Source organism: Salvelinus sp. IW2-2015, linkage group LG15, assembly GCF_002910315.2.
Source record: "Salvelinus sp. IW2-2015 linkage group LG15, ASM291031v2, whole genome shotgun sequence".
Classification (NCBI taxonomy): domain Eukaryota; kingdom Metazoa; phylum Chordata; class Actinopteri; order Salmoniformes; family Salmonidae; genus Salvelinus; species Salvelinus sp. IW2-2015.
The window spans coordinates 24,296,909-24,423,982 of NC_036855.1; the positions used below are offsets into that span (position 1 = coordinate 24,296,909).

The window sequence follows — 127,074 nt, forward strand, 5'->3', positions numbered from 1 at the left end:
CTTCGCTGTCCTCTGGGGTGGAACCAACACTCCCCCTAATAAGTACGCTTTAGTTATATGTGCAAATTGCTCAACTCATCTCATAGCAGCCGCTAGGTGCCACTGACTACACTCATTTTACCAAACAAAAGTGGGTCAGACTGTTGAAATGACATATTGTGCCGTTGAAATGACAGATTGTACCTTTAAACAGTAGCTAATTGGTGGGTAAACAAGTGAGAATAATAAAGTATACAGGTGCTATGCCCCATGGCCACATTGGGGATAGAACTGAGCCAGACTCATCCACAACAATAAATGGGGGAAGGTCATGAATTTTACAGAGGTTTTACACTGTCATTCAGGAAGTCATACAGTAGGCCTTATGTGGTGGACAGGAACCCTGGGATGTTGCCTTGGTAACTTAATGTTGCTGGTAATCACAGCTTCAGAACAAGGTTATATGTGGGTTATAGCTCATTAAAAGTGATAATTTCATTAGTGTTGATGCTGACGTTAGGATTCTGTTTTTAAAGGTTTAAAGGTTCCTAGGCCGTCATTGAAAATAAGAATTTGTTCTTAACTGACATGCCTAGTTAAATAAGGGTAAAATAAAAATAAAAACCTGGAGTCTACTTAGTGTCATTTCAGCTCAAAGATTCATAGCTATTTGTCATAGGATATACACAGTGCTTATGCATACAGACAGTGGGTAAACCTATTCATGAATATGAATAATTAATCAGTTTCAATTATGAATGCCTGTCTCCTTGTTGCATTGCAAATTATCTCTGTATTGTCAGTAGAAAAGCAGAGCTTGTATTCTGTGACCATTATGGCCTAGGCCTACTCCACTATAATTTTACGTTATTGTCATTTTAATAGATGGTGAACATATGTTTAATGATAATACATTTTGCAATATTATAATGCTGTCGCTTTAAATGAGACATTCTATTCCCTCATTATCAAGAGCTTGATGGTGTAGCTCCGGCCCGAGGTAATTCTTTATTGTGTAGTTCGTGGGAACTGAAGTGTAGCCTACTGCCTCTCCTAACTGAGAAACACAAGAAGTCCACACTCGGCCCATGTTTACATAATAGGCCACATGAGACATAACAAAACCTGCTCTAGTATCAATATGACATTTAAATATGGATACGTCGCGCATGGAGTCTTTGAATGGATGCACGTGTAGGATAGTGGGCGGCCTGTAGCCTAGGTATACAGCACTGAGAGGGGTATAGACTAGCCCTTGCACACGGATAAGACTGAATGTAATACATTGTAAATAAAAGGTATCAAGGCACATTTATTATATTGTTAATAAAAATAAAATAAAAATATTGTAAAGATGTGCAAAGACGCACGTTCCACCTCGCCAAATTGCACGACATTGAGCAACCTTCACGGTTCCATTTCTGTAAAGAGCCAGTTCACAAATCTAACCGCTGTGCGGCGGTAAAGCTCCACAATCGCTACTGTAGGCTGTCTGAGTAGCTACTCATCATCAACAGAGCAACGCGTAGTCGTAGTGGACGTTCGCGTACGGAACCGTCCGAAAGGGTGTTCACATTCACAATTTAAAGGGCAAAGGCTACCAAACAGTCCAAGAAATAACGGTTTAATCGACGCAGTACTTGCATTCGGCGTGTAACGGTTGTTTTATCATTCAGTCTATAAACTGATAAGCGCAACGGGTGAATATGAACGTACGCCTGCTTTGTTTATGAAATGTAGCCTATCTTTTTCTCGTGAGCGTGGATTTGGAACCTTGCAAAAGTTCACTTGGTAGCTCACCTGCTCTCTATCGCCAGTGTGGAACGCGCTGTGATGCCGATGGTTTCATTTGAAGAACGTCAGGCAGGTCTGATATTATAACAGTATTGTAACCTGGAAGGCTATTTAAACCTCATCCTCTGACAAGGCGTAAATACAGTAATAGCTCAGACCTATTCATCCTCAGGAGAGGAACAAGCATCAGGCTATACTCTACATTAACTAACCAATCCTTCATTCGGAGGGTTTATCTCGTCGCCTGTCATCCGTTCATCTGTGATATTGACTGAACAGGTAATTTAGTTCTGTAACTGTGTTATAGTAAAGACACGTCATTGCATGCTGCCGCCAATCCTAGACATTTACATTTTAGTCATTTAGCAGACGCTGTTATCCAGAGTGACTTACAGTAGTGAGTGCATATGTTTTCATATTTGTTCGTATTATATTATTTCAGGTGTTTAAATGTATTTAATCTGGTGTCCTCTGACTCACTGTAACATCCAGAGTTATTACCTAACATAACCATGACCACTACAAGCTGTACAGTAAAAAACAAATCTAGCCCACTTGATGGTAGGGTACTAGGGGGTAACTAGCCCCCTGGGGTAACTGCCCCCCCCACAAAATATTTTGCTATTGAATGTCATTTTAAAGACTGCTGGGATTCAATCTTGATTTATTCAAATAATATTTAGTGTAATTGTACATAATGGATTGTATAGAAAATAAACAAATAAAATAAATGTGCAGGTGAGTTAAAAAGAGGATCTTTACATCAAATCTCCTCATAGTGCGGATATTAATGGTGACATATGCAACCCCATTTCCCCCCATATTATATTTAAATTATTATTACTATATAAGTATTACTATTAGTATTACTAGTTATTAGTATTACTAGCACTACTAGTATTATTATAAGTATTACTTACTAAAGAATTTCTAAATAAAACGGATTAAATTATATTAACACACTTGTGTGAAACCCTTAATCTTCTACCCATGGGGGGTGTCACAACCTGGCTTTTAGATGGTGACAAGCAAGGGAGTCTACACGTTGGCAGTTAAGGAGTAACAAAAATATTTATTTAAATAACTAACAAAGTGTAAAACTACAAAGGAAAACTAACCTGTGAAGTGTGAAAGTAGGCATGTGAGGGGTGTAATGGAGATGCATGGATGAAGGTAAAATGTGTGTAAGTGTTGAAGGGTGCACCTAATCCAAAAACATAATCAACCAGATCACAAAACAAAATGGTGCTTGTGGAGAGAGAGAGAGCCAGGACTGGGCACCAGGAACTTTTATCTCCTAGATCCAAAACCCAGGTGCAACTTGTCACCTTAACAACCCAATCAGCTCCACCTGTCCCCAATCTACAAATAAAAGCACAAAAACACAGTGAAGGAGGCAGGGAGAGCGTAACAGGGGGTACTTACAAGTACAGTTACCCTGGTACTTTAAAAAAAACTCCCCTTTTCTAAAAACAACATTTCATGAAATAACAAAAAAAGTGTAAAATGTAGCCATTTATTTTCCTTTATAGTTTATTTGTCTAAGCATGACCTTAAATCACATACCAATTTTTTTCTCCAAACGTTGCTTTTTTGTGTTGGCAATTAGACGTTTTTGTTTTTTGTTTTTTTGTGGGGGCTAGTTACCCCCTAGTACCCTAACATGCAAGGAATAATGTAAATAAACATTGACAGTGTTCTTCTTTACATTATCAGATTCAGTTGTCTTACTCAGAAGAGTGGTACAAATCATATTATGCTAATATGAATTTTATGTCCAATTAATTTCTCCTATGTATAATCAGTTTGCAATAGGCACTCTACTATGTGCTATCATTATGCCACTGTCGGAAATCATGGTATCTATCCCTACTCTGCTTCTCTTTCATGTTACTTTTTGCATCTGATTGAGTTACACAGCTTCAGGAAGTGGAGCAAGAGGTTGGGGTTACGATACAGGAATCGGACCACCGAGCCCATTATGGATAAACATTCAGCAAGTAGTCTGGATAGAGATTGTATAATAAAAACCTCATTGTTATGTCTAGTGGTGGAAAAATCCTTTGTGCAACTAGACTGATGTTCCCTCATGCATCCGTGTTTGTACACATTTGCACTAATTAACATGGTCTAACTCTTGATTGAAATAGCCACAACACCCATATACTGGTCATGATTTATAATCACGTTGTTAAAACACACAGATGCACTCTCTCTGTTGTTATCTACCTGACACATAGACAAACATGCTCTGAGATAAGATCTGAGACTGAAACACCAAATTAAACCAACCTTCAATTTTTCTCTCACAATGCCCTTGAAATAGGAGCAGAAATAGGCCACACAAGCGACTGGCCTCATTCAGTCATTGGATGATTGGATTCCTGAAGAAATCCATTTATACATCTCTTCAGTCAGTCACTTAATTTAGAACATGTGGACCAATGGTTGTTGCACACAATTCAACTTGCCAAGAGATCTGTGTTAGGCTAAAGTACATGAGACTGAAGTCAAGATATCACCTCAGAATGGCTTATTTCATGCAGTTAGCTTTCTTTTTCTACTTTTCCTCGGGGTCATTTCAACCATATAACTTGCTGTAGCTTTTTTTCTTCTTTTTTTTCTCTCTGACTGGCAGAAAGCATTACAACCCTGGTTACTGTTATTTTATTAGCGTGGCCTATGCCCTCTGGCCTGATGAACTGGTGAACTCACAGTGCTGACCTTTTTCCCTTTTTCACATTTTATGGATTTTTTCAAAGGATTTACAGATTGATATTGTTTCCTGCCGACATTCAATTATTTTTAATGCCAAAAGTACATACAAAATACATTCACTATAGTTTGAAGAAGTAATTAACCCATTTACATGTACATGACATATTGCTACACGTGTTATAAGAACAGGATGTTTTTTATATCATAACTTCCAAACACAACTTCCAAAGGCATCTGCAATTCAAATAATGTATAGATAGTTTTGTGTTTCCAGTTTATCAATATGCTTATTGTACTGTAACTAATGGCTCCCAGATATTCACACCCCTAGTGTCTCATCATCAGCCTGTTAGACTCCTGGACTGGGTCACTGCAGCTCCTGCCAATAGCTCTGTCCTACAGGCCTCTCATGGTCTCATTCTGCTGCTCACAGACTGAACAACTCTTAGCAGATAGGGATTCACCTTTTTGTTGTTAATGTGCAGCTATACGCCTCTGTTTGCCTAAAGAGAGAGAGATAAAGTATTTCAGTATGTGTCCTATTTTCTGTTCAAGACAAGACCCAAAATATTTTGTGCCTATCCAATCCTGCTCCTGTAACCACAGGCCCACCAGTTAAATTGTAGTGTCCAGATTATGAAGTCACCCCCCTTCACTCTCATCCACTATCACAAACCCAAAACCCCAAATCATGTTGTGTTGTTACATCCTCTGGCAAGGCCTTTTGAAGGGAATTCATATTTCTAATTTTAAAAGATAGCAGCGGGGCAAGAAGGAACACTTGGGTATTTAATTGACTTCCCTTTAAGATTGCAAAAGCCTTTGATTCCACGCACATGCAGGCATTAGTCGTCCAGATCCATGGAGCCTGTCTAATGTTCCAGTCATCCAAGCACAACTTCCTTGTGTTCTGCCTCTACTGATTCTCCTTAATGACTGGAGCCCTTTATTTTATATTTTGACACTATCCGGTACAATTTGTTGGATTCCATCAGGTGACTGGCATCGGACATGGTGCCTCTGCATAAAGACCAAATCCTATTACCCAGACATGACTTGTCCTTCACAGTTAACATCATGAGCAGTCTTTTACTACTCTTTCCAGCCAAAGTATACCAGCTTCTCAAAGCCTACTGAGGATCGTTTCTTCCATTTCTCGGTTATAGAATACCTACTCACTTTCATTTTCAGACAGTCATGTTGAGAGTTCTCAGGACTGCATGCAGTGGTTCTAGTTAGACCAGTTAAGTGAGACAACAGGTACGGCCTGGGGTCTTGCAACGAAGGAGGATACATTTACAACATTATAGAATATCTCTGGTTCAGCCTCCCGAGTGGYGCAGTGGTCTAAGGCACTGCATCGCAGTGCTAGCTGTGCCACTAGAGATCCTGGTCAGAGTCCAGGCTCTGTCGCGGCCAGCCGTGACCAGGAGACCCATGGGGCGGCACACAATTGGCCCAGCGTCGTCTGGGTTAGGGGAGGGTTTGGCCGGCAGGGATGTTCTTGTCTCATCGCGCTCTAGCGACTCCTGTGGCGGGTCGGGCGCATGCATGCTGTCACGGTCACCAGGTGTACGGTGTTTCCTCCGACACATTGGTGCGGCTGGCTTCCGGGTTAAGCGGACATTGTGTCAAGAAGCAGTGCAGCTTGGCTGGGTCGTGTTTCGGAGGACGCACGGCTCTCGACCTTTGCCTCTCCTGAGTCCGTACGGGAGTTGCAGCGATGGGACAAGACTGTAACTACCAATTGGATACCACGAAATGGGGAGGAAAAGGGGTAAAAATAATAAATAMAATAAAAAGAGTCTCTGGTTCCATGACGAGGTTCCCCCTTGTATTGAGTTTTCTGAAAACCAGGGTCTGGGATGTGGGGGTGGTGGGTGGGTGGGGGCAGTTTCTTCTGAGTCCCAGTAGCACTTTCCAACAAAGGCAGATTCACATGCAGTGGTTCTAGATAGACTAGTTAGATAGACAGTTAGGGCCTGGGGGGTCTTGCAAGGGAGGATACGTTTCCATGACAGGGTGGCCCTTCACCCCAATTATAATTGAGGTTTCTGGAGACAGATGTCCTGGATGTGGGGTTTGTTTCCTCTGGGTCCCATTAGCACTAGGACCTTGAAGAGGTTGGTCTACAGTGGTGGCTGCAGCTGGAGGTGCCACTTCTTTGTTCCAGGACATCATTTGTATCTCTGTYAGGAGGGACATATGGCCCTGGAGGGCGGCAGAGCAGAGCAGCACGCTCTTCAGCTGTAATTTTAACCATGAGCACTGAAGATGTAGGCTGAATGTGATCAGTCTTAACAATTCTGCCAGAGTGATTTACTTTAATGAAAACCTGTGGAGAGACCACCACTGTTCAGGATAGGGGTTTATTGCTTTGGTTTAGGTAATGATATGCTACATAAGGACATATTTAGGACTTTATTCAGAATAACCTTGAATAGAATGAGATACGGTATTGAGTTATTTAAATCCTATATCTGGGATGGGCATTTCAAATCATCAATATAAGACACCTCGCATGGAAAGCTTTGKTTATGACTGGTAATGTAGGGCCATTTGTTTTTGTTATTTGTTCTACAGTCTTTACTTAAGCTATACGGCCTGAGGAGGTGTGGTATATGGCCAATATACCACGACTAAGGGCTGTTCTTATGCACGGCGCAACACGGAGTGCCTGAGTAAAGCCGTTAGCAATAGTACAGTGCATTCGGAAAGTATTCAGACCCCTTGAATTTTTCGACGTTTTGTTACGTTACAGCCTAATTCTAAAATTGATTTATTTATTTTTTACCCCCCCATCAATCTACACACAATACCCCATTATGACAAAGGAAAAACTGTTTTTTAGACATTTTTGCAAATGTATAAAATAAAAAAAACTGAAATATCACATTTACATAAGTATTCAGACCCTTTACTTTCAGGTCTCTCCAGAGATGTTCGATYGGGTTCAAGTCTGGGCTCTGACTGGGCCACTCAAGGACATTCAGAGACTTGTCCCAAAGCCACTCCTGCGTTGTCTTGGCTGTGTGCTTAGGGTCGTTGTCCTGTTGGAAGGTGAACTTTTGGCCCTGTCTGAGGTGTGAGGTGCTCTGGAGCATCAATGATCTCTCTGTACTTTGCTCAGTTCATCTTTCCCTCGATCCTGACTAGTCTCCCAGTCCCTGCCGCTGATAAACATCCCCACAGAATGAYGCTGCCACCACCATGCTACACCGTAAGGATGGTGCCAGGTTTCCTCCAGACGTGACGCTTGGCATTCAGGTCAAAGAGTTCAATCTTGGTTTCATCAGACCAGAAAATCTTGTTTCTCATGATCTGAGAGTCCTTTAGGTGCCTTTTGGCAAACTCCAAGCGGGCTGTCATTTGCCTTTTACTGAGTGGCTTCCGTCTGGCCACTCTACCATAAAGGCCTGATTGGTGGAGTGCTGCAGAGATGGTTGTCCTTCTGGAAGGTTCTCCCATCTCCACAGAGGAACTCTGGAGCTCTATCAGAGTGACCATCGAGTTCTTGGTCACCTCTCTGACCAAGGCCCTTCTCCACCAATTGCTCAGTTTGGCCAGGTGGCCAGCTCTAGGAAGAGTCTTGGTGGTTCCAAACTTCCTCCATTTATGAATGATGAAGGCCACATTTTTTGGTACCTTTCCCCAGATCTGTGCCTCGCCACAATCCTGTCTCTGAGCTCTATGGACAATTCCTTTGACTTCATGGCTTAGTTTTTGCTCAGACATGCACTGTCAACTGTGGGACCTTATATAGACAGGTGTGTGCCTTTCCAAATGATGTCCAATCAATTGACTTTACCACAGGTGGACTCCAATCAAGTTGAAGAAACATYTCAAGGATGATCAATGGAAACAGGATGCACCTGAGCTCAATTTCGAGTGTCATCGCAAAGGGTCTGAATACTTATTTAAATAATGTATTATGTTTTTTGTTTTTTGGGGGGGGCAAAAATGTCTAAAAACCTGTTTTCACTGGGGTGTTGTGTGGGGTATTGTGTGTATGGGGTATTAGGGGTATTGTGGCGCAGTGGGGTATTGTGTGTAGATTGATGAGGGAAAATAATAATTTAATCCCTTTTAGAATAAGGCTGTAAGGTAATAAGGTAATAAAAAGGAAAGGGGTCTTAATAATTTACGAATGCACTGTATACCACAAATCCCTGAGGTGCCTTATTGCTATTATAAACTGGTTCCAAATTTTTATTAGAACAGTAAAAAGTMTTTATTTTGTTAAATACATGGTATACTGTCTGATATACCACAGCTTTCAGCCAATCAGCATTCAGGGCTTAAATCAACCAGTTTATAATTAAGCTATAAAGCCGAAGGAGGTGTGGTATATGGCCAATATATGGCCAATATACTACGGCTAAGGGCTGTATCCAGACACTCTGCGTTGTGTCGTGCATAAGAACAGCCCTTAGCCGTGGTATATTGGTCATTTATACAATGGGTGGGTCTAATCCTGAATGCTGATTGGTTAAAAACGCATTCCTGGGCCTCCCGTGTGGCGCAGCGGTCTAAGGCACTGCATCGCAGTGCTTGAGGCGTCACTACAGTTCCAGGTTCAATCCCAGGCTGTGTCGCAGCCGGCTGTGACCGGGAGACCCATGAGGCGGGGAAAAAATGGCCCAACAACACCCGTGCCAATATATCCTCCAAACACCGGCTTCTCGGGCATTATCACTTAAATACCACAAACCCCCAAGGTGTCTTATTGCTTATTATAAACTGGTTACAGTACAAATAAATACCAGTAGAAATAAACACCCATGTCAGCCAATCAGCATTCAGAGCTGAAACCATCCAAGTTTAAAATTCTGTTTATACTTATTTGTGCTGTATTCTTGTGTGTTGTTTGCTGTACACACTCCCTCTCTTTTGCTCTCGCTGTCACTCTTGCTCCTGCTCATTCAATGGAGGTGCATGTAAACATAACAGATTTGCTATTATTAAATCATTCCGCTCTCTCTCCCTGTAGAACGTGTGTGGAATGAGAAGTAGCTGCTGTCAGTCAGAGCCTGTCTATTCAGGCCCATGTGTAGTCCTCAGGAGGAAAGACATTAGTAAATATTTTCTTAACTCTATTTTCTTTAAACTGCTTTGTTGGTTAAGGGCTTGTAAGTAAGCATTTCACAGTTGTATTCGGCGTTTCCTAGGACATTTACGCCTTTCCTAAGCACGCCTTTCCTATGCACTTCTAAGATGGCGCCGACAGAGATGGTCGCCTCGCTTCAGGTCCTTAGGAAACTATGCAGTAATTTGTTTTTTCATGTATTATTTCTGACATTGTTAGCACAGGAAATCTTAAGTGTTATTACATACAGCCAGGAAGAACTATTGGATATAAGAGCGACGTCAACTTACCAACATTACGACCAGGAATACAACTTTCCCGAAGCGGGTCCTTTGTTTGGACCTCCACCCTGGACATGAGATTTAATCCCAGAGGCCGACCCAAAACAACTTTGTCGCTGCAGGAGAGGCAGACGGAGCGGCCTCCTGGTCTGTCACGCCCTGACCTTATCTATGTTTTCTTTATTATTATCTTTATTATTATCTTTATTATGACGAGGGTGGGTATGCTTGTTTTGTATTGTCTAGGGGGTTTTGTATGTCTAGGGGTTTTGGTAAGTCTAGGTATATGTATGTCTATGGTGGCCTGAATTGGTTCCYAATCAGAGTCAGCTGTTTATCGTTGTCTCTGATTGGGGATCATATTTAGGTTGCCATTTTCCCTTTTGGTTTTGTGAGTTCKYATTCTGTGTTTAGTTGCCTGTCTGCACTAGCCATATTAGCGTCACGGTTCGTTTTGTTATTTTGTTCGTTTTGTTCAGTGTTCATTCTTTAAATAAAGAAGAATGTACGCTTATCACGCTGYGCCTTGGTCTCCTCCCTACGACGGCCGTGACATGGTCAGACTTAGAAGGCGAGCACACCATCCACCGCTTCCAAGCATATTACTCGCCAATGTCCAATCTCTAGACAACAAGGTGGACAAAATTATGGCACGAGTTGCCTTCCAGAGAGACATCAGAGATTGTAACATTCTCTGTTTCACGGAAACATGGCTCACTCGGGACATGTTGTCAGAGTCTGTACAGCCACCTGGGTTCTTCACGCATCGCGCCGACAGAAACAAACATCTCTCTGGTAAGAAGAAGTGCGGGGGTGTATGCCTTATGATTAACGACTCATGGTGCAATCATAACAACATACAGGAACTCAAGGCCTTTTGTTCACCTGACCTAGAATTCCTTAAATCAAATGCCGACCGCATTATCTTCCAAGAGAATTCTCATCGATTATAGTCACTGCCGTGCATATCCACCCCCAAGCAGATACCTCGACGGCCCTGAAAGAACTTCACTGGACTCTATGTAAACTGGAAACCATATATCCTGAGGCTGCATTTATTGTAGCTGSCGATTTTAACAAAGCTAATATGAGAACAATGTTACCTAAATTTTACCAGCATATCGAATGCGTGACAAGATCTGATAGCATTCTTGACCATTGCTACTCTAACTTCCGCGATGGATACAAGGCCCTCCCTTCGGAAAATCTGACCATGACTCCATTTTGTTGCTCCCCGCCTATAGGCAGAAACTAAAACAGGAAACGCCCGTGCTCAGGTTTATCCAACGCTGGTTTGACCAATCGGATTCCACACTTCAAGATTGCTTCGATCACGTGGACTGGGATATGTTGCGCATAGCCTTAGACAAYAACATTGGYGCATACGCTGACTCAGTGAGTGAGTTTATTAGCAAGTGCWTCGGAGATGTTGTACCCACTGTGACTATTAAAACATTCCCTAACCAGAAACCGTGGATTGATGGCAGCATTCGAGCAAAAYTGAAAGCGCGAACCACCGCTTTTAATCATGGCAAGGCGACTGGAAACATGACCGAATACAAACAGTGTAGTTATTCCCTCCGCAAGGCAACCACACAAGCAAAGCGTCCGTATAGAGACAAAGTAGAGTTGCAATTCAACGGCTCAAACACGAGACGTATGTGGCAGGGTCTACAGACAATCACGGATTACAAAAAGAAAACCAGCCCCGTTGCGAACATTGACGCCTTGCTCCCAGACAAATTCAACAACTTCTTTGCTCGCTTTGAGRACAATACAGTGCCACTGACACGGCCSGCTACCAAAGCCTTTGGGCTCTCCTTCTCCGAGGCCAACGTGAGTAAAACATTTAAACGTGTTAACCCTCGCAAGGCTGCCGGCCCAGACGGCATCCCTAGCCGCGTCCTCAGAGCATGTGCAGACCAGCTGGCTGGTGTGTTTACGGACATATTCAATCGATCCCCATCCCAGTCTGTTGTCCCCACATGGTTCAAGATGGCCACCATTATTCCTATTCCCAAGAAAGCTAAAGTAACTGAACTAAATGACTATCGCCCCGTAGCACTCACTTCTGTCATCATGAAGTGCTTTGAGAGACTAGTTAAGGATCATATCACCCCCACCCTACCTGATACCYTAGAGCCACTCCAATTTGCTTACCGCCCCAATAGGTCACACTGCACACTGCCCTATCCCATCTGGACAAGAGGAATACTTATGTAAGAATGCTATTCACTGACTACAGCTCAGCATTCAACACCATAGAACCCTCCAAATTCATCATTAAGCTTGAGACCCTGGGTCTCGACCCCGCCCTGTGCAACTGGGTCCTGAACTTTCTGATGGGCCGCCCCCAGKTGGTGAAGGTAGGAAACAACATCTCCACTCYACTGATCCTCAACACTGGGGCCCCACAAGGGTGTGTTCCAAGCCCTCTCCTGTTCTCCCTGTTCACCCATGACTGCGTGGCCATGCACGCCTCCAACTCAATAATCAAGTTTGCAGATAACACTACAGTGGTAGGCTTGATTACCAACAACGTCGAGACGACCTACAGGGAGGAGGTGAGGGCCCTCGGAGTGTGGTGCCAGTAAAATAACCTCTCACTCAAYGTCAACAAAACAAAGGAGATGAGCAGAGGGCGCACCCCCTCATCCACATCGACAGGACAGTAGTGGAGAAGGTGGACAGTTTTAAGTTCCTCTGCGTACACATCACGGACAAACTGAAATGGTCCACCCACACAGACGGCGTGGTGAAGAAGGCGCAACAGYGCCTCTTCAACCTCAGGAGGCTGAAGAAATTTGGCTTGTCACCTGAAACACTCACAAACTTTTACAGATGCACAATCGAGAGCATCCTGTCAGGTTGTATCACCACCTGGTACGGCAACTGCATCRCCCTAAACCGCAAGGCTCTCCAGAGGGTAGGGCGGTCTGCACAACGTATCACCGGAGGCAAACTACCTGCCCTTCCATTACACCTACWGCACCCGATGTCACAGGAAGGCCAAAAAGATCATCAAGGACAACAACYACCCGAGCCACTGCCTGTTCAACCCGCTATCATCCAGAAGGAGAGGTCAGTACAGGTGCATCAAAGCTGGGACYGAGAGACTTAAAAACAGCTTCTATCTCAAGGCCATCAGACTGTTAAACAGCCATCACTAACATAGAGAGGCTGCTGCCAACATACAGACTCAAATCTCTGGCCACTTTAATAAATGGATTAATGAAGGTATCACTAGTCACTTTAAATAATGCCACTTTAATAGTGTTTACATATYCTACATTACTCATCTCTTATGCATGTACTGTATTCTATACCATGGACTGCATATTGCCTATGCCGCACAGTCATCACTCATCCATATATTTATATGTGCATATTCTTATTCATCCCTTTACATTTGTGTGTATAAGGTAGTCGTTGTGATTTTGTTAGATTACTTGTTAGATATTACTGCACTGTCGGAACTAGAAGTACAAGCATTTCGCGACACTCAGATTAACATCTGCTAACCATGTGTATGTGACCAATAAAATTTGATTTGATATTTGGTATTCAGATTTACCTTATTCAGTCGTGTAACACGCTCTGCAGGTGTGGCTACCTTGCACGCTCTGAATAAATGTATTTCAACTGTTGAAGACCTTCCCAACTGATGACCAACAGATTTTTTTCATTGAGTTTTCGTTCAATAGGGYTTTCAGTACATTTATCTTTAAATTAAATAAGGTGTATTTTTTGTTGTTGTACATTTTGTCGATAGACTCAAATAAAATCTAATTTTATTTGTCACATGCACTGAATACATGCTCACTTACAAGCTCTTAACCAACAATGCAGTTTTAAGAAAATAGAGTTAATTACGAAATAAACTAAAGTTTAAAAAAAGTTACACAATAAAATAACAATAATGAGGMTAAATACAGGGGTACCGGTACCGAGTCAATGTGTCGGGTTACAGGTTCGTAGAATAGTAGAATATAATATTTAGTAGATTATTTCGAGAGGTGTTCAGAATATTCTAGATCAATGAAAGAAAGCTAGCTAAATATATGCATATTCCTCTCCGTTTCAGCACCAATTGGTAGATTTAAAAATACTCTGATCTTGTAGATTATTTAGGGTTAGGAAAATATTTCTGAATCATAAAAAACAGGTTTGTAGAGCCTTTATACACTAAATATATTAATTAATCAAAAATACAGTGGTTTGATTAATCCTGAAAGTTGCCACATTCAGTTCTTCAACCCATGATATTGTTGGAAGATTATTGTACAAACGTGTAGAATTATAATAGGAAGAAAAGTGTACAATAGTAGGCTATACCCTCTTCTGTTGCCTGCTCTAACTATGGAACTGTGTGATGACACCGCCAAGTATTGCGCCATGTGTTGGGTTCAAACTGTTACGAYTTGGTCAGCGCTCTGCTCCATAACGATTTAATTAGCCTACATTTCAACTGTTRCTAATGATACAACCACACCGCCGTGACCGCGTTTRCAGAGGAAGCAAATGAAGGTAAACGAAACAATGTCATTAAATGGAATGATAATGTAGGCTATACCAAATGAAGGGAACTAACAGTAAATTAGCAGTTGAATATGTATGTTTATTAGGCCTACTGACTGTCRATTTCTGTTATTGGCTAATATTGAACATGATAGAAATAGGAAACCGAGAAAGTCGGGCTAGCCTATAATTAAGACATTCGAGAGTGCCCATCCCTGCGAGGTTAAAGGCCGTACAATTTAAATTCTGCCAAGTGGCACAGCATTTCATAAACTTTACTGTGGGAAAGTTGATATGTTGATATGCTTMAGTTTTCACATTTCACATTTACTGCCATTTCACGATTATAAGGTCAAATAGATCTAAAACAAGTGTAATTTATATTTACAATTCCCTTATCCAAACGGATGACTCATTTACCTGGCTCTTATCAATAGCTATTATCAAGTTGTAAATTATAGTGCATAGATAATGGTGTTATTTCCTGCGAAAAAATTAGATGCTTTTTCCACTTGGAACCGGTAGGTTCGCAAGACCTTATTCATCGTTTCCTTGCGCGTAAAGGTGGTGGAATTTTTAGGGAATTACGTCAAGGTCAGAATATGGGGTATCTATAGACACAACTCAGCCACACCTTCAATGATTCGATCACYCCAAACGAATAGCTGGTGAATAGCATGCTATTCTCATGCTTAAATTCAAGGTCAGAATACACGTAGAGATCAATGTGAATAAATGAAACGGCAAAACAGATATGTATGAGAATACCATCAAATAACTGGCAACCTTCTGTACTGTCGCCTCATATGAAACATTAGCTCTTTAATCCAAAATGCTGGAATATAGAACCAACGTTTTAGCTTCACTGTCCAAATAAATACGCAGGGAAGTGTAGGTATAAAATACCATTCCTTTACTTGTTAGTTACTGTGATTGCATTTTTCCCAAATAATGTTCACAATTTCATATTTTCTTACTTTCCGTATTGTTCACTAGCAGTCATACTACCACTACCTCCCATATACTCCCTTTTCAGTCATCCAGCATTTCTTTCCAGACCTCACCCCCTCCCGTTCCTCCATTGGCTGCTGATAGTTATCTCTAGCTGTATGTGAAAGCGGCCATCGGGACTGTGACAGCCAGCCGAGTGCACAGCACATGTGTCATCTTGGCGTGGAGAGACGGAGAGGCAGAGCGTAGGGTAATTTTAGGTATAGAATTAGATAGACAGAGAAAATRACAGGGAAGAGGCAAAATATAGGATAATAAATAAGAGATACAGTGTGTGTGAGATGGAGACGAACAATGACGGCAGAGGAGACGTTGGAAGTACAATGGAAGATAAGGGGTCGGAAGAGCGGGGATTAAGGCATGCTAAATGAGATAGGACCAGCGGATATGTGTACAAATGGGAAAGGAACAAACATGAGATAGGCTACTGTATATGCACGGTTGACAGACATTGAATGTTGTCATCGTAGGTACTGTCCAGCCTGCCTGACTCATCCCCAGTCAGCGCTGCTCGTTTTGTACCCACCCTCTCCCACGTGTGCCGAATCACCAGACACCCCCCTCCGCATTCCTCCACAAAAACACCATACATGGACTATAGGCATGTGCCCAGGGACCAAGCTATTGGCCCACATACAAAACAAAATGTTACCATGCATGTACAGCTCAGGGGGACTTGTCACGTGWGTTGAACTGACCTCCAGGAGCTTCAGCTCTGCATCAAGGTCACAACCCTGCCTCCAGAAGGTCTTGTAACATATTTTAAAAGCAGATGACAAAAAGTATTCACACCACTTGAATTTTTCCACATTTAGTTGTGTTATGAAGTGGGATTAAAATGGATTTAATTGTAATTTTTTTGTCAACGATCTACACAAAATACTCTGCAATGTCAAAGTGGAAGAATTACATATACACTACTGGTCAAAAGTTTTAGAACGCCTTCTCATACAAGGATTTTTCTTTATTTTGACTATTTTCTACATTGTAGAATAATAGTGAAGATATCAAAATTATGAAATTACACAAATGGAATCATGTAGTAACCAAAAAAGTGTTAAACAAATCAAAATATATTTGAGATTTGAGGTTCTTCAAATAGACACCTTTTGCCTTGATGACAGCTTTGCACACTCTTGGCATTCTCTCAACCAGCTTCACCTGGAATGCTTTTCCAACAGTCTTGAAGGAATTCCCATGCTTTTACTTCACTCTGCGATCTGACTCATCCCAAACCATCTCAATTTGGTTGAGGTCGGGGGATTGTGGATGCCAGGTCATCTGATGCAGCACTCCATCACTCTCCTTCTTGGTAAAATAGCCCTTACACAGCCTGGAGGTCTGTTGGGTCATTGTCCTGTTGAAAAACAAATGAAAGTCCCACTAAGCCCAAACCAGATGGAATGGTGTATCACTGCAGAATGCTGTGGTAGCCATGCTGGTTAAGTGTGCCTTGAAGTCTAAATAAATCACTGACAGTGTCACCAGCAAAGCATCCCTACGCCATAACACCTCCTCCTCCATGCTTTATGGTGGGAAATACACATGCAGAGATCATCTGTTCACCCACACCACGTCTCACACAGACACGGCTGTTGGAACCAAAAATCTCAAATTTGGACTCCAGATCAAAGGGCAGATTACCACCGGTCTAATGTCCGTTGCTCGTGTTTCTTGGTGTCCTTTAGTAGTTGTTTCTTTGCAGCAAATCGACCACAAAGGCCTGATTCACGTAGTCTCCTCTGAACAGTTGATGTTGAGATGTGTCTGTTACTTGAACTCTGTGAAGCATTTATTTTGGGCTGCAATTTCTGAGTCTGGTAACTCTAATGAATTTATCCTCTGCAGCAGAGGTAACTCTGGATCTGCCGTTCCTGTGGCGGTCCTCATGAGAGCCAGTTTCATCATAGCGCTTGATGGTTTTTGCGACTGCACTTGAAGAAACAAAGTTCTTGAAATTTTCCCTATTGACTGATCTTCATGTCTTAAAGTAATGATGGACTGTCATTTCTCTTTGCTTATTTGAGCTGTTCTTGCCATAATACGGACATGGTCTTTTACCAAACAAGGCTATCTTCTGTATACCACCCCTACCTTGTCACAACACAACTGATTGGCTCAAATGCATTAAGAAGCTAAGAAATTCCACAAATTAACTTTTAACAAGGCACACATGTTAATTCAAATGCATTCCATGTGACTACCTTATGAAGCTGGTCGAGAGAATTCCAAGAGTGCAAAGCTGTCATCAAGGCAAAGGGTGGCTATTTGAAGAATCTCAAATATAAAAATATTTTGATTTGTTTAACACTTTTTCTGTTTACTACATGWTTTCATAGTTTTGATGTCTTCACTATAKTCTACATTGTAGAAAATAGTTAAAATAAAGAAAAACCCTTGAATGAGTAGGTGTTCTAAAACTTTTGACCGGTAGTGTATATATTTTTTAATGAATGGAAAATAAAACACTAATATATCTTAATTAGATATGTATTCAACCCCATGAGTCAATGAATTAGTAAAAAATTCTAAAAACCTATTTCCAAATTATGGGGTATTGTGTGTAAATTCGTGACACAAAATCTAAATGAATCTAAATKAACATAATAACCCTTTTTGGTTSCAGGTAGAACCCCTTTTCTGTTCTATGCAGAACCCTTTCCACAGAGGGTTATACATGGAACCCAAAAGGGTTTTACCTGGAACTAAAAAGGATTGTACCTGGAACCAAAAAGGGTTCTTCGCTTCTGAGATTGTTCTGTTACACTGCACTGGCATTTGCTTTGTAATATAGGTACAATATAGTGTCAGTACTTTCAGATATASCTTATAGAGGGTGAGGTGATGTTGTGTTGGATGGATGCCCAGCAGTCTTGGCATTCAAGAGGTGCCCTCCTTATATCTCCTGGTCCAGTCTGAGAGATGGCATCTCTCCTCACGTCTCTGTCTCCCAACCACAGTGGATGAGTTATGTGCATGGCCAGTGTCCCAGACTYGTCATGAGTCACCTCTCTCAGGCCCAGGGGCACTCACAGGCCAGAGGCTGGCTCATACTCCACGTGCACCCCCCTCTCTCTCAGTTGTTATTACCATGCTATCAGGTTGTGTTGCTGCAGACCCTACAGCGGTTTCTGTGACTTGTGTCTATCAGGTGTTCTGAGCTGATATGAACTGTCTCTGCGTCTCCGTGGTTACCGGGGAATGACAGACGAGGTGGCTCAGGTACAAAGAGAGCTGCTRAGATAAGCCACACCCTGGCTTGTTCTCCTCATTCTATTTCTGAGTTGGTCCAAGACCTGTGTGAGGTGTGAAGTGTAGGAGGTTATAAATAAGAGTGTGAAGTGGATGACCCGTCCTTTGCGCTCTTTCTCTCTTTTCTCTCCTGTTTTTACCTCCTCTGCTCATCACCTGCTGCGTCTCTCCCTCTCCTCTCCTCCCCACCCACTTCCTCTTATTCCCCTCGATGCTCTGCTCTCATAAAACACCTTCACCCTTCTCTCTCTCACTGTCTCTCTTCCCTCTCTCTCTCTTAATTACMTGTTTCAGACGCTCTCAGTCGCCCACGAGAGGGCAGACAGCCAAACACTCAGGGCTGGCATTATGCTGCCAGAGCAGCCTAGGAATGGGGAGAATGTGAACTGCTCAATCACATGAACAGCTGAGTCAGTGAGAGCACATGATAACCCTCCCCACCCTCACCAGACATTTGGAATTTTTGTCTCCGATTGCTTCTTTAACATCTAGTCTGTCTATACTGCGTGGCACACTGATGGAATATGGTGAACATGGCTTTCCCCTGCTATTGTTTTTCAGTGAGCTTCTGGGAGATGGATCCAGACAACCAGAACCAATGCCAGCCCCACCCTGAGAACCCATCTGGACTATCAGAGGTTTTAACCCCCACTCCAGCAGCACCTCCAGGCACAGAAACGCCAACCTCTGAACCCTGCGCCAATGCTCCTGCTCCTCAACCGTCAGTCCCASCCCGGCCTCGACGGCCTCAGAGGACCCCCAGAGTAGAGGGCTCTGTAGACATCTGTGAGCCCAAACCTGACCCCACAGAGGCTAACCAGGACAGATCCACGCCTGATGCTCCAGCTGGGGCCAGCCGTCATAAGCCCCTGCGCCCTGGAGCAGCCAAGCCCCCTGGGGGGCCTGGAGAGCCAGTGGGGTACACTGAAACCACTCTGAAGGCTGGCCCTAAAGTCCCAGGCCACCCCCCAGGGGCCCGGAACCCCATCTCAATGAGGGCAGCCTCAGTGCCCCAGCCACCGTCCTCCAGGCCTATACCTCCCCACCTCAACCCTCATGCCCAGAGGGCCTTCTCCGTGTCGGGCACCGCGGACACACAGGCCCAGGTGGTAGAAGACTTCAGGTGAGCTCCAGGCTCTGTGTGTTATCTGTCCAATCCAGCTTTCACTACCGCATAATAGTTTTTTTTAAACATGAACAGAAAACGCTTTTTAAGAGCAGGCTTCAGACCTTCAGTGTTGTGGGGGCCYAGTCATTTGTCAATACATAGCTCTAAGCACCATAGTAAAGGCTGCAGTGGCACTAAACTTTTACTGGGGTGTAGTTTCCATTAACAAAGTGAAAGGGGCAGGGAACTGATTGACTACTGTACATACCACCAGAGTACAGSCAGAGGAGAATAAGTTCCTGGTTTAGTGACTACTTCTTCTCAAGGTCTCTTCCTCCTCTCTTAACTCAAGCTCAACTCAAGTCAGTGGGTGTTTCTCAATATGCATTCTACCGTGCTCCACACTCTCATGCTCCAAGTGCATTCTCCAAGGACGTTCTCTTGAGTACATTCTTGTGAGGATGAGAGTGTGGAGAACGCATTAAACATTACATTTGAGAAGCACTCGCACTTCCCCTACTGTATTAGCTGATGCTGCATCTCCCCATTCATTGAACATTTTTCCAGTCAATGGAAACAATAGAGACGTAACAAGATATACACAAAGCAAACGTTTTACTTCATAATTATTAGCTAGATATATGTGAATCGTTGTAATCTAGCTAGCCAGCTTATACTAATGTTATGCAAGGTACAGTAGATGTCAATTCTTCGTGGGTAGCTAGCAAACAATTATTCGTGGCTAGCTAGCTATGGATTTACCCATTCACTGAACCTTCCTTCTAGCCAGGACAATGGAAATAGAGAAGAAAAAAGATATACACAAAGCAAACATTTTACTTCATAACTATCAGCTAGCTATATGTGAATCATAATAATGAAGCTAACCAGATAGTATAACAGGCAAAAATTACCTAAAAACAATGTTATCCAAGGGAGATGTTAATTCTTTGTGGGTAGCTAGCTAACAATTATTTGTGGCTATCTGGCTAGCTAACAGTAGTAACTATTGACTTACTATGAGTTTGCGACCTACGCACACTACAATGGGTATTGTAGGCATGTAACCATGACAAAATTAACACAGCATGTAATTATTAATGTATCAAGATAAAATAGTGTAGTCAGGTAACATACAGTGCATCCGGAAAGTATTCAGACCCCTTCCCCTTTTCCACATTTTGTTACATTACRGCCTTATTCTAAAATGGATTAAACTAATTTATTTCCTCATCAATCTCCACACAATACAACATCAGGACAAAGCGAGAACAGGTATTTAGAAATGTTTCGTAATTWAAAAAAAACAAACAACAGAAATACATTGTTTACATAAGTATTCAGACCCTTTGCTATGATACTTGAAATTGAGCTCAGGTGCATTATGTTTCCATTGATCATCCTTGAGATGTTTCTACAACTTGTTTGGAGTCCACCTGTGGTAAATTCAATTGATTGGACATGATTTGGAAAGGCACACTACTGTCTATATAAGGTCCCACAGTTGACAGTGCATGTCAGAGGTCGAAGGAATTGTCGAAGGCACTCCGAGACAGAGGTCGAAGGTCAGAGGTCGAAGGCACTCCGAGACAGGATTGTGTCGAGGAACAGATCTGGGGAAGGGTACCAAAAAATGTCCGCAGCATTGAAGATCCCCAAGAACACAGTGGCCTTCATCATTCTTAAAGTTTGGAACCACCAAGACTCTTCTTAGAGCTGGTCGCCCGGCCAAACTGAGAAATCGGGGGAGAAGGGCCTTAGTCGGGGAGGTGACCAAGAACACGATGGTCACTCTGACAGAGCTCCAGATTTCTACTGTGGAGATGGGAGAATCTTCCAGAAGGACAACCATCTCTGCAGCACTCCACCAATCAGGCCTTTATGGTAGAGTGGTCAGACAGAAGCCACTCCTCAGTACAAGGCACATGAAAGCCCGCTTGGAGTTTGCCAAAAGGCACCTAAATGACTCTCAGACTGATAAAACCAAAATTGTCTTTGTTCTGAATGCCAAGTCTTTGACCTGAATGCCAAGCGTCACGTCTGGAGGAAACCTGGCACCATTCCTACTGTGAAGCATGATGGTGGCAGCAGCCTCCTGCTGTGGGGACGTTTTTCAGCTGCAGAGACTGGGAGACTAGTCAGGATCGAGGGAAAGATGAACGGAGCAAAGTACAGAGAGATCATTGATGAAAACCTGCTCCAGAGCGCTCAGAACCTCCGACTGGGGTAAAGGTTCACCTTCCAACAGGACAACGACCCTAAGCACACAGCCAAGACAACGCAGAAGTGGCTTTGGGACAAGTCTCTGAATGTTCGTGAGTGGCCCAGCCAGTGCCTGGACTTGAACCCGATCAAACATCTCTKGAGAGACCTGAAAATATTTGTGCAGCAATGCTCCCCATCCAACCTGACAAAGCTTGAGAGGATCTGCAGAGAAGAATGGGAGAAACTCCTCAAATACAGCTATGCCAAGCTTGTAGCGTTATACCCAAGAAGACTTGAGGCTGTAATCGCTGCCAAAGGTGCTTCAACAAAGTACTGAGTAAAGGGTCTGAATGCTTATGTAAATGTCATATTTAATTTGAGTTTTTTTGTCAACAATTATAAAAAAACGTTTTTTGCTTCATCATTATGGGGTATTGTGTGTAGATTGATGAGGGGGGAAAACTATTTAATTAATTTTAGAATAAGGCTGTGATGTAACAAAATGTGGAAAARGTCAAGGGGTTGAATAATTTCCGAATGCACTGTGTGAGATGTGGATAGGCAGTCGGAGTATATTTTCTCTCGCTTTAGCTAAAATAATGATCTGTTGTTTCAAGAAAATGTGCGTTCTTTTAACGTGGTTGCGTCATATTTTTTTGCTTACTTTCCTTTGAAGCTTGCACCGATGCATGCTTCAAAATATGTACAAACGGTATACTCATTCGAGAAGTGCCCTCCGTGGTCCGTTTCGCATACTTTGATTTGGACTCATTCTCCGGTCCTACCCTGCTCCAATTTGTGTGCTGGGAGCACAGTAGTATGCATGTTGAGAAGCACCCGTCTTTGCCACTGAAACTATGAAATCGAGCAGTCCCACTCTGTGTTGTTTTTGTGTTATTTTCTACTCACAGCACAGACCCAGTGTCCCGAGGCTTTGTCAGAGCTCTCTGCTAACCTCTCTCATTTATGATGCTAATTAAGCTAATGGAGAGAGTGGATAATCAGAAAATCAATAGAATTATATCAGAGAAAGACTTTGTATGTGTACTGTATGTTAAATGCTTAAGGATGTGCCCACCCAAGTCCTGAAATATGAATTAAATGTTCTGCAGTTCATTAAGTTGCCTAATTATTTGGTTACGGGTTGAACCAAGCTTCTATTGATTGTGAGTTTCTGTGTTCCTGCTCTATGATAGAGTGCACATAATCACATGGAATGTGGGCGGTGCCATGCCGCCGGATGACATCACTGCTCTGCTGGGATTGCACGTTGGGGATGGAAACACAGACATGTATATCATTGGGTGAGCTTTTCCCAGGTGGCAGTCAGCCAACCATCTCCCCATTGCCAACTATTCCAGAAGACCTCTCTTGTCCCTTATATCCATCCCACTTCGATATACAGTCCCCTAGGTTATGAGTGGTTGGGTTTACTGTCAAACAACATTGATCCATCTATCTAGCTCCCTTTAGTTGTGTTTCTGTTTCCCCCTACATATTTATTCTTGTTGCAGTCCTTTCCCTCTCTCTCTCTCCTCACCTATCTTTATCGCTCTCCCTATGGCCTCCGTATAATGACTGTGTGTGTAACTGCTGCTCTCTCAGGCTACAGGAAGTCAACTCCATGATCAACAAAAGGCTGAAAGACGTTCTCTTCACAGACCAATGGAGTGATGCCTGCATGGAGAGACTCAGCCTCTTCGGATACATACTGGTCAGTAAAGGGTTGACACAGAGACACGCACACTTATGCACAAGCACACTAACACATACACCACATGTTTGTGGTAAACACACAAAAAGATAATTAACTACAGAGCAAACAAATGGAGCTCACGTAATATACATTTGTGGAAACTGTTTTGAAATGTAAGTGCAGTGTGAGCCAGTTTCGGCACTCTCTGTGCTCATATCTCTCCCAATGCATGCGAGATAATATGCTAGGGCATAGTGGAGCGTGGAGGCTGACTACAATCAAGCGTGCAGTGTTGGTTTATCTGTTATCTTCCTCTGTCTGCCAGGCTCTCATACAACACACACACTCTCTCTCTCTCTCTCTCTCTCTCTCTCTCTCTCTCTCTCTCTCTCTCTCTCTCTCTCTCTCTCTCTCTCTCTCTCTCTCTCTCTCTCTCTCTCGCTCACAGCTCTGTGGCTTATCTTGAGCCCCTCACCCAATGGCATGTTGCAGCACTCTTGGTTAGGGAAAATTTCTCATCCGTTTCAAATGTGCTTATTTATGCTCCATCCATTCAAATGTGCTTGTGTGTGTGTGTGTGTTTATTTGAGAGACAGAGAGAGAGACAAAGTAATGGAGAGGAGGGGTCCTGGCCACAGCTGGTGCAGTGTGGTTGGTTGGTGTTTGTTGACCTGTCAGTGTCTAACACATTGTTTAGGCCTGTTGGAGCTGTAGGGAGAGCGGATGAACCTGCTGCAGAGAAACAGCAGAGAGCTAGACAAGAGAACGTCTCCCAGGGTGCTGGTTTATTTCGGGACTTTAATGCTCCCTCCATGTTGATGGCTCTGTGACAGTGAGACTGATACTGTCCCCTGGCCATCTCATACCCTGCTTGACTCCAAAATGCTCATGAGAACATTTTATGTGCATTTGTGTTCACATGCATGCATGGGTAGGCTTATTTGTTAGAATTGAATGTCTGAGTGGTTGTTAGTGTCTGTAGTCTACCTCAGAACTTGAACCATGACAGTACTACGTTAATAGTCTGTCTAGTCATGGCATGTTGCACAGACATGAGGTTTCCAAAAATGGCCTGTAGTAACCCAACACCCCCTCTTTCCTCACAGTCAGTAATATCCCACCTCCCTCTCCTCTTTCCTCTCTCCTCTGCTCTCACAGCCCACTGTCAGAGCTGGCAGTCAATTAGACCAATCAGAAGAGAGCTTGCCAAACCATCCACCCTAGAGACAAATCAGTCAATCAAGTATTTTTCTCTGTCCAGCACCGTCAACACTAGGAATCACTTACAGGGCAACATATCAAATCAAATCAAATTGTATTTGTCACATGCGCCAAATACAAAAGGTGTAGTACCGTGAAATGCTTACTTACAAGCCCTTAATTAACCTTTTTAAGAAAAATAAGAGTTAAGAAAAATATTTACTAAATAAACTAAAGTCCAAAATATTAAGAGCAACAATAAAATAACAATAACGAGGCTATGTACAGGGGGTACCAGTATCGAGTCAATGTGCGGGGGCACAGGTTAGTCGAGGTAATTGAGGTAATATGTACATGTAGGTAGGGGGAAAGTGACTATGCATAGATAATAAACAGCGAGTAGCAGCAGCGTACAAAAAAAGGGGGGAGGGTCAATGCAAATAGTCTGGGTAGCCATTTCATTAGCTGTTCTGCAGTCTTATGGCTTGGTGGAAGAAGCTGTTAAGAAGCCTTTTGTACCTAGACTTGGCGCTCCGGTACCACTTGCCATGCGGTAGCAGAGAGAACAGTCTATGACTAGGGTGGCTGGAGTCTTTGGCAATTTTTACGGCCTTCGCTGACAGCGCCTGGTATAGAGGTCCTGGATGGCTGGAAGCTTGGCCCCAGTGATGTACTGGGCTGTATGCACTACCCTCTGTAGCGCCTTGTGGTCAGAGGCCGAACAGTTGCCATACCAGGCGGTGATGCAACCAATCAGGATGCTCTAGATGGTGCAGCTGTTGAACTTTTGGATAATCTGAAGACCCATGCCAAATCYTTTCAGTTTCCTGAGGGGGAATAAGCGTTGTCGTACCCTCATCACGATGGTCTGGGTGTGTTTGGACCATGATAGTTTGTTGGTGATGTGGACACCAAGAAACTTGAAGCTCTCAACCTGCTCCACTGCAGCCCCGTCGATGAGAATGGGGGTGTGCTCGGCCCTCCTTTTCCTGTAGTCCACGATCATCTCCTTTGTCTTGATCACGTTGAGGGAGAGGTTGTTGTCCTGGCACCACACTTCCATATCTCTGACCTCCTCCCTATAGGCTGTCTCATTGTTGTTGGTGATCAGGCTTACCACCGCTGTGTCGTCGGAAAACTTAATGATGGTGTTGGAGTCGTGGCCACGCAGTCATGGGTGAACAGGGAGTACAGGTGGGGACTAAGCACGCACCCTTGAGGGGTCCCCGTGTTGAGGATCAGCATGCCAGAGGTGTTGTTGCCTACCCTTACCACCTGGGGGCGGCCCTTCAGGAAGTCCAGGATCCAGTTGCAGAGGGAGGTGTTTAGTCCCAGGGTTCTTAGCTTAGTGATGAGCTTTGAGGGGACTATGGTGTTTGAGGGCACTATGGTGTTTTTGTCCTCTATTGTAGCTTGGTCCCATATCTATTTGTGTTCTTGCCAACTCCATTGCTATCATTTTGTTTGGCATGACAATTCCATAATGAGTTGGCAAGAGAACAGAAACAGACTATTACCTAGGCTACCTCTATTGATATTTTGTTGGACGTATCAAACATTTTGTTTTTCCGAGACAAATCACAGGCAAAAATGTAATATAGAAGGAAATAAAGACAAAGCTTATAAAAGATGAAGAGTACATGAAAATTCCTATGGTCGTCAGAGCTACGCCCCAGCGGTAAACTGGATTTGCACTTGACTTCCACTGCAAAACTCCAGGACTGCCCTGTTGATACTGGCTAATAGCTCATCTCAGGTCTAAGTTTGGCACACACTCATACACTCAAACACACACTCACACAAACACATGCCTAGGGGTCCGTAATGTATTTTCTATTATCAACCCAAAATGTGGTTTGGCAGCCCAGGCAGCGCTCCCAAATGTGTTTACTGAGGAAGGGAGGATGAAGCGTTACTGTAATCTCTGTTCTGGAGTGAAAAATGCCATTTTGTACCTTTGGCTTGTTTCCATTAGGAAACTTGTACTTCATTTCCCCCTTCTATACCTTTATTAAAAATCAAATCAAGGTTTATTGGTCGCAAACACAGATTTGCAGATGTTAACGCAGGTACAGTGAAATACTTGTGTTTCTAGATCCAACAGTTCAGTAGTAGCTAGCAATATAAAACAATACATATATAATCCAAAAAGTAAAAAGAAAGATATTAAGAAATGTCAGAATGAATCCAATTAACAGCCCAAATAGGACTGTAACAGTAATCCAAACGCAATCTACACATATCTACACTGGATTAATGTACACAAGATATATTGGGAATGATATGTACAGCAGTAGACATACCGTATTAGTGAGCTATGTCAAGAATTCAGTATATAAATAAATAAGTAGTGTATTTAAACAGTGTGCAATGTGCAGTAGTATAAATATTAGAATGAGCTATGTTGACAATAAATAAACACTACACAAAACCCCATAGCAAAATGGATAAGAATTGCAGGAAATTATAAATAATATATTAAAGGTGTGTATAGCAATAGTTCCAGTGCATTAGGAAAGTATTCACACCCCTTGACCTTTTCTGCATTTTGTTACGTTACAGCCTTACTCTAAAATTGATTAAATATTTTTTTTCTTCTCATCAGTCTACACACAATACCCCATAATGACGAAGTGAAAATAGGTGCTTCGAAATTTCTGCAAACAAATGAAAATGGGAAAAAAACGGAAATACCTTATTTACATAAGTATTCAGACCCTTTGCTATGAGACTCGAAAATGAGCTCAGGTGCATCCGGTTTCCATTGATCATCCTAGATGTTTCTACAACTTGATTGGAGTCCAGCTGTGGTATATTCAATTGATTGGACATGATTTGAAAAGGCACACACCTGTCTATATAAGGTCCCACAGTTGACAGTGCATGTCAGAGCAAAAACCAAGCCATGAGGTCGAAGGAATTGTCTGTAGACCTCCGAGACCGGATTGTGTCAAGGCACAGATCTGGGGAAGGGTACCAAAAAATGTCTGCAGCATTGAAGGTCCCCAAGATAACAGTGGCCTTCGTCATTCTTAAATGGAAGAAGTTTGGAACCACCAATACTCTTCCTAGAGCTGGCCACCCAGCATAACTGAGCAATCGGGGGAGAAGGGTCTTGGTCAGGGAGGTGACCAAGAACCTGATGGGAGTTCCTCTGGGTAGATGGGAGAACCTTCCAGAAGGACAACCATCTCTGCAGCACTCCACCAATCAGGTCTTTATGGTAGAGTGGCCAAACGGAAGCCACTCCTCAGTAAAAGGCACATAAAATTATTTATACGTTTAAAGATAATGATTAAATAATTCTACCCTGAAACGTAACCATTAGGGAGTATAGTTTATGTAGCATGTATAAGGAATAATTAAAGTATTAAACATAAGTCCAATTAGGTTGGACTGGGAGAGAGAGAAATGTGTGTGATGGCCTAGAAAATACAACAGAAGAACAATTAAACTGTGTTTGAACCGACCTGGCTAGAACTCTGAGAAACGTATGAGGACAGGGAGTACTTCTCAAGGTTTCCCTAATCTCGGGAATGGAACTGTTGGCTGGGTAGGATACACAGTGGTGAGAACTATGGGAAGGATAAAACTCACCTACTGTTTGTGTGTATGTATGTGCGTATGATATCTACTGTTTGTGTGGAAGTATATGCGTAATTAAGGAGCATGGTATAAAATGGATGTCTTTGTATTCTTGACTTTAGAACGTTCTCTGAATAAACTGTACTACCTTGTGCATAAGCTGAGTCTTTGCCTAATTATTATTATACCCATGGTCTTACAACCCTCGGGGATTGGTCAAAGCTATTGATTGATAGTTATTATCTTGGGATTGAAAATTCTCATGACACAGCCCGCTTGGAATTTGCCAAAAGGCACCTAAAGACTCTCAGACCATGAGAAACAAGATTCTCTAAGACTTGGCATTCAAGTCTTTGGCCTGAATGCCAAGCTTCATGTCTGGAGGGAACCTGGCACCATCCTTACGGTGAAGTATGGTGGTGGCAGCATCATGCTGTGGAGATGTTTTTCAGCGGCAGGGACTGGGAGACTAGTCAGGATCAAGGGAAAGATGAATGGAGCAAAGTATAGAGCGATCCTTGATGAAAACCTGCTCCAGTCAGGACATCAGACAGCCCCCACACCACTAGAGGGATATCTTCAACCACCAACTTACCATCCTGAGACAAGGCCGAGTATAGCCCACAAAATCTCCGCCACAGCACAACCCAAGGGGGGGGGGGGGGGGGGGCAACCCAGACAGGAAGATCACGTCAGTTACTCAACCCACTCAAGTGACGCACCCTCCTGTAATAGGTTTAGAGGCAGAGAATCCCAGTGGAGAGAGGGGAACCGGCCAGGCAGAGACAGCAAGGGCGGTTCGTTGCTCCATAGCCTTTCCATTCACCTTCACACTCCTGGGCCAGACTACACTCAATCATATGACCCACTGAAGAGATGAGTCTTCAGTAAAGACTTAAAGGTTGAGACAGAGTCTGCGTCTCTCACATGGGTAGGCAGACCATTCCATAAAAATGGAGCTCTATAGGAGAAAGCCCTGCCTCCAGCTGTTTGCTTAGAAATTCTAGGGACAATTAGGAGACCTGCGTCTTGTGACCGTAGCGTACGTGTARGTATGTACGGCAGGACCAAATCGGAAAGATAGGTAGGAGCAAGCCCATGTAATGCTTTGTAGGTTAGCAGTAAAACCTTGAAATCAGCCCTTGCCTTAACAGGAAGCCAGTGTAGGGAGGCTAGAACTGGAGTAATATGATCACATTTTTTACTTCTAGTCAGGATTCTAGCTGCCGTATTTAGCACTAACTGAAGTTTACTTTGTGCTTTATCCGGGTAGCCGGAAAGTAGAGCATTGCAGTAGTCTAACCTAGAAGTAACAAAAGCATGGATTCATTTTTCTGCGTCATTTTTGGACAGAAATTTCTGATTTTTGCAATGTTACGTAGATGGAAAAAAAGCTGTCCTTGAAACAGTCATGATATGTTCGTCAAAAGAGAGATCAGGGTCCAGAGTAACGCCGAGGTCCTTCACAGTTTTATTTGAGACGACTGTACAACCATCAAGATTAATTGTCAGATTCAACAGAATATCTCTTTGTTTCTTGGGACCTAGAACAAGCATCTCTGTTTTGTCCGAGTTTAAAAGTAGAAAGTTTGCAGCCATCCACTTCCTTATGTCTGAAACACAGGCTTCTAGCGAGGGCAATTTTGAAATGTACAGCTGTGTGTCATCCGCATAGCAGTGAAAGTTAACATTATGTTTTTGAATGACATCCCCAAGAGGTAAAATATATAGTGAAAACAATAGTGGTCCTAAAACGGAACCTTGAGGAACACCGAAATTTACAGTTGATTTGTCAGAGGACAAACCATTCACAGATACAAACTGATATCTTTCCGACAGATAAGATCTAAACCAGGCCAGAACTTGTCCGTGTAGACCAATTTGGGTTTCCAATCTCTCCAAAAGAATGTGGTGATCGATGGTATCAAAAGCAGCACTAAGGTCTAGGAGCACATGTGTTGGGCTGACCCCAACCCCCTCTGGAGAGCCTGCAGTTGTGGATGGTGCAATTGCCGTGCTAGGTGGTGATACAGCCCAACAGGATGTTCTCAATGCTGCATCTGTAGAAGTTTGTGAGGTTCTTAGGGACAAATTTCTTCAGCCTCCTGAGGTTGAAGAGGGGCTGTTGCGCCTTCTTCACCACACTGTCTGTGTGAACGGACCATTGAGTGATGTGCACGCCGAGGAACTTTAAGCTTTTGACCCTCTCCACTGCGACCCCTTCGATGTGGATGGGGGTGTGCTCTCTCTGCTGTCTCCTGTAGTACACGATCAGCTCCTTTGTTTTATTGATGTTGAGGGAGAGATTTTTTTCCACCAAGGCACTCAGCTCCTCCTTGTAGACTGTATCGTCAATGTTGGTAATCAGGCCCACCACTGTTGTGTCGTCAGCTGACTTGATGATTGAGTTGGAGACACACATATCCACGTAGTCATGGGTGAACAGGGAGTACAGGAGGCGGCTGAGCACGCACCCCTGTGGGGCCCCCTTGTTGAGGATCAGTGTGGCGGAGGTGTTGTTGCCTACCTTCACCACTTGGGGTCGGGCCCATCAGGAAGTCCAGGACCCAGCTGCACAAGGAGGGGTTCAGACCCAGGGCCCTGAGCTTTTTAGTGATGAGCTTGGAGGGCACTATGTTGTTGAAGGCTGAGCTGTAGTTGATGAAAGGCATTTTTACATAGGTATTCCTCTTGTCCAGGTGGGATAGGAAGGTGTGCACTGAGATGGAGATTGCATCGTCCATGGATCTGTTAATAGATAGTGAATAAATCACTTTATTACCTAGAGTCTAGACCAATGAAATACAAGTGCAGGCTGGGAGGCTCAATGTGATCATTGTGAGTACATACCTACTGTGTACTGCTGTAACATGTATTCCACAGTGCAGTATTGTAAAATCAGGCACCATGTTTTTCCCTCACATGGGTTTACTGTTTAGACAGAGACGYTAGACTGCTGGCTATGGCCTCCTTTATGTTCACTGCTTCATGCAAAACAGAGGAAGAGCTGGGCCACTGGATCCTGCAGGGCACAATACAAATGTGAGGAGAGAGAGAGGAGGAAAGAGAGACATCACTGGTACACAGAGACGGAAAGGCATACAGTTAGCAGGCTTCAGACAGACAGCATAGAGAGGTTGCGTATATAAACTCAGTGGCCAATTTATTAGGTACACCTATCTAGTTCCCGGGTCGGACCCTTTGGCTCTAGAACAGCCTGAATTTTTCGGGCATGGATTCTACAAGGTGTGGCGTTCAAACGTTGCTCAATTGGTATCAAGGGACCTAACATGTACTAGGAAAACATTCCCCACGCCATTACACCACCGCCACCAGCCTGTACCGTTGACACCAGGCAGGATGGTGTCATGGACTGATGCTGCGTACGTCAAATTCTGACTCTGACATCAGCAACAGGAACTGTGATTCGTCGGACAAGGCAATGTTTTTCCACTCCTCAATTGTCCAGTGTTGGTGATCACGTGCCCACTGGAGCCGCTTCTTCTTGTTTTTAGCTGATAGGAGTGAAACGCAGCTGCAATAGCCCATCCATGACAAGGAACGACGAGTTCCTTGTCATGCGACGTTGAGCATGCGACCATGCTCAACATCGCTTAGGTCACTCGTTTTGCCCATTTTAACGTTCAATCGAACAGTAACTGCCTGGATGCCTGTCTGCCTGCTTTATATAGCAAGCCACGGCCACGTGTCTATAGGAGCGAACCATTTTCGTGAACGTGGTGGTGTACTTAATAAACTGGCAACTGAGTGTAGATTACAGTAATAATTATCCATTGAATGGTAGCAGGACACAAATTACCACCACCATCACTAATATTTCCTCTCTCTCTCTGTCTCTCGGTCTCTCTGTCTCTCTCCCTCTCTGCCCCTCCTCTCTCCCTCTCTGTTGGTCCCTCTCTCAGGTGACGTCCCAGCGGATGCAAGGGGTGTTGCTGCTGGTGTTTGCTAAGTACTACCACCTCCCCTTCCTCCGAGGGGTGCAGACAGAGACCACCCGCACTGGCCTGGGGGGCTACTGGGTGAGACAACTGCCTGTTGAGACCTCATCCAACTGACCAACTGACCAACTGGCGGAGAACCACAACCAACTGACAGAACGGACCCATCCTACTGACCAAGTGACAGAGAAGCACACCTAAATGACTGAACTGACCCAACTGATAGAGAACCACAGTCAAACAGCCACACCAATGAAGACTCAACACTCTAGGCTAGATAGAGTAAAATGGCATGCCAGCATTACTGAAGTTCACATTCAGAACTGGCCCACCCTTAAAACCTCCACACAGCCAGTTAGTCTAAGGACAGCCAGACAGTGCTAATGATGAAGAATGACCTGCCTCCAGGTTTGCTTCTGTTGGCCTCTTTGTTTCCCTTACTGTTCATCAATTAGTAGGAAGGGTTTAGCAGGAAGGGTTTTGGGGGGCAGGCTGTACCCAAAGCTTGTATCTGTGCTCCCTCCATACCTCTGATGTCCACAAGGTGGTGCTTTAGTGTTTCGAAAGATAATGTTTTTATGGTTCAAAGCATTAAACACTCCCCAGATAATATATTTAGATATGTAAACATTAGAAAACACATTTTATTATATCTACTCTTTAAGAAGTTAAAATAATCAGTGTAGCCTTTAAGGCTAATGAAATCCCATGCAGTTGATCAAAGTGTGCAGGCAGGGGGATCTGTCTGCCTGTCTTACTGAGAGATACATAGAGTTCCATGTAGTAATGCACAGTGAAGTCTCTATTGTCTTCCCTGTATGAACTCAGATAAGCATCAGCACATTCTGCAGGTCTCCCTCTGCTGTGTCATCTCTTGTATTTTAGTAGGTCAGAGCTGTAGAGGGAGAGCAGCAGGAGGAACCACACGGCTCCATCCTGCCTCCATTCACACAGATCGCTGCACGTGAAATATTGATCATGTCATTCACTAGTCATAAATGTATCCGCACACTTCCTGCCCTCAGATGTGTTTACGCACCAGGGGTCGTATTTCATAGGCTAGGCTACTATTCATACTATTTATTCTCTCAGTTTGCAAATTGAATGTTTTATCCCATCATACTAATCCTGCCATTCTTCTGCGCCTGTCCCCAATCTTCAACCTTATTCTGTTTCTCTCTTTTTCTCTCACTCTACCCCTTCCTTTATTCTTTCTCCCCTTCTCCTTTCTCCATTCTTGTTCTAGGGTAATAAAGGGGGTGTGAGTGCGCGCATGTCTGTGTTTGGTCACACCATCTGTTTTCTGAACTGCCACCTGCCGGCCCACATGGAGAACTCTGAGCAGCGCATGGAGGACTTTGAGAGCATCCTGCAGCAGCAGCAGTTTGAAGGCCAGGCTGCCACAGGGGTGCTCGACCACGAGTTAGTCACTCTACACATGAGCGCGCACACCCACCCACTTAAGTTTCCATCCAGGCACTTGCACAAATAAACAAACACATAAGAAAGCATGCTCAGAACGGTCCACCTCCCTTTTATCCAGCAAAGATATAGAGGGTATAGTTACTGTTACACTAAAAGAAGTACCTCATTTTGCCATCGATATACCTAAACAATATATTTTGTGTGATCTAGAGGACATACCTTATCATTAAAAAGGCGTCTTTGCAGTTCCGCTCTGTCCTAAATCCACTCCATACTATTCTCCTCCTCCACAGTGTGGTGTTCTGGTTTGGAGATCTGAATTTCCGCATTGATGAACTGGAGATTCCGGCAGTGAAAACAGCCATTGATAACAACAAACTCACCATGCTGTGGGAGAAAGACCAGGTKAGATGCCTGTTCAAGATAAAGGCCCATTGCACGGTCTTTAACGGAGCTTGTAATGCATAGACGATGCCACTAGAGGGCATACAGAGACCAAAATAACAGAGACACTTCATTTAACATTATTAATTGTTATCCCCCATTCTACAGCTGAACATGGCCAAAGACAGCGAGACGGTGCTGGTGGGCTTTCTGGAGGGACCTCTCAAATTCCCTCCCACTTACAAGTTTGACGTGGGGACAGATACATATGATACAAGGTTTGTGGTGACATGGGGGGTCCACCTTGCAGCTCTTTGAATTAAAAATTTAATGAGATGAGTGTTCTGATCGTCACAGTTCTTACCCTCCCTGCTCTCTCTATCTTTCTCTCTCTCTCAGTGGGAAGAAGCGTAAGCCTGCGTGGACAGACAGGATCCTGTGGCGTCTGAGGGCCACAGCTCCCTTTGGGCAGGCCCCTAATGCTGGGAAGAGAGGCTCTGTGTCAGGACTGAGCAGCGGGACCAAGGTCACCCAGCACTTCTACCGCAGCCACATGGAGTACATGGTCAGCGACCACAAGCCTGTCTCTTCCATCTTCACCCTCCAGGTGAGACACAGCCTCTCTCCCTCTCTTTCCCCCACACGTCCTACTTGTCACCTGAGCTGTGACATGCACATAACTGTGCCCAAAACCTGTAATAAACTGGGATAACCATGGTAGTAACAGATACAGGTACAGACAGTATGTTGATGCTGTGTTATCGCAGAGAGATGTTGATGTTGTGTTCTAATGATTGTATACCATGATGATATTGATGTCCAGAATGCTGTGTGTAGTTCCCCTATAAGGTGGACATGCCACTGGTGACAATCATGGTGGAGGATGAGTGGAACAGCATTGCAGACGCCACGTGCACATTCAAAGCTGCACCTAATTTCGCACGCAGCTCCTGGGACTGGATTGGGCTGTACAAGGTACTCACTCTTCCTCTTAACCTTCTAGTGCTGATTTCAATGTTTAACGAAGTTTGAAGTATCCCAGATAATGTTTATTGATAAAGTAATAATTAGCTAAGACATTAAGTTTTTTAAATCAAGAATTGGTGTTGCCTTTGCCTCCCCAGGTGGGATTCAAACACCATAAGGACTATGTAGGCTATGTGTGGGCCAAGCAGGAGGAGGCAGATTACCATAGAGTAGAACACGAGGTAAGGGCGACTTTTAATATATAATATGTGTATAATATATATACAGTTGAAGTCTGAAGTTTACATACACTTAGGTTGGAGTCATTAAAACTTGTTTTTAAACCACTCCACAAATGTATTGTTAACAAACTATAGTTTTGGCAAGTCAGTTAGGACATCTACTTTGTGCATGACACAAGTCATTTTCCCAACAGTTTTTTACAGACAGATTATTTCACTTATAATTCACTGTATCAATTCCAGTGGGTCAGAAGTTTACATACACTAAGTTGACTGTGCCTTTAAACAGCTTGGAAAATTCCAGAAAATTATGTCATGGCTTTAGAAGCTTCTGATAGGCTAATTGACATAATTTGAGTCAATTGGAGGTGTACCTGTGGATGTATATCAAGGCCTACCTTCAAACCCAGTGCCTCTTTGCTTGACATCATGGGAAAATCAAAAGAAATCAGCCAAGACCTCAGAAAAAAAATTGTAGACCTCCACAAGTCTGGTTCATCCTTGGGAGCAATTTCCAAATGCTTGAAGCCTGAAGGTACCACCTTCATTTGTACAAACAATAGTACGCAAGTATAAACACCATGGGACCACGCAGCCATCATACCGCTCAGGAAGGAGACGYGTTCTGTTTCCTAGAGATGGACGTACTTTGGTGTGAAAAGTGAAATTCAATTCCAGAACAACAGCAAAGGACCTTGTGAAGATGCTGGAGGAAACGGGTACAAAAGTATCTATATCCACAGTAAAACAAGTCCTATATCGACATAACCTGAAAGGCCACTCAGCAAGGAAGAAGCCACTGCTCCAAAACCGCCATAAAAAAGCATGACTACGGTTTGCAACTGCACATGGGGACAAAGATTGTACTTTTTGGAGAAATGTCCTCTGGTCTGATGAAACAAAAATAGAACTGTTTGGCCATAATGACCATAGTTATGTTTGGAGGAAAAAGGGGGAGGCTTGCAACCTGAAGAACACCATTCCAACCGTGAAGCACGGGGGTGGCAGCATCATGTTGTGGGGGTGCTTTGCTGCAGGAGGGACTGGTGCACTTCACAAAATAGATGGCATCATGAGGGAGGAAAATTCTATGTATATATTGAATCAGTCAGGAAGTTAAAGCTTGGTCGCAAATGGGTCTTACAAATGGACAATGACCCCAAGCATACTTCCAAAGTTGTGGCAAAATGGCTTAAGGACAACAAAGTCAAGGTGATGGCCACTCCAATACAAAGTCCTGACCTCAATCCCATAGAAAATGTGTGGGCAGAACTGAAAAAGCTTGTGTGAGCAAGGAGGCTTACACCCTGACTTAGTTACACCAGCTCTGTCAGGAGGATGGGCCAAATTCGCCCTACTTATTGTGGGAAGCTTGTGGAAGGCTACCCAAAACGTTTGACCCAAGTTAAACAATTTAAAGGCAACGCTACCAAATACTAATTGAGTAAACTAATTGAGTAAACTTCTGACCCACTGGGAATGTGATGAAAGAAATAAAGCTGAAATAAATAATTCTCTACTATTATTCTGACATTTCACATTCTTAAAATAAAGTGGTGATCTAACTGACCTAAGACAGGGAATTTTTACAAGATTAAATGTCAGTAATTGTGAAACTGAGTTTAAATGTATTTGGCTAAGGTGTATGTTAACTTCCGTCTTCAACTGTATAATATGAACACATAAATGAACTGGAGAACCTTGTCATGGTATCTTTGTTTGTTTTGACTCTTCTCTCCTGTCTTCCTGTCTTTACCTCTGCAGGTGACCTTTACCGAGGAAGAATTGCCCAAGGGCTCAGGAGACTTCATTTTGTGTTACTATAGCACAACACGAGCACCCTCGTGGGTGTGACAGAGCCTTTTCAGGTACCTACAATGATGCTCTGGTGTTAGGGTAAATATATCAAATGTTGAGGTATAATGGGAGCACTGGACTATGATGGGATTGGTAATTTAACTCTCCTTTGGTTCTTCCACCCCCCCCCCCCCCCCCTCCTCTTCTTATTTTGATCTACACCCTTTTCCTATGCTACTCCCCTATGCTCTTATTTTCTTGATCGTCTCTTCTTTCTCTCTCTTCCTCCTCCACCTCCCTCTTCTCTCCTCTGCAGATCCAGCTGCCCACCTCCAGCCCCGCCGGTAGCCCCTCTGACGACAGTTCTGACTTCACCTCTGAGGACGACAGCACAGTGGTCGGTATGAAGACCAAATCCCGCAGTCCCAGCCCYCGGAAAAAGAAGCACAGAACACGACACAGCCAAAGCCGCAGTCCCAGCCACAGCCGCAGTGGCAGCCCTGCTCTGCCCGAAATGAAGGGCCTCAAGCTGCAGCCTGGCTTGGCCCACAACACCACTGATGGCTCTGCCTCTGGCAATGCCCCAGAGGGTACGGATCGGGAGAAGGTCTCAGCTGAGGCTGGAAATACAGGGTTGTGATGGAGCCCCTGTTATCCTGCTCTCACATTACCAACTATGTGTGGTTTCTTTATACATGATGCACTGTAGTGTATTGTATGTTTCCTTTATTGAAAATGTACATTTGCGGATGCCATTTGTTTCAGAACTGGGGTTAGGCTTCTGGTGCAGGAAGACTACTTTATCTTGTGTGATTTTTCTTAAGCAGTTTTCAAGTGTATATCTCCCTGTAGGTTCTCTCATTCCTCACTCTGTCACTCTTCCCTCTCAGGCATAGAACATACAGGGAGCTTTTGGCTGATTTCAATTGGTTCTTACTTGGCAAATCATTACCAAATCCCAGGCAGAGGGAAATTGCTACCAAATGCATTTCGGGTCCATATCGGCGGCAGTTTCACAGATATTTTGAAGCAGCATAATATTTCCCCCTCTATATCAGCCCTGGTGGCTTAGTCAGCAGATCAGCATGTGTGTGAGCATGAGGAAATGCTGTCTCCCGATGAGGTAAACGATTAGTTTGACTCCCAAAGGGAACATTCCTCGTAAATAGGAATAATCCCTATTTGCTTTAGCAGGTCCTGTCCTACATTTCAATACAGCATTGTCTACTGCTACATACATTCTCTAAGGGACCAGGTTCCACAGTATGTGCAACCCCTTGTGAGTTGTGAGCGCACCTCTGAGCGGCAGGTCTTTGTAAAACTATCCTGAGGCCTGACTGCATGGGTCACTTAAATGCCATGATGAAAAAATAAGGTAAAAAATGGCAATGTTCACCTTCAGGTTACTGATGTTCCCAGTTGTCCTCTTTCCTTCCCTCCCCATCTCTATCTGTCTATCTCTGTCTCTCTTATGTCCCCTCTCTCCCTTTTTCCCTTTGGGTGATGGTGATTAGTAGACACTGTTCTGTCACTAGTAGTGATGTGTTGAATTGTTAGCGTGTGACCTCCAATGAGCCATCCTAAACACTTTGTACCTATGGGCTGTTAGCTTAGGACAGTGTGTGCTGTTGTACTGTAACCTCATTGTGTGTGTGTTCATGTAAGTATGCCACTATGAGTGTGTTTTATGAAAGTTTGGGTTTGCAGAAGTGCGTGTGTATTTGTGTGATTGATAGTGATGTGTGTATGTGCTTGCATGGTTTTCTGGACTGTACATTCCGGTACTGTGATTTTGTGCTGTTAAAAGTGCTGTTTTAGATTCCTCTTTATAAGATACTTAGCTGTTGAGAAGTGTTAGGAAAAACATGTGATGATGACCGTGTAAACACAATATTATATGGTAGATATAGCTACATAAGGAAAATGAAAGAATGAATCAGTTTGCTAGCAGAACAACAATAAATACTTGTATTTATTTTATTCAATTTTTTCATCTTATTTAAAATATAGAAAATACAATGTAGATAGTTTGAAGCTCATCCAAGGTAAAGGATCAGTGCTGCATACAGTATGTGCAAGTGAACTTGACTTTTGTTGTTGTTATGTATTGATTATGTGTATCAATCAATATAACTGAATTGATCCAAAATACGGTTATAGAAAAGGTGATAAGGAAAGACTAGATCTGAAAATCAAGTTGAATTGTCCTTTGTTGTTTTAGTCTTTGGCAACGTCTCGCTCCCATACTGTACGTGCAATGAAAAATATGTGAGTAGTAACTAAGAAATGTTATTGAAAGCTTATATTATGTTTAAAAAAAAATGAGAGTAGGTTATGTATGTAAAGGACAAATATCAAATAGAGAACAGATGACAATCAGTGCCCAAAAAGATTATTATACTTAAACATTATGCATTTATTTTCTTATTTTGTGTCAAAAGAGAGCCTGAATTCTGCTGGCCAGTGTGGGTGAAAAAGGGTTTAAAGTTCAAGTTCTATTCAATTTAATAGGCTATATTGTGTATACATATTTGTTTTATATTTATTTTACTTTTATATTTATTCATGCACAACAGTTTTATGTGGAGGCAAAAATAAACAACCTATTTTCACTTGGTTTATCTGTGATTTCAGATCAAAAGTAGGTTATGTGCATTGTATTGGCTCTGCAAGCTTGTATGTCATTGGGATCTGAGGAGACTGTCTTAAAACATCTGGGCAACATTACAGCAACATTGTCAGAGGCAGGAATTGGTTAGTTGTTGAATGTTGATGTTGGAGGGTGGTGTGTGGACTCGTCCGCTGGGGTCAGGGCACAAAGGGGGAACTCCTCTGCTTTCCAGCTCAACACCTCTGTCACACACACACACTGTTCAGAGATAAAATAAAACTCCTCGTCAAGCTGTACAGCTGGTCTGCTCTCTGAGTCTCTCTTGTTTTCAGTCAGCCAGATCAAATGACATTGACCACTCTGATAAGGAATTAATTATATTGCACTACTTTGATGTTGTTTCAGTGTATTGTATGTGCTCTCTTATAAAACATAAAATGCTCTGACACCTCATTGTATTGGGGGTGTTTGCTTGCAGGGGAGAAGACCCCTAGAAATCTTACAAAGGAAGAATACGCTATGAGGCACGTTCAGTGTTGGTTGCTATTGAAAAATAACCAGGTCAGATCTACGATAGTCATTGTAAAAAGCATTAACATTCTTTAAAAAATTCTACCAACATAGTATCCTAAACCTAAAGACCCACAACTCTGCTAGTATTGTAGTCTGCATAAAGTATGTGTACAGTCAGGTCATTAATTATTGGCACCCTTAATACAGATGAGCATAAAATACTATTGCCACCCCTTTTTATTGCCACCCCTTTTTTCAATACTCTAGCACCCTCCCTCCTCTTGCAAGGATAATGACACTGAGCCTTTTTCTAGAATGTTTTATGAGATTGGAGAACACATTGGTAGGGGTCTTAGACCATTCCTCCATATATAATCTTCCAGGTCCTTGATATCCTTACTCTGCTCTTATGGATGGCCCTCTTCAATGGGTTTCAAATAAAATCCAAATAAAATCACATTTTATTTCTCACATGCCCCGAATACAACAGGTGTAGATTTTACTGTGGAATGCTTACTTATGAACCCTTTCACAACAATGCAAAGTTAAAAAGTAAGAAAAATTGGCCAAAAGGAATGGTAACACAATACAATAACGAGATTATATACAAGGAGTACCAGTACAGAGTCAATGTGCAGAGGTACGAGGTTGTTAAGCTATGTACATGTAGGTAAGGGTAAAAGTGACTAGGGAATCAGGATAGATAATAAACAATAGCAGCAGCGTATGTGAAGAGTCTGAAAGTGTGTGTTTGTGTGTGTGTGTGTCTGTGTGTGTGGCATAAAATGCATGTGTGTGTGTTTTATGTGTATGAGCGTATGTAGTCATATGTAGGCTATGTGTGTGTTGGAGTGTCAGTGTAGTATGTGTGAGTTTGTGGGGAGAGTCCAATGAGTCTGCATAGAGCCGGTGCAAGAGAGTCTGTGCAAATATTAAGGGGGTCACTGCAAATAGTCAGGGTAGTCATTTGATTAACTGTTTAGCAGTCTTACGGCTTAGGGGGTAGAAGTAGTTCAGGAGCCTTTTGGTCCCAGACTTGGCGCTCCAGTACCACTTGCCATAAGGTAGCAGAGAGAACGGTCTATGACTTGGATGGCTGAAGTCTTTGACAATTTCTAGGGCCTTCCTCTGACACTGCCTGGTAAAGAGGTCCTGGATGGCAGGGAGCTTTGCCCCAGTGATGTACTGGGCCGTATGCACTACCCTCTGTAGTGCCTTGCGGTCAGAGGCCGAGCAGTTGCCATACCAAACGGTGATGCAGCCAGTCAAGATGCTCTCAATGGTGCAGCTGTAGAACATTTGGATGATCTGAGGGCCCATGCCAAATCTTTTTAGCCTCCTGAGGGGGAAGAAGCGTAGTCATTCCCTCTTCACGACTCTGTTGGTGTGTTTGGACTTTTGATAGTTTGGACTTTGTCCACATGACTTTTGATGTGGCCACATCCTTAGTGACACCGCGAGGAACTTGAAGATCTCAACCCACTCCACTACAGCCCTGTCGATGTGAATGGGAGCGTGCTCGGCCCTCCGTTTCCTGTAGTCCACGATCAGCTCCTTTATCTTGCTGACGCTGAGGGAGAGGTTGTTGACCTGGCACCACACTGCCAAGTCTCTGACCTCCTACCTATAGGCTGTCTCATAATTGTCCTATCATCGTYGTGTCATCAGCAAACGTAATGGTGGTGTTGGAGTCGTGCGAGGCCATGCAGTCATGGGTGAACAGGAGGGGACTAAGCACACACCCCTGAGGGGCCCCTGTGTTGATGGTCAGTGTGGCGGATGTGTTGTTGCCTATACTCACCAACTGTGGGTGGCCCGCCAGGAAGTCCAGCATCCAGTTGCAGAGGGAGGTGTTCAGTCCCAGGGTCTTTAGCTTAGTGATGATCTTGGAGTGCACTATGGTGTTGAACGCTGAGCTGTAGTCAATGAACAGCATTCTCACGTAGGCGTTCCTTTTGTCCAGGTGGGAAAAGGCAGCGTGGAGGGCAATAGATATTGTCATCATCTGTGGATCTGTTGGAGCGGTATCCAAATTGGAGTGGGTCTGGGATAATGGTGTTGATGTGAACCATGACCAGCCWTTCAAAGCATTTCATGGCTACAGATGTTAGTGCTACGTGGCGATAGTCATGGTAAGAGATTATGTCATGTTTGTGTAAAGATCATAGCTTGTGGTTGGACTTTGAATGTGCCATTGAATGTGTTTTTGAGAAACCCCCACAAGTAATGCTGTTGCTGTAATACATACAGATGCCATATCTACATTTGAAAATAATCTTGCAGCAACAGGAAATGTGAATTGTTATGGGGATTATTTAATGGACATTTTTTGTAGAGGTTGATACATTTTTCATTAGGGCAAATCAAGTCAGAAATTTGAACGTGGAAATTACAAACGTTAGAAGTCTTTTTAAACCTTGAATACACTACTAGTTTGCATTTCTTGTGCAGGAACAATTCTGCAACAACAGGATGATCAAATGAAGATACGGCATCTGTAAGAGGCAAGTCCGGGCCACAAGTCAATAAGCACTCTGATAGCGCTGGTGATGAAACAGACGACATTGCACTTTGTATGGGTTTTAAGTAAATGGTTTATGCAACAGTCATAGTTATACGACCTAAGGGCAGATATACTCACTGCAAAAACGTGCATTATTATCACTTCACTTACACAAGCTCATGAAACTTCCTTTAAACGTTTGTGTAATAACCTGATATGGTTGGAATCTTGGCCCTCCCACCCCTAAGGGAGGGCAGCTCCCGCTCAGCCCAGTCAAAGCTCTTCTCTGTCCTAGTACCCCAATAGTGGAACCAGCTTCCCCTTGAAGCTATGACAGCAGAGTTCCTGCCCATCTTCCAAAAAACAACTGAAACGCTACCTCTTCAAAGACTATCTTGAATTTCAATCATGCGGTAAAGCTATACTTCCGCGATGTGGATGGAATAGAGCCCTAAATGGGACACTGGTTGAGTAACCGTTGTTGGCTTGATTGATAAGAATGACTTCAGTTACTTTGTTATTTTTCTCAGACCTGTGTGTAGGCGGATTGCCAGGATCATTCCTCCTCAAAAGCAACAAGAAAGAGGATTTCGACACCCACCATCTCAGATTGTTCTGAAATTGTTTCTGTAGTTAGTAAGAGATACAATTAACATTCCTGAAACATTATTTTGTTGAAATATAATTTGATTTCAGAGAAATTCAACTAATTGATTGTAACAAAATTGGCCACTTTAATTTATAGGATTCAGGTAATATTCAATAAATATAGTATCCAAAGTTCTTCCAACCAATGAATAAGACATGAGGAAACCAAACACATGGCTAAAACCCACCCACGGACACCCCCCACCCTATGCCAATCCCACCCCAACAACCAGTATACAGGAGCAGTTCTCTATGTTTGACAATTAGTATGAAGCTTTGGCTTGGAGTATTGCTTCTCCGTGCTATGAAATGTGTTCCTTGTGAATCTGGTGATTGTTTTCTTCCCCGTTCAGAGAAATGTGTAATTGAAGTCACTGCCATTATTTGGCGTGGCAGGTAGCATAGTGGTTAGAGTGGTGGGCCAGTAACCAAAAGGTTGCTGGATCAAATCCCAGAACTGACAAGGTAAAAACCTGTTGTTCTGCCCCTGAACAAGCCAGTTAACACACTGTGCTCTGGTAGGCTGTCATTGTAAATACGAATTTGTTCTTAACTGACTTGCCTAGTTAAACAAAAATAACAATGTTACCATCAAGTAGTGTGAAAGAACCATGTTTCTACCACTAGATGGTGCTGTTCCTGCTATACCGCCACACTATTTTATACATTTTCTGGTATCTTGTGTTTATTGAATAGATCACAACATTTCCTTTTGCAACTTTGCGTAGGCAGTCCTCCATGAAATAAATTCAGTTTCTCCTTTTCTTAGCAACCTAATGCTTCAATCCAACTCTCCTTGAATAGTCTAACAAGTGGCCGCTCTCTGCAAGGGCTATCCCTATTGTGCAATTCTCATATAAAGATGTTTTCTAGCCCAAAACTTTGATGGAGAAATGGGATAGCGACTAAAATGTTGTGACAACCCTAATAAAATAATACATTACATGGCAGTCTTGTGTTTTTCAATAAAATAGGAAACAGTTTTATATATATTACAATTATTGACATTTACCATTAAACCCTATACCATTACAAAACACTATGTAACGTGTGTTTGGGACTTTTGCCACTGAAGACCATTAGAGACCATGACATTGAAACCACTAGAACTGCTGTAGCCAAATGGTTTGCTTGTTCACCAGGAATAGTTTCATTCACTCACTCATCCCGTTGCGCTGGCTGGTGCATAGGGAAGCAACAAAAGCACTCAATTTCTATCTGAATGGTCTAAGAGAACTAATCCAGACCTTTTTTGAAGGGAATAAACCACACACAAAGGGGACATTTCCGGGACACAGATTAAGCGTAAAAGAAGGACATAGTATGGAGAAGCAATACTCCAAACCGCAGCTTCATATTTGTCAAACATAGAGAACTGATACTGTATACTGATTGTTGTGGTTGGATTGGCATGGGGTGTTGGGTGTCCGTTGGTAGCTTTAGAATTTTGGGGGGGATTCCTCATGTCTTACTCACTGGTAGGAATTGGATTGTTGGGCATTATATTTATTGAATATGATCTGAATCCTATTGTCACAACTTCCGCCGAAGTTGGCTCCTCTCCTTGTTCGGGCGGYGTTCGGCGATCGATGTCACTGGCTTTCTAGCCATCTCCGCTCCATTTTTCATATGTCCATTTGTTTTGTCTTGTCCCATACACACCTGGTTTTCATTCCCTAATCAATTTACATGTATTTGGCCCTCTGTTTCCCATCATGTCTTTGTGTGGAATTGTTTGTTTTGTGTTGTGGATTATTGTCGGACGATTTACTTTTGTCATGTTCCGTGTTTTTGGCACATTAATGTTTTTATGTGCTGTATTTTGTAGAACGGAATTCAAGTGTGCCTGTTCACTACACTCTGCTCTCCTGCACCTGACTTCGCCTCCCGTACACACCGTTGACACCTATACATTTAAATGGTCACATTTGGTGCAATCAATTAAATAACATTATTTTGTTTAAATTTTATTTTATAGGATGCCAATCGAACTTGTTTCTAACAACAGAAATGATTTTGGAACAATGTAAGAGGGTGGGTGTCATGACTTGTTGAAATTATATGGAACAACTCAGCTCTCTGTTCTCCCTGATGCAACATTGGGCTGGTTTTGAGACAGTGGGGAACGTGACAGTGCCATTGTGTGTCAGTCACATACCCAGGCACAATCCCTCCCAAAAAATGCTTTGTCATTCTAACTGGGGTGGCTGATGTGGAGCAGGATGTTTGGATTAACACATGGCTTGATAATAATAGAATCGACGGTTGACTCATACTGTATGGCCCTCCTCTGCTCTTGTCAAATGACAATGAGTGAATGAGAAAAGTATCCAACTAAAGATGATGTTGCAGATTCAGTTCAGATGCAACATGCTTTCTTTTGCAAATCAATTTTGTTGGAACAAATTCTGTAGGGTTTTCACTCGCACTGTACTTCACTCGCACTGTACTTTTTGCTCCTAAATTGGGATGAGTAACTCATTTCTGGCAAGGTAGACGTTTATCTCTGTCATGCATGGCATTGAATGAGGGAGGGGTACCACATGTAGTTACATGTACATGTAGACATGTAGACCCATGTAGACATGTAGACCCTGGTTTGTCTGCTGTTGAACATTTGAACATCTTGGCCATGTTCTGTTATAATCTCCACCTGGCACAGCCAGAAGAGGACTGGCCACCCCTCATAGCCTGGTTCCTCTCTAGGTTTCTTCCTTGATGTTGGCCTTTCTAGGGAGTTTTTCCTAGCCACCGTGCTTCTACACCTGCATTGCTTGCTGTTTGGGGTTTTAGGCTGGGTTTCTGTACAGCACTTTGATATATCAGCTGATGTAAGAAGGGCTATATAAATACATTTGATTTGACTGCTAATGACTAATATGTATCTCAGTGTTGTGCCAAGTGGTCTCATTTTTATTTTCTGTCATCCTCTCTTTGACTTTCTTTTGGCGTCCTCACAATGACACTCAACACCCCTGCTGCACAACCTCTGCCCTGTCAATTGTCCTGTGACTAGAGTTGCAAAATTCTGGGAACTTCCAATAAATTCCCTGGATTTGCTGCTTATTCCCTCCTGATTCCGGGAATCCTCCAACTGGGATTTCGGGAAAACCAGAAAATGTATTGAATTTTGCAACCCTAGCCATGACCCTTCATTATCAGTAACCACTAGGAAATATAATCCCAGTCTTAATCCCATATTTTGAGAAACAATGGAAAATGTTGCAGGCTGGATGAAGGCCTCTCTTGATGCAAGACTAGAGGCAAGCCCAGGACTATATTGGACCCTTCTATTATAGAAATAACTTTGTTGGTGTCCGTGTTGCTGTTGGTGTCATATTATGTAGGTCATACAGTGATGCCAAACACACGCCAATCAAACACTCACCCATACTTGACGTAGTTCCCCAAACCACGGTTTCCCAAACTCGGTCCTGCCCCCACCCCTAGCACTACACAGCTGATTCAAATAACCAACTCAACACCATTATTTGAATCAGCTGTGAAGTGCTAGGGCTAAAACCCGAAACATGCACCTGAGAGGGTATTGGCCTTTGCCAGATTGGCTTTTACTTAAGTATCGAGTGGTGCAGCGGTCTTAGGCACTGCATCTCAGTGCTAGAGGCGTCACTACAGACCCTGGTTTGATCCCGGGCTGTATCACAACCGGCCGTGATCGGGAGTCCCATAAGGCGGCGCACAATTGGCTCAGCATCGTCAGGGTTAGGGGAGGGTTTGGCCGGGGTAAGCCGTCATTGTAAATAAGAATTTGTTCTTAACTGACTTGCCTAGTTAAATAAAGGTTAAATAATTTTTTATATTGTGTATTGCTAAAGTGTTGTACTGGATGTTTGTCATTTGATGCTGCTGATCTACAGTGCCCCTTGCTGTGGCCAGACCATCTGTGGTCCGAATGCTCGCCTGGTAATGGAGCACTCTTTAACCCTTACATGCCTTCATGTCCCCAGGTATTTTAAGGAGTAGAAAGTACAGCTGGAAAGCTATACTGTACATGCAGACATATTTCACATGGCCCAGCAATCAATACTAGTGATAATGAATCCATCAGTGAATGAAAGCTGTAATGGGTGGGTTGATTGTAATGTCTAAAATTATGTACTTTCATCTCTCTCAGAGGTCTTATGTCACTGATATGCCATGAACATAAGTTGGGAGGTCCATTTAGAGAGCACTAAGTGCCTCCACTTTCTGACTAGGAYAAAGCTCATACAGTATCTACCACACAAAGTGGACTGAAATAGGTGCCTGTGCTGATTTTTGGGTGTCGATGCTCATTTTGTGATGCCGGTACTCTTATTTTAGAGCCAATATTCTATGAGGTTCTGGAACAGACAGGTACTCGAGCATGTGCAAATTTTAGGTGTGCACCAGTTCAAGCAATGCATATAGAAGACTTAAAACAACCATCCAAAATGTGATTTAAAGTTCTACCAACCGTTGCAGTGATTAGGGACATACATGCCCGGAAGCAATAACCTGATAAACCTGAAAATAAGTTTATGACAAAGGCAGTGTGTTCTCTTGCATAACTGAATTCCAGGTTTCACAAAAAGCTTCCATTTCACCAATCCCCTTTAGGCTAGATTGACCAGCTCAGCCTCTTCATTTTGTAACTTAATCAAAAGCTCTGGCTTTGAACATTGAGTACCTTTTTGAGGGCACAGATAACATTAATAATGTCTGTGCATGGAATGATTTGCAGTCACTTTAACTGTAGTGACACAGTTTGGTTTCATTGAAGAGCAAAGTATTGAGAGGAGCTGGATCTTGACCACCTGTTTATAAATTCTAAACATTTGATGCAAAATAGAATGTGATATATCTGCAGTTTACAGACCAAATAAATAAATCGTGAAATTATACCATCTGATGTTTCTTAATGCAAATAAATGTAGGGTGCACATCAGAATCATGCATTATTTTACTAAATTGAGTAAAGTTTCTTCCTTTTTGTACAGATTGTGTTTTATATACCTCCTGCCCCTGAACCTTTCTCTTGGTTACCGGTTACTCAGCTTGAAATGAGTAAAGCAGTATGTAAACATTGTTAAAGTGACTAGTGTTCCATTATTAAAGTGACCATGTTAGCTAACCCCTCCCCTAACCCTTTAACCTAATTCCTAATCTTAACCCTAACCCCTAACCTAGCTAACGTTAGCCAGCTAGCTAATGTTAGCCACCTAGCTAGAATTCGTAACATAGAATACGAATTACAATTCGTAACATATCATACGAAATGGGYAATGGACAACCACATTAATACATACCATATGAAAGGTAACATACGAAATGGTTTGTCTCGGAATGCACATTCACTTGTACTTTGCGATTTAGAACGCGTCTCAACGAATCAAAATGCCTGTGTTGGCCAACCCGTTGTAGAATATACATTTCGTAATGCTTAGGTTGTTATGAATGTACTGATATTAGTAGGACACGTGATATCCCGGCAATTTTGAGAAAAAAACACTTTATATCGAAGTTGTGCCTGTTCTTCAGACGCATATCTGCTTGGTCCCATATCTGTTCTTGCCTCCTCCCGACTGCCTTCCATTTTTWAAATACATTTATTTTCATTGCTAGAGCGGCCATTTGAGTATCTGGTCAATATAGTGGGTGATATAATATACCCTATGCCTGCAAATATTGAGGCAGCTTATTCTAATCCTTACCCAATCAATAAAAATGCACTAAATCACCGATTTGACACATCATTGCGCACATGCTAGGATACACATCATGAAATATATTGAGACAAATTACAAACAGTAGCCTGCAAGTAGCAAAACATAATTAAATTCATTGAACATGGAATGTATTTCAATATGAGTTAAATAGGCCTATAGTCTACTGCTTATATTTAACAGTCATCTCGGTTTTCATTTTAAGCATATTTTTAATCGTCGTTTGTTTGATTCAATTGCAAATACATTGCATGGCAACTTCGTATTCGTAGCTAATTTGTCCTGAAGTTATCATCGGTCAGAGACTGACAAACCATGTGATTCTATGTTTAGAGGAGATAATCTGTTTATGAAGTGATGCGGGAGGGCGAAAAAGCATCTAACGACGCATTTAGCAGGCGTTAGATTACGAGCGTTTTCAAGTGCAACATTAATACCATTGGTTTTGAGAAACAGCTCGGGGATTTAACGATGATCCTTAGAAGGTTCTAACGATTAATTTAGCCTTAATATGCTTTTTGGAAACCAGGCCCTAAGCATTACGAAACGTCTATTAAATCAAATAAACCTCGTATCAAAACAGCAATTAATTGACWAAATTCGACACTCTCTCATTGCCCACACATACAAAAACTACTCCCTTGCTCTAATAATTAATGACCTGCTTAACGTGGACATATTTTGGTGTGAGTAAACCCTCTCGCTTCGCCTCTTCCTCTCTGATTACACGAGAAGTATGACGTTGAGCCGCACGATACACAACTGCGTTCCTCTCAGTGCACCTGGTCAACGTTTCCACCCCCATGTTTAAAATGGTATCGTCCAATGCGGCCGACAGTGACGTCTGTGAATTTCTGAATAAATACAAGAGCGCCACAACTAAATGACAGTGAATGCGTGGAATTTACTGACCGATGAGWAGTTGTGTGTGAACACCAACGCAGAAAAAGAATCAATAAAATACGCATAATTTAGCTAGCTACAAAATTACTTTATTATATCTGCCAAAAGAAAGCAACAATGATGAACGGAGAGATGAACGGTTTTCACAACTCCCTTATCGACGAGGACTGCTTCCTATTCACCTCGGAGTCAGTTGGAGAAGGACACCCTGGTGAGAAAGCTAATTTCGCTACAAATACAGCCGGTGTGTTATGGCTTGTCAGCTATTTGTTTAGATGGCTTGTTTAGCACACCTGCGTCGGTGTTGCTTAGACTTAATTAGCTGATTAACGTTAGCGAACTACTCACCTCTGCTGATCAAACCACACCGGCGTCAGCATCTTGCATAAGCCGCATGTGAGGCCCAAATTGTTCTTAGTTTATTAGCTAACCAGCTAGATACTTTGCTGAGTGTTGTTCACATGGCCTATATTGTGCAATTACGAACGTTATCCGTCCTTGGGATATATTCTATTAAAAAATATTTGTATCCTGTCGTCATCATGCTTATTTCACGAGATCTCCCGAAGATTCCGACCAGTTTGTGCGCTGGCTCTCGGGGAACAAGGCCATGTGTGTTGCCTATAGCGTTTGGTTGCTATGTTAGGGGCACTACATTGGATGTATGAAGAGTTCCGTGCCACTACTTGTCTATACCGGTAGTAGTTCATCTTGGAAATCCAAACAATCAGATTTTTAGTTGCATGTGTGCCCGCGGAAATGTTGGCGGGTTCAGGCTCATCGCTACACCWCATGTATTGTTTTAATAACTGAACAAGATGAACCACATCCTGTCGTATCCAATGGAAGCAAACGAACCATAGTGGGCAGAGCCAAGCACGTTCTAGCGAGAACCGATTGGCGCGTTCTAGCATGTATTTGCATAATTCCGTTAGGGAACGCCTACTGTGGGGTGTGCAATAACTTAATTCGACCTTGTTCTCCTTCTAAACAACTCAATTTTTGGAAACTTTGGCAAATGGTAAACAATACTAAACGTTGTCCACTCTGTTCATAACAGATTATAGTTTTGGTAACACAACAAATGTTTAATCGACGACAACTAGCAGAATGTCGGCCAAAATCCACCTTCGCCCCTTAGGCTTCCACCCTCATCACCATATTTGGTGGTGAGTGGAAACGCCAACCGGATGCTTCAGACCAATGAAACAGATTTTATAAATCTCTGTGGCTACACATGCCGTTAGGCCTCTCCCACCATCGCCATAATCCTGACATATGGTACAGCATGTGTACAACTCAAACTGTAGTAGGTAGACCAGTGTACAATACAAACACTTCCAGCATAATCCAAACCTATTGGAGAACTTTAATTATTACCAATTGTGCAATGCTTTACATGCTCTTGAACAAGCAACCTACTACTAAATTGCACAAATGTTGATGCAGTGTTGTGAACTGGTACCTCTATTTTTCTTTTTACAGATAAGATTTGTGACCAGATCAGTGATGCTGTGCTTGACGCCCATCTAAAGCAGGATCCTGATGCTAAAGTTGCTTGTGGTAAGGAAAAAGCACATTTTCTTTTCTGATGCAACTTCTAGTTGCCCTGGAGTCAGCTGTGAACACCACATGAATGGAAGAATCTCAAACTTGCTGCATCTTAATAGTATTAGGGCTATATTATGTCACAACTCCCCAAAGTTTTACCAGATGAGTATTGCTTGATATGCTTTTTCTGATTGATATGGTTCTAATGTACTATTTCCCCCTCCACCTTTTTCAGAGACTGTTGCTAAGACTGGGATGATCCTGCTGGCAGGTGAGGTGACGTCGCGTGCTACAGTGGACTATCAGAAGGTTGTTCGCGACACTATCCGCCACATTGGATACGATGACTCCTCTAAAGGTTTTGACTATAAGACCTGCAATGTGCTGGTGGCCCTAGAGCAGCAATCTCCAGACATTGCCCAGGGTGTTCACATTGACCGCAATGAGGAGGATGTTGGGGCAGGGGACCAGGTATGAGTTGGGGTGCAGAGGACCACTGCACTAGTGACGTTAGCTGTACATTTATCAGTAAGCTAAATATGCAGCTTTCCTTTCAGATGGTGAAGTTCTACTTTTTCTATTGTCAGGGCCTGATGTTTGGCTATGCCACTGATGAGACGGAGGAGTGCATGCCCCTCACCATTATGCTTGCCCACAAGCTCAACGCTAAGATGGCTGAACTGCGTCGCAATGGCACCCTACCCTGGCTCCGGCCTGACTCCAAGACCCAGGTAAGCTGCCTGTGTGCAATCGATAGACTATTTACATAAGGCTGAAATGACTAGAAGAAACTAGTTTGTTTATCATACCAGCTGATGAGTGCAATATTCGTTTTCTTACTCATGCTCTCCAACCTTTGTGGCCAGCAGTAACTCCAGAATGTAACTCGTTTTAGGTTGTTCCCCTGCTCAGACATTGCTGACACATGCCAGAACTTACAACACCTGGATTGGTAGTTTAAGTCTCGGTTTAACCACGTCATATATTTTCGCCTTCTGGTGCAAAAATATTTTTGCTTCCATTGGTTGATGCGTGCAATGTCTGAGCAGGGGAAAATAAACCTTAATCTATGCCTGCAGTTGAACAATCCTGCTGTCGGTCTATCTTGGTCTGCTTCTGTGTGCAGGTGACCGTTCAGTACCGCCAAGACCGTGGTGCCATGTTGCCAGTGCGTGTCCACACCATCGTGGTCTCTGTGCAGCATGATGAGCACATCTGCYTGGACGAGATGCGCGACGCTCTCAAGGAGAAGATCGTCAAGGCTGTGGTGCCCTGCATTTACCTGGATGATGACACCATTTACCACATGCAGCCCAGCGGCCGCTTCGTCATCGGAGGCCCACAGGTGAGACTATAAGTCAGGGTTCGAAAAGTCATAAATCCTGGAAAAGYCGTTGAATTTAAATGGTTTTCCAGACCTGGAAAAGTTTAGGAAAATTATACAATTTGATAAGTTTTGGCGAAGTCATGGAAATGTATTTCATTTCTATTAACTTTTTAACATGTACCAACAAATGGGTGTGATCATTCTAGTGGCCCCTGCAGCAAACCGGTGTATTTTTATTTTTTTACAGTCCTTACAAAGTCATGTACTGAATGTTACCAGTTTATTTTTGGATGCTATGTTCAGACATTCACAGAAGTAACGACAGTATACACAATCATCCAAACTGGGAAATGTAGGCTACACTAGTCCTAGCGCTAACAGGAAAAATTGACGTAACACAACTGGTCATATTTAGATAACTCTAGGCTGACATAAAACACAATATGAATTAGCAATAGCAATTACTATAAATCATCACATTGGTGAGATCAACATGGATTGAAATAATTGATAAACACTTTTCTAGAAATCTAAAGTAATCCGATGATGGGTAGTTTGTGCACACCGCCATATATTTTTTCTCCCAAATCAACCAAAGATAAGAGGAGACATGAGTTTGGGCTGTTTGTAGTATGCATGTTAAAGGGAAAGGGGATACCTAGTTGGTTGTAAAGTGTCCTCCGCTTTGGTGTGTCTACGATTATTCACTTCCGGAAGTTTACTCGCAAGATGAGTGAACCATTCCTTCACCTCATAACATCTTTAGTCTTACAGATGTTTAAGTTACACCCAGAATGCGTTGTAGAATGTCAACAAACATGGCGAATAGCTTAGCATTAGCTCATTATAATCAGTACAACCTTAAAGTATTTTACACTCATCATAGGTGTGCATTACAATCATACAAAAATTGGAAGGTATTATTTGTCACCAGTACCTAAATGTGAATAAAACTTAAAATATATTATGCTCCGTACATGCATACTACAATCGAAACGACAACATGATATACAGGAAATAAGGCACTTTGATAGGCACGCACATGTCCAATATTATTTGTAAGGATAACAATGGAGGCAATGAGAGTGCCAGCCAGAAAATGGGCAGGGCAGGACTGTGCAAATGTCTGTATACTTGATGTGCGGAAATAATGGGGAGGGAACTTTGTCCGGCTCAGTAAAGCCTCAAACATAAATTGTCTGACACTGAAATGGATTAATTCTATATGAATTAATGAGGCGGAACACCTCAATTCAGACTGATAGAAAATACAAGTTGTTAGAAAACAGCCTATAGATAATTAGCAGGCAGTGCGTGTTAACTATCCTGTTGCATAACGATCACATTTTGGAACGGTGCGTTCTTAAAACCACTCACACTGGGGTGACCGTTAGAGATATTTGGAACTCAAGAGTGAAAAAGTTAATGTAGTTTGGCATATTAAAAAGAAAATCTAAGTGCCTTGCACAATGACAGATGGTGCACAGGCTCACAAAGCAGCCTCCCAGTGTCAATACCACATTACCTTTTTTTTATGTACATAACGATGCCTCTAATTGTTTGTCATTGTTGTCTTGAAATTCCATCTGAAAATGTATAGGAACCCTGATAAGTAGTGGTAGGACTGGGCATCTATGGTATGTGCTTGAAGGGGCAAACGCTAAAGTAATTTTGATGCATGGGCTTGTTTAACTGTTCATATTAAGTGTTTTTACATGAGATTTGATCCATATTTTTTTTACTACGCCAGAATATTTTGGGGTMAATTGAAAAGGACTCAGTATGAACCATTACTCCTTCCCTGCAGGGTGATGCTGGCCTGACGGGCCGTAAGATCATTGTTGATACTTATGGAGGCTGGGGTGCCCATGGTGGAGGAGCCTTCTCAGGGAAGGACTACACTAAGGTGGACCGCTCTGCTGCCTACGCTGCCCGCTGGGTGGCCAAGTCTCTGGTGAAGGCTGAGCTGTGCAAGCGGGTCCTTGTCCAGGTGAGGGCAGGGTGATCCTAATAAGGAGACTGATATTGATGCACCTCATGTATAGAGCATTTGGAATGTATTCAGACCCATTCACTTTATCCACAGTTTTGTTACAGCCTTCTAAAATGGATTAAATAAAATKGTCAATCTACACAATGCCCCATAATGACAAAGTGAAAACAGGTCTTTAGAATAAACTGATGCCTTATTGACATAATTATTCAGACCCTTTGTTATGAGACTTAATTGAGCTCTGGTGCAGCTTGTTAACAATAATCATCGATGTTTGTACAACTTGATTGGAGTGCGCCTGTGGTAAATTCAAATGATTGGACATGATTTGGAAAAGCACACCTGTCTAAGGTCCCACAGTTGACAAGTGCATGTCAGCGTAAAAACCAAGCCATGGGGTTGACGAAATTGTCCGTAGAGCTCAGAGACAGGATTGTGTCGCGGAACATATGGGGAAGGTCCCCAAAAACACTTGCCTCATCATTCTTAAATGTAAGAAGTTGGAACCACCAAGACTCTTCCTAGAGCTGGTTGCCTGRCCAAACTGTCTTCTGGGGAGAAGAGTTTTTGTCATGGAGGTGACCAAGAACTAGGGATGCATGCTATATCGGTGAACATATCGGAATCGTCCGATATTAGCTAAAAATGCCAATTTCTGTATCGCCCCGACATTAAAAAACGATTTCAACGCTAACGTGCATACTTGTATAACGAAGGTACATGACATAATGACGCCACRTAAAATTGTGCAACACGGTCAACACAGCATTAACTTAGCACACAATGTCTGCTGTGTGGCTCAAGCAGTCATTTGAAAGAGTAAGAATTTCAGTGAACTCAAAGGCGAAATCCATTAAAGACAAGATGATGGCATTCATTCCCCTTGACAATCAACTGTTCTGTTGTGGGTGATGTTGGCTTTTGCCGACTGGTCGGGCACCGGTACACACTACCGAGTGCGCTATTTTTCAGATGTTGCCCTACTGGAGTTTCACAGTAATAGCTTCACAACATGCTATGGAAAGCCATTTAGGTACTTTGCTTGTTAAAGATAGTAGCACTGTCAAAGCTGTACAAAAGTCTGTAAACACCGGCCATGAACGATGTGTTTACAATACCGCTTTGGTAATAAAGCATCATTTGTTCGACCGCAACTTCTAGGGTAACTAGCAAGCTATTTGGTAGCTAGCAACAATACAAGCCGGAAAACAATGACCAGTAGAAACTGCAGTCATTTTCATTCTTAGAAATTATTTAGGAATCCTTGTAAGTATTAGCTAGGTTGCCACTTGTTTGCCTATTTAAATTGAACTTCAGTTCATGACAATATCTAGCCAGCTACTTAACCCTGTTGCCCAAAGCTAACGTTATAAGCGGCCAGCTAGCTTTATCTGGCTAGTGATGCTCGACCAGGTTGTGTTGTGAAGCTAGCCACAATAGTGGACTTTGGATTTARCCTTCAAAATAAGTGTGGCATAATTCTACTCTTTGTATTCATTTGCATCACTGTCAATGACACTTTCATTTTTAAGGCAAACTGCATGTCATTGCCAGTGATGCAAGTGAATACAAATGGAAGTGTGCCATACTTTTATTTTGAAGGCTAAACCTAAAGGCCACTATTGTGGCTAATCGTTATTGTGGSTWKCTTCACATAGATGGTACGACCACCATTAATGAAATAAGAACTGTCTTATAAATTAGGGTTATTTTAGATGACACCGAGCTATATAGTTAGCTAACTATAGCTACTGAAACAGATGTCGTTTTGCTATGTTTTTGGGGAAGGACATTGTTTGCATCCATGAGCTAGCTAGTTTATTTTTTGTTTTTATGACCAGCACTGTAGGTACGTGGACTTTACCAGCATCATAGCATATGTATCGATGACTTGTAACATGTGCGATAACTACGTACAAAGTTAATAAACGCGTTAAATTATTATGTGACGTGCAGTCATATTCAGGTCCTGATTGGTCAGCAAGCTTATTTGACACGCCAAATAGCCTTATTTGACGAGCAAAGACCCAAAAGGCCTTCCATAGAAATCCTGGTTGAGAATGAAACGACTGAACAAAGAAAGGTTTTACTGGTAATGGGGACATGTGTAAATGCGAACTTTTTGGTCAGGGTGTGTGTAGCCTTTATTTAACTAGGCAAGTCAGTTAAGAAAAAAAGTATAATTTGCAGTGATGGCCCGGACGACGCTGGGCCATTTGTGCGCTTCCCTATGGGACTATGATACATCCTGGATTCACACATTGGGACTGTAGTGGCGCCTCTTGCACTGAAATGCCGTGCCTTAGACCGCTGCGTCCGTGTGAACTATTTAACTGTACTAGAATGCTTAAGGCTGATAAAATTAAATATCGGTTATTGTTTTTGCAAGGAAATGTCATATCGGTGCAGCACTACCAAGAACCCAATGGTCACACTGACACCAGAGATCCTCTGTAGAGATGGGAGAGCCTTCTACAAGGACAACCAGCACTCCACCAATTAGGCCTTTATGGTAGTGGCTAGATGTAACGCACTCTTCAGTAAAAGGCACATGACAGCCCGCTTGGAGTTTGCCACAAGGCTCTCAGACCATGAGAAACAAGATTCTCTGGTCTGGTGAAGCCAAGATTGAACTATGGCCTGAATGCMAAGTGTCACATTTGGGGGGAACCAGGTACTTCTCATCACCTGGCCAATACCATCCCTACGGTGATGTGTGGTGGCAGCATCATTCTGTGAAGATATTTTTCAGTGGCAGGGAGACTTGTCAGGATCGAGGGGAAAGATGAACAGAGAAAGTGCTCAGGACCTCAGACGGGTGGCGAAGGTTCACCTTCCAACAGGACAACAACCCTAAGCACACAGCCAAGACAACGCACGAGTGGCTTCAGGACAAGTCTCAATGTCCTTGAGTGGCCCAGCCAGAACCTGGACTTGAACCTGATCGAACATCTCTATAGACGAAAGTAGCTGTGCAGCAACACTCCCATCCAACCTGACAGAGCTTGAGGTTCTGCAGAGTAGAATGGGAGAAAAGGTGTGCCAAGCCTGTAGCGTTATACCCAAGAGGACTCGAGGCTGTAACCGCTGCCGAAGGTGCGTCGTCAAAGTACTGAGTAAAGGGTCGGACTACTTATGCAAATGGAATTTCAGGTTTTGGAAGTTTGGCTTAAATTTCTTAACCAGTTTTTGCTTTGTCATTGTGTGTAGGTTTTGTTTACAAAAGCTCTAACTTAACAAAGTGACGGGGCCTGAATATTTTCCAAATGTACTACACATAAATCAGTCACAAATGGGTGCCACGAAATCAAACCTAAAGTTTGTATGCTCACGATTATACATCAGGTTGCCTATGCCATCGGAGTAGCCCATCCCCTATCAATCTCCATTTTCCACTACGGCACATCCCAGAAGAGTGAGCGGGAGCTACTGGACATCGTCAAGAGAAACTTTGACCTTCGTCCTGGTGTCATTGTCAGGTAAAGTGTACCCCTTAAGTTGTGTGCCTCTCTGAATCTGCCCCTTCTGTCACTCGCCTTTAACTCACGCTTCCTGTCTTTCTGTTCTGCCTGAGCTGTCAGCTGGTGTTCAGATGGTTCTAACCCTTTACTGTATGATTCACTACTGTGATTAATGACATACCCAGTAGCTATTGACACGTATGAAAGCAGCAATCTGGGGTTGTGATCAGTTTGGGCAGGGGTGGAATATCAGGATTGGCAAACTGTCTTGCTTTAAATGCCAGTGAAGTATAGTATGTAATGCCAAAGGTTAAAGCTTCGAGAGCTACAGTGGAGGTTGTCCGATCTGTCAGATGGCATGATAAATACCCAGCACGGTGAAGGGTTTCCTGCTCACATCCAACTGAAAGGTCATTGGTTTCTCAGACCTTGTTAAAGTTCAATGACATTTCATAAATGGGATCAGTGCGCTTTCAATCTCCAAGCTCCAGTCCCCACACTGCTCAAGGATGAGTTGGTTAGCAGGGTAAGTGTTGATGCTTTATCCCTTCCTCCCCCCTCTTTACTAGCTGGCCTAATTAACCTTTCTGATTGTTTCTTTCCATGGCTATCGACACTCCCTATTGCCTTTTCTTAATTTATTTTTTTCCCTTCTGCATTATGGCTGAGAATTTATGTTGATCTGAGGTCTTTTCCTGTGATGGGCTGCTAAATGAGTTGATTGTGTATTCCAGGGAGCTGGAGCTGAAGAAGCCTATGTATCAGAGGACCGCTGCCTACGGCCACTTTGGCCGGGACTCCTTCCCATGGGAGATGCCCAAAAAGCTAAAATACTAAACTTGTGAAGCTTTCCCCCCCCAGGCCTGTTGGTGTATACTACAGAGAAGCTTACATGGTCTTGGGGGTGAAAGGCCCTTAACTCCCTTCCCTGTTAATGGGGTATTAGAACCCTACCCTCTTTCTACTTCCTCTCTCCAGTCATCTGTACTGCATTTTTGCTGTTAGTGGTCAATGTAATACTACCAACATTCTCAAAATATTTCAGGAAAGTAATGTTGAGAGGATAATATGTTAGCTAGCTAATCTCTTCCACCAGCTGTCTCGCTMTGTTGACTTGTCTGGTTTCACAGCGCATCAGAAAGGGACTTGAATGGAGGTTATGGCAGGTGCGGACAACAATTTCTGATTTTAATTGGCTGATCATCTAGCGCAACACTTAGAACCTCTTTCCCCCCCTACATTGTGGACTTAAGTGTGAACAGTACAAGTGATTTTTAACAATTAAGTTATAAAAATCTGAAAGTACTTATTAGGGTTTTGCAACTGTTACAATATTGAATATGATTGACGGCGATATTGTGACGTGACCAATGACTAGCCTATTTCAACTTGACTGGCATCACGCTGTAAAGAGCTGGCCAGGCAAGGACATGCCAAGTGGCCTATTCCTTTGCTATAGCCTGCATAACCTATTTCAATAAATGTTGTAAGCAACTTACTGAATGCAAGAGCATAATTTAGACGGGGCTAAGATTTTCTTGCTTGGCTACCCAAACTCCTTGCTCCGGCCAAACACTACGCCACAGACGTAGTTTCTTCTCCGCACTGAGTTTGGATACTTCACCGATTTCTAGAACGCATTCTAACTGGAAGGTAGCTGGATTAAATCTCCGAACTGGCAAGGTAAAAATCTGTTCTGCCCCTGAGCAAGGCAGTTAACACACTGTTCCCCAGGCGCCGATAACGTGGATGTCGATTAAGCCCCGCACCTCTGATTTTAGARGGCTTTGGTTAAATGCAGAGGACTCTTCAGTTATACAACTGACTAGGTATCACCCTTCCCTTTAATTGGTCCCAGAAAACAATGGGTTGGTCCAGAGCCAGAACACACCTGGGTAGCGAATTGACTTTGGTATTCTGAKTGGTTAGGGATGATATAATCACTGACTTTGTTTTGTTCAACACCCCATTTTGAGGTCACCAAAACAACTTCAATGATGGCATTCCGACTGCCGTATGTCCAGTCGAATTGTTTCCCCCAATGTTGGAGGATCTGGGCTATATAGCCGCAGCCTTTGTTTTTTTTGTTGCAGAGTTGGTGTTTATTTTAAAGTAAATTTTATTTTTTCTCTACATTTCGTATGTATATGACTTCAGTTTTTATGCGTGCAGGTTTTCTCCTGCCACTACTTCAATGAATTTATCTAACGGTGCTCAAGGCTCTCAAAGTTGAGGTGTTTTTGAATGACCTAAACATGATTGGCCTAAGGTAATGAGGTAGAACAAACAATAGAAAAATCGAATCAGTAGTTTTGAACATACCTTAGTTGCGAAGCTTGCCTTTGCAGGCCATTTTTAATTAGTAGGATTTGGCTTATCAAAAGCATTAAGGCAAGTTAGTTATGAAGCATATTTCTCAAATGGGCTATTCTAATAGTGTTTAATGTTGTAAAATTGCAGCTTTCAAATGGGAACAATTGTGAAAGTCAGTCTATAGATTCTCTATCCACCTTGGGGTGGCAGGTAGCCTAGTGGTTAGAGCGTTGGGCCTGTAACCGGATGTTGCTAGATCGAATCCCAGAGCTGACGAGGTAAAAAATCTGTCATTCTGCCCCTGAACATGGCAGTTAACCCACTGTTCCTAGGCTGTCATTGTAAATAAGAATTTGGTCAACTGACTTGCCTAGTTAAATAAAAGAAAATATCACAGCTTTATTTTGATCAAATACAGCTGTGGCAGTCTCGCTCCCTTTATTGCCTTAACTTCTAAGCTGCGCCCCATTCAAGTCCCACTTTGTTGTACAGTGTTACTAGGCTCTATGCGGTTAGCCTAGTCTTCCTCTTCCATTGATGTCTTTCACACTACAACGCCTAGACCCTGCCCAGCATGACTGAGGAACTGTAAATACTGTAATGTTATTCGGGCCTAGCTGTCCTTATACTTAACAGATGCAAAATATTCCAAAGTTAAGTCTGACTTACCAAGGCTACATGTTGATATCATGTTAATTTACTGGTGCTACTRAAGGCCCCCTGCCCCTTAATCGTTTCCCTTTGGTTGACACTTACTTCTGGTATTGTGACCCACCCCAAATCCCTTTTGAAGCTTTATTTCACTCCCCTTATCATTTGTTGAGGATGCAAGAATGGAACAGTTAAGCGTCAGTAGTTGTTGCTATTTTCAAAGAAATGCTATGCGTTGCAGGCTGAGAAATGAGACCATCTTGATTATTTTCAAGTAACGTTCTTGAATATACGCAGTAAAATCTGGGATGCCCCTGCAGATGTCTGCGCTGTTCTGACGTAATACAGAAAAGTCAGAAGCTGCTATGTCACTGCTAAGGCCTGTAGGGGTGTTGGTTATACTTGATTGTTTAAAACATGTTATTGGCTTGTCATGTGACTCCTTCAAAAGGTAGTTTAATTTCATTTTTATTTTATTTTTTCAAAATGGTTTAAGGTCAAGGCTCTTCTTCCTTGGGTATTGATGGCAGGTGTAGCTACAGAGAAACCACCGTCTTTATCCTGAAGGAAGGCCGTCTTTGCCACAATGAAGAGCTCTTACTACTGGCACAACACCTTATTAAAATATTTATTTGTTCTCTGAATCTTGGCGTGGATACAGAGAAGCCAAGGATTCAGAAGGCAGCTTAAACCCAAAGGGTTTTTATTTTTTATCTCAGACTTTACTGAATGCTGTAACTAGGTAACATTGTCAGTGGTTCCAAAGTGTCCTACAGAAAAGCTTTGGTCTACCTCCACAGAACTCAATGGCTGATGTGATGAGTATTTTGGACTGCGGTTTTATGGGGTGAGATTGTCTTGACCAGACATGTATAGTCAATACAATGAGGCCATTCTTAGCCCCCCCCCCCCTTATCCTTGCATAAAGAGATGGCAACGTTTGGCTGGTGTGGTACAGAGAAACCAGCCTCGTTTACAAGCTGTCACTTGTTTGTATGGATAGGGTTTCCCTTGGTGCTTTTTAATATTTTGACACTGGCTAGTCTTCTTGCTACTGAGTGTAAGAGTGCCTCCCCTTGTACTTTCTCCCCTCCTGCTCTTCATCAACATAGGTCCGACATCCTGAGGAACAGGTATCTTGTCTCAATGCTTATGTCTTCAGAGGTTAAATACTGATTTCTCATGTCAAAGATCTGCAATAAATGTCTGCTTTCCTTCATGAAGCATGTTTTTGGTGTCATTCATTGTCAGTTTGTGCATAACCTTTTTAAAATGCATACATTAAATGTCAGCGTATGCTGTAGCTAGATCTTTGTGCACATTGAATTATCTTTGACCAGTGGTGCCACACAAATCCATCAATAAGTAGCGACTGGTGTTATCAAAGTCAGGTCTATCATGGGTGGTGAATATGAAAAATGGCAGTGCAATTTGGCATTATTCATGTGTTTCTGGGTATTTGAGCCATTGAGTACACCTGTTCCATAACTGGGTCTGCAGCACAGACTTTTTTTTTTTTAACCTGAAAACCCCTGGGGACATTACTGCCCTTTAATAATGCAATGGTCGTATTTTGCCTTGAAAGGTGATTCCAAAGTCTTCGACAGTTTTATGATGGCTTTGCCAGTGTTTTCCCCAGCACAGTGACTCGTAAGGTCAAATGTATTTAGTCAACAAGCAATGGTAAATATTGTGGTGGGAATTTACACCTGTATAGTGACTTGTGTATTGTCAGATGGTACAGTATGAAGATGGGCAGAGACTGCTTCTCCAATAGAAATCACCGATCACACTTGTAGGTGATGTAATGAAGCGTTTTTTAACGTCATATGTTAACCATCCTTTGTCTAATGCTGAACTTCTATGGACGACTGAATTTCCATACTCTGACCTGTTCCCAACCCCTGGGTGCATGTTTTGCCCTAGSACTACACAGCTGATTCAAAGCTTAAATTAGTTATTTGAATCAGCTGTGTAATGCTAGGACAACGTGCACCACGGGTTAAAGAAGCGGCCTTTCACATCTAGGTGTGATACCATGTTACCGCACAGGACTAGAAAAAGCACTGCTCCCCCTCTTAGCCTCTTATCCTGCTGGACCTTTCTCGAGGGAGAAGAACCTCCATCTTCAGTAGGCTGACCGCAGGGCCTGGACCTCCAGCTTTAATGGCAAGAACTGGTGAACTGATAAATTACGCAAAGTATTTTTATTTTTTTGGGGGAATAGTACCTGTAATTCGGTACATAAATTGTGACTGAAGAGCCAATGCACTAAATGGTCCCTGTAGGAGACGTAGTCTTTAAAGAGCTAGTGTAGCCTGACCGGTACATTTTAAGACTACATTCAAGGAAAGAAGGCTAATTAGGGCACAGCCTCTGCAACTCAACGGAAGAGCCATCAGACAAAGCAACTGGGGACAAAACCCAAAGGAGCAGTCCACRAGGGACCATCCAAACTCAGAGGAATGGAGCAAGAAACCACCAAGGAACCCCTCAACTGAGGACACTGACATCTTTCCTTTGTTCACCTCCATACGGCCTAACCAGAGCCAAGGACAACAGATTTGGTTCAGATGATCATATCTTCAATATTCATGTCTTGAATTCTATTTCCTACCTTTTCATGATCACTCGTGTGTACATATTTTGCTTAGTGTTATTAAATGTTGATTGTAAAAAGATCTTGTCTTATTCTGGGAAACAACTCAAATGTATTCTCAAAGAATTCATACCGTCAGATTAATCAATGTATTAATATTCTAATTTTAGTCAGACCTTAAAAGACCAGTTTTGTCCAAGAAAGGACTGGTGTCCCGCTAATTGTGCTCCCGGGTGGTGCAGCGGTCTAAGGCATTGCATCTCAGACGTCACTACAGACCCTGGCTCGAATCCAGGCTGTATCACAACCGGCAGTGATTGGGAGTTTTATTTCACCTTTTATTTAACCAGGTAGGCCAGTTGAGAACAAGTTCTCATTTACWACCGCGACCTGGTCAAGATTACGCAAAGCAGTGCGACARAAACAACAGAGTTACACATGGGATAAACAATTGGCTCTGCGTCATGAGGGTTAGGGTTTGGCCTAGGTAGGCAGTCAATGTAAAGAATTTGTTCTTATCTGACTTGCCTAGTTAAATACMATTTACAAAAATCATAAGTGTCATGGTGACGACGGCTAACTAAGCTCATGCGCAGAAAAACGTCATCGGAGCTAACGGTCTTCACGCGGAGAACTGCGCAAATGCAGGCCATATCAGAGACACTCTTAAGATAAATGAAAACGTGTCACTTTCATTAGGTTGATTGGACCGTTGGAGTAATAACATGTTCAACTTTAAGACATTGGTTCGAATTTAGGTTGTGCCTTTAGATTTCTAGAAAAAAAATCGACTTGGTACGTTTAGCGAAGGGTTTAAATTAGAAACTGTGCCACCGTCTTGACTTTGTTACATGTGAGATATGGACAATTAAGGTGACTCTAACAAACTTTTTAAATATGAACCACCCAAAGGTTTTCTGAGTAGATTGTATACTTAAACGAATTGATTAATCCAGGTTGAAGTTGATGGACAAACAATCTTTAGGATAATATGTTATACTGCAGTTTTTGGTTGAATTTGTGTCTCGGCCATGGGGTACACGCCAGTGCCCAGGCTGCAAAAACTACTCCGACCACACGCACMTTCAGATGTTCGTAAACCAATCACCTCACAGAACGCAGACACACCTCCTTGGCCCACTGACATAAATAATTCATTCAGGCAGGGAAGGGAGTACAGTACGGTACCAAAACGAAATGATCTGTTTTAGTTATACGTGCAAACTAAATCCGTGATTTACTAAATGTGCTACCCAGAGGCAGTCAGTAAAGGCTGAGGACATATAGCGCTGTCCTTTTCGAGAGTAAAACGTGTTTTCGGAGGTGGTATTTAATGTGCAATGTACTGTTTTAGCTAGTGATGGGGGGGATCAATACAAGTTACATATTATTTTTGATGAAATATCGTATCATTTTGACAATATTGCAATATTAGTTTTGTGCTATATGGCTGTACCTGCACCAAAACTCCAGTATTTTTTCCTTTATAGCTTGTTTTCCATCTTTTTACGTATGGAGACCATTTGTTTTCAGCATTTATTTCCATGACTGATCAACACTCATGGCTTTCTCTTGTTCCTCTTCAGAAGACATATGGTGAGAAATATCGAAACGCAGTAAAATCACAGTATCGAATTGCAATACATATAGAATCGTGAGAATCGCTACATATATACATTGCGTCTTGTCGTGATAATATCGTATCGTGAGGTTCCTGRCATTTCCCAGCCCTAGTTAGCCCAGTTATATTTCACTTCCTGATTACAAATAAAAGGCCGCCCTTGTCTTCTGTACGGATTTTTCTACCAGTAATTCTTAGAGTAATCTACATCCCAAAGAATACAACGGCTTCGTTGTCCTTCTTGTGACCCTTCTTGACTCTGGTTCCAAGCATTTAGTGTCTGATTGGCAATAGAAACACTTTCTGAAGCAGGCCATTTATCACCAGCAGCCAAATCCTGTTCAGTTCGTTAATAAAATTCCGAACCAGTAGGTTGGCTAGCTGTTCAAAATGAGTAATCCTTTGAGCTGCTTCTCTTCTAATTACTTCGGTGTTCACCGCTCTGTAACATTGTACCCTATTTGTCTGGCAGATTTTTAAATGTATGAATGGATTTCATAGTATGCTCAACCCAGAGTCTGTCTAATCTCGAAGGAGATTGGGTATCAATGTTGTTCTATAGCCTGGGCACCATTCTGTTTCTGCCTGTTTCGGTTTATCGCCATCTTGGCAAAGGCAACAGTCGTTCAATCTAACTGGTCTATACGTGAGTACAATAACTACGAACAGTATCTTTATTTATATATATTTATTTCTAGCTTGATATGTCTTCACATTACAAGCGTGAGTTAGACGCTTTCCTCGTGAACACCCAAATTCCCACAGGCCCTCATTAGCATATGACCGATCGAGATGCAATATGCAAATAACGCCACAGCAACGACATACAATTGTTGAACGCATAAACAGTCAAACTTGACTTGTGGTTTTATTAGTTTGTTTTATGTCCTTCTCTTGTGCCTCCCTAAAGAGTTTGGCAAACCTATGCCTTAACAGGAGTGGCTGCTACTGTGTGGTTGGCTGTATGTGGCTCACATGGCTTGTCCACGTGTCTACCCTGAAGGAAGACTCCAAAGCACAGGTTACATTCTTTGTTTTCTTCTGATGCTTCCCTGAGAACTGGAATATGTCCGGAGACAAAGAGATCATCAACCTCATATAATTACTTATAGAATCCCATATAGTAATTTAATAGGTTCTCTGTAAGTGTGATCAACCTGTCCAGGTCATCAGTCTAACTACTTCCCTGTAACACCAAATAAAACTGTGACATTAATGGCTCCCCTTGACTCTGTCATTTCCAGGAACCTCCAGTAGGACTACCTAAGCGCATTTTATGGATCATGAGGTAGTACATTACTACAGACACACTGTACTAACCAGGGACCATGAATAGCTTCGATACTCAAGTTACTCATGTGACTAGTGTCCAAACTGTCTGCCACTAATTGACTACACTCTGCAGCTGCTGTCCACTCACACCGTCAGGAATGTTTTCTCAGACTTCTATTTTTAACTGGCACTGTTAGATTGCTGGGGTTTGCATTATGGCTGCACCATGGCAGCCTCAATCCACCACATCCATTAATTTATTCACTATTAGGTATACCAGGGGTGGGAAATAATTTTGAGTTGAGGGCCACATCAGGATTTCTAAATTCAGTGGAGGGCTGACCAATTTGTTCGTCAAAACCAATTTGTGGGCCAGAAAAGGGGCAGTTATTTGAAAACGTAAAGGTCCATTATAACTTTCCATCTAGTTTGAGATGTTCAACAGTGGCCTGGAGTGTTTAATTAACCCAAAATACCCCTACCCCCCCACACAGACACAATAAGAAACAGCCGTATGTTAACCACCCCAGATCTACAGTGACTTCAGAAAGTATTTATACCCCTAAACTTATTCCACATTTTGTTGTGTTACAGCCTGAATTCAAAATTGATTGAATTCTTCAAGCTCTGTCAAGTTGGTTGTTGATCATTGCTAGTCAGCCATATTCAAGTCTTGCCATAGATTTTCAAGGAGATTTAAGTCCAATATGTAACTAGGCCACTCAGAAACATTCATTGTCGTCTTGGTAAGCAACTCCAGTGTATATTTGGCCTTGTGTTTTAGGTTATTGTCATACTGAAATATTAATTTGTCTCCAGTGTCTGTTGGAAAGCAGACTGAACCAGATTTTCCTCTAGGATTTTGCCTGTGCTTAGCTCTATAGCATTTATTTTTTATCCTAAAATACTCCCTAGTCCTTGCCATTGACAAGCATACCCATAACATGATTCAGCCACCACCATGCTTGAAAATATGAAGAGTGGTACTCAGTAATGTATTGTGTTGGATTTTCCCCAAACATAACGCTTTGTATTCAGGACATAAAGTTAATTTCTTTGACACATTTTTTGCAGATTTACTTTAGTGCCTTAATGCAAACAGGATGCATGTTTCGGAATATTTTTATTCTGTACAGGCGTCCTTATTTTCACTCTGTCATTTGGGTTAGTATTGTGGAGTAACTATAATGTTGTTGATCCATCCTCAGTTTTCTCCTATCACAGCCATTAAACTGTTTAACTGTTTTACAGTCACCATTGGCCACATGGGAAATCCCTGATCGGTTTCCTTCCTCTCCGGCAACTGAGTTAGGAAGGACGCCTGTGTCTTTGTAGTGACTTGGTGTATTGCTACACCATTCAAAGTATACTTCCATTCAAAGAGTACTTCACCCAATTAGAGACACAAAAAATACCTATGTGACCGACAAATATGAATGGAGGGGGTAGGGGCAGAGTGGTTTAATCAAGCCTGAGCCACCTTTGTCGATGCACAATTCGACTGTTGTTGACACTCTCTTGAAAGGGGTGTAGTGTTATAAAACTATACTGTAGCTAATGTTATCACCTAGGGAAGGATGTGTATCAGCTAAGTGGGTTTTGTTCAAGAGGTAGAAAAAACAGAGGTGAAATGACAGTACATGTGTTTGACAGGTTTATACAGCCTTGGAGCACAGAAGGTTGGTGGCACCTTAATTGGGGAGGATGGGCTCGTGGTAATGGCTGGAGCGGAATTAGTGGAATGGTATTAAATACATCAAACACATAGTTTCCATGTGATTGATGCCATTCCATTTGCTCCATTCCAGCCATTATTATGAGCCGTCCTCCCCTCAGAAGCTTCCACTGCCTTGGAGATGAGACTAAACAAAAAACCTATGGAAATTATGTTATTTTACATTATATTACTGTACATTCTTAGTTTACAAACTTTGGTATGAAGAGTTGGAGTCTAAAGTTCTCTTGAGTCTCAATGGACTCCAAGAATGGGCGTTGAGGGGCAAGGGGTAGTGTCATGGTGAGGTCATGGAGAAAGTCATGATCAGTCCAGTTGGCTCTTTGGCCCGCGGTTAGGGGTGTGGCTCTGCAGGGTTAGGTAGACGGTATGATGCAACATTAGTAGAGATGTCATGTTTGTTGGGTGTCTATGCAGGATAAAAAAAGTAGCGTCTCCCAGCCTGATGCCGTGCTTCCATCCAGAATAAGGCTGGTGGGAGGAGCTATAGGAGGACAGGCTTATTGTAATGGCTGGAATGGAGTAAATAGAACAGAGTCAAACATGTGGTTTCTATATGTTTGATACCATTCCATTTATTCCATTCCAGCCATTACAATGAGCCAGTCCTCCTAAGGCTCCTCCCACCAGCCTCCTCTGGTGTATGGATGACACTAATCTAATCTGTCTGTCTTTTTCATTACCTCTCAAAGCCCATAGGTCTGTGGCCTCAGGGCAACTTCTCTAGCTACAAAAATACAATTTATAGGGTTATGCAATGCGGTTACGTGAACCATAGAAACATAATTAATTTTACTGTTGGATTTTTATGCTTTTGTAAATTATAATAGAAGGAACTTTTGATATCTATGCATCTCTGATCTCATCCAGTATCTCAATTTAATGGAGTTACACTGGTTTTATTTTTACAATTCCGTCATTGCTGGAGGAATATTGTTGTCTAGTCAGTCATGCAGTCTTAACATGTGAACCTTTTATAACACAGGAGTCCAAAGGGGGGTGGCCTTGTTCCACCAATAGCATCACAGAGACCACTCCTCCTGAAAAGGGGTTTTATGTAACAGCAACAAAGACTGGCCAGGCATGTGGCTCTGGGATAAAAGTTACATATTTTCATGCATTGCTGAAAACAATGAATTAATCGTCCACAAACGGTGGGAATCAGCCGTTTGTCCACTGAAATGTTAGTTCTAATCTGCCTTTCTATTTTTCTTTGGATGGGATTGTTGAGTCCCTTAGGAACAAGTTGTTCCACAGATCAAGGAAAAAACATTTAGTTAGTTCTTTAATCTAATCTCTAACAAAGTTTCCATACCTTGCACATAGAGTTGTGTTGAGGACTCTAGTGCCCCAAAAAACATTTTAGTATGGGCAGCACCACTGAGGACCATTTTAAAGTAGTCAACTGACTTCTTATGGGTTAGGGAAGGATCACATAATTCCATCCAGGTCATCAGGAGGGATCAGCCAATTAATTATACTTGTGAGAAAACATTCCATAAATGCAGGTGGCAGTACATTTCCAACCTTGGCTTTATACCTGTTCAAACAACACAGTCCAAGTGGCAGTATCCATCCTTTTAGTTTGCTTACCAATTTATAGAAGTAGTAGCTGAAATTTGGCTACTTCAAAATRGAAATGGCCTCAATGGCGCTGTTGTGCGATCACAGACGCTATAATGGGAAAGATACAATGTTGCGATCTCTATACAACTCTATGACCTTGCATTAGTGAACTAGTGTCAGTAGGCCTGTGGTATGAATGGAGGTTAGCCATGTGACTTCTTAGGGTTGCAGGATACTATCACTCTGGTTCAATGGCTGACTCTGGTTACACAACTTAGCCATGCTAGTCAATTTTCCAAAATAAGGAACCAAAAAAGTCTTCCAAAATAAGTAACATTGCAGTGCAATACTTATAATTATTTGATGGGTATGAAAGTGTTGAGGGCATTTAACTCAAATGCATTTGTGTAAACCTAGTCTAAACATGTTCACACCTGTCATTATTGAAAGAGAAATTGTAACCGTATAAATATGGGAATGGTGTAAGAGCATCAAGAAGGAGAATAGATGGAAAAATACAAGTTGGATCAATTGTGTTGTATTGAACATCAAACTGGAACATTTCAGTTCCCTGTCTAAGTAAAAATGATAGATGCTGCCCCCTAGTGACAAATAGTAACATTACATTGCCCCTAGAGAGAGGTGAGTTATTTTCCCATTATACAGGCCTGTACTTTCTGTTCACTCCATAACATTCGCTAGTCTAATCTGTCCATATAATTTAGGATTGCATGAAGCACATCTGGAATTTCAACCATGACAATGACCTTATCCCCCACACTAATGGTACAGCCCTCACCATACATCACCCAGGCCGTAAATTAAAACATTGACCTGGAAAATTGTTTTTTTTGTGTGTTGGAGAAAGAGAAGGATAGAGTAACGTACAGTCTCGCTCACCTTTAACAAAACTGTGTACACACACACTAAATCTGTAAACAGTGAACATCCAAAGATTTTTKGGAAATATACAATATACACCTTTGTAAAATAAATATATTTAATATATGTAATACTGAAACAATAAGGATCTCTCCGGAAAATGACAGTATAAAAAAATAAAACTCTTAGAACATATAGGCCAATCAAAAATAAATTAGATTAGAGAAGTCATGACCACGGCACATTTTTTACACAAACAAGAATCTGCTACGACCAATTGATTTGCTCTCCTGCCTTAGTCATATTGAGTCATCACAAAACACAACCATATCGTTTCAGTCACAGTGACCTCAAATGTAACCCTGCAGACAGCAAATCAACATGGTAACTTTTTCATGAAAACAACAAAAAATACATAACTGTCACATCACTTTGCCAAATAAAATGTAAACACAAGAGGTTGGTGGCACCTTAATTGGGGAGGACGAGCTTGTGGCAATGGCTGGAGCCTAATGGGTGGAATGGTATCAAATACATCAATCACATAGTTTCCATGTGTTTGATGCCATTTCATTTGCTCCATTCCAGCCATTAAAATGATCCGTCCTCCCCTCAGCAGCCTCCAATGGATTTAAACCACATCCATATAAACAAAAGGTACATTTTGTAAACACAGCACACTTTCTATGGGGAAGAGGATGTCACTGTGTGGTGAAAGACACATTCACAGGGGTGGCGTCACAGTTTTTGGGGATTGGGGCCTCATTTATCAACGTGCATACATTTCAAACTAAATTCTGGCGTACGTGGAGATTCTAGGMTTTGCATGCAAACAAATTATTGGGATTTATCAAACATTCGCACAGAACATATACGCATGTTTTCATTGGTAAATCAGAGCTAAACCATATGTGTGTGTGAACGAGCGCTACAACTCTGCTGGGAAAATGCCCTCCATTCACCTTTTATGGTAACAACAACGCCCTCATTTGCTGTATTATTTGGAGATGTTGGAACTGGGCCGTGATAGTTGCTAAAGGAAAGCGCAATGGCAAATGTGATCACATTTCTGTAGAGGTGTGGGCAGAATGTTTTAATCTTTTGCAGTTACTTTTTTTAAACAAATAATGCATGACGTCTACAGTGAGAAAAGGCCACGCATTCTGCAAGATTGATTTTCTATTGAACAATTTCAAAGTAAATGCTGCCTACAGTCCACACGTCTATGCAAAATATGAATTGTTGTGAAATATTTTGTTTATCAATACATGATTGTGAGTCTATCTCCGTGGTATAGGCGTTGAGATTAAACAGGCTATTATGTCGTGCTCCTATCGCACAGCAATACTGTAGCCTAACCATACTGTCATAGGCTACCGGTCTATTTACTTTCTAGCTTGGTTGGCCATTGAATGAGTGATGGATAACTGGTAGCATAATATTTTATGTAGCGGCATGTCAGAAAAGGAGAGACATGCCCTGCAATAAGATTATGATTTAGGCTTACATAATAAAGTAAAAAATATATTGGGTGACATGCTGCTATGCAATCTTTTTACCAATGACAAATGCATCTGTTTTATAATTAGGCCTATAGGTTTTAATGATATTAGCCTACCATTATTATAATTCCTGTGCATCAAACACCTCGATTTCCCCCAAAATAACAATATTTGCTTGCAATACAGTTGATCAGACAACAACTAGAAGTTGTGGGTACGCATGGTCTGAGTTTTGCATGGGAATAGTTCAAAATGTATAAATACCAACCTTTGCGGGAAAACTGCCGCATGCAAGGTTTGTGTGCACGCACCCTTGAAACTGCCGCACACAGCGGTCTAAGGCACTGCATCTCAGTGCTAGAGGCGTCACTACAGACCCTGGTTCGATCCTGGGCTGTATCACAACTGGCTGTGATCGGGAGTCCCATTGGGCGGCGCTCAATTGGCCCAGCCTCGTCCAGGTAAGGGGAGGGTTTGGCCGGGGTAGGCAGTCATTGTAAAATAAGAATTTGTTCTTAACTGACTTGCCTCGTTGAAATAAAGGTTAAATAAAAAAAGGAGGCCTCTGGTGGGTAATATGGCCAAAATATCACATCACAGTATTAAAACAAAAAGTGGACGGTATTTTGTGTTTTAGAATAATAAAAGCTCAAAATGTTATTTATGAGTAGTGTATGACTCTAGGGTGGAAACACATACACTCTAAGTGATTTCAATGGGTCTTTCTCCATTCGGATTGTTTTATACTGTTCAATTCAACTTCAACACCCCCCAAAAAATCTGCATTTTAATACCTTTCTGCATTTGTTGCACTCATTTGAGATCATTTCCACGTAAGGCTGCACGATATGGGCAAACAATCTATGCCTTATTTTTAACCAAATGTTGCAATTGCAATTTGACTTGCGATTTAGAGAAAAACACTTGGGTGAACTGTTGGAATTATGGAAATAGAATGATTATTATTCTAACTATAGAATTAGAATAGTTGGCACTTTGAATACAGTGTTGTTTGACATGACAATTAATGAACATGCCAGGTAGGAGTTATTGTGACAGGGTAGGAACTAGGAACAAAAGTGTTGAGAAGTGTTTCTAGGGAATCCTTCAATCTGTGGCTACATTGAATGTTTTCTCTTAGCTTCTTCATGTAGCTAACATTCTTGCTTCCTCTTTGATTTAGAAGATACTGTTGCACAAACATGCTGTTTTAGGTCTTCACTAGCACTGGTATTATCAGGCTGTATAGCTAATTACGTTTGCTCTGATTCAGTACATTTATTAGCTAGCTAGCAATTAGCATTAGTGGCTAACAGGATTTAGGCCCAACTTGCTAAGAAAAGTCAAACTAGCTGTTTACAGATGTAAGAAACAGAAACTAAGTGTAATTATAGAATGCTTGTAGATTTATATTAAGAAGCAAAATGAAAACAGCATTGTTGTCATCAACATTGTTGTATGTGCTGCATTGATCATGCAGAAGATAAAGTAAAACCCCAAACCAGTCCGTGTATCAATACCGGTATATTATAAAATACAGTATACTGCCCAGCCTTACCCTGGTGTGGCTCAGATAGGGGCTCATGTTCTCAGCTCTGTCCTTTGGAGCAGTTTGACAGCCAATGGTCCATTCAACCACAAGACAACGGCAGTTTCACAGGGCCCCTTACAGACATGACCCAGGGTCAGAGATGCCAGCCCAATACAAGAGATGTGAGGACGGCTCTCTTTTTACCCTTCTGTAAGTCAGTCTTTTCCCCATGGTTGTACACTAGCACAGAGGGGACGGCGTGGCTGTGTGACGTCATTCAGATCCTGGTTAACAGTCCCTCAGAATGTGGGTCCACAGTAGTCCTCTGCTACTAGCATTCATTACATACAGGAAGAGGGATGGCTGGAGGGTAAACAGAGGCCTCTGACTCCTCCTCCCCCCTCTCATCACTGTTAACTTCATTCACTTTCTTCAGCGTTTGTCCAGACGTTTATCCATTTCCTTTCGAACCCGGGCCTGCAGTGCCACCCTCATGGCTGAGTCCAGAACATTTTTCTCTGCTACACGCTCCACCACCCTCTCTGGCTTGTCCTCCTAAGAGACAGGAAACAGGTCACGAGGGCACAGGATGAGCACCATCATAAAAAAATAGACACTAGACAGACAGACAGACCTTGTGTACAATGAAGGAGGTGACACAGCCAGAGTCAGCCTGGTAGTCCAGCCAGAAGAGTTCAGTTCCATGGGTCTCTGGCTCTGTACTCGACCCACTCTCATTCCACTCTTCAGTCTCTGCACCCACTCCTGGCTCAGATCCATCTGGAGACACATACATACACATCACCACTAAACTGTGTCTTCCAAGTTGACAGAAGTTCATACTAGCAGCAGTGTTTTCTTACTTCCACGTCGAGGATGGTACACTTGGATATCTGGCCGGCGGGGGCGTCGGGGGGTAGTGGTGAGCCTGGCCCTCTGACGCTCATTGGCCTGCTTTACCTGCTTATCATAGTCATCTCTGCAAGACATCAAAGTGATAAGTCAGTGTCTGAATCTTGCAGTAAGATAAACATTATTTATATCAATTAGAGAGTAACAAGGCAATTTAATTAAAACCATTGGAATGATTGTGAGTGTCCAACTTCTAACAATATCCATGATGGGTGTAGTTGTACACAGCAGAGAGCAATATCTGGTATTGATACTCTGAAGAGGGGCAGTTCTCTGTTAGACGTTGTGCGCATGCCCAGTAGAGGTTGGAGTGAGTAGGCGTACTAGCGATGAATTTCAACATTATCAAGAAAACCCTCGAAACTAAACAACTGCACGCTCTCATAATTGATTACATTGACTAAATAGATCGACAAATATACACCCCGCACGGCATGTTAGCTCATATTAGTGATTCACCTGGCAATCTGGTTCCTTCGAATGTGGTGTAAGAAACCATGGCTCATGTCCAAACGACCCGTACGTTTATATTTGAGCTCTTGTTCTTCATCATCCCGCAAAATCTCCATCGTGAGAGATGATGGACAATGTATTTAGTATTTAAGATGGAACATTAGTACTTCTTTATATGCACAACACCACAAGCTGCATCATAACGTTAATCAATCTTTCAAAGGGATTTACCACTAGTTATCACATCCACTAAGTCAAAATGGGCTATCGTAAAAACGAATCAAAACAAAAAGGAACGTGCTTTTTGATCTTAATTTAATGTTATGGTTAGACATTGGGTTATCATTGTGTTTAAGGTAAGGTTTAAAAATCACATTTTAAGAAGATAAAAATTATAAATAGGCGGGGTGTATGACTTTGTGACTGTGGTAACTAGTGACCATTCCAAAGTGGGCTGGGCTGCTGTCTAACTGGAATTGCACACGGAGTTACGAGCTTGTCCATAATTTATTTTTTCGGATCAAGCTTCTACCCCTGCAAATTATTTTTTTTCTCTCACATTTTTTATTCTCATGAATTATTTTATTTAAAGTTGTTTGAAAACTGCGTTGCTCTTTAGAGGCCCAAAATATTTAGAACTATTCAATCTCCGCCGTTCTGTTTTTGCCAGAGTCAACTTGAAYATATGGGGTTAAACTCTGGTTGGCCATTTTGATATTGAAACCGGGAGTTTTGGAGGTGTGCAACTAGTAAAATCAACTCAACCCTGGCTTTAGTTATATTATTATCAGCTCTGTTTTTCATACGCAACAAAGATTAACACGATGGTCTCTGTAAAACGGGAGAGAGAACTTGACTTGGAAGACGACGAAGGTAGTTAACGATTTCAAACCGTGTATAACCTAACGCAAGCTAGTAACAAGCTGGTGTTTATTTCCAAACGTATATATTAATGTTTGCTTGCCCAGTTAGCCAGTTAACCTAAATAACATTGTTGGTAGGTAGCTAGTTCTAGCTGACTAATGTATTGTCAACTAGCCAAGATCCCAGCATCAAAAGTGTCCGTCTAGCTTTGCCAGAAGATACCGACCCTACCGTTACGATTGTTTACACTGAACTGCACAGGGGTCGGGAACGCAATACATTAAGACACGTCTTCTTTAATCAATCGAATGTATTTATTTATAAAGCACTTTTTACATCAGCAGATGTCAAAATGCTATACTGAAACCCAGCCTAAAACCCCAAACAGCAGATATAGAAGCATGGTGGCTAGGAAAAACTCCCTAGGAAGAAACCTAGAGAGGAACCAGGCTCTGAGGGGTGGCCAATCCTCTTCTGGCTGGGCCGGGTGGAGATTATAAGAGTACATGGCCATTTAAAGGCAGATTGTTCTTCAAGATATTCAAATGTTCATAGATGACCAGCAGGGTCAAATAATAATCACAGTGGTTGAGGAAGGTGCAAACGGTCAGTACCTCAGGAGTAAATGTCAGTTGGCTTTTCATAGCCTAGCATCCAGAGGTCAAGAGGTCAACAGCGGGTGTGGTAGAGAGAGAGTTGAAAACAGCAGGTCCAGAACAAGGTAGCACGTCTGAACAGGTCAGTTGAAACTGGAGCAGCAGCACGACCAGGTGGACTGGGGACAGCCAAGAGTCATCAGGCCAGGTAGTCCTGAGGCATGATCCTAGGGCTCAGGTCCTCTGGGAGGGAGAGAGTGCATACTTAAATTCACACAGGACACCAGATAAGATAGGAACTATTGCAGCATAGAAACTGGAGACCGGGATGGGTCGGGGGACACTGTGGCCCCGTCTGACGATGCCCCCAGACAGGGCCAACCAGGCAGGATATTACGCCACCCACTTTGCCAAAGCACAGCCCCCAAACCACTAGAGGGCTATCAACTTACCACCAACCTACTACGCTGAGTATAGCCCACGAAGATATACTCCACCGCACTAGCCCGAGGGGGTGCAAAACCAGACAGGAAGATCACGTCTGTGACTCAGCCCACTTCTATGGTATATTGCAGATCGCACAATTTAATGTGCATCCCGCCACCTACTGTGCGGGGTGAAAACAGGATTCCCCAAAAATTTAACAAAAAATAAACTAAACGAACCTACTTTTCTGTTAAAAAATAAAACAGTTCTGATCCCTATACGGGCTCAAAGGGAACCTGGGAGGGCGGGTCTTCCGGAGCCAGTACCCCTTGCAAGTCTTCAGATGTAAAATCATTACATCCCAAAAACATTTCTGCCGCAGCCACAATAATGTCCAGACTTCTTTGAGACTTGTGCCATACAGTTTATAACTGTGGCAATGAACACCACAAAATCCACCTTTATCTTTTGACTGGCAGCAAACCTTTACTACAGGCTGTGGTGCATCCACTACCATATCTTCACTAGTGTCACTTGTTTTCTCAATTATTTTAATCGCCTCCGCTCTAACTTTTAACTGTCAGGACTGACAGACGTTCATATTTTTCTCCATTCACCCAGCGTGTCAGCGCCGGGCACCAACCACACCAGGAATTAACTTCAGGTATTCAGCCTGAACATCGGTCGTCACCCCTGARATGACTCMTTTGACGGGTGCTCTACTCCGAAGTTCAAAACACAACATGTATGTTGTCCAGATTCTTTTGAGGCTCAGTGCAATCTTCCTCTGTTCTTCAGAAATACAATTAATCAAAATAAGACCACTCCTGGTCACTCTGACAGACTCCACTTTTCCCAGAGCATATTTCACCATTTTCAACTCCTCAAACGGGTCTCCCACATATGTATCCTTACTCAACAAACGCATCCCAASAAGAAGCGATTCATTATCATACATACACATATACTCCAATTTCCTTTTTGTTCCAGTTTTCGCTACTACTGTTGGCCATTCAGAACATTCGTCTTCACCAACTTTGCTCGACGCGCTGCTTGATTCGAACAAGGCATCCACTTCCACCATCTTTCTTTCAACAGGAGTTGAAGTATCAACTGTGTTCCTGTCGTGACATTGCACATGTAAAAAAAAAAAAAAACTACATTAAGACACATTGGAGCCTGTGTGAGAAATGGGGTCAGAAAAAATGATGTATATAAACCCTGGATTGCTGACGCTATGTATTGGCTGTTGAGAGGCTTTAGTCACCGGTCGGCCATATTGGAACTCCCCAGTAGGAGCAATCCCCCATAGGAATGAATGGAATTCTACATTACTTCAGTTAAATGTTTCAAGGACAAAATTACATCTATTTGTTTTGTTGTAGTGAGGACAGTAACATAAATACTTTAAGGAAAATGTGTTTTATATATTTTTTGTTTTTATGTTAAGCTCACATCTCAGTACTAGCTGTGCCACTAGAGATTCTGGGTTTGAGTCCAGGCTCTGTCGCAGCAGGCCGCGACCGGGAGACCCATGGGGCGGCGCACAAATGGCCCAGCGTCGTCCGGGTTAGGAGATGGTTTGGCCGACAGGGATTTCCTTGTCCCATCGCGCACTAGCGACTCCTGTGGCGGGCCGGGCGCAGTGCACGCTGACACGGTTGCCAGGTGTACGGTGTTTCCTCCAACACATTGGTGCGGCTGGCTTCCAGGTTAAGTGGGCATTGTGTCAAGAAGCAGAGCAGTCCCCCCCCTCGTCATCTAGTGTTTATACGCATCAGGTTGGAAAACGTACCACAATGCAGGGCTGGGATATGCCACTGAATTCCAAATTTTACCTTTATCCACGCCGCTTCACTGAGAAGATTGAAATACTGCTAATTTCCCCGGAAAATTGTMATTTTCGTCCTCATGCTAGATACCAGTAGCCACTGTCATTGAGGTACATTTTCCAACTCGTATCTCGCTCCGGCTCCACGGTGTCTTATGCTTCGATCACACCGACAGCATCATTGCATTTTGGCACACCAGAATTACACTAATTTTCAATGAAACGCTGCGTTTGCCTTGCAGCGTTGCAGATGCAGTTTGCAGTGTGTTCGGTGAGGTGCATACGTATGCATGGATGTCTTGACAGAAATGGCAGCAGAAGGTGAATGTTGAATTTTTGGTGCATACATATCCAGATGATGCTGCATACTATTTTGCGCAAAGACGCTGTCAGTGTGTTCGAAGCGTTAATGTAACCATGACTGTGTTCCGAACTCAGCGCAGTTCAAGCGTAATGGTATAGTAAATATCTTCTGGCAACTTCTAACTAAGTTAGTGTTACCCACAGGCCTTTTGTAAACAGAAATCTCTGGTGTAACGTAGCTAATGTTAACTAGATACCTACGATTGTTGTCATTGCTAGGCATCAAATTAGCGAGTTACACTGAATTGTTTGTTGATATGTTCTTTGTCTTATAGCTACAGTGCCTGTGAAAGTTGGCCGTTCATCCGAGGATCGCAGAAGTCGCCACTGTCCCTACCTCGACACAATCAATAGGTAACGTTAAACGTCCACTGGTTTTAACACTGAATGTGTAATATTTGTCATTCACCTCTAACACCTCTGTCTTCAGGAGTGTGCTTGACTTTGATTTTGAGAAGCTGTGCTCCATCTCGCTCTCCCACATCAACGTCTATGCTTGTCTCATCTGTGGGAAATACTTCCAAGGTAAATCATCCAATACTTCAGATTAACGTTGTTACCTCCCTCCCTACCTGAAAAATTTTCAGAAATGATTTGACCTCGACCTAAACTGGTGTGTGTGTCTCTTCCAGGTAGAGGTCTGAAGTCCCATGCCTATACTCACAGTGTGCAGTTCACCCACCATGTGTTCCTCAATCTGCACACACTTAAGTTCTACTGTCTGCCAGATAACTACGAGATCATTGACTCATCGCTGGAAGACATCACGGTGGGTCCACAGAGATGGGTTTGCACACATTAACCCTGTAATAAGACCATTTCAGAGGTGTCAGATGCATTAATTCAAACATGCACTGATTAAATGGTGCTAAACCAATAGTTTATGTTCAGCCATGGTTTGTGCAATAATGGAGGTGGTCATATATTTTTGTTCTTTGTGTTTAGTATGTACTGAAGCCCACATTCACCAGACAGCACATCTCTGGATTGGACAAGCAGGGCAAGCTGTATCGAGCCTATGATGGCACCACCTATCTGCCTGGCATAGTGGGGCTCAACAACATCAAGGCTAATGACTACGCTAATGTGGTGCTGCAGGTAAGACTGTTATCCACCACAGAGTATCCACTGGTGAATCAGACCTCTCACCATTCACATGCTGCTTAACCTTTTCCTGTATGATGATCATCCATGTGACTCAGTTGGTAGAGCATGGCGCTCGCAACACCAGGGTTGTGGGTTCGATTTCCACAGGGGACCGGTACGAAAATGTATGCACTCTACTAAGTATCCCTCTGGATAAGAGCGTCTGCTAAATTACTAAATTGTAAAATGATTATGGTGAGCTGTCTTTAACCCTTCAGGCCCTGTCCAATGTGCCCCCACTGCGGAACTACTTTCTGGAAGAGGAGAATTACTGCGGCATCCGTAGGCCACCTGGTGACATCATGTTCCTGCTGGTGCAGCGATTCGGTGAGCTGATGCGCAAGCTGTGGAACCCCCGGAACTTCAAGGCCCACGTGTCACCCCACGAGATGTTGCAGGCCGTAGTGCTGTGTAGCAAGAAGAACTTCCAGATCACCAAGCAAGGCAGGATTTTATTATATCACATTCAGTTAGGCCGAGAGCCTTGTTTCTCAAGAACAAAATGTTTTTAGTACAGTAAAATGTATGTGTTGCCCTTTGTTGCAAATAAGCAAATCTGCTGATTGGTCTCTGTCCTGCAGGGGATGCTGTGGACTTTCTGTCCTGGTTCATGAACGCTCTGCACGGTGCACTGGGAGGAACCAAGAAGAAACCTTGTGAGTGGGAGGTGGAGGGGACTGATGACTGGGGTCGAGGGAGTGATGTTGGGGAAGGATATGACTTAATCCTTTTTCATTGTCCTTATAAGTCAGTGTTGTCTGCCTCACTGTACAACCTGTGATATTAACAAAGATATCTCCCTCTTCTTTCTCATCTCTCGCCAATATAGCAAGCCTCACCAAAGTGTTCCAAGGTTCCATGCGTATATTCTCCAAGAAGCTTCCTCACCCAGATTTGGCGAGTGGCTTATTGTCAGACCTTTGTAAAAAGAAGACTGCATCATTGTATCAAAGTTTAAATCTTTACTTGTGAATTCATGACTTCAATATGATTACAGATTTTAAAAGCTAAATTGTTAATGTTACATGCTTTTCTCTCTCCAGCCACCAGAAGAGAAGGTGGCTCTGCTGTTGAAGGAGGAGTACCAGGAGGAGATGTCGGAGTCCACCTTCCTCTTCCTGACCCTTGACCTTCCCACAGCCCCACTGTACAAGGATGAGAAGGAGCAGCTCATCATCCCACAGGTCCCCCTCTTCAACATCCTGGCCAAGTTTAACGGCAACACAGAGAAGGTACTGCCCTCAAACTCCTACTTACATTAGCTCAGAGGATTAGCACTCCTATCTTCAAGCCAACCATCTCTCCCACCAAGTTAAATGAAAAGTAGCCTCAGAAGCCTAGGCTTCTCACGTTTTGTTTGAAAGCCWCAAACATAAAAAACGTGACGGGTGGGCTAGATGGAAACTAGTGATGCGTTGCCACTTATTAAGCCAAACAAATATTTAGCATGAGTTGCTCTACCAACCAATGTTGTTTCTGAAAATGTTTCTGACTTGCATCAAGCTAGCTACCATAGGATACAAAACTAATGCTGCATAGGTTATTAAAACAAAAGTGAGTGTTAACAGCCAGCGCTCCCATCCTAAGCAAAATCTTTCAAATGTCGAGTCAACGAGACAAGATTTGGAAGGATGGCCTGTGAGACTTCAGCTTCTGTTTGACATAATCTTAAGTGCTTTATCACCTCTTGATTTTCCTCACCTCTTCGCCCTTTCCTCTGGTCCCTTCACACTCCTGTTTTCTTTTAGGAGTATAAAACCTACAAAGAGAATTTCCTCAAAAGGTTCCAGTTGCTCAAGCTGCCTCCCTATCTCATCTTCTGCATCAAGAGGTTCACCAAGAACAACTTCTTTGTGGAGAAGAACCCCACCATCGTCAACTTTCCCATCACGTAAGAGACTGTTGCATACTTTCCCCATGTACTCAATGGTAATTTAGCATCATGCTCAGCCTGATGAGTTCATGTCTGTGTTTTTGACTCCTTGCATTTGCTCCTTGACCAGGAACGTAGACCTTCGTGAGTACCTGACAGAAGAGGCACAGGTCACAGAGAAGAACACCACCTATGACCTGGTGGCCAACGTGGTGCACGATGGGAAGCCCACTGAGGGGGCATACAGAATACATGTCCTGCATCATGTAAGTGACAGCTGCATTTTCAGAACTTTCTCCTAGTGTACTCTAGAGGTGCACATTTGCAGAGCTTTAGATGTGCAGTATTTTATGACATTGTGAAATAAATACTCATCCTGTTCAGTTATTGGTGCTAATGTGTGCCTTTTTTTTTGGTCACTGAAGGGCACTGGGAAGTGGTACGAGCTCCAGGACTTGCAGGTGACAGATATCCTGCCCCAGATGATCACACTGTCGGAGGCCTACATTCAGGTAAGCTCTATTGTGTCACATTCACCACTGATTATACCATATGCTGTTCTCTAATTTACAGGTTTATGTCTAGATAAGTTACTGACTCCCTGTAACTGTCAGTTATGTTGATGTGTGGTTCTGTGTTCCAGATTTGGAAAAGAAGAGAGAACGAAGATGACACAACTAACCACACAGGGGCGTGAATAAGGCATTGAAAGATTGATTGTACAGGAGAGAGATGTCACATGTCAGACGAGCCCCAAAAAGCCACTAGAGTGGAACTGGACACTGTTCAAGATGACCTCAGGGTAAGCCCCCACCACATGAGGACCAGGACTTTTTATTGGAGGATTTTGGATAGAGAAAACAAAGTCTACTATTTTTTGTTCTTCAACTTCTAACTGTAAATGGTGGAATAAACCAGCTTTGAAATGTGTTTCYAGTCATTGATGTTTTACCTTTTTGGATGAAATGTATTGATTTGGGTTGGGTCTTTTATTTATTTTATTTGTGAAACAAGGAAGTAAAAACAAGAAATAAAATGTTGACATTACCAAATAGTGAGGGTTGCAAAAGGATGTTCCTATTGTAAGCATTATAGGATAAATACTCACATGTACATTTAGTTGGATCACAAAAATGAAATCTAACAATTGTACATTAAATGAAGGTAATGCATTATTAAAATGTTCACATTACTGATTTCTCAACAGGACACTTTGCCACTTTAATTTACTGTACTATGTTCTTCCTGATTATGACTGATTTTATATGAAGATACTATTACCTACCTTTATTACAGACAACTGAAAAGTCACATTTCAAATGTAAATTGTTATACTTGTGGATATGTGCTTAAATAGGTCCAATATTATTTAAAGTCAATTATTTACATTGCTTGACTAAATGACTTACTGTACTCATAACAGCCTACCCAGTGCAAATCAAACCTGACATCAAATCATCTCAGTGCTACAACAGCCTACCAGAAGTGAAAATCAAGGAATTAAATACACAAACATTTTACTCAAATTGCTCAGTGCAATATCAGATGACCTGTAAAATGAAATTGACAAAATATTTAATTTCAACTGTGGCAAAGAAAAGTTATTAAAGGCAATAGTGCAATACTAAAACATATATTTGGCAGGTAATAAATGCAGATAAATCATCAGCTTCATCCATGGAGGGAGAACTCTGGGAGTGGTTCTCAGCTCTAGTTCCTCATCAACTTCTGGCAGAAGTCTACCATCTGGAGTTGTATCAAAATAAAACCAGATCAGAAATAAGGCAGCGAAACATTGTTGTGGGTCGGGTTGTTTTTCAGACAATACACCACGGCAGACATGACTTRTACTATATTTTTTGTTTACTTATAGCTTAGGTTGTATTAGATAAGACCGTTTCCCAAAAACATCTTAAGGCTAAGTTCGTTAGAACCTTCATAGGAGCATAGTTAAATCACCAAGCTGTTAACGTTGCACTTAATCAAATCTAAGGAAGTCGTAGCCTGCTACAGACGTGCTCAAATTTGTTGGCATCCCACCACAATTTTTTTTTTCTTCTCTGTAATAACTTGAAACTGACAAAAGTAATTGGCGTCCACCATTGTTCAATCTGGGGTTGATTTTCCTATTGCGGACACGCCCAGGGAGGTTGGCTACAGTTCCATGGACCTTAAACTTCTTAATAATATTTGCAACTGTTGTCACAGGAACATCAAGCTGCTTGGAGATGGTCTTGTAGCCTTTACCTTTACCATGCTTGTCTAATATTTCCTTTCTGATCTCCTCAGACAAATCTCTCCTTTGCATTCTCTGGTCCATRTTCAGTGTGGTGCACACAATGATACCAAACAGCACAGTGACTACTTTTATCCATTTAAATAKGCCGAATGACTGATTACAAGATTGGAGACGTGTGATACTAATTAAAGAAACTAATTCGTTTGAAATATCCCTATAATCCAATTATTTATATTTTCTATGGGGTACCAACAAATGTGTCCAGGCTATTTTAGAATATCTTTGTAGAATAAGCAATAATTCATCTCTTTTCACAGCTTCATTCTATGACATACCAAGGCATGCAAGTATACATGATAAAATAGCTTTTAATTATCACTTTTCAGGAGGAATTAAGCATTATTTCAATGAGCTGTATGGGTACCAGCTGTTGTCGTTAGTTTGTCGTTAGATGCTTTTATACACAGAAGATCTTTGCTAAACATGGAATCACATGGTTTATCCGTCTCTGTGACCACCAATAAAAAAACTAAGTTGAATAAAGTTGACTACAAATACAAAGTTGCCAATGTCTTTGCAGTCGATACAAACAAGCAACGTACAGTATAACATATTGAAATAACTGATTGAACATGAAATGTAGGCTGAGTTATTTTGCTACTTGTAGGCTACTGTCTAATTAATCTCAATATTTCATGATGTGTAGCCTWGCAAGTGCGCAATAATGTGCCAAATCGGTTATTTAGTGCATTTTGATTGGGTAAGCATTATAATTAGCCACGTCAATATTTACAGCCGTAGGTGGAAATATCTCTCTAGGTGCTGATCCGTCAGTATTGTGAAATAATTCTAATGTTAAAGATTTGAAAGGAGAAACCTGATCCGAGAGCAGCACTAGTATCGACACACGCTCCAACGACACACTTAGCGACCGCTCTCTCTGCATGGTTTTGGGAAACGCATGTTACATCTACGATCGTTGTAGGAAAGATGCATCGTTAAAAACACTCGTTCTATTGCCATCGGGAAACCGGGCCCATGGCAGATCTAGTTTACTTACACCACACCCCTGAGCAGTTTTCAAGTCCTTGCAGATGTAACTGGGTCCCCAGGTACACTGGTTCTTCCCCAGAAGATGCTGCTCTTTCACAGCAACACACATATCAGCTCTCTGGAGGGCAAAGAGATATACACTGAGTGTATAAAACATTAGAAACACCTTATTAATATTGAGTTGCACCCCCTTTTGCKCTCAGAACAGCCTCAATATGTCGAGGGCATGCTCTACAAGGTGTCAAAAGCGTTCCACAGGGATGCTGGCCCAGTTTGACTCCAATGCTTCCACAGTTGTGTCAAGTTGTTTGGATGTCTTTTGGGTGGTGAACCATTCTTGACACTCATGGGAAACTTGAGCGTGAAAAACTCATAACCCTGTTCAAAGGCACTTAAATATTTTTCACCTTTTGAATGGCACACATACACAATCCATGTCTCAAGGCTTAAAAATCCTTCTTTAACCTGTCTCCTCCCCTTCATCTAGACTGATTGAAGTGGACTTAAAAAGTKACTGGGATGATCAATAAAGGATCATCCCATTCACCTGGTCAGTCTCATGGAACGAGCAGGTGTTCCTAATGTTTTGTACACTCAGTACAAAGTTTTGTATAGTCAGCTGATATCCGTATTTTACATTTATTTAACTAGGCAAGTCAGTTAAGAACAAATTCTTATTTACAATGACAGCCTACACCGGCCAAACCCGGACGACGCTGGGCCAATTGTGCGCCGCCATATGGGACTCCCAATCATGGCCGGTTGTGATACAGCCTGGAATCGAACCAGGGTGTCTGTAGTGAAGCCTCAAGCACCGAGATGCAGTGCCTTAGACCGCTGCACCACTCTGGAGCCCATACTAACTAAGACAAGACTCAGTCATCTTACACACAATCAAACCACTTGTCAATGGGACAGTGGTCATGGTTAGTAATTAGAAGAAGTGGTCTGGGGATTATAGACACTGTAGAATCAGAGGAGGACCCTCCTACGGCTGGATGGGAATGGTTTAATTACCTCGCATGTATCCGGAGCATCCATTTGGCTTCCCAGAACCTTCTGTAGTCTGAGACCGTAGAGTTTGGTGAACATTTCACACTGGATAGAACACAAAGACAGGCACAATGAAACTGACGTCAATGCTTTAAACACAACTGAAAGCTTTTTGTTATATCTTACGGTGACTACAGCACAGAGCACTATATTTAGGCCTATTCTCCTTCTACTGGTAGTAGAGGAAACTTGCGTAAGCTCTGTGGGGCTTCTCATACACTAAATAAACATGTAGGGGCTAAGGGGTGGATGTAGGGCATAGGGGCTGGGCAGACCTTGGGGATGGCATTGGGGTGATGCAGGCAGACAGACTGGAGGAAAGAGGAGGTCTGAGGTTCAGTGGCGTTGAGACCCAGGTGTAGCCGGCTCAGAACCGCCAGCGTACGGCAGGAATCACAGTCAGAGGGGAGGGGCATCTCTGGAGAGGAGGGTCAGGGTTACAGAGGGCTACAATGTGGAAGAGCAGTGCCAAGGGAGACAGAGATAATCTACAGATCAAGGAGAGCATGAACGATGAGGGTAGAAGATGAGAGAGTAGAAAGGAAATGTGTAGCCCACAGTCATATCAGTATGAGACCACACACATATAACCTTATGATTGAAACGAGAGCTCTGGTCTGACCAAATCACCCCACTCACCCATGCTGGGGGTCTCCTGGAACAGACACAGGTGCAGCAGGGCACAGATGGAGTGAGGGGCGGCTGACGACAGCAGGAAGTCAACAATCTCCTTTCCATACTTGTTGATGAAGTCCTCACACTTGTCTTTGTAGCTTGCAGGTAGGAGGCCACACACCTCATCCATTAGCTTCACTATGGCATCCTGTAAGGGTCAAGGGTGTCCAACAAAATGTGTCTGCGTGTTAGTGAGTGTGGACACTTGTGAGAAAAATATAGACTTAATATAGACTTATTGAGAGAGTTACCTCAGTCCTCTCTGTAGGCAACATGCTCTCCAGTTTCTTCATAAGATAAACACAGAAGGTACACTGTGGGCTGATCTGCACCTAGAGAGGAGATCAGCTGGTGAGAGAGCATTCAGTGCAGACAGAAAAATTACAAATCATGCAGAACTTGAAAAACACATTGACAAAAACAAAGAAGGGCAGGGAAGAGACTTCCGTTTCTAGACTGTACAAAAGTTCAGCTCTCACACTCACCTCTGGGCTGGTGCCTGAGTCAAGTACAGCATTCGAAAGATGGATGTCAGTGAAAGTGGGAGGAAGCGGTTCAGGCGCTCTTCTCTCTGAGCGGACAGCACACAGGCCCAGAACCATACACGTCTCACCTGGCTTCTACAGATATGAAGGAGAAAGGCAATTGAAAAGTCCTTATGTTATAGAATAACAACATTATTGCCCATGATACAATGTAGGAACATTTTTGGATGGTTACGTTGTAAACCAGACTTCCCTTTCTCTGCATGTTTGCAGTTCTCAGGCACTCACCAATATGCCAGTGAGGTACTGGAGGGCTTGGGGCAGGTACATATGCACCTGGGACATACAGTGGCTTTTCGCCTCATCTATGGGGAGGCGCAGACACAGGGCATCCAGGGTGTTGTGGATCAGCTCCTAAACAATTAACATAGGGACATATACAGTTACAGTACACTATTGGTGGCTCACTTTGTTATGGGGTGAGATGCACAATGACATGTCAATTTGACATCCTTCTAGTAGACTTTGTTTCAAGCGCAGAGTTCAACATAATGTAGTCTCTGTTGACTATACTGTAAGGGAGTTGCTGCAAGATATGGTATTCTATATTTGCACAATAAACGGGAACTGAAAGATGGGGGGTGAGATGGAACAATAAACGGGAACTGAAAGATGGGGGGGGGGGGGGGGGGGGTGAGACGAGAAGGCTTTTTTCATATTTACTTGAAGTACCACTTTCTGGTCAGGGTGTTATCTCTGGCTACAACAATAAAATGAAATAAGACATACTTCAGCAGAATGGGTACTCACCTGGGTGTCAGTGTTGGAGATCATGTCTGTGAATAGCTCAATGATCTGGCTGCAGTCTGAGCAGATGTCAGTTGTCTGGTAGATGGGGAAGGTCAGAGGTGAGAGGTCAGCGAGTAACTATCAATTAACATTTTCAGTCATAACCCCCTACATCTCTAACCTAACAACCACATGCTCTACAGTTCAGGTATGGAATCTCTGATGAAAAAATGCACCCCACAACAACTGTCTTTCTGAAGTTGAAAAATAACTTGTTTCGAGTGTGTGAAAGTACAGGCTTGGTGAAACAGGCTTGGTGTTACTAGAAATATGGAGTTTTCAATAGATGTGATGAATGCTTTATGAACCAAGTACTGGGCTATATTCCCTAGAATAGAGAATACAAGTTATACAGTTGGTAACTGTTAACAGGGAACTACTTGAGTTAATCGGTGTAGTTTCCATCAAACCTGGTCCTGGAGGAGACATGTTAGATCTGTTGGTTTCACACATAGTCATTTATATCTTACTGAGGACAGCTGTGTGATGCCCAACTTGGGCCTGGTAGGCTCACCGATGACCATGGTCTCACCTGTGAAGATCCCACAGTTTAGTTTGTTAGTATAAATAAAAGTTGTTAACTAGGTCAGATGCAGACTTTAGTACGAGACATAATTTCTATTCAGATATTGGAACAAGGCACTAGCCTGGGTGCCAGTCTTGTTTCTGCCCTCTTGCCAACAGCTATGTTTCCATTAACTTGTCCAGAGATTTGTTTTCTTCTGCCATTTAGAAAGTTTGGATGTACTGCCAAATTCTCTAAAACGACRTTGGAGGCAGCTTATGGTAGAGATATTAACATTAAATTATCTGGCAAGAGCTCTGGTGAACATTCCTGCAGTCAGCATTCCAATTGCACCCTCCCTCAAAACTTGAGACATCTGTGGCATTGTGTTGTGTGACAAAACTGCACATTATAAAGTGTCCTTTTATTGATCTCAGCACAAGGTGCACCTGTGTAATGATCATGCTGTTTAGTCAGCTTCTTGATATGCCTCACCTGTCAGGTGGATGGATTATCTTGGCAAAGGATAAATGCTCACTAACAGGGATGTAAACAATTTTGTGCACAACATTTTCGACAAATAAGCTTTTTGTGATTTTTTTTATTTCAGCTCAAGAAATGTATACCATTCTGTTAAGAACCAGACCGCATCATGTGCCAAATTTAAAACAGACCTAACGTATTGCTGCAATAGTTGCAGCGAATATGGTATTCTATATTTGCACAGTAAATATACAGAGAGGAAAGGTGACACCAGAACACTTTTTTCATATTTACCTATATCTCGGGCTACAAAAATGGGAGTTGCATAAAGAGACTGGTATACTAATCTGGCAAGAACCAGACTGCATCATGTCCCAAGTATTGAACAGGCCTAATGTATGCTACGTTTTACAAAGAAAAYCCCACTGGGCATGGACGTCAATTCAACGTTTATCCACGTTGGTTCAACGTARATTTTGTTGAGTTGATTCCACCAGTATGTGCCTAGTGGGAATTAAGCAAAAATATCTTCCATGATCTGGCATTACTAATTGAAGAAAAAAGCACGACTGCTTCATAGCGCAGTTYTAACTGATGTATTTGTGCAGAATCCAAGTCTAATTTTGTAACTGTTAATATATAGTGACAGCGACTCGTTAGACAAGGAAGGGTTTGTCAAAAAGACTGTAAACATAGAAGAATATATATGAGCTAGTCAAGTAGCTACTTACCAATACAAAAAGATGCCATGAAGATCAAGACAATAAATTGTAAAAACGCCATCGTAAGGGAGGACAGAGAATGATTTACAGTCGGCCCTGTATAAAAGTGACCGTAGTATGATCTTTCTGACGGCTATGAGTACGGAAGCACAGATTAGAGACGGAATAATGCGTTTAGGCCATAGAGTTAGATAGAGGACTCTAGTGCCCCAAAGCCTRTGTTAGCATAGGCAGCGCCATTGAGGACTTTCATAATTTTGAAATTGTCAACTGGGTGGGACTTCCTATGACAGCGTTTCCCAAACTTGGTGCACGTTTTGCTTTTTGCCCTGACACTACACAGCCGATTCAAATGATCAAAGATTTATGATTAGTTGACTATTTGAATCAGCTGTGTAGTGMAAAACCGAGTTTGGGAAAACCTGACCTATGGGTTAAGGAAGGATCACATAGTTCCATCTGTAGCCAATTAATTATGCTTGTGAATTAACATTCCATAACTTCAGGTGGCAGTAAATCGCCAATCTTGGCATTATACCTCTTCTATACTAATACTGTTCTATACTAATTCCAGGTGGTAGTATTCACCGGTTTAGTTTGTTTACCAACTCATAGAAGTAGTAGAAGAATAAAATGGACTACTTCAAAATGGAAATGGCCTCAATTGCACTGCCCGTGTACTTACGGACGCCATAATATGAAAGATACAAAGAAGAGTCCTCTATCATTCTTTATGGTTTAGGCAGAGTCGAAAAAAACAAGAGTCACATGTTATGGTTTGCTGTGTCAATTTTTCCTTACCAGGAGTGTATCCACTACATTATTCTGTTGAAAAAAGTTTCAAAACCATTTACTCCAAACGGAGAACGTTTTACAACACAAACGAGAGTTTCTATTGGCCTATATTTTGGGTTCTCATGGGGTACAACCAATAATTTATATATAAACACTAGATGACTAATTGGGGGCGCTGTGTTGAAGCCWCCTTTCCTCCATCTTGGCACTCCCCCCACCGTTGTAAAAAATATTTTGGAAGCTATAGTTTCAAGTTATGTCACATGCACAAGCACAGTGAAATTCTTTTCTGCAAACTCAAAACCCAACAATGCARTAATCAATAACAATGTAATACTAGAAAAAACACCCAAGAAATAAGAAGAAATATGAAGAACACAATAATTAAGCAAATAAGCATACTGTACAGGGTCAGTTACAATACCATATTTACAATTTACGGGAATACTGGAGGTAGATATGTATAGGGGTAAGTTGACTAGGCAACAGGATATATGATAAACAGAGTAGCAGTAGCTTGTATGTGAGTGGGTGTGCATGTGTGTAGAGTCAGTATACATGTATGTGCATACTATGTGTAAGTGAGCATATGATGGAGTGAGTGTGTGTGTGAGTGTGTAGGGCCCTGTAAGTGTGCAGAGACAGTGAACAACTTAAAATAAAAGGTAATTAAAGATACAAGGTTAACTCAGATATACAGTGTAGCTATTTTGTTAGCTATATATCATTCTTATTGCTTGGGGATAGAAGCTGTTGAAGAGCCTGTTGGTGATAGACTTTATTCACCGGTACTGCTTGCTGTGTGGAAGCAGAGAGAATAGTCTATGGCTTGGATGGTTGGAGTCTTTAACGATTTTCCGGGCCTTCCTTCCACACCGCCTGATATAGATGTCCTGGATGGCAGCGAGCTCGGTCCCAGTGAGGAACTGGGTTGTCCACACCACCCTCTGTAGCGCCATGCGATCGAGGGAGGTGCTATTGCCATACCAGGCAGTGATGCAGCCATTCAATATGCTCTCAATGGTACAGCTGTAGAACTTTTTGAAGATTTCAGGGCCCATGCTAAACGTTTTCAACTTCCTGAGGACGAAGAGCCATAGTCGCGCCTTCTTCACGACTGGGCATGGGTGTTTGGACCATTTTAAGTCTTTAGTGATTTGGACACCGAGGAACTTGATGCTCTCGACCTGCTCCACTGCAGCCCCATCGATGCGGACGGGGGCATGCTCGCCCCCTCTTTTCCTGTAGTCACGATCAGCTCCTTGGTCTTACTGACGTTGAGGGAGAGGTCGTTGCTCTGGCACCACACTGCCAGGTCACTTACCTGGCAGTGTAAGTCGGTGATCATAGTAGCCGGTGATCAGGCCTACCACTGTTGTGTCGTCAGCAAACGTCAGCAAACAAACGTGCGTGGCCATGCAGTCGTGGGGGAACAGGGAGTACAGGAGAGGACAAAGCACATACCCCTGTAGGACCCCCGTGTTGAGGGTCAGCATGGTGGAGGTGATGTTGCCTACCCTCACCACCTGTGGTCGGCCCGTCAGGAAGTCTAGGATGCAGTTTCAGAGGGAGGTGTTCAGACCCAGCGTCCTAAGCTTGGTGACGAGCTTGGAGCGGACAATGGTGTTGAACGCTGTAGTCAATGAACAGCATTCATACATAGGTATTCCTCTTATCTAAATGCATTTAGCTAGAAAGGCATGTATTCATGTCTGCATTTGTTTTTTCTACATTTATTCTATTACAGACACCTTAATGCATACTTTTAAATTATATTATCTGAGCTAACATAAAAAATTAAAATGTAAATATATATAAAAACATTTTCCTTAAAGTATACTTTTTTTAAAGATTACTAAAGTTACTGTCCCCACTACAACAAAAATACTTCAATACATGTAATTTTTCCTATGAAAACATTTCATTTAAATATTGTATAATTCCTATGGAGGACTGCTCCTACTGGGGAGTGCCAATATGGCCAACAGATGGCTTCAAAGCCTCTCAAAGAACAACAGATGCCTTTCTGTGTTTTGCAAACATTGCCCCACGAGGGCGATGCACTTCAAGTTGGTGGCAGAACAATGGGGAGTTCTTATAGAACGCCAGCAAAAAAAGCCTMATTTTACATGTTGCATATGAGTGCATGGATTATGTTTGGATTTTAAGGCTCGTATGAATGTCCTGCTTAAAACCTGTTACGGCTAGACGTTCATCTAGCGGAACATTTCGACAACATCCGGTGAAATTGCAGAGCGCGAAATTCAAATTAAATTATTAGAAATATTTAACTTTCATAAAATCACAAGTGCAATACACCAAAATAAAGCTTAACTTCTTGTTAATCCAGCCACCGTGTCAGATTTCAAAAAGGCTTTATGGCGAAAGCAAACCATGCGATTATCTGAGGACAGCACCCTACCATACAAACACATGAAAATCATATTTCAACCAAGCAGGTGCGACACGAAAGTCAGAAATAACGATATAATTCATGCCTTACCTTTGAAGATCTTCTTCTCTTGGCACTCCAATATGTCCCAGAAACATCACAAATGGTCATTTTGTTCGATAAAATCMTTTTTTATATCCCCAAAATGTCAATTTATTTGGTGCGTTTGATTCAGAAAAACACCGGTTCCAACTTGCCCAACATGACTACAAATGATCTAATAAGTTACCTGTAAACTTGGTCCAAACATTTCAAACAACTTTCCTAATCCATCCTTACGTATCCTAAAACGTAAATAATCGATAAAATTTATGACAGAATATACTGTGTTCAATAGCGGATAAAATCAAAGTGGAGCGAGCTCCAGGTCGCGCGCCCCAAACAAAAGAGTCCACTTGGCTTGACACTCATTCTGAATAGCCGTACTTCTTCATTACTCAAAGGAAAAACATCAACCAATTTCTAAAGACTGTTGACATCTAGTGGAAGCCATAGGAACTGCAACCAGGTGCCTCAAATCTAGTTACCCATAGAAAACCAATAGAAAACACAGTGAACTCAATTTTTTTYCCCTGGATGGTTTGTCCTCGGGGTTTCGCCTGCCAAATAAGTTCTGTTATACTTACAGACAATATTTTAACAGTTTTAGAACTTTAGAGTGTTTTCTATCCAAATCTACCAATTATATGCATACCCTAGCTTCTGGGCCTGAGTAGCAGGCAGTTTACTTTGGGCACGCTTTTCATCCGGACGTGAAAATACTGCCCCCTATCCCAAAGAGGTTTAATATGATGTTTGGGTCATCGTAGCTAATCAACTGCATTATACCTAAAAAACACTTCAACTTCAACCAGAAAAATGGCTCTTTGGCTAGCTTTTGCTACAGCCTATATCAATGAGCGTTAGCATTCTAGTTAACAAGTGCTGTATCCAAAACAGTTATTTTGCAAAGATCACAACCAAATATAATATTATCAACTGTGCAAGCAAGAATTAAAATATAATTGAAAGCGTGAGAACCCAAAAAAGTGATTTTGTTTAGAAGTAATAAAAAYGTTAACCTAAGCTATGTTGAGTGGGCACGCGCATCTGTGTGTGACGTCAGTGTGTCGTGTACTGGAAAAGGGTCTATACATAGAATCATCAACCCAGGGTTTATATATATCATTGGGTACTACAGTTACAAATATAACAATGGTTGCAGTAAAATGGCACAAGGTGCACCTGTGTAATGATCATGCTGTTTACTCAATTTCTTGATATGCCACACCTGCCAGGTGGATGGAAAATCTTGGCAAAGGAGAAATGCTCACTAACAGGCATGTAAACAAATTTGTGCACAAAATTGGAGGGAAATTCTCTTTTTGTGCGTATGGAACATTTCTGGGATCTTTTTTTTCAGCCCATTAAACATGGGACCAACACTTTACATGTTGCGTTGATATTTGTGTTCAGTATACTTTTTTTGTGACTGGATTTATTCATTATTTATGCATTTTGGGGGGGGGGGTCTTTTGTTATGTGTGATATTTGTATATTATTTCGTACAATGTTCGTGTAATGCAATAAATAAATACAAATGTCAATGTCATGGCGATGTTGGCTAGCAAAGCTCATGCTTAGAAACACATCATCGGGAATAACGGTCTCTCGCACCAAACTGCGCATGTGCAGGCCATCAAATCAAAGGCATTTCTTCGTTATAAAGTTGTATTTGACGAAAATGAAAACGTGTCGGTTTGCCACTTTCACTAGGTTGGAGTAATAACATGTTAAACTACTTAAGACATTGGCTCGAATCTAGGTTGTACCTATAGATTTCAAGAAAAGGAACAACTAAAGAATAATTTTTCTTCTCTCATTGACTTCTCCAACCCCAAAACCCGGCCTGTTGCGCCTCTGAGTTTAGAAACTGCCTCAACTCCATTCTCATATTGAGGCGAACGGAGTTGAGGGTTCCTCAGCTACCTTAGCCCCTGCTAATACACGTTATTTCAGGACTTCTGGCCTGCACTTGGGCTGCACATCTAATAATGTTTTTCCTTAAATCTGTTGTCAGGTATAGGTATTGCAATCGTTTTTTCTTATTTTGCACCTACCCCAGAATTTGAATATTATTATGTTACTGAATGTATCTAGAGTAATTTTAGATTTTGTTATTGACAAATGCTGGAAGAGTACAGTAAATGTAAAATGCACATAACATCAACAGTGTAATGTTTGGATTCAGTGTTGTGTCAGGTGAACTGTTGTGTCCTCACATTTGGTTTGATAATTTCCCGTAATCTCCAAAGCGTTCCCTTTCAATTGCTACCATGGCCATGCATATGCGTTTTAAAGTTCTTCTGTTCGAAACATTGCAATTTGGCCCTATCCATATAGGCCAATTTCCACGAGTGTGAAGGGTTAAGCAAAGCTATGAATGTAATAGATATGTTCTACATGACTATAGAGTTATTATATATGAAATATTAAATTACTTTGAGACTAACGGTTATTTATTTGTGTCATTTAATTTTCCATTAAGATGTGGCCATCTATTGCTTTTATGTAACTAAGTAATCAAAGTAGCCTAATAATTGCTCAAAGGTCTTTGCATGGTCCTGTTAAAGTAAATTTATTTTGGTTTATTTGTTCTAAATCAAATCAGCACTTGTGTTTGTCCATGGGTTGTTTCACCTCTAAGTAGTCCTAGTGCAAATTTACAATGAACGGTTATACCTATTATTCCAGATCTAGGCCTGCAAAGTAATAACAAAAAATCTATAAACTCCTTTATTCACTTTTTAATAACATTGCACCAATATATGTTTCTGGAAAGAAACTGACAGAGAGCCTAGCAGATGGGCAATGAATGACAATGGTAGTAGTCTAATGCTGCACATCATTCAGGGGTTAAACTACTAAAGTTAACCCCCTCAGTTTACACATCAAAGGTTGTAATACAAATGTCTTTCCTTTTTTTTTGTTATACTCCCATATTAACATTAAATACATAGATTCATGAGGAAGATAGGTAAAATGGTACAGTACAGACAGTATGAAGGAACTGAAAGGCTTCAACAAACAAAATAACACGTGTGTAATATAGTGAGTGACCTCTAGTGAATGATGTTAGACATCGTAGTATGACCATTTCAGTTTGCAACACTTGTTTCCGACGAGTAAATACATTCATACCCCTTGACTTATGCCCAAAATGACAAAGTGAAAACATGTTTTTAGACATTTTTGCAAATTTATTGAAAATTATATAACAAATTGTCACGCCCTGGCTATAGAGAGGTTTTTTATTCTCTATTTTGGTTAGGCCAGGGTGTGACTACGGTGGGCAGTCTATGTTCTTCTTTCTATGTTGTTGGTTTTCTATGTGTTTGGCCTGGTGTGGTTCCCAATCAGAGGCAGCTGTCTATCGTTGTCTCTGATTGGGAGCCATATTTAGGTAGCCTGTTTTCCATTTTGTGTTGTGGGTGATTGATTTCTGTTTAGTGTGTGTTGCACCTGACGGAGCTGTTTCGGTTGTCACTTTGTTGTTTTTGCTTTTTAGTGTTCAGTTTCTATTAAACATGACGAACACTTACCACGCTGTGTTTTGGTCTTCACCTTCTTCCGACGACAGCCGTTACACAAATTATCTGATTTGCATAAGTTCACACCCCTTTGCTATGACACTCATGTATTTGAGCTCAGGCATATAAGCCGGAAGCAGGGGTGCTGAGGGTGCTGCAGCACTCCCTGAAAAATCATAATAATAATACGAAAAATTATACAAAACATATTATTTTACTGGGCCTTTACTAGTATTAGCAGACAGATAGACAACTGTACCAGGGCAAAACAAATATTTCAGCATCGCCGCTTTGGCAAAAAATGTTGTTGTATAATTAAGAACAGGAGGATTCAATAGTTGGAATTGAAAAAGTTGTTGCCCTGTCCCTTTCTCTGCGATTGTCATTCTAATGGAATCTAGAAATAACAAAACCCTGTCCTTAAACATTTACATCTAAAGGAGCAAAGTTATGGTCAAAGACATAAATCATCCACATCAAATACATCTTTTTTTTAATCAAATAACATGAAAAACTTTTTTTTGTGCAGTATTAATTTACCACCCTTACAAACCACTTAATGTAAATGTTCACTACTGTATTGTTGTAACGGGTGTTATCCTCCTCTTCGCTTGAAGAGGAGGAGTAGGGATTGGACCAAAGCACAGCGTTGTTATATGACATAATGAATTTATTAAAGTAAAGACGAAAACACACGAAAACACTTTAACAAACAACAAAACAACAAACGACGCAGACCGACCTGAACATAAGAACTTACATATACACGAAGACCGCACGAACAGGTACAGACTACAAACAAACCGAAACAGTCCCGTGTGGCGCTACAAACACAGACACAGGAGACAACCACCCACAACAAACAATGTGAAACAACCTACCTTAATATGGTTCTCAATCAGAGGAAACGTAAAACACCTGCCTCTAATTGAGAACCATATCAGGCAACCCATTAACCAACATAGAAACACATAACATAGAATGCCCACCCCAACTCACGCCCTGACCAACTAAACACATACAAAAACAACAKAAAACAGGTCAGGAACGTGACAATTGTACATAGGCTGGTCATCTAGGTTTGTACCTGTAGAAAAAACAAAAAGAAAATCAATGCACAATACAGTATTTGAGTACATTTAAGTGGTTTGTGATGATGATGTGGCTAGGTTGGTAAAGCATAGCTCTCGCAATGCTATGGTTGTGGGTTTGATTCCCATGGGGGACCAGTACAAAAAAGTATGGAAATGTAGGCACTCACTACTGTAAGTTGCGTTGGATAAAAGTGSCTACTAAAATGGAAAAGGAATGAATAGACCATTTCAGTTTTCAAATAGAAATAAGTTGCATTTGCAAAGTATTTCAAGAAACTGGAAAATATATATCAAGTAAGTATTTTTATATTCCACAAGTATCATCAGATTAACTGTTTTGTACAGATAATTATCAGACTCAAGTTACAAGTGCTGGTAAACACTCTAATACACTATATATACACAAACATATGTGGACACCCCTTCAAATTAGTGGATTTGGCTATTTCAGACACACCTATTGCTGACAGGTGTATAAAATTGAGCACACAGCCATGCAATCTCCATAGACAAACATTGGCAGTAGAATGGCCTTACTGAAGAGCTCAGTGACTTTCAACGTGGCACTGTCATAGGATGCCACCTTTCCAACAAGTCAGTTCGTCAAATTTCTGCCCTGCTAGAGCTGCCCTGGTCAATTGTAAGTGCTGTTATTGTGAAGTGGAAATGTCTAGGAGAATCAAAGGCTCAGCCGCTAAGTGGTAAGCCACACAAGCTCACAGAACGGGACCGCCGACTGCTGAAGCGTGTAGCACTTCAAAATMRYCTGTCCTCRGTTGCAACACTCACTACAGAGTTCCAAACTGCCTCTGGAAGCAAGGTCAACACAATAACTATTCACAATGCCAAATGTCGGCTGGCGTGGTGTAAAGCTCGCCGCCATTGGACTCTGGAGATGTGGAAATGCGTTCGCTGGAGTGATGAATCATGCATCACCATCTGGCAGTCTGACAGACAAATCTGGGTTTGGCGGATGCCAGGATAAGGCTACCTGCCTGAATGCATAGTGCCAACTGTAWAGTTTGGTGGAGGAGGAATAATGGTCTGGGTCTGTTTTTCATGGTTCGGGCTAGACCCTTAGTTCTAGTGAAGGGAARGCTTAATGCTGCAGTGTACAATGACATTCTAGACAATTCTGTGCTTCCAACTTTGTGGCAACAGTTTTGGGAAGTCCCTTTCCAACTTCAGCATGACAATGCCCCCATGCACAAAGCGAGTTCCATACAGACATGGTTTGTCGAGGTCGGTGTGGAAGAACTTGACTGGCCTGCACAGAGCACCCTGACCTCAACCCCATCAAACACCTTTGGGATGAATTGKAACGCCGACTTCGAGCCCGGCCTAATCGCCCAACATCAGTGCCCGACCTCACTAATGCCCTTGTGGCTGACTGGAGGCAATTCACCACAGCAATGTTCAAACATCTAGTGGAAAGACGAGTGGATGCTACAAAGGGGGGACCAACTCCATATTAATACCCATGATTTTGGAATGAGATGTTCGACGAGCAGGTGTCCACATACTTTTGGTCATGGGGTGTACATTTAGTTTCAAATGTAGTGCACTGGGCCTTTGCCCGCGCTGAAGACGTCTAAATCGGTCCGCTAATACAGGACTAGTAAAAATCTGCATCCCCCTCTGCAAAAAAGATTGCAGAACCCCCACCCCTAAACTACTTCCCACGGATATGAGCTGAGATGTCACCACAACTTGATTGGAGTTCACCTGTGGCCAATTCAATTGTTTGGACCAGTGGAGGCTGCTGAGGGGATAATAGCTCAAAGTAATGGCTAAAATGGAGCGAATGGAATGGCATCAAACACATGGAAAGTAGAGGTCGACCGATTATGATTTTTCAACGCCGATACTGATAACGATTATTGGAGGACCAAAAAAAGCTGATACCRATTAATCGGCCGTTTTTTWAAATGTATTTGTAATAATGACAATTACAACAATACTGAATGAACACTTATTTTAACTTTTTTACATCAATAAAATCAATTTAGCCTCAAATAAATAATGAAACATGTTCAATTTGGTTTAAATAATGCAAAAACAAAGTGTTGGAGAAGAAAGTAAAAGTGCAWTATGTGCCATGTAAAAAAGCTAACGTTTAAGTTCCTTGCTAAGAACATGAGAACATATGAAAGCTGGTGGTTCCTTTTAACATGAGTCTTCAATATTCCCAGGTAAGAAGTTTTAGGTTGTAGTTATTATAGGAATTATAGGACTATTTCTCTCTATACGATTTGTATTTCATATACCTTTGACTATTGGATGTTCTTATAGGCACTTTAGTATTGCCAGTGTAACATTATCGCTTCCGTCCCTCTCCTCGCCCCTACCTGGGCTCGAACCAGGAACACATCGACAACAGCCACCCTCGAAGCAGCGTTATCCATGCAGAGCAAGGGGAACAACTACTCCAAGTCTCAGAGCGAGTGACGTTTGAAACGCTATTAGTGCGCACCCCGCTAACTAGCTAGCCATTTCACATCGGTTACACCAGCCTAATTTCGGGAGTTGATAGGCTTGAAGTCATAAACAGCTCAATGCTTGAAGCACAGCGAAGAGCTGCTAGCAAAACGCACGAAAGTGCTGTTTGAATGAATGCTTACGAGCCTGCTGGTGCCTACCATCGCTCAGGTCAGACTGCTCTATCAAATCATAGACTTAATATATACATAATACACACAGAATACGAGCCTTTGGTCATTAAAATGGTAGAATCCGGAAACTATCATTTAGAAAACAAAACGTTTATTCTTTCAGTGAAATACGGAACCGTTCCGTATTTTATCTAACGGATGGCATCCCTAAGTCTAAATATTGCTGTTACATTGTACAACCTTCAATGTTTTCATAATTATGTACAATTCTGGCAAATTAAGTACGGCCTTTGTTAGGAATAAATGGACTTCACATAGTTCGCAATGAGCCAGGCGCCCAAACTGCTGCATATACCCTGACTGCTTGCACGGAACGCAAGAGAAATAACACAATTTCCCTAGTTATAAGAAATTCATGTTAGCAGGCAATATTAACAAATATGCAGGTTAAAAAATATTACTTGTGTATTGATTTTAAAGAAAGGCATTGATGTTTATGGTTAGGTACATTGGTGCAACGACAGTGCTTTTTCGCAAATGCGCTTGTTAAATCATCACCCGTTTGTCAAAGTAGGCTGTGATTCAATGAGAAATAACAGGCACCGCATCGATTATATGCAACGCGGAACACGCTAGATAAACTAGTAATTTCATCAACCATCTGTAGTTAACTAGTGATTATGTTAAGCTAGCTAGAAACTTACCTTGGCTTCTTGCTGCCCTCGCGTAACAGATAGTCAGCTGCCACGCGGCTTCCTCGTGGAGTGCAATGTAAGGCAGGTGGTTAGAGCGTGGGACTAGTAACCGGAAGGTGGCAAAAACAAATCCCCGAGCTGACAAGGTAAAAATATGTCATTCTGCCCCTGAACATGGCAGTTAACCCACCGTTCCTAGGMCGTCATTGAAAATAAAAATGTGTTCTTAACTGACTTGCCTAGTTAAATAAAGGTGTAAAAAAAAATATATATATATTTTTTTTWWATCGGCAAATCGGTGTCCAAAAATACCGATTAMCGATTGTTATGAAAACTTGAAATTGGCCCTAATTAATCGACCATTTCGATTAATCGGTCGACCTCTAATGGAAAGCATGTATTTGATACCATTCCACTAATTCCGCTCCAGCCATTACCACAAGCCCATTCTCCCCAATGAAGGTGCAACCAACCTCCTGTGGTCTGGACATGATTTAGAAAGAGATAGAATTGTGATGAGGCATATATCGGGGGAAGGGTATAAAACAATTTCTAGAGTGTTGAACGTTTCCAAGAGCACAGTGGTCTCCATCAATGGGAAATGGAAAAAAATATGGAATTACCCAGACTCTGCCTAGTGCTGGCCGTCCGACCAAACTGATCAACCCGGAAAGAAGGGCCTTGGTGAGGGAGGTGACCAAGAACCCAATGACCACTCTGACAGAACAGCAGAGTTCCCTGGCTGAGATGGGAGAACCTGCCAGAGAACCTGCAGCACTTCACCAGTCTGGGCTTTATGGCAGAGTGGCCAGATGGTAGCCACTCCTGAGAAAAAGGCACATGACAGCATGCCTGGAGTTTGCAAAAAGGCACATGAATGACTCTGCAAGCAAAAGGCAAATATTGTTGAATAAAATGTGTCTCATCAGACAAAAACTCTTTGGCCAGAACGYAAAGCTCTATGTCTGGAGAAAAACAGGAGAAAAACCCATCTAMCACCACCCCTACCATGAAGCATGGTGGTGGCAGAATCATGCTACAGGGATGCTTTTCAGCTGCAGGGACTGGGAGACTGGTAAGGATAGAGGGAACAATGAATGGAGCCAAACACAGGCAAATCCTTGATGGGAACCTGCTTCAGAGTGCAAACGACCTTAGACCTGGGCAAAGATTTAACAGGACAATGACCCCAAGAATACAGCCAAAGCAATGCTGGAAAAGGCTTCAGAACAAGAATGTGGAAGTCCTTGAGTTGCCCAGCCAAAGCCCAGACTTGAATCCCATTGAAAATCTGTGGAAAGACTTGAAGATTGCTGTTCACCGCCGCTCCCCATCTAATTTAACAGAGCTTGAGAAAATCTGCAAAGAACAATGGGAGAAAATCCCCAAATCCAGATGTCCAAAGCTGATACAGATATACTCAAGATGACTCAAAGCTGTAATCGCTGCCAAAGGTGCTTCTACAAAGTATTGACTCAATACTTATGTAAATTARATATTTCTGWATTTAGTTTTCAATACATTTGCAAAAATTTCTAAAAACATGTTTTCACCTTGTCATTATTTATTTATTTATTATTTTTATTTCACCTTTATTTAACCAGGTAAGCTAGTTGAGAACAAGTTCTCATTTACAACTGCGACCTGGCCAAGATAAAGCGAAGCAGTGCGACACAAACAACACAGAGTTACACATGGAATAAACAATCATACAGTCAAATAACACAATAGAAAAAAGAAAGTCTATATACAGTGTGTGCAAATGGCGTGAGGAGGTAAGACAATAAATAGGCCATAGTAGCGAAGTAGCAMATTTAACACTGGAGTGATAGATGAGCAGATGATGATGTGCAAGTAGAAATACTGGTGTGCAAAAGAGCAGAAAAATAAATAAAAACAATATGGGGATGAGGTAGGTAGATTGGGTGGGCTATCTACAGATGGGCTATATACAGCTGCAGCGTTTGGTTAGCTGCTCAGATAGCTGATGTTTAAAGTTAGTGAGGGAAATATAAGTCTCCAGCTTCAGCGATTTTTGCAATTCGTTCCAGTCATTGGCAGCAGAGAACTGGAAGGAAAGGCGGCCAAATGAGGTGTTGGCTTTGGGGATGACCAGTGAGATATACCTGCTGGAGCGCGTGCTACGGGTGGGTGTTGTTATCGTGACCAGTGAGCTGAGATAAGGCGGAGCTTTACCTAGCATCGACTTATAGATGACCTGGAGCCAGTGGGTCTGGCGACGAATATGTAGCGAGGGCCAGTCGACGAGAGCATACAGGTCGACAGTGGTGGGTGGTATAAGGGGCTTTGGTAACAAAACAGACGGCACTGTAATAGACTGCATCCAGTTTGATGAGTAGAGTAATGGAAGCTATTTTGTAAATGACATCGCCGAAGTCGAGGATCGGTAGGATAGTTTTACGAGGGTGTGTTTGGCGGCGTTAGTGAAGGAGGCTTTGTTGCGAAATAGGAAGCCGATTCTAGAYTTAATTTTGGATTGGAGATTTTTTATATGAGTCTGGAAGGAGARTTTACAGTCTAGCCAGACACCTAGGTATTTGTAGTTGTCCACATATTCTAAGTCAGAACCGTCCAGAGTAGTGATGCTAGTCGGGCGGGCGGGTGCGGGCAGCGAACGGTTGAAAAGCATGCATTTGGTATTACTAGCGTTTAAGAGCAGTTGGAGGCCACGGAAGGAGTGTTGTATGGCAATGAAGCTCGTTTGGAGGTTAGTTAGCACAGTGTCCAAAGAAGGGCCAGAGGTATACAGAATGGTGTCGTCTGCGTAGAGATGGATCAGGGAATCAGGCCGCAGCAAGAGCGACATCGTTGATATATACAGAGAAAAGAGTCGGCCCGAGAATTGAACCCTGTGGTACCCCCATAGAGACTGCCAGAGGTCTGGACAACAGGCCCTCTGATTTGATACACTGAACTCTGTCTGAGAAGTAGTTGGTAAACCAGGCGAGGCAGTCATTTGAGAAACCAAGGGTGTTGAGTCTGCCGATAAGAATACAGTGATTGACAGAGTCGAAAGCCTTGGCCAGGTCGATGAAGACGGCTGCACAGTACTGTCTTTTATCGATGGCGGTTATGACATCGTTTAGTACCTTGAGCGTGGCTGAGGTACACCCGTGACCAGCTCGGAAACCGGATTGCACAGCTGAGAGGGTACGGTGGGATTCGAAATGGTCAGTGATCTGTTTATTAACTTGGCTTTCGAAGACTTTAGAAAGGCAGGGCAGGATGGATATATGTCTATAACAGTTTGGGGCTAGAGTGTCACCCCCTTTGAAGAGGGGGATGACCGCGGCAGCTTTCCAATCTTTAGGAATCTCGGACGATACGAAAGAGAGGTTGAATAGACTAGTAATAGGTGTTGCAACAACGGCGGCAGATAATGTTGGAAAGAGAGGGTCCAGATTGTCTAGCCCAGCTGAGTTGTACGGGTCCAGGTTTTGCAGCTCTTTCAGAACGTCTGCTATCTGGATTTGGGTGAAGGAGAAGCTGGGGAGGCTTGGGCAAGTAGCTGCGGGAGGTACGGAGCTGTTGGCCCGGGGTTGGGGWAGCCAGGAGGAAAGCATGGCCAGCCGTAGAGAAATGCTTATTGAAATTCTCGATTATCGTGGATTTATCGGTGGTGACAATGTTACCTATCCTCAGTGCAGTGGGCAGCTGGGAGGAGGTGTTCTTATTCTCCATGGACTTTACAGTGTCCCAAAACAAAATTATGGGGGTATTGAAGTGGTTCCCAACTCCGGTCCTCGAGTACCCCCAACAGTACACATTTTCTATTGTAGCCCCGTACAAGCACAACTGATTCAACTTGTCAACTAATCATCAGGCCCTCAATGAGGTGAATCAGGTATGTTTGTCCGGGGCTCCAACAAAAATGTGTGCTCTTCGGGGTACTCCAGGACCAGAGTTGGGAACTACTGGATTGTGTGAGAAAAAAAATCTATTTAATCTATTTTGAATTCAGGCTGTAACACAACAAAATGTTGAATAACTCGAGGGGTAGAAATACTTTCTGAAGGCACTGCAAATTTGTGACATTCTTTTTCCGTTGCGACAAACATTTCTCTACATTCAAGGTGGGAAACAAAATGTATGTTAAGGCCTAATATTTCTTTGACTAGCCTCCTATACTTAGGGCTGGATTCAATCCATATCGTGGAAGTATCGTGGAAGATCTGCATTAAAATGTATAGCTAATTTCTGATTGAGCCGACATATGCAGCGTTTACTGTGAATGTAGTCTCTGTGAACGTGGGAACATTGACTTTAAATGTCAATCGAGCTATAAAGCGAATCCAGCACTTAATCACACAGTGGTTATATTGGCCAGTGGCACATTGAAAATAATTATTTGGTAGCACTTTATAATAACTCCACATAATAAAGCATTTATAATGGATTAGTGAATAATTGATTCATTTATTAGTCATTAAACCTACTACCACAATTGTAAATGYTAYAACCTAGTTATTCACACATTTATAAACAACTTTTAAAGTATTTAATAATGATTCATAAGATAATTCATTATATGTTTATTACAGGTCCTTCTACTAACTCTTTTGTAAGGCCTCATCTAAAGTGTGGACTATTTATACTTTATAAATGTTTTGAGTGACCAATGTAATTTCTCACAAAAAGATGGACATGAAATTGGTAGACATTTCAGCAGTAACTGATTCTCCTTAAGGTCTCAAAATGGCCCTTAGAACATATCAATGGTTAAACAATAAGCACACAATACAGAGGATATTCAAGAAAATATATAGGACATTTTATTCAAAAACAGTCACACAATAGTGTGATGTGTAACTTCAGACACACTATGCTAAGTAAAATAACGTTTTTAGTCCGAAAATGCTAACATAAGCGTTTCTTGGCMGTGACTTTTCTACCAAAACCAGTGTTGATTGCAGTCACTCCTTAGAACTAAARTCTTGTGYAATTTGGTCAGTTGAGTGATTAAGTTCTGGGCCCATTCGTGTTAGAAATTGGGAGTTCCGAAGTCTCCACCCTCACAAAAGGAAACTCTCAGMCAAAGATTTTTGGGCTGAATTTTCCTTTAAGAGCAGTCCCAAGACTGCTTATGAGGTAAGAAAACAAATGTCTGAATACATTATTTCTCTGAACTATCCTATTAAGTGTAAACTGTAAAGAGTTACTAATTTAAAGGCCCAGTAAAGGTGCTGTCAAACAAAACCAGGTGTAAAATAGTCTGCRCTTAAAAGACTGAAGMGCTGGAAGCATTTAAAAGTTATACATGTAACATTCTACCTGCAAATCGTACATGTAACATTTCTACTTGAATCTACTGCAACACTCACACACACACRCATGTGTGTCAGTGTAGTATGTGTGAGTGTGTGAGTAGMGTCCAGTTACTTTGCATAAAGCCAGTGCGAAGTGAAAAAAAAATGGTGTCAATGCAAATAGTCAGGGTAGCCATTTGATGAACTGTTCAACAGTCTTATGGCTTGGGGGTAGAAGCTGTTCAGGAGCCTTTTGGTCCCAAGCTTGGCACTCCRGTACCGRTTGCTGTGCGGTAGCAGAGARAACAGTCTATGACTTGGGTGACTGGAGTCTTTGACAATTTTTAGGGCCTTCCTCTGACACCACCTGGTGTAAAGGTCCTGGATGGCAGGGAGCTCGGCCCCAGTGAAGACTGGACCATATGCACTACCCTCTGTAATGCCTTATGGTCGGATGCCAAGCAGTTGCCAYACCAAGCGGTGTTGGAGCCAGTCAAGATGCTCTTAATGGTGCAGTTGTATAACTTTTTGAGGATCTGAGGGCMMATGACAAATACTTTAAGCATCCTGAGGGGGAAGAGGTGTTTTCGTGCCCTCTTAACGACTGTGTTGGTATGYTTGGACCATGATAAATTGTACAATTTGAATGAATTGTGGTTGATTATAGTACATATTTTGTTTTTACATGAATGTTCAAAACTTGTAAAAGCAATCTGAAAAATTACACATCTAAAGTTCACAGAGTATGTGTCGTTTTCGCTTTGTGACCACAACATCCATCACACGTCTGGCTGTGGGAAACTTATGACATCCTGTGTGAGTGTTTTTGCATTTTCTGTGCCTTCTGGCCTTTGGGCTGTACCTGTGCTTGTTAAGCCAGGTGAATGCACTTGAGGGATGGCTTTAGCACCTTTCATCAAACTTCCAAAATGACTGCATTCTGTGAAAGGGTGAAAAGAGAAATTATTTAATAAATTGGTCAGAACATAAATTGGTAACAAATGCCTGAATGTGCTCTCATTTACTATGGTCCAATCAAATTAACTTTGACGAAAATATTGAATAAATAATTGTTGCATATAGAATGTTGCTAGCTCTAGACATACGTATGACATGTGGATATCAGTCACAGAAATGGAAAGATACTTATTTTGTCTTCAGAAGGGCGCTTGAGCAGGATGATGTAAAATGATGCCGAGGCCAGAGTGGATGCGGACTATGAGTAATCCAGAAAAGAGTGAGTCTGAAAACCCTTCTTTGAAATTTCCCTTTGGAGCCTGGTAGATCGTAGAGAGGAATATATTTTTCAGTGACATGTATGAATCACAGAACATGTTTCAGTTTGTGTATGTATTGTACAGAATGTGTATTTCTATGTGGAAATGTCTTTATGGTACACCACATAACTTCACAGCCGTGTATAGCTCACTGTAAGAGTGCCTAGATGCCTGGCGTGCGATGCTACACACAGTACCAGTGAGTTATACCATTGGCTCATGTCCCTGCACTGCCTCCATGTAGGAGTTTATCACACGTAAAAAGCAATTCTGCTGGTAGATGCAGACATCCTGGAGCTGCTGAAGCAGCCTGCCCGGGACACCCGCTCAGCGGGTGTGGGCTGTAGACAACATGGAGAACACCCCTGGAAAGATCTACCAAAAAAACACAGCATCCATAAGCGCTCACTYAACGCCACAGGTCTGTCCTGTTTCTCACACACCTGTTTCTCTGTCCTGTTTTTCTCACAGTTACATCTCCAGACACACACGTCTCCTTTCTGGCATTTCCCCGGGGTTTAGGAAAAATACCCTCACTTCTCCATACACATGTCCCCATCAACACTCAGATCACACAGCTCACTGGCTCTCTGTCTGTCTTCCGCACAGACCTAATCTCTGCTGAGGATCTGGAGACTATTGCTGATCTGACTTGCTGCTCAGCCATGGCCCGCCCCACTTCCTGCAAAACCACCCCAACCTGAAGAGGTTCCGCACAGCCACCAGTGTCTGTAACAACAGGTAAGCCAAATAATGGCATCAAAGTAACAAGACTCCTACACCATCCTGTTGTTRCACAACACATACTGGCCTAAAATCACAGAAGGAAGGAATTGACTAGTGATGCAAGCCAAAAACATGAATATCACCATGGCATCTCCTTCACTTTTTCAATGTATATTTCCCTCCCCCTCTCTCTAGGGAAAACCCTCGAAGAGGCTCTGCCAACACACCCTTCACCCACTGGCTCCTTGCTGAGTATGAGGATGGCATCTCACTGGCCAAGGGCTGGGATCCGAACATGCAAATCAATGGGAACCTCCTCCCCCTGGTACTACAACCGTATTATCATTACCAATATTATTTTACATTTACATTTAAGTCATTTAGCAGACGCTCTTATCCAGAGCGACTTATCATACTGATTAAGCTACACTATTAACTATCCTTGTTATCTTGATCCTTAGGATTAAGATAGTGTTAGCAGTAAGATCCTTAGTACTCTAGTGGCACATAAGCAACATTTCCTTCAGTCTCACCAGAGGGATCCTTTTCTCCAACTGTCCAGGTGAGGGAGGTGTCCAACCGCATCCTGAACATTGCTCTGACCTCCATGCACACAATGATTTGCGTGAACACAACCGTATGACCCGCACCCTCACCCAGCTCAACCCTCACTGGACTGGAGAGATCACCTACCAGGAGACCTGCAAGATCATGGGAGGCTACTTCCAGGTAATTCCAATGAGAGCCTAATAACAAATCTATTTAATTTAGCTCAGTTTCTATCTGTACATGGAGTTCAAAGTTACAAAGGTCATAACATAGTTGTAGTTACCTACACACATGGGTTTGAGTTGCTGGGTGATTAAACTGTCACACATGTCCTTCCTCCTCTCACAGGTGATCACCTTCAGGGACTTCCTGTTCCACATTGTGGGCCCAGACTTCATTGCAAGGCAGCTGTCCACCTACCCTGGCTATGATGAGAATGTCGACTCCAGCATCTCCAATGTGTTTGCCTACCTCTTCGCTCACCTTTYCATCCAGCCCTTTATCTTCCGTCTGGATGAGAACTACAACGAGAACGCCCAGTTCCCCAGTCCGCTGCTGCACAGGGCCTTCTTCGCCCCCTGGAGGATTGTCTTTGAAGGTACAACTCTCAGTCCCACTTCTCAGGGGGACATTTACATTCACCATAAGTGATTTCCCGTTGTACACTAAAAGTGTATAGATTAAAATAAGGTTGTATTATTATTACTACTAAAGTATAGCTGGATCAGGCCTTACTGCTACCTGCTCCCCCAGGTAGCAGTAATCTAGTGGTTAGAGCGTTGAACTAGTAACCAAAAGGTTGCAAGATTGAATCCCTGATCCGACAAGGTAAAAATCTGTCGGTCTGAACAAGGCAGTTAACCCACTGTTCCTAGGCCATCATTAAAAATAAGAATTTGTTCTTAACTGACTTACCTAGTTAAATAAAGTTTAAAAAAAAAGGTGGTTTGGACCCTATGCTGAGGTGGCTGGTGGGTCGTCAGGATAAACTGAACACTCAGGACCACATGATGAGCTGAGGGATAGGCTGTTTGAGTTTTCCGTTAAAATGTCCCTGGTCATGGGCTCTCTCAACCGAGACCACATACTCCCTCTCTCTGTCTCCTATCCTCTATTTCTCCCTCTCTCTGATTAACTGTCTCATCTAGAAGCGTATCTTTCTCTACAGTAGAACTTTACTCCACTTATACCACACATGGGAGGACTACTGTCAAAGCTCTCCACACTGTCTTCTATGTGATACTGTATTTCTGTAAAAGGCTGCCAATTAACACTTCATCTTCTTGTTACCCCTCTCAGGTTACAACAAATGGTATGGGTTATGTAACCTGTCCTAGGCCCAGAACCTGGCAATGGTGATAAACAACACTGAGCTGGCCCAGAACCTGCTGAACCTCTATGGGACTCCTGACAACATTGATTAGGCAGGGTCGTTTATAGACTCTCAATCCACAGCATGTTTGACTGTATTAACAGAGCCTTTAAAAACTTTTTTTTTTTAGAAAGGACTCAGCAATGTCTTATTTGGACTTTCATATCTCTGAGTCTTCAGTCATAATTTACAAAAACCCTGTTTATCACCATAATTTGTGTTGTGTATCAGACTGTGGTGGGAAAACGATAGTCTTCACCGAGGATCAGAAAAAAAGCTTGGGGAAGACATCTCTGGCTCGCATCACCTGTGACAACACTGGCATCGCTGATGTCCCTGACCCTTCCAGTATCACCCCCGTGAGTCCGGTTACACCCTTTGTGAAGACATCCCTGCTTTCGACCTCAGCCCCTGGAAGGACAATGGTGATAGTGAGTGTTGATCTGAGGCCTCGTGTGACATACATCTCTCTTTAACTGAGCCTTACTGAGGTGGGAATTTGTGTGTTCTCAAGTGTGAGTTAGAAAGATATTAGTTTGTCAATATATACAGGAAGTAATACATGATTTCTAATATAATTTTTTATTGAACCTGGTCCAAACACAGATCCCAAATCTGGTGGAACTGGCTCGACTGAACAAGGACCAGTAGGACCGAGAGGGCCACCAGGTCCAGAAGGTAAAATCACCACCCTCCTCCACCATCCCTTCTCTCCCCCATTTACATGTATAGTGGCAAGAAAAAGTATGTGAACCCTTTGGAAATACCTGGATTTCTGCATAAATTGGTCATAAAATTTGATCTGATCTTCATCTAGTTCACAACAATAGACAAACACAGTCTGCTTAAACTAATAACACACAAACAATTATACGTTTTCATGTCTTTATTGAACACACTGTGTAAACATTCACAGTGCAGGGTGGGAAAAGTATGTGAACCCTTGGTTTTAATAACTGGTTGACTCTACTTTGGCTGCAATAACTTAAACCAAATATTTTCTGTAGTTATGGATTAGACTTGCACAACAGTCAGGAGGAATTTTGGACCGTTCCTCTTTACAACACTGTTTCAGTTCAGCAATATTCTTGGGATGTCTGGTGTGAACTGCTCTCTTGAGGTCATGCCACAGCATCTCAATCGGGTTGAGTTCAGGACTCTGACCTTGCCACTCCAGAAGGCGTATTTTCTTCTGTTGAAGCCATTCTGTTGTTGATTTACTTCTGTGTTTTTGGTCGTTGTCCTGTTGCACCACCCAACTTCTGTTGAGGTTCAATTGGCGGACAGATAGACTAACATTCTCCTGAAAAATATCTTGATAAACTTGGGAATTATTTTTTCGGTCGATGATAGCAAGCTATCCAGGCCCTGAGGCAGCAAATCAGCCCCAAATCATGCTGCTCCCTCCACCATACTTTACAGTTGGGATGAGGTTTTGATGTTGGTGTGCTGTGCCTTTTTTTCTCCACACATAGTGTTGTGTGTTCCTTCCAAACAACTCAATTGTAGTTTCATCTGTCCACAGAATATTTTGCAAGTAGCGCTGTGGAACATCCAGGTGCACTTTTACAAAGTTCAGACATGCAGCAATGTTTTTTTGGACAGCGGTGGCTTCTTCCGTGGGGTCCTCCCTTGAACACCATTCTTGTTTAGTGTTTTACGTATCGTAGACTCGTCAACAGAGATGTTAGCATGTTCTGGAGATTTCTGTAAGTCTTTAGCTGACACTCTAGGATTTTTCTTAACCTCATTGAGCATTCTGTGCTGTGCTCTTGCAGTCAGCTTTGCAGGACGGCCACTCCTAGGGAGAGTAGCAAAAGTGCTGAACTTTCTCCTTTTATAGACAATTTGTCTTACCGTGGACTGATGAACATCAAGGCTTTTTTACTTTTGTAACCCTTTCCAGCTTTATGCAAGTCAACAATTCTTAATCTTAGGTCTTCTGAGATCTATTTTGTTCGAGGCATGGTTCACATCAGGCAATGCTTCTTGTGAATAGCAAACTCAAATTGTGCGAGTGTTTTTTATAGGGCAAGGCAGTTCTAACCAACATCTCCAATCTCGTCTCATTGATTGGACTACAGGTTAGCTGACTCCTGACTCCAATTAGCTTTTGGAGAAATTAGCCTAGGAGTTCACATACTTTTTTCAACCTACACTGTGAATGTTTAAATGATGCATTCAATATAGACAAAAAAAATACAATAATTAGTGTGATATTAGATTAAGCACACTATGTTTGTCTATTGTTGTGACTTAGATGAAGATCAGATCAAATTTTATGACTAATTTATGCAGAAATCCAGGTAATTCCAAAGTGTTCACATACTTTTTCTTGCCACTGTATATGATTACTGTCTGTATTATGTCATAAATCTTCTGGTAGTCACTCACTAGGCCTGATGTGAGGTGCTAAGTGGTTATCTGATGAGGTCCCCCAGAGCATAATCACTGATATGACTAATAGTATATAACAAGGAGAAGCATAACCACTGATATGACTAATAGTACATAACAAGGGGAAGCATAACCACTGATATCACTAATAGTATATAACAAGGAGAAGCATAACCACTGTTATGACTAATAGTGTCTGTTGTAGTGTTGATATCATTCCTAACCTCAGTCTCTCTCACTCAGGACCACAAGGGCCACGTGGTTTGCCTGGCATCTACGCAAAATCTGCCTTCGCCGTGCGGCTCGGCTACAACTACCCCAAACCAGGCCAGCCCATCCAAACCTATGAGGTAATCTACAATGGACAGAACCACTACGACACCAGGATGGGGGAGTTCACCTGCGTGGAGCCAGGCGTCTACGAGTTTGAGTTCCATTGCACCATATAACAGAATGTGGGCAGCGTGGACCTGCGGAGAAACGGCCAGCTGGTGCTGCATTCCTTCACCACCCAGCAGAACAGCTACATCACGGCTACTGGAGGCACACTGCTGCAGCTCAACAAGGGGGACAAGATCTGGCTGTCAACTTACTACGGTGGCAACAGCATGACCTCTGACAGCTTCTTCTCAGGGCACCTGATCTTCACTGTCCAGAGCCCTCTCTGACCCACAGGTTACAACTAAGCTACCTTTTCTGTCTTTTAAAATTCATTTTTTATTATATTTTAATGTATGATAAGCTTTAACAGATCATCAAGGAGAAAAGAGGTAAATTCACTGGTTTGTTATTCTTGCACTAGGAGAGAAAGAGGAGTGGGAGAGTCACTGATAGGAGAAAGAGGAGTGGGAGAGTCACTGATAGGAGAAAGAGGAGTGGGAGAGTCACTGATAGGAGAGAAAGAGGAGTGGGAGAGTCACTGATATGAGAAAGAGGAGTGGGAGAGTCACTGATAGGAGAAAGAGGAGTGGGAGAGTCACTGATAGGAGAGAAAGAGGAGTGGGAGAGTCACTGATAGGAGAGAAAGAGGAGTGGGAGAGTCACTGATAGGAGAGAAAGAGGAGTGGGAGAGTCACTGATAGGAGAAAGAGGGAGTGGGAGAGTCACTGATAGGAGAAAGAGGAGTGGGAGAGTCACTGATAGGAGAGAAAGAGGAGTGGGAGAGTCACTGATAGGAGAAAGAGGAGTGGGAGAGTCACTGATAGGAGAGAAAGAGGAGTGGGGAGGTCACTGATAGGAGAGAAAGAGGAGTGGGAGAGTCACTGATAGGAGAGAAAGAGGAGTGGGAGAGTCACTGATAGGAGAGAAAGAGGAGTGGGAGAGTCACTGATAGGAGAGAAGAGGAGTGGGAGAGTCACTGATAGGAGAGAAAGAGGAGTGGGAGAGTCACTGATAGGAGAAAGAGGAGTGGGAGAGTCACTGATAGAAGAGAAAGAGGAGTGGGAGAGTCAGTGATAGAGAGAAAGAGGAGTGGGAGAGTCACTGATAGGAGGAAGAGGAGTGGGAGAGTCACTGATAGGAGAAAGAGGAGTGAGAGAGTCACTGATAGAAGAGAAGAGGAGTGGGAGAGTCACTGATATGAGAAGAAAGAGAGTGGGAGAGTCACTGATAGGAGAGAAAGAGGAGTGGGAGAGTCACTGATAGGAGAAAAGAGGAGTGGGCAAGTCACTGATAGGAGAGAAAGAGGAGGTGGGAGATTCACTGATAGGAGAAAGAGGAGGTGGGAGAGTCACTGATAGGAGAAAGAGGAGTGGGCAAGTCACTGATAGGAGAGAAAGAGGAGTGGGAGAGTCACTGATAGGAGAGAAAGAGGAGTGGGAGAGTCACTGATAGGAGAGAAAGGAGAGATAGGAGAGAAAGAGGAGTGGGAGAGTCACTGATAGGACTATCCCCCCAAATCCAATTATTGTTGTTAGATTCAATTAATCTTACCACATCAGGGATATGCATTGGGATAGCTTTATGATTGTTAATTGTATTTTTTTTCATTTGACTTTCTTCTAATTGTTGGTATGTATTTTCCTTCTTATGAACTTGTTGGCTAATTCAATTATATCGTTAGATCTTACACATTAAACACTTAGAACAAAACCTAATAACTTAATATATGCTAATGATGAGTTTTGGTGTGATGGTAAAATTATGACAAATAAGAAGGGAGCCTACCTGCCGTTGGGTCGGCAAAACATTAATTCTAAAGCTAATGTTTCAACATTTACACAGTAAATTTCGAATGTTTTTATTTATTTTCCTTGGAAAGTTAAGAACAATTTCGTATTTACAATGACGGCCTACCCCGGCCAAACCCGAACGACGCTGGTCCAATTGTGCGCCGCCCTATGGGACTCCCGATCACAGCCGGTTGTGATACAGCCCGGAATCGAATCAGGGTCTGTAKTGACGCCTCTAGCACTGCGATGCAGTGCCTTAKACCACTGCGCCACTCGGGAGGAGGTAAATTATTATGAAGAGTATACTTTGATAAACAATTATTTTCTGACCGTGATTCATCTTTCAAATTATAAATTATGAATACAATAAAATGACACATGCACATGCTCCTCTGAATCACCTCAAGTCAAGACCTCACCTCACATTGTTGGAGTAGCGATACACACAACACACAGCATGTTCACTTCACGCTCAACCAAAGGGGGGCGTGAGGGTTCCACATCGATTCGCACCCTTCTTCTCAGATGTAGGACTTTTCACAGAATACGAATGTCTCAAAATCTACTTGGATGGCTCAGATTATGGCCTATAGGCTACACTGCAGTATGTGGTTTATCACACGTATAATTCATAATCTATGTTTAATGTTAGTTTTATGAAGATTGGCCTAAAAGAGTCAATATGTGCCAAAAAAGTACAATAAACTCAACATAACTTTTTGTGCATAGGCCTAGGCTAGGCTGTGCGTGTTTTCGTTGTGGAAAATGAGTAACAGAAATATTGGCTATAAAAATAACACCAATATGCATATAGGATACAGAAAACAGAACATTAAGATTTTGTCAACTTTAATAGGCCTACTTATCTTATAACCAATCATCAACAATATTAAAGCAAACGAATAAGTCAAACTAACATCTTTCCTAGCCTAAACATTTTCATTAAAATGTTTGCTTTATTCGTGAAGTAAAGATTAGGATTTAGAAAATCAATAGAATGATAGGCTGCAGGCAGAGGATAACATAAGATGCGGTCTGACTGGGCACCATTTTAATTGTTGTCGTCTATATTCGCCGGGGACTTACCTTACTTAAATAAGTAAACAAATAAATGAGCGCAATATATAGCGATCGATACGGACGTGGTGGGCCGCATTATCCCGTTGTTCTCTCCGCAGTGGACAGAGGGGACGCGAGCCAGCTGCTGCGTCTTGGGCCTTCACCCCCCCCCCCCTCCCCTCCCAGAAAGTGGCGGCTGGTACTCCCGTGGGAGCGAGGGAATGCCTGGAGATGGCGAGTGGCACACGATACACCATTGTTCGGTCTAGCAGTCACTGATTCCTCGCCCCACACCCCGTAAACACTGACCGTCTCAGCGAGTAAAATTGATTAGAAAGCCGTTTGTGTCGCTCAAGGTGGTTTGACTAATCCGCATTTTCGCCTGGGTATCTGCTCCAATATTACGAAGCGAGCAAATCCATTTTTCATTCGATATAGCTACATGGCTATAGGCTAGGCCTACCCATCTGTAAAGTTAAACAGGTTGTTTCCCTCTAAAGCCCGATGACTGGTCCATTAATTTTCCACGTGCAAACAGGACTCATGTCAATAAAATCTAGTCAGTTAATGTCACCCAACTATTTGCGGTGTTCTGTATAGCCATCCTACACTCAGTGCGTAATCCTTGCATTGAGGAGGTTCTGAGGGTCCTTCAAGCGCTTCTGAGCAACCTACTTTCTTTTTTTAAAGACAATAGTCCTCCTGCATGAGTCCTCAAGTCAAGAAGGTCTTTCTCCTGCCAGTAGATGACTCCATTCACCTGAGAGGAAGTGGGTACATAAAGCAGGTAGGCTACAGTTGACAATAAGTAGCCTAAACCTGCCCTAGACAGCCCTCAATGCCAAAATCCGTAAAAGCAAGTGCGGTTATTTTAGCTATGGATGCTATGTCATCTCTGGTAGTGTTCTGTGGAGGAATTCACATATGTGTATTAGGCCTACCTACTTCAGCATCTGTAGTTATTTAATGGTTTCGGGTTAAGCAGAGCTGTCAATCAAACAAGTCGGGATGCGGGGCAGAGGAGTATGGAACGAACTCAGGGAGGGGCGGAGAATCAGTGGCAAGGATTCCGCAAGACTGTTCTTATAATTGGGGGAACATCTGACTCCGTCGCGCGCTGGCAGATGGTCGGTTGAGGCGGGATCGAAGGGGGGAGATTTACATTCATTGTTCAGGGGCTCGAGCTCAATCCAGAGACAATAGCCTCAGCAAGGAGCAAGGGATGAAAAAACGTTCCTTTTCAGATACAGAAGGATGGATAAAGAAACAACGGAAATTAATTAAAAACAAGTTTCTGTAAATTAAAACGCATAAAAACGTATGATCTGCCAGCTATTCGAGCACACAGGTCAACAGGCATATAGAAACAGTTGTTTGTCAGCAACTTTTATGTAAATCGTTTTTCATTTTATGGTGCAAATAACCTGAGTAAAACGCGTAATACACACAGCCAGTGTTTATTGCAGATAGACCAAGTGCAGATGTATCGGTTTTTCTGCGCAGGCTCTTCAGTGACACCCACATGGGAACTGAGGTTTAACTTTCCAACTGTAGAATATTTTTTATAATAAGGTTGAACGCATTTATAACTGAAATGTGGTTTACTCAATTGAACACGGGTTCACATCCTATCTAAGTATGATATCTGATTCCTCCACATTTTGGAACTGTGCCCCAAATATATATTGATGAAAAATAGAGTAGGCTACAATGTAAAATGTACACATAAATCCACATTATTTTTCATGGATGTGTTGTCATTGCATTGCCTGTTGTTATAGCGGATATAATTATTGATTCTGTATTAATTTGAAACATATCTAACATATACTGTATCTGTATCATTTTAGACAGAAGTTCCAACCGTGTTTCCTCAGACTGACAGCACTGTCTTGGATGAGCAGCACGAATGTATAGCAGTGAAGAACAACCAGACTACAATTGTTTAGCACTAATATCCTTAATCGAATCACAGCTTTCAATCACTGCGCATTGTTCAGGGAGAGCAGACAGGTGCAGTGCACTCTTGTGTTTACTGATGACTCGACTGAAAATGCCAAATAAAATATTCAGGTTTGTTGCTTTCGACTTTTAATCCAGTTATCCTATTAAAAGACCATTTACAGTTGAATGCCTAACGCAAGCAATAGAACAGAAACGTTGGCCACATTTTGAATATCAAACTAAATAAGCCAATAGTTTAGCTGGAGATGCAATATGTATGCGTAGGCTAAAATGTTACATTTTACATGTTCAAGTAACCTAGACTTAAATGCTTTCTCAATTTTACAATCTTTAGACAACTTTGCTGCAACATGAAGGCCTAGCTGTCTTTTTGTAGGCCTTTCATGCATATGTCTGGGACAAATATGGCAGCAGTAGGCCTTTATTCAAATGGAATGTTGTATCTATGTTATTTATCTGGGTTTGTTCCCTGCAGCGGTAATTGTACGCAGCACTGAGAGATTACAAAGAGATAATAAACAAGACATCGAATAATAATAATTTATTAAGTATCCTAATGAATGGGCCAATATTATAAACAGGTGATTGATGTCACTGCACTATAGGCTGAATAAAACGTTTTGTGTTCACTGAAACTTCCATTTGTGATTTCAACATAGAATAATAACATAATTTAATTATTAACACAATGTAGCCTAGTTCGATAGTCTGTTCAAAAAAATCCACTCTTTCTGCTGAAAATAATAAAGGTCTGTTGTCTGAATATGTGATCAAATGTTTAAAAGTTAAAATGAAAGGATAAAAAAATAAAATAATGTTATTAGCCTTAATTTATGTTCATATTATGGCACTTTCATCTGAGATCTGAAGCACACTTTGGGTAGGACTTCACCAGAGAAAAGTTTGAAGAGACAAGAGAGCTATTTGGCTAGCTGGATGCTCAAAAAGTCCAACCAACGGAGACATTTTACACCAATGAGAGCATCCATTTCAACAATCGGTCCCCCATATGGCCGTGTAGCCCCTCCTCCAGACCCTATCCCGACAGAGGAACTCATACATGCTCCAGGACAGTGAAGTGGAGCATTATTGCCAGCTCTTTAGCCCATACATTCAAAGCGAAAAAGGTCTCTGCTACTTTGTTTGAGAAAGATTTTGCCACCTGATTTTAGAACTGTCGTGTGGAAGTGTGTGTGCATGCATATCTGTGGAATAGACTACGGTGTGCACGAGACTGTCCAGGAGTGCGCGCGTGTCCACCAAACAGGTGACCCTTGTTTATGGTCGAACCGACGTTTGACGTTACATATCCCCTGTTTGTGGACAATGATTGCAGTCCACGGGAAAATACATCTATTGCTTGTTTTCCTTCAAGAGCACGTTTGAAGACAGAATAGTGGACACSCAGTAGCCTATTATTTCCCCTGGGTAGCTCTGAAGCCTCAATCATCATCCAAGTGTTCGATAACAGCATCCTGGAACGTACCTCCCAGTTCTATTTTGCCAAAGTGATATTGCTCTCTCGTTTACTCTGAAAAGAACACCATTGGATTTGTGTATTAAATGTACGGGATCCAGGAGCATCTGATAAGAGACGTCAGCGGATTAAAAGAAAGAACTCTAGGAGAGGAGATGGATCCAGTCCGGTCCTGGGTGCGTAATGTCGGTGTTGTGGATGCTAACGTGGCAGCGCAAAGGTACAGTACACCTTCATGTTATCAAGTCCTGTGGTATTTTGACRAAATACACGAATCTTTCGTATTGGCAACTAAGCACAACATAAAACAGTTTAACGCACGTATAAGAAATTGCTTTAATGGATGATTAGGTTAGACTTCTTTAAGCATGCAAGAGCAGTCAATGTATTATGCACATGGTTTCAACAATTTCTATATCCTAAAGCATGCTATGCTCGGGAAAAAATGATAAAGGTAAATGACAAATAGCCTACCAGATGGCGCACAGATCACCGTAACATAGCCTATAGACTAGCCTATAAAAGTGACCTGTGGTGCAACGCAGTCAAATATAAAGTATTGTTGTTGATTATGCTCATGGCTCTTGTGTGATACTCATTTACCCTAAACTTATCCAGACTTGATCCAAACGAAAAAACAACAGGTTGTCTTTGGGAGTAAGTGGCCCGGGCGTAAAGTTGACAATTGTGTAGAAAAATCTATCTCAAGCATCCCTGGCTTTCTGTATACTGAGTCCTGATTTTCCGGGGTGCGCGCTGTCAATAGCGAGTGGTGGCAGTGTCACAAGCAGCATGAAAGGGATATAACAAAACACAACAATAAAACAAAAACGCATTCTGTCACGAAAGTGACCGCACGGGCCGGAATAATGTTAATTTAGTGAGGATTCCACCTCTTGGGTATTGATTTGTAGGCCTATAGGACGCGCATGAAAGTCTTTTGACGGTTGGAATCTGTTATTTTATCCATGTTGAATTATCTACTAAAGATGTTATATCTCCATCCAGAAATTCTCTTATCCCCATATATTAGGCCTATAGCCAATAATGACGATTTAAGTTGATGATAATAGCCCAGAAATAATAATAATAGGCCTAATCATAATAACAATAACAATAATAATGATAATAATAATACAATTATGTTGGCCTGTCTACTGAAATATTAATCAGTAGACAAATTCATATTCGTATTATCATTTGTTTCCCCCAAAATCAATTAGTCTACAATTATCTCATTCAAAAGTTTTTCAAAACTTTGACAGTGTTTTTCATACTGGTTTAAAATGAACTTTTGTGTATTCATAATGTTAAAATACTCCAGTAGGCTACATCTACAGGGTGTTATGATAGCCTTGGTATAAATGATGTAGCCTTCTTTTCAAAGGAGAACATGCAAAAAAGTAAGCATGCATACAAGGTAGCTTAACATTACTTTCAAATGTGTATTTGCCTAAATAAACCGTTTTTTGGCAACAGAACAAACTTTTGTAGTAAATTGAAAACCTCTGTAATTTGGTGTATTCGATTAAATAAGGTTAAGACTGATATTTCAAATGAGCGTTAATCCGATCACAGTCTTTTCCTATTTTACATGTATTTTATGCAACCGAAACACATTTGTTGATTGAAACCCTTTTCAATTGGTCACATCATGAATAGCACCTTTTCATAATACTCACCAGATAGCAGATATAATATAACTTTCCCTGAATGTACTCTGATGCTTCTCAACCTGTAGGAAAATTTGAATTTTCCGTCTTCTTCCAAGCCTAAATTATGCAGCGATACAATAATGGATACATGGAGGCTAGACACAATTATCCTATCAAAAGCACATTTTCATTTATGTCTGACTTTGGACCTTTTCTCCTTTCACTTTTCGAAGRTCAACGATGAAGATCAACATGAGTRCCAAAATAACTTTCACAGTAGACCTTTAAACTTATTCATATTTTGCAGCGTCGAAAAAAAAACAGCCTTTATCTCACCCAGTGTAAGAGGCGAAACRTCAATACACAATCATTGTTAATTAAGCTCTAGGCCTTCACGCTTGGAGCAAGTCAAACTTTGACCCACCCATTAATTACATAAACACTGCGAGCACTTCATGCTATTTTTTGGTACATGTCAACATTTAGATTTCATTCCACCATCGATAATTCGCGATTTCCCAGGTAGGTCATGCATAGAAAGTTAGTCATTGAACCCAATGYGATTCTTGAATTGTTGCTAACAAATAATCTAAATGACCTTTTGTGAAAATTAAGCATAAGATGATTGCATCATACAGTTAGGCTATATAAGCTGTTTATTCTTACAATCTTAATGAAGCATTTAAATCAAATAGTCTATAATTCCTTTAATGGGTTTCCCCACATTGTTTGTTCAGTGAGTATTTTCAAAACAAATTTCCTCCATATTGCCATTCCTGACCTATTCATGTTGCAATGTTAAATCTAGAAATGAATGATTCTGTTGTAGTCTATACAGTTCACCTTMATAAACAGTGACTGGAGTTGTAATGTGCCATCACTAGCACATTAGAGGTTGCTGCCTATATACATGCACTTGAAATCACTGTGCCTCTTTAATAAATAGAACACTAGTCACTTTAATAATGTTGACATATTTTGAATTACTCATCTCATATGTATATMCTGTATTCTATTCTATTCTACTGTATCTTAGTTTAAGCCCCTCTGACATTGCTAGTCCATATATTTATATATTCTTAATTCCATTCCTTTACTTAGATTTGTGTGTATTGGGTATATGTCGTGAAATTGTTCGATATTACTTGTTAGATATTACTGCACTATTTGAGCTAGARACACAAGCATTTTGCTACACCCGCAATAACATCTGCTAAACACGTGTACGTGACCAATAAAATGTGATTTTGATTAGATTTTAAGAGTGTTTGCTATGTGTGACTGAGGATTGTGATGTAGTGTAAGTGAATTTCCCTCTCCTCTCCTCTCCTCTCCTCTCCTCTCCTCTCCTCTCCTCTCCTCTCCTCTCCTCTCCTCTCCTCTCCTCTCCTCTCCTCTCCTCCTCTCTCTCCTCTCCTCTCCTCTCTACAGTGGTGTAGCTTCTCTCAGGGCCCACTTTGAGAAGCAGCCACCCTCTAACCTGCGCAAGTCCAACTTCTTCCACTTCGTCCTGGCACTCTATGACAGACACGGACAGCCTGTAGAGGTGGAGAGGACTTCCTTCGTGGACTTGTGGAACAGGACAAGGTGTGTGTGTTTGTTTGTCTCAGTTTGTTGACTGTGTGAGTATATTTGTGCATATTTCTCCATGGATTTCTCTTTATTACGCATGTCCTCTGTGTTCGCTATTATTGAAATCAAATCACAAGTCTCAAGTTACTTTTCCATAAGTTTACAAGAGAGAGTGAAGAAAAGGTGGCAGCTCTTACTACAGAAATAGAATGAAGATTTATCTGCTATTACAGCAAATGCAGCAAAACTTTAAGCTGACCACATTTACACATTTACACAACCCATAGCAGGACATTTCTATGCAACCTGTAGTGTACAGGCGTTTAACTTGACCTTCCCGTCCTATAAGCTGAGCTTATTGAACAGCTGACAGCTCCATGTTACAAGCCTCCTCCCAATGAGATGAGCTGATGGCTGAGCGATTGAAAAATGATACCTAATGAACTAATTAACAGCTTACTCATCTAGTGGGACAGTCACTCACTTTGTAAACATGCAAATTAACGCTGGCCTCTTGTTAAGTTTTTACCCGTGACCAAATCATCAAAGTCTCTTTTCCTCCCCACCCCCACATTCTAAATCCTCCGGAGGGGGAGAAGGTACATTCCTCAGGTCAGACATTGGGTCAAAAGAAGGAGAGGGAGAGGTTGCAAGAGTGGCAGTCAGATTGACGAGGGAGAGCGAGGGAGGAGAGAAAGAAAGGAGGAGCGAGAGAGTTTTGAGAGAACAAGAGAGACAGACAGGAGAGCGGACCAGGGCAGGGGAGGGGTACACTGCATGGTGGAGCCTTATGCCAGTGTTGATGGATGGTTTTTGCCTGTGGTTTAAACTCGAGCTGGGAGTGTGAGGCTTTGTGGTCCAAACTGGTACAGCTCTCCCCCTGCGGAGAAGAGAACAGAGGGCCTGTCCTGTCAACGGAAGTTCAAACACGGTTTTGTTTTAAGACAGAGAGAGAGAGAGTGTCAGTGCTAATGCCGAGGCGTCTGAGGGCTATCAGTGTTTTCCCCTACGCCCACACACAGCACAGGTCAAGGCAGAATGATAATGATGCTGCAGAGGCGTTAACCCTGGCATCTGTTTTGTTGTTATTCAGAGGTAAGAAGGGTGAATACGAGATATAAAATGTTCCTTGCTGTGATATTTACTAAACATTATGTATCCAGTCTCTACATGTATACTGTACCATTTCTCCTGTTTCTTAAGCCTTCGCTCATCTCTCTTAATATGTTCATATTTATTTTCCTTCCTCTCCTTATCTTTTACTTTTCTTCCTAGCTCTGTCTTCCTCTCCGTATCTTTACTTTCTCCTAGCTCTGTCTTCCTCTCTTATCTCTTATTTCTCCTAGCTCTGTCTTCCTCTCATATCTCTTACTTTCTCCCTAGCTCTGTCCTCCTCTCGTATCTCTTACTTTCTCCCTAGCTCTGTCTTCCTCTCTTATCTCTTACTTTCTCCCTAGCTCTGTCTTCCTCACTTATCTCTTACTTTTTCCCTATCTCTGTCTTCCTCTCTTTTTGCTCAGAGATGACGGCTCCCTGGGTTATTGGACCAGAGAGGATTCCTTTGAGACCAGTTAGCAAGAGACTGGAAAGGGAAAGAAAGAGGGATAAAATAAAAGAGGGTGGTGTAGAGCCATGGGGAAGAAAGGATGGAGGAAGGGAAGTTTCTCTGTCAAGGTCGACTGCTGCTCACTCTCGCAGCACTACAGTCGTTTCCACTCACTGGAATATCCAGAGTAGGCCTACGCACACAGACAGACACATTGCGCACATGCACACATACGCACACACGCGAGCTTGTGTGCACGTTCACTGTTGCATAGCATACATGATAATGGGTACACTCTATTTTATTTGATCATACAGATCCCACGGCTTTAGGATTTCACGTCAGATGTGCTGCAGTTGAACTTCTAAAAAGAGGAGCTAACTCAAGGTTAAGCACCCAGCTCTGGAGCCCAGTGCAGGGTCCCATCTGGGGGTTTGAGCCTACAACCCTGGGATCCTCACACCACTCCCAGGGAAGGATGAAGTGCAGGATTAGAGGAGCCTGACTCTGCTTAACTGTGCTTAGTGATGCCCAGATGTACTTAACTGTGCTTAACTGTGCCCTCACCAGTGCTATAACTGCATGACTGCATCTGTGCGTTTGTCTGTTTGTCTGTTTGTCTGTTTGTCTGTTTGTCGTCTCATTCTAAGGAGCAGACGGGAGAAAAGACCAACAACGGCACGCACTACAAGATACAGCTTCTCTACAGCAATGGTGAGTACACCTTCAAATCATCAGCCATAGCATCAGATAGCAGCATGTCCCATTCATGTCAGTGTGAGAACGTGGCCACTCGGGTATTGATGTTCTGTGTGGTTTCATGTCTCTTGATTCTTTGTCCCAGAGACATTTTAGTGTCTGACCACTTCAGAGTGGGAGGAGGAACAGGTTGTCCTGAGACTGGACCACAGACCAAACACTATTCCGCATCTTAATGGTATGGTCATGGAATGGACATGATATGGAAATAACCACTTCTCATGCGTTCCAAATATGAGAGCAAAAAGCCCACTTGAACCCCCCCCCCCTCTCTATCCCAGTGGTCTTCTTCCTGCCACTTCCTCTGCCTCTCATCCCACCTCACCCTTCTTCTAAATATCTATCCACTCATCCAATTTCGGAGTTTTTTGAGCCCCAGATGTAGTTGTGTGTGGATCTGCTTCCTTGCCCATAAACAGGGAAACAAGGTACACAGTGCCCCACAGGGTGTTACAACATCAGACAAGGGATATGCAAAGAGATTTCTGGTTCCCATTAGCCTCCACTCCCCCTCCTCTGCCATCGCCGTGGCACCCATGGGAGAGGAGATAAAAGACATGTACCAGAAAGACCCCCACCATACACACTCATACACATAYACTGTACACTGTACACTGTACACACATGCCTGCCTCTACACCCTCCGTTTCCCTTCCCCTTCCCCCAAGCCATACCAAAGGCCTGCAGATTGAGACTTTGATGAAAGGAACCCGTTTYAAAAGCAGTATTCTGCATAGGCTTCATAATAAATCCCTCTGATAAAACGTGGTGCTCTTCAGACRCAATTCATTACATCGACGGCAGCTTTCAAGGAAGTAAAACCAGTAGYTTTGAAGCACCCAGAGACCAAAGGTTCAGGTGTTTTCTAAAAGCATGCTGGGAGGTTCTCTGTCAGATCCCAGAGCTCCTAAAGCCCTCCACTGCTCCTCACCTGACCTTTATGGATGACCCAGGGAATGGCCATTCTGGGAATCATATAAATGTCCCTTCTAAAACACTCATATCACATGCCTTCAGGATTAGGTTGTCGTTGTGAGATGAGTCTAGTTTAGTTTCCTTTACTGATTGTGTATGTGTCTGTGTGCAGGGGTTCGTACGGAACAGGATCTTTATGCACGACTTATTGACTCAGTCACTAAACAGGTAAGGAGCCCTGTTTGCCTTGACTGGATTTAGCCTGCTGTGGAACTCCTGATTACAGCTTGATTGATTGCACATGAAATCTAATTCCCCCATCTAATTCCCCCATCACTCGATCTCCCTCTCTCTCAGCCCATAGCATATGAGGGACAGAACAAGAATCCTGAAATGTGCCGTGTTCTGCTCACTCACGAGGTTATGTGCAGGTGATACACATACACACACACACACACACACACACACACACACACACACACACACACACACACACACACACACACACACACACACACACACACACACA

At 42.3% G+C, this 127,074-nt stretch overlaps 6 protein-coding genes, 1 long non-coding RNA gene and 1 pseudogene across 7 annotated transcripts in view; 5 read left to right on the plus strand and 3 right to left on the minus strand.

Moving 5' to 3' along the window:
- The first annotated feature begins 1,513 nt into the window (after window positions 1-1,513).
- LOC111975058 (phosphatidylinositol 4,5-bisphosphate 5-phosphatase A) lies at window positions 1,514-40,113 on the plus strand. Its single transcript, XM_024003221.2, is given in 14 exon segments — window positions 1,514-2,052; window positions 19,201-19,762; window positions 23,149-23,256; window positions 23,558-23,666; window positions 32,357-32,473; window positions 33,639-33,814; window positions 34,111-34,222; window positions 34,370-34,479; window positions 34,601-34,808; window positions 35,039-35,176; window positions 35,326-35,409; window positions 37,174-37,234; window positions 37,237-37,277; window positions 37,523-40,113. Coding segments are annotated over 13 exon segments (2,136 nt in total). The 5' UTR covers window positions 1,514-2,052; window positions 19,201-19,214; the 3' UTR covers window positions 37,847-40,113.
- Window positions 39,622-42,437, minus strand: LOC139028801 (uncharacterized). Its single transcript, XR_011481014.1, has 2 exons — window positions 42,132-42,437; window positions 39,622-40,075 (listed from the first exon to the last, which is right to left on the minus strand). It is a non-coding gene; the product is annotated as an uncharacterized lncRNA (long non-coding RNA).
- Window positions 42,438-50,074: 7,637 nt separating this feature from the next.
- On the plus strand, window positions 50,075-59,892 carry LOC111974713 (S-adenosylmethionine synthase). The gene is made up of 8 exons (XM_024002660.2): window positions 50,075-50,300; window positions 51,575-51,652; window positions 51,876-52,111; window positions 52,228-52,371; window positions 52,767-52,985; window positions 54,775-54,957; window positions 58,306-58,439; window positions 59,156-59,892. Exons 1-8 carry the CDS (start codon window positions 50,207-50,209, stop codon window positions 59,256-59,258), a joined length of 1,191 nt encoding a protein of 396 aa, XP_023858428.1. The 5' UTR covers window positions 50,075-50,206; the 3' UTR covers window positions 59,259-59,892.
- Window positions 59,893-74,431: 14,539 nt separating this feature from the next.
- Window positions 74,432-75,671, minus strand: LOC111974027 (UPF0561 protein C2orf68 homolog). The gene is made up of 4 exons (XM_024001527.2): window positions 75,465-75,671; window positions 74,957-75,072; window positions 74,728-74,873; window positions 74,432-74,648 (listed from the first exon to the last, which is right to left on the minus strand). Exons 1-4 carry the CDS (start codon window positions 75,572-75,574, stop codon window positions 74,526-74,528), a joined length of 495 nt encoding a protein of 164 aa, XP_023857295.1. The 5' UTR covers window positions 75,575-75,671; the 3' UTR covers window positions 74,432-74,525.
- A 496-nt stretch (window positions 75,672-76,167) lies between these two features.
- LOC111974025 (ubiquitin carboxyl-terminal hydrolase 39) lies at window positions 76,168-83,357 on the plus strand. The gene is made up of 13 exons (XM_024001525.2): window positions 76,168-76,331; window positions 79,814-79,892; window positions 79,969-80,063; window positions 80,171-80,307; window positions 80,484-80,636; window positions 80,903-81,128; window positions 81,266-81,340; window positions 81,514-81,581; window positions 81,728-81,916; window positions 82,433-82,575; window positions 82,688-82,823; window positions 82,983-83,069; window positions 83,201-83,357. The coding sequence occupies exons 1-13, from the start codon at window positions 76,283-76,285 to the stop codon at window positions 83,252-83,254; spliced, it is 1,491 nt and encodes a 496-aa protein (XP_023857293.1). The 5' UTR covers window positions 76,168-76,282; the 3' UTR covers window positions 83,255-83,357.
- A 180-nt stretch (window positions 83,358-83,537) lies between these two features.
- sftpbb (surfactant protein Bb) lies at window positions 83,538-90,908 on the minus strand. The gene is made up of 11 exons (XM_024001526.3): window positions 90,631-90,908; window positions 89,382-89,443; window positions 88,873-88,947; window positions 88,351-88,476; window positions 88,063-88,197; window positions 87,829-87,909; window positions 87,542-87,725; window positions 87,178-87,320; window positions 86,867-86,947; window positions 85,857-85,967; window positions 83,538-84,303 (listed from the first exon to the last, which is right to left on the minus strand). The coding sequence occupies exons 1-11, from the start codon at window positions 90,680-90,682 to the stop codon at window positions 84,268-84,270; spliced, it is 1,086 nt and encodes a 361-aa protein (XP_023857294.1). The 5' UTR covers window positions 90,683-90,908; the 3' UTR covers window positions 83,538-84,267.
- Window positions 90,909-108,034: 17,126 nt separating this feature from the next.
- On the plus strand, window positions 108,035-114,095 carry LOC111974043 (eosinophil peroxidase-like; annotated as a pseudogene).
- A 5,548-nt stretch (window positions 114,096-119,643) lies between these two features.
- The window catches only part of LOC111974582 (transcription factor COE2), a 44,125-nt gene continuing 36,694 nt past the window's right edge, over window positions 119,644-127,074 (plus strand). Inside the window, 6 exon segments of the mRNA XM_070447042.1 lie at window positions 119,644-120,318; window positions 123,185-123,321; window positions 123,324-123,340; window positions 125,522-125,585; window positions 126,718-126,773; window positions 126,903-126,976. Coding sequence (XP_070303143.1) covers window positions 120,185-120,318; window positions 123,185-123,321; window positions 123,324-123,340; window positions 125,522-125,585; window positions 126,718-126,773; window positions 126,903-126,976 — 482 coding nt within the window. The 5' untranslated portion in view covers window positions 119,644-120,184.

Bases quoted from the DNA above. Each gene is read 5' to 3' on its own strand.
- LOC111974027 (XM_024001527.2), bottom strand. From the start codon at position 75,574: ATGGAGATTTTGCGGGATGATGAAGAACAAGAGCTCAAATATAAACGT. The intron at 75,073-75,464 runs GTGAATCACTAA...GATGTCTTGCAG, and splicing joins CGAAGGAACCAGATTGCCAG to AGATGACTATGATAAGCAGG. The intron at 74,649-74,727 runs GTCTGTCTGTCT...CCTGTCTCTTAG, and splicing joins CCTCCTTCATTGTACACAAG to GAGGACAAGCCAGAGAGGGT.
- LOC111974025 (XM_024001525.2), top strand. From the start codon at position 76,283: ATGGTCTCTGTAAAACGGGAGAGAGAACTTGACTTGGAAGACGACGAA. The intron at 81,341-81,513 runs GTGAGTGGGAGG...TCGCCAATATAG, and splicing joins AGGAACCAAGAAGAAACCTT to CAAGCCTCACCAAAGTGTTC. The intron at 82,576-82,687 runs GTAAGAGACTGT...CTCCTTGACCAG, and splicing joins ATCGTCAACTTTCCCATCAC to GAACGTAGACCTTCGTGAGT.
- sftpbb (XM_024001526.3), bottom strand. From the start codon at position 90,682: ATGGCGTTTTTACAATTTATTGTCTTGATCTTCATGGCATCTTTTTGT. The intron at 87,726-87,828 runs GTAACTCTCTCA...TGACCCTTACAG, and splicing joins TGCCTACAGAGAGGACTGAG to GATGCCATAGTGAAGCTAAT. The intron at 85,968-86,866 runs GTAATTAAACCA...TTTGCCCTCCAG, and splicing joins ATGCTCCGGATACATGCGAG to AGAGCTGATATGTGTGTTGC.